This window comes from Rhinichthys klamathensis, unplaced genomic scaffold (assembly GCF_029890125.1).
Source record: "Rhinichthys klamathensis goyatoka isolate OS25496 unplaced genomic scaffold, OSU_Roscu_1.1 h1tg000107l_1, whole genome shotgun sequence".
NCBI lineage: Eukaryota > Metazoa > Chordata > Actinopteri > Cypriniformes > Leuciscidae > Rhinichthys > Rhinichthys klamathensis.
The window spans coordinates 1,007,237-1,109,287 of NW_026606645.1; the positions used below are offsets into that span (position 1 = coordinate 1,007,237).

A 102,051-nucleotide genomic window follows, 5' to 3' on the forward strand; every position below is an offset into this window, starting at 1 on the left:
GGAGTCAGTGGCAGAAGCATTGGCAGTTCCTTGAGCCTGATGTTGGTAAACCCCTAAACCCCATCGTGCGGTCACATCTGTCATCACAGGCTTTGAAAACAACCGCTACACATCATGAGTAGGTGATGTAGACAAATTCATTTCAAAGAGGGAAAAGGATTTTGGAAAATGGCTACCATCGTGCTGGAGACTATTAAAAGTATTATATTATATTATTATTGCATTACTTACATTAAAAAACAAGTAATTATTATGTAATTAAGTTGCATACTTTTATGGAAAGTGACAGGGAATGTAAACTTTTTCCCCTATCAAATGGTTATTTTGAATAAGTACTTGCTTTGTAACTACTAAAAAAGTATGTTCTATATAGATGAATGTAATTCGGGTGCATGGACTACATGTTGTCATTATCATGTGACGTACCAGCATTAGTTGCGTCGCTTCACTGCCATTCAGAAATCCTCTCCCGTGGCCTCATGGGATAGTAAAGTGTCATCATACGTACACTTCAGAATCTCACCAGGTCATCTGTGTACTTTTTGCCTCTTTTATGAGTACTGTGAATTCAGACATTACTCTTGTCACATAGGCTCCTGGTTGTTGCCTATATAGTAGGGAAGTATGCGATTTCGCCCAGAACTTTGTTAATGGTAAATGGTAAATGGACTGCATTTATATAGCGCTTTCACAGACCCAATGGCCACCAAAGCGCTTTACATTGCCTCACATTCACCCATTCACACACCGACGGCAGTGTCAGCCATGCAAGGCGCCATCCAGCTCGTCGGGAGCAGCTGGGGTTAGGTGTCTTGCTCATGGACACCTCGACACTTGGTCAGATGGAACCGAGGATTGAACCACCAACCTTCTGGTTTGCAGACAACCTACATGAACCACTTATGGCTCATATTAAAAACAATGGACAAAGATGGCGTAATTCAAACAGCCATCATGTGCTCCTGCGCTAGCTGAATGCTGACGTTGACATGAATGCTAATGGCTGGGTTTCTCCAGATATTAAAAACTCGTTGCTCACAGAAAGGATCTGTTGAACTGAGGTCAAATTCTGAGAGTTAAAATGCACAGAACCTTGAAATACACAAGCTGTAGTTGATTTACAATGTTTGGCTGTGAGACCAGTAGGTCTCTTCTTTTATATCATTTACCAGTACAGCTGCCATCAGCATCCGGTGTTCATTTGGCTGTACAGTTCGAGGAAGATAAACTACTAAAAACATTCTGAAGCGGGTTCTGGGTAGTGTCAGAAGATCTGTGCTTGTTTGATTTTTCACATTTCGTAATTGTAATTATAACTCCAGTGTTGGGCCAAGCACTGAAAAAGTACTCAATGTACAAATCCCTAAAACAAAAGCACACTAACAGGAATAATTAAAGACTTTAAAATCACTAACTGCATGATTCTAACAAAACCATGTCACTTTACTATACAAGTAATGGCTTTGTTCGAAAACCTAAAGAGATGCTTGCTGTCTACTACCTAAAATCTACTTACTACTTATAGACAATATCAATGTCTACTACTTACGCAAAATCCAAAAAGAAATGGAACCTCAAAGTGACTGACTTGGAACTCTTTAGGTAGCATTATACAATTAGCACTTAACTCACAATTGATTTCAATAGAGTTTGGCGCTTACATGTTGCTAAGTTAATTGCACAATACCTTAAATCATAAAAATACATTGCACACAGGGCCGTCCTTAGGGAGGGCCGCAGCAAACGGACCAATAAGACAATCACCAGATTACAGTATGTCACTTCTCAGACATTCATTGACCCAACAAACAGCGATTTGAATATGTGCCGACCAATGCCAATATACATCGACAGGGCAAACGCATTGATCCGACAAAACCTGACGAAGTTTCTGTCGCCGTCTGTCAGTGCAGTGTGAATTGGCCTTTGGAGATCTGGGATTGTGGGATTGCCTTCTCCACAAGAATTTGGCCAAATCTTAGAATGCCTTGAAATTGTCCTCTATAACAGCACACTATTTTTTTGGAACAAAGCAAAATGTCCATTTCTAAATAACGCACAGATGCTGATACAAGCCATGATTTGGTGTGTGTGTGTGCTGAAAAGGCACAGGTTTTGTACACTTCATTGTCTTATTGGTCTGTTTGCCACGGCCCGCCCTAAGGACGGCCCTGTGTGCAATGTATTTTTATGATTTTTGTACACTTCATCACTGAGGATCACAGTGAACAGTGACGTGGATTTTCCAATTTTCTTTTAATCATCAGAACTCAATGTACTACAGCAACAGAAACCATAACGAATCAAGACAGCTATGACTGTCTGCTTCCTCTCAAACGACTGTCACTCACCGCCATGGAAAGATCAATAAAAGCACACAGTCTTAAACAGCGAGGATGACTGCTTTCTATTGCTTTGATCATGACTTTCCACAGTCTGTATTCCAGATTCATCACCCCCTTTATCAAGGAGATACAATCAAATCTCAGCTGCAATCTAAAGCCCATTATGAGATTCCAAGAACACAGTGACATTACTGACGTATGCAAGGAGAATATATCTTCAATTAGGTTTTTTTTTCTTATTTAAATCATGAAAAAACACATTTTAGTGAGGTTTATGTGTAAAGGGATACTCCACTTTTTTTGGAAATAGGCTCATTTTACAACTCCCCCAGAGTTAAACTGTTGAGTTTTACCGTTTTTGAATCCATTCAGCCGATCTCCGGTTCTGGCGGTACCACTTTTAGCATAGCTTAGCATACATTGAAGTGGACAAGATCATTAGCATTTAAAAAAAAAATGACCAAAGAGTTTCTATATTTTTCCTATTTAAAACTTGACTCTTCTGTAATTACATCGTGCAAGGCCGACGGAAAATGTAAAGTTGCGATTTTCTAGGCTGATATGGCTAGGAACTATACTCTCATTCCTGCGTAGTAATCAAGAAACTTCACTGCCGTACCATGAGTGCAGCAGGCGTAATGATATGAGGCAGCGCCTGAAAATAGGCTACCCTCCGTCAACGCAACGGAACTATTTTCAGGCGCTGCGTCATATCATTACGCCTGCTGCACTCATGGTACGGCAGTAAAGTTTCTTGATTATTACGCAGGAATGAGAGTATAGTTCCTAGCCATATCAGCCTAGAAAATCGCAACTTTACATTTTCCGTCGGTCTTAGTGCACGATGTAACTACAGAAGAGTCAAGTTTTAAATAGGAAAAATATCGAAACTCTTTGGTCATTTTTTTTTTTGAGAAATGCTAATGGTCTTGTCCATTTCAATGATGTATGCTAAGCTATGCTAAAAGTGGTACCGCCAGAACCGGAGATCGGCTGAATGGATTCAAAAACGGTAAAACTCAACAGTTTAACTCTGGGGGAGTTGTAAAATGAGCCTATTTCCAAAAAAAGTGGAGTATCCCTTTAAATCCAAACAGCGACTTTACTTTTGTTTTGGTGTGTAAATGGAAAGAACACACTGACATTACTGACGTATGCAAGGAGAATATATCTTCAATTGGGTTTCTTTTTCTTATTTAAATCATGAAAAAACACATTTTAGTGAGGTTTATGCTTAAAACAAGAAAAAGTCCTCACTAGTATATATATTTTGACTTGGTTAGGGGATCCCCAAATCATAACAGACAAATTGAAGCAAACAAAGCCATCACTTATGATTTGGCAAGTATTGCCAGCCTCTATAACTCTGTCTTTGTTTATAGTCAAACCAGCTGGGCATAGCAAGTGTAACGTAACACAAAGCTGGATTTACAAGACAAACTGTACTAATATCACTTACACTTGCCTGCATTATGATAATTGGCCGCAAGCGCATTTGGAAAATGTATTTCATATGTGAAGTATATCTTTGGAAAATCCCGGTAAGACGCTTCAAATGGTCCTGTAAGAACATAAGACTTCGGGCCATTAGTGTGCTCAAATGTGTCTCAAAATACCTTGAATGATGTACTGAGGTTGTGTGGGTAATATTCAGACAACCAAAGAATACATCAGGCTAACCAACAGTGTGGTAATTGGCAACCGCACTAAGTGTTGACACAAAAAGGCTCTTTAGACGCCTGGAACCTAAAACTACATATCAGTACTGGGTGCTGAAACTACATTTGTCCGAAGGTGGCAAATATCTGGCCATCAGCCTGAAATTGTCTGGATTTCACTTGCGGGAGAGTGGAGTCCTTGTCTTCCACTAATTACGGTCCTCACCTCAAATTGTCCTCTCACTGGGATTCCCCACAAGTCTTCTGAAGCAGTCCAATAGCTTCTTCTAAGGAACAGACTGAAATTTAAGATGTTATTCTCTGAAAATCTGCCTTTCTGCTGTAGCTCCTCAAATCAATCATGACATTCGTGAGCAAATCAAACCTGCTGAGATGCGTCTTTCTGCTGCATGTTTGAACTGAATGTGAATACTGAACACTGTTGTTATACTTTAACATTAAATGCACCTTAAATTTCAGACATCAGAATACTTAAAATATTGTGGTTACAATCGTGGCTGCCATGTGAGATAAATTAGCATAAGTGTGACAAGAATTCTTGTGAATGGTTACAAGCTGTTTCAAACATGTAATTTTAATGACGAGACATTTCACAAACACTTTATAACTAAAGCAATTGGTATAGTAGGTTGATTAACCGTTAAGATTAGTTGGATGAAGTGATAGACACATTTCTTAATTTTATATATGTGTTCTCCATTAGGGAAATTGATGTTTAACAACTTCTAAACCTTTAAAGACAGCTTTACTGTGAGACTTCAAATTTATTAATTATTTGCTTGGAAATTAGTTCTAATGTTTGGAACCATTTACTTGTGAAATACTGAGACACTTATTTGTTTGCGTTTTTTTACTTTTAATATTTAAAAAAAAGGTCTCAGGATGGAATTTCACACTTAATTCTAAATCATTGTTTTATTATATTATTTAATTCACATTGTTGTCCAGTAAAAAAAAGATACATTTACTTAAAAAGTTCATTGTGGAAGATTATAAGCTTTATTTTTCTTGCCCTATTGTAAAAATATATATATTTTTAAACCAAACCACACCAAATTTTGTTAGATTTATACTGATTATAAGAAAAAAACACGACATTTAAGATATATTTTCTTGTCCTCTTATGCAGTACATTTAAAGATGCTTCAACATTGGAAATCAATACCATTTAAGAAGTGCACCGCTTTGATGAATCGACCTTGTCTGCGCAGTCTCTGTTGCCTTTAGACACCATTAATGGTTAGGCTCTGCCCTCCTGTGGTCGTCATGGCAACTCCTCCCCTCCGTCACCCTTTCACCAAGTGCAACATGTTCCTGGATCAACATCTTTGCTGATCCTGGAACAACATTCCAATCAACCAATCAGATTTGAGTGACAAGTTTAGAGTTTATGTCAAGTTTAGGCGTGCTTCTATCAGTGTTATTCACTATCATTTCCCTCTGATTTTAGGGAGAAGTTATGGGTAGGGTTAGGTTTAGGCATAGGGTTAGGACTAAATTTTCGGATAAGAATGTTATTCCAGGATCAACAAAATACATCTTACTTGGCAGAATCACTCACAGGGAAGTTGAGCGTCAGAAAGGCTGAGATCTCTGCTTCACTCAGTCATGCCATGAGAACTAAACCCCATGAAACCGTCTGCCTTCTGTCATGTGTAGAAGAACAGTGATGAGTGTTGACTAATAGATAAATGCTTTCTGATCCGTGGCTGTGCGCAGGGCAACTGAACAGAATTAAATTGCACTATTGGTCATATTGCTCTGATTTCCAGCTGCACAAGTTGTTTTTTCCCCGAATGGAGCCAAACTCTAAAAAGGGTCACAGCAACATATAGGGACTACGAACGATTCTTTGATTCACATTATTCTGAACAGAGATTAATTCAAGAGTTTTTTTTTAGTGTTTGAATTAGTGGACCGCAGCAATGCGAAGTCCTTTGTTTCAAGGGATCGTTCTGTTCTCTTGTTTGTTGAGTCTGTCATTACAGATTTCATGCAATGTCGATTTAAAGCCTCTGGTTATGGTGGCCTCGCAAATCCACATCACACAGGAACACTTAATGCGTCCGTGTCCCGCTGTGAACATGGAACTGGAGTTGAGCAAAGAATTACTGACAACTGACTTAACTTCACTTCTTCTTTGGATCATTAAGAATGACTGAATGCACACTTCAAGATGTAGGTTTATTAATAACTTGCCAGTATATAACTGAGTTTTCTAGGTGTTTCCAGAGCTGTTGGCGGTCTTCCTCGCACAGTGACTCAATTTGTGAGGACAACCCACTCAGGTTTACAGCTTTCTGCTGTAAATTTCAATTTGAACCTCCTATTTTTCTAGCCATTTAGATTGAAAGTGGCCAATATGTAAATGTAAAAAAAAAACTCACTGTTTTAACAGTATAGCCACAAGACGTAAATATTATCAGTGTGAAAAAATTACTTGCTAACCTTTTCTGTTTTAACATTATATATATATACAAAGTTCCGTCATGAAACTCTAGATGGCGCAGGTCCTAACTCAACCTGCTTGCATTCACATCATTCTCTATAGGGAACAGCTGATTGGTTGGTTGCTGCTCTACCATTAGCCAATGAGCTCGCTGCTCAACCTTCAAATACTTGGTCAGTGTTTGCTGTAGCAGTTTTCAGTGCGCTTTCAGAAACCCTCCTCCTTCCCCAGCTCCACCTGTATAGATCTGCTACGGGTAATTCATGTCTGCTATATTGTACAGCAGCAGCATGTCTTACTCACAGCAGCGTGTTGTGTATGTATTGGCAGTAACAAGTCCTGTACTTGCTCTGCAGCGTAGAAGATCTATTCCGCCAAGACCAAACATATCAGCATTGTCATATCCATTACCATGCCAATCACTCCGAGAGTTTTCATGACAGAAATATATATGAGTGTAGCAGCTTTCGTTTCTGCTCTGACAGCCGCAAGACCAGCCGTACGCTGTGAGTGTGTGTTAGAAATCAGGAATGGCGAGAAAACTGCTTGGTACGTTTTTCGTCTTCAAACCAAACTTAAATCCCATCTGGCAAGCGCTTCCCATAATTAAGTCAGTATGATGAGAATGTCTTTTGTTGCTGTTCGAATGCATATACTATATATATAAATCAACATTTTTAAATGTGTATTTTATATTTCTTCATAGTTTTGCGGTTTATATTTCTTCATAGTTTTTAATTCGATTATGCTGTTTGAAATGCTTCATGGGATTGTAGTTCTTTCCCTCACCAAAGCCGTTGAGTATCACAGTCTTGTACCTTTTATATTTTTGTTTGATTTTGAAATACTTTTTCTTTGCTTCAAATCAAACTTTGTAATGTTATTATTCACCTCTTAGCCGGTTGACTTGGTTCAAGGCTTAGTTATAATGCTGTGTCCCAATTCGCCTACTTATACTACTACGCCCTAAAAGTATGTACTCTTTTTGTGAAGAAAAAGTACATACTTTTGAGTGTGTAGCAAAAGAGTAGGCAAGCTTTGGGACATAGCCTACTACTTCGTCATCTTTAACGGACACATCTGTCGTGTGCTGCGTGCATCCTATCACCGTAAACTGCCCTGTCAATCATCTCGTCACAGTTAAAATCCTCCATTCAATCTAATTTAATTTCTTACGGTTTCGGAGAGAAATGTTGTAGCACGTTCATCTGCCAGTCGTGGGTCTTTCATGCCGAGACTCTCCTCGTGTGTTTGGAATTTGAATATAATAATGCATTTAAAAGTTAATGGCTAAACATATCTTTGCAAAAGTTCACAATGCTGCTGCAGATGCAATATAATGTGGACAACATTGAATAAATACATTTTCGTCAGGTTAGATACTGATAATTAATCACTCAAACCCCTTTATCTAAACCTCTCATAACCGCATAGACAGTATAAGAAGTGGACAGAGCCATCTCATTGGAACTCAGTTGAGACAGTTGAAGCCCATTTTTAGCGATTTTTTAGCACTTCCGTTCCTGACGCGCAGACTCAAACCGACTCAAACTAAGCTTGATGACGTGAGCAACCTGTCTGACAGACGTTAATCTTCTAGTAGCTGTGCGTGAAAATTGCCAACGTTAATCTTGCAGAGACGGGGAACTTGAGCAAAGAGTTATTTGGCGTGAGTGAGCAGGAGTAAGTATTCCGTTGCTTTTATGGACTCATTATCTATGGGCTTCTCCCTTGACGGGACGTCCCCCCGATTGCCTGCGAGCTTCTCCTCCTGTCTGTACGGTAATTTATGAACAGCGCGACAGAGAGTCGAGTGGTTATGACGCAATCGTTAGCCTATTTTTACAAAAACTATTTCTACGGGGCCATAATGTAACAGGTAATGGAGCCCTTTATACATTGTAGTGTTTCTTTAGAAATAAATAATGGACAAATGGAGTCTTTAAACGCCTCAGATGTAAAGTTATTCGCTGTCAAAGTGACGCCAAAATGAATGGGAGTCAATGGAAATGCTAACGCAAGTGAAGTTCTGCTACAACATGGCGGCTCCCAGCCGCCTTCAACTTCCGGTCGATGGATTACCCCCTTGAATAACCGCCGGACTCGCGCGTCCTCCATGTCTGTAGTTTTTGAACACTTCCCAGATAGCATGTAATCATTGAAACAATGTTGACTCAGTGTTGATGCGTCAACGCTAATTGCATTGAATTAACGTTACAAAGTAATGTTGCTTTAATATCACTCTTGCACCCTCAGTTAATGTTGAAATAATGTTGGGAATTCAACCAAAAATCAATGGTAATAGTATTGATTCAACATTACAAAGTGATATTTTATCAACATCACTTTTGCACCCTCAGTTAATGTTGAAATAATGTTGGGAATTCAACCAAAAATCAATGGTAATAGTATTGATTCAACATTACAAAGTGATATTTTATCAACATCACTCTTGCACCCTCAGTTAATGTTGAAATAATGTTGGGAATTCAACCAAAAATCAATGGTAATAGTATTGATTCAACATTACAAAGTGATATTTTATCAACATCACTTTTGCACCCTCAGTTAATGTTGAAACTATGTTGAACAAAAAATCAATGGTAATATTGTTGAATCAACGTTACACTATGATTGATTCTACATCACTGCTGTTGAATCAATATTGAAATTAACAAAAATAATCAATGGTAATATTGTTGAATCAACGTTACACTATGATTGATTCTACATCACTGATGCGGAATCAATATTGAAATTAACAAAAATAATCAATGGTAATATTGTTGAATCAACGTTACACTATGATTGATTCTACATCACTGATGCGGAATCAATATTGAAATTAACAAAAATAATCAATGGTAATATTGTTGAATCAACGTTACACTATTATTGATTCTATATCACTGATGCGGAATCAATATTGAAATTAACAAAAATAATCAATGGTAATATTGTTGAATCAACGTTACTATGATGTTGAATCTACATCACTGCTGTTGAATTAACACTGAAATTAACAAAAAATAATCTTTGGTAATATGGTTTGATCAATGTTACAATGTGATGTTGATTCTAAATACATTTTGTTGAAAGACTGAAAAGGAATGTCAAACAATGTTGCCATCTGATGTACCAATTAATGTTGAAACAACATTAATATTTCAATCACACTTCAATGGTGCGTCAACAAATTCCTGACCATTTCAAAATTTGTCGAAAACCTTTTAAAATATAAATGACACCTTTCCAGCAGTTGAGTCAATTTATTTTATTCAATCAATCAATGACAACAAATATATTAAAATATCACTTTTTTTTAAAAGAAAGGGGGAGAAATAGGACAAAAGCATTTCAACCTTTAAAAATAAAATTGGCTTCAGAAGTCTGATGTCATCATAACTACAGGTCCAGCGGTTCAGGTTTTTAAAAATCTGTCTTGCATCATCAGATTCTGCCTCTTTTCCTTTGGGTTCTCTGAAATCTGAAAAAGAAAGCATGATGTTACTCAAGAACGAATCAATTCAGTTGTCATACATACAGTCACATTCTATAATGTTAATATACTAAACACAATATGATTCACTTTTTTTTAAGTCACTGAAAACAAAATATTCTAACTACGATTATAGTATCGTAAAATTCTGTTTATTTATTTCTATGCTTTAATATCAAAAGAAAACACTAGCAGGGGTGTCGGATTTTATCTCCAGCCCTAATTAAACACACCTGAGGCAGTTAATCAAGGTCATCAGATCAATGAACACTTCAGGTGCTGGAGCTAAACTCTTCATGAAGAGGAACAAACACCTCTGAGCTATAGCCATTAACTACATCTCAGTTCATTTTCTGTGAAACTACAGCATTCAAATAACACTTTTATCTTGTAGAATAAAAAATATCTTAGTTTTTTTCAATGAAAATTTCTTTAAAGAGAAATTCTGTAATCATTTACTCACCCTCAAGTTGTTCCAAACCTGTATGAGTTTCTTTCTTCTTTTGAACACAAAATAAGAAATTTTAAAGAATGTCGGTAACCAGAAAGTTGATGGTGGCCATTGATTTCCATAGTAGGAAATAATTACCATGGAAGTCAATGGCTACCATCAACTGTCTGGTTACCGACATTATTCACTCTATCTTCTTTTGTGTGCAGCAGAAGAAAGACATTCATACAGGTTTGGAACAACTTGAGGGTAAATAAATGATGACATAATTTTAATTTCAGGCTGAACTATCTCTTTAAAGCTGCATATTCACCTTATGTAGACCCTAATCTCTTTAAATATCACAAAATAGCCATGTCAGTCAGTTTCTTAATAAACACTAGATCTTTTTTTGTGTGTGTGTGTTTCAGTGGAAACTAGCTAAACTGAATGGAAATCAGTTATTTCTCAAATTTAATACAGATTCAGGAATATGAATGATTACCTGATTAAGCAGTGATAAGATACAGGATATCATCAAGTCCCAGGTCATGTGATTATGCTGTCGACAACAACTCAATGTATGATCAATGTCAGCATTATCAGAAGGGTGCTTTTTTAATTGTCCATCTTCATCTGCCTTCACTCCTACTAAAGGAGCAATGTGTTCTGCATGCAAGCACTGACCGAGACAAGACATGGGCTATGTTAACATTCTTGCTCATGTTCATGTCTCTTGCACCTTAAGAAATCTGTTAAATGACATAACTTTATTCAGGAAATTCCTAATAAACTTTACTAAAGCAAGATGCATTTTTTAAGAATGTAGAAAAATAGATGCTTTATTCAAACATTTTAATAACTTTGTAATCTAATTACAGTGAGTAACAACACAAATCAAACGCAAATAAGCATGCAAAACAAAGGAACAGAGAAATAAGGTAGATGCACCATTGTTTGAAACTGTGCTAGAGAAGTCATGTATGTCAGGTGATTCAACAAACAAGAGGTCTGTATAGGATGCACCTGTTTTCTCTCTAATGAGGAAGCATTAGACTACTGAGAAGTGCACATGCAAAGACAAAATGGGCGTTTACCAATCAGTGGCCAAATTCAAACTACAATACAGGTAAATGTTTTTCAACCATTTTTCAACAGACTTGCTAAAATCATGAAGGCCCACCCCTAAACCAAGCCCACAGTGGATTACAGCAAATCGGGTAAAGCGGTTGAAAATGCCCATTGTGGTTTGAAAACGCCCCACTGATCGAGAAACACCCACTAGTGTTCTGCAGAGATACGCCTGAATGATCTTGTGCTCATCAACTACAAATCACTGTTAGTTCAATGTCACTGTCTCCACTTATGTGTGTTGTTGGCTTTCATCAAAATGTCAATGCTGATCCAGCACACTTTAAACATTGAAATGTCAATCTCAACCAAAATGATGGTTTAGATCAAAACTCAACATTGTATCAATGTCACCATGCTATCTGGGTTTTCACTTGTGTTTGTAGTTCTAACCGAATCCTCGTCCAACGCGCGATGGGTTGTGGGCAATATTAGCCGTTAGAGTGTGCATCGATCTGCACTTCGGATTCTGACCGGAAATAGTAGACCATCCGGGTCTCTTTGGGACACTCATTTCAACATACTACGATTTGGGACGTACAAATTCTATTTTTGAATACTATTTAGGACGGATAGTATGCGAATTGGGATGCAGCATAAGACTTTTTTTAAATCCCTATGGGGGATATACATCCCTATACTTCCAGATCCAACACTACTGAAAACTTCCTTTAGTTTTTAAAAGCTAAACTTGATTAAAAAAACAACACACAAAAAAAACACTGACTTTCACTGTATGGACAAAAAAAAGTTGAAACATTGTTCAAAATATCAAAATTATTTTGTGTTCCACAGAAAAAGAAAGGCATACAGGCTTGGAATGTCAAGAAGTTCAACTGATTCAACTCCAGCAAAAAACTAAATATGAAACATAAAACATTGACTGTAAAACATCTGTTTAGTTAACAGGAATAATTTGCATAATCTGCATATGAACAGCATCTTGCTATAATGGACAGTCTTACAAGCAACTTTATGCAAGACTGTGCTGCTGTTTGTGAGCAAAAACATCCAAATGTCTCAGTTGGTTTTTAACGTGGCTAATAGATTTCCTATGCTTGTGTGCTGGTGAACGATGAAACCACACACATAACAGCAGGCTTCAAACTTCCCTTTCAACGGCAGCCAAACGTCCTTGGACCGCTCTCGATAAAGATTAATACTTACGAAGATAATTCCCAAGAATAATTTTTTACAGACCCTTTACAGAGTTTTTATGAGACCATATAGTAAACTTCAAGTCAAGTGTAGATTTTCATTAATATACGCATATGTACGCCATTTGTTCCGGTCTCAAGCTGTTAATTCACTTTGATGCGTGGCCTAAAACATCTTTGCATTCTCACATGAACATGTTCGTCAACCCGCATGTATATCCCAGCTATGCTTTGATGGATGGATGGAGTCGGTCGCTCTCAACATCTTCAGTTTTGCAGATAATTAATTCAATGTCACTTTGGGAGAGGAATTCCAAACAATGGATTTGTTTGCTGTTGTTTGTATTGGGTTTTAAAAGCGATATGGAAAATTCGACGTAATCCTAGGATATAGCCTTATTCTGACTGGGTGTTGTCACAACAGTCAACCGCAAAAAGGCACACAAATGTGCAACAAATTTGTGATCAGAGAGCGCTTCATGTTGAGTAACAGCATCAGGATCTTTAACACACTTGACAAGCATTCTGAATGCCTGAAAGCCAGTTGAAGATAGGAAGGAAGTGCACTCGATTATGAAATATATACTTTACAAGTAATCCAGCTTGTATAGTTATACATCTACAGGTTAAAATAGCCAACATCAGGCATCACACTATCATTATTAATAATAAAAAAACAAGCAAAATGCAATAATCATACAGGAAAAAAGACGAAGTAGCAATTCCACGAATAAGGAACAAAATAGAGTCTCTTCAAAAATTAAAAAAAAAGTTTGTTGTAAAAAATAATATTTATCATCTAAATATCCATTCAACGAAATATATAAACTAAATTTAAGGAGGTTTACAGTGTTGGCAAATAGTGCTGTCAAATCGATTAATCACATCTAACATAAAACTCTTTATTTACATAATGTGTGTGTGTATATTCTTATATTTATATATATAGGCCTATTATATGTGTCTTTGTGTGTGTATATACTATACACACATTTATATGTGTGTGTTTGTGTATGAATATATACACAGACACGCACACACATTCACACAAACATACACTCATCTAAAGGATTATTAGGAACACCTGTTCAATTTCTCATTAATGCAATTATCTAATCAACCAATCACATGGCAGTTACTTCAATACATTTAGGGGTGTGGTCCTGGTCAAGACAATCTCCTCAACTCCAAACTGAATGTCAGAATGGGAAAGAAAGGTGATTTAAGCAATTTTGAGCGTGGCATGGTTGTTGGTGCCAGACGGGCCGGTCTGAGTATTTCACAATCTGCTCAGTTACTGGGATTTTCATGCACAACCATTTCTAGGGTTTACAAAGAATGGTGTGAAAAGGGAAAAACATCCATTATGCGGCAGTCCTGTGGGCGAAAATGCCTTGTTGATGCTAGAGGTCAGAGGAGAATGGGCCGACTGATTCAAGCTGATAGAAGAGCAACTTTGACTGTAATAACCACTCGTTACAACCGAGGTATGCAGCAAAGCATTTGTGAAGCCACAACACGCACAACCTTGAGGCGGATGGGCTACAACAGCAGAAGACCCCACCGGGTACCACTCATCTCCACTACAAATAGGAAAAGAGGCTACAATTTGCAAGAGCTCACCAAAATTGGACAGTTGAAGACTGGAAAAATGTTGCCTGGTCTGATGAGTCTCGATTTCTGTTGAGACATTCAGATGGTAGAGTCAGAATTTGGCGTAAACAGAATGAAAACATGGATCCATCATGCCTTGTCACCACTGTGCAGGCTGGTGGTGGTGGTGTAATGGTGTGGGGGATGTTTTTCTGGCACACTTTAGGCCCCTTAGTGCCAATTGGGCATCGTTTAAATGCCACGGCCTACCTGAGCATTGTTTCTGACCATGTCCATCCCTTTATGGCCACCATGTACCCATCCTCTGATGGCTACTTCCAGCAGGATAATGCACCATGTCACAAAGCTCGAATCATTTCAAATTGGTTTGTTGAACATGACAATGAGTTCACTGTACTAAAATGGCCCCCACAGTCACCAGATCTCAACCCAATAGAGCATCTTTGGGATGTGGTGGAACGGGAGCTTCGTGCCCTGGATGTGCATCCCACAAATCTCCATCAACTGCAAGATGCTATCCTATCAATATGGGCCAACATTTCTAAAAAATGCTTTCAGCACCTTGTTGAATCAATGCCACGTAGAATTAAGACAGTTCTGAAGGCGAAAGGGGGTCAAACACAGTATTAGTATAATAATCCTTTAGGGGAGTGTATATATATAATATATATATATATATATATATATATATATATATATATATATATATATATATATATATATATATATATACACACATATTATGAATAAAAAACTTTTGTTACATGTGATTGATTGCAATTAATCAATTTGGCATTTTTACATTATATACTGTAAATACTGTCAAATCGATTAATCGCATCAACATAAACGTTTGTATTTATGTGTGTGTATATATATATATAAATACACACACAGATATATTTACAAACTTTTGATAGCAGGGATTAATCTCGATTAATCGGTTTGACAGCACTAATATATATACACTCACCGGCCACTTTATTAGGTACCCCATGCTAGTAACGGGTTGGACCCCCTTTTGCCTTCAGAACTGCCTCAATTCTTCGTGGCATAGATTCAACAAGGTGCTGGAAGCATTCCTCAGGGAGTTTGGTCCATATTGACATGATGGCATCACACAGTTGCCGCAGATTTGTCGGCTGCACATCCATGATGCGAATCTCCCGTTCCACCACATCCCAAAGATGCTCTATTGGGTTGAGATCTGGTGACTGTGGAGGCCATTTTAGTACAGTGAACTCATTGTCATGTTCAAGAAACCAATTTGAAATGATTAGAGCTTTGTGACATGGTGGAAGTAGCCATCAGAGGATGGGTACATGGTGGCCATAAAGGGATGGACATGGTCAGAAACAATGCTCAGGTAGGCCGTGGCATTTAAACGATGCCCAATTGGCACTAAGGGGCCTAAAGTGTGCCAGGAAAACATCCCCCACACCATTACACCACCACCACCAGCCTGCACAGTGGTAACAAGGCATGATGGTTCCATGTTCTCATTCTGTTTACGCCAAATTCTGACTCTAACATCTGAATGTCTCAACAGAAATCGAGACTCATCAGACCAGGCAACATTTTTCCAGTCTTCAACTGTTCAATTTTGGTGAGCTCTTGCAAATTGTAGCCTCTTTTTCCTATTTGTAGTGGAGATGAGTGGTACCCGGTGGAGTCTTCTGCTGTTGTAGCCCATCCGCCTCAAGGTTGTGCGTGTTGTGGCTTCACAAATGCTTTGCTGCATACCTCGGTTGTAACGAGTGGTTATTTCAGTCACTGTTGCCCTTCTATCAGCTCGAACCAGTCTGGCCATTCTCCTCTGACCTCTGGCATCAACAAGGCATTTCCGCCCACAGAACTGCCGCTCACTGGATGTTTTTTCTTTTTCGGACCATTCTCCGTAAACCCTAGAGATGGTTGTGCGTGAAAATCCCAGTAGATTAGCAGTTTCTGAAATACTCAGACCAGCCCTTCTGGCACCAACAATCATGCCACGTTCAAAGTCACTCAAATCACCTTTCTTCCCCATACTGATGCTCGGTTTGAACTGCAGGAGATTGTCTTGACCATGTCTACATGCCTAAATTCACTGAGTTGCCGCCATGTGATTGGCTGCTTAGAAATTAAGTGTTAACGAGCAGTTGGACAGGTGTACCTAATAAAGTGGCCGGTGAGTGTATATACTGAATGAAGTAACTTGTTTATTTGTAATATTGTTTTATTATGTATTTAATATTATCCGATGAAAAGTGTGGAACAAGTTTAGAAAAATAATGTTTTTGACAGTTGAAAAATCTTGCTGTGGGAAATTCTAACCACTAGTATCATCAAACTCTTCATGACCCACAATCAGAAGAATTTTAATTCCAGGCCATTCAATTCAAATGTTATAAGCGGAAACGTAACTGCAACTTTGAACTGTTGGGGGCGCTAGAGAGATAATGGTCAATTTGATGCCAAGACATTCATAACATGCTTTTAATCTTTCCCTCATCACAGGATGTTTAGTATATAAAACCAGCACTCGCTTGCCCCATTACACCTCATGCGATGTTCATAACCACCACATAAAAGTGTCCATCTCTCCTCCAGGAGGACTGTTGCCTGAAGACTCTTCAGCATTCTGCCATTGACATTTCCTCAGAGAAGCCCTCAACACTACAAATACACCAAATAAACACCGCATACTAGATGATGGTGATTTGCAAATTCTTATGAACTTTTTTAACTGTATACTTTATCTATTTATTGTAACACATAGAAAAAACTTTAAATCAATCAAGTGCAGCTAATATCAGTGACAGAAACTCCATGTGAAAGAAGCCATTGCAGAACAAGTTTCTTCATTTTATGTTGTTATTCAAAAGATACATAATACAAAAACAATAATTTTTTTTAAAGATGACACTGATGTGTAGCTACACTCATGGAGTTCATTATTTTGGACAGAATGGGGTTTTGGACATAAATCCATCAGTTTAACACACTTAATGACACTTCCTGTGTAAACGTCTATGATGTTCCTCTTGAGGGATGAATAATACGAGGCCATTCAAAATGGCTTGAAGAAACAAGCTCAGATAAGATTAATTCAGAGGAAATTAACATGATTCAAAAACGTATTAAACCTTATTGTTTTATAATGGATCTTCAAAAACAAACGCTTTATTTGAGAACAGGTCAGACTTCAAGACCGCCCGTTTCTGGACTATTGAAGCTCTGCCGCATGAGCTTTATTTATATATTCTTAGTTTAGATCATTGTAATTTACCCAACGTCGCATCATCAACATTCAATTTAAATGTACTGTTTTGTAATACACAATCCTGGCTTTATTGTGCACGATTCGTTGGTGCACATTATTCTGATGGGGGGAAAAAATGGCCTTCATAATTTTGGTAACACGTCACAATAAGCTTTAATTCCTTGATATTCATTTTCTCACATTTTATTAATGTAGGTTAATTGTTGTATTGTTGACTGTCAATTCAGTTTTATTCATAAAATATTAACTATTTAGTTTATAGATCCTGAAACATTAAGAATGTATATGTAAAATGAACTTTAAAATAAAATAACATTACAATCCAATTAACTCGAGGACAAAATCAAGTCCTGTTTCACTTGGAAATATGTTGCATTACGAAAGTAAAAAGCCATTTCATGTTTTTAAAAAACCCGTTAAATTCTGCATCAATATTTAATTGTAAACAAATGATACCTGAATTAATATTTTTACTTACTGAATTAATACTTTCCAGCATTTTAATCATTATATAATCCTGTCCCTTTAAAAAATGGGTAACACTTTACAATAAGGTTTCATTAGTTAACAGTAAAGAAATTTAGTTGACATGAACAAAGAATGAACAATACTTCAACACTGTAAAAAACCCCCCCGTAAATTTACAGGTAACGGCCTGTTTTTTTTTTACAGAAATTTGCCGTTTTGTCATTATACAGCGAATTCCTGTTATTTGCTGTAATTTAAAGGTCCACTATTAAATTTACAGGTAATTGCTTGTATTTTAGTTTTACATCAATTTTACGTTTTTTTAAAGGAAATTGTCTGTATTTTTACAGGGTTATGTGTAATTTTACATAAAATATTCGTAATATTTTACAGTTTTTTTCTGTTAAATTAGAAAACACAGAAAAGAAGGTATAACTGCAGAAATCAGCAGTCATTTAACATGTTTTCCTTGAAGATCATTAAGCATGTGGGTGTTAAAGTGAGTTTTAAGGTTAAATAATAGTATTTCCGTACTATATACGGTAAAAACTGTGATAGATCTAATGGTACATTTAATGTAATTTTACTGTACAGTTTTTGAAAGTGAAAAAGAACAACTCGTTTAATTTACAGTGAAAAAACGTAAATTGACATTCCCACAATTCTCTGCGTGACACTTAACATTTGATGTGTTTTTGTTGAAAAAACTACGTTTCTTCATAGTTTTCTTAGTTTTTTTTTAATCAGTTATGTATATTAGGGTTTTATGTTACATTTAATGTTGTTAAACTAATGTTTATTGCATTTTTTAAATTTCATGTGTCACCATGATGGTGTTTAATGTTTGTGCGAATGACACTGTGCAGTTTCTATATATTAGTATTAACTCTCTTGTGGAAGAGCTGCTTATGATGAGCTTTGAATGATCATGTGACTCATCACCACTGAGGTTGTTGGTTGTCAGTGTATTACAATGGTACAAAACCGAAATTAATACTTCAATAGGTCAGTAAATTAACATTATATCAGATAATGAAAGATAATTTTGTGTAGAATAACAGTAATAAACCATAATTATAGGATAAGAAATTACCATTTTTTTTACAGTTTTTTTTACAGTTTTTTTCCTGACAGTATTTTTCCGTTTTTTAACAGACATTTTCTGGCGCCCCTGCTGCCAGAAAATTACCGTTTTTTTACGGGTTTTTTTTTACAGTGCAGCATTTATTAATTTTAGATTTCATTTAGTCAATTTTTACATTTACTAATACATTATTAAAATCAAATGTTGTATTTGTTAACATTAGTTAATGCACTGTGAATTAAACTATTTTATTAACAAACATTGACGAAAATGAATACATACAGTAACAAATGTATTGCTCATCGTTAGTTAATACATTAACTAATATTAACAAATGAGACCTTATTGTAAAGTGTTACCAAAAAAAAAACGTATCTATTGACAGTTCAGTGTATACATGCCAAGAAAAAAAGACATTCAAAAGAAAATATTTCAAGTCTTTATTATTCTCAAACGTGTCCCTTCATTCAGCATAGTTAGAGAGGTCTAGACTCTAGAGGTTAGAAATCACCCAGAAGTTTCTATTTGATACTGCTGTTACTCATTGTCTGAGCTTTGCACACTCCTTTGCCGGCGACCTCGAAGGCAGCGCCCTTGTAAGTGGCCACGCATTGGTCATCGGTGCGCAAGTCTGGCTGGACCTGCTCCCACACTTTCTTCTTAGGGTTCAGCTCCTTGTCAGGCTCACCTGGACCAACAAAAATAAAAAAAGGTCATTACTCATGAGTGATTAGTTTTCCCAACAGCTGTAAAAAGACTGAAAACAAAGCCGGTTTTGAAATCATCTCGGCGTGTCATTAACATCCACTTCAACAGGCTAATTCATAACGAATCTAGAACGAATTTAAAGTGACTCCGTTCCATTAAAAAATCAAGCCGAGCCAAACCGAGATGCTCCAAAACTCAAGGACTCATGGAAACCAGATAAAGACACCTGTTTTTGCTACTACCTACAATAAGCAGACATAAATCAAACTAAAATGAATCCAAACACTTGATTTGAATGCGTAGAGTCAGAATTTGGCGTAAACAGAATGAGAACATGGATCCATCATGCCTTGTTACCACTGTGCAGGCTGGTGGTGGTGGTGTAATGGTGTGGGGGATGTTTTCTTGGCACACTTTAGGCCACTTAGTGCCAATTGGGCATCGTTTAAATGCCACGGCCTACCTGAGCATTGTTTCTGACCATGTCCATCCCTTTATGGCCACCATGTACCCATCCTCTGATGGCTACTTCCAGCAGGATAATGCATGTCACAAAGCTCGAATCATTTCAAATTGGTTTCTTGAACATGACATATGACAACTTGATTTGAATGCAGATCCTGGTTTTATGGGTCTAATATTTTAGTGCTGACCTTTTCACAACCACCATAACGGTACAAACAAAGAAAGGTCACAGTCTGTCCCCATTACTTCTAATGACTACAGGACAGGTACAGATGCATGCAACGAATACAAAATAAAACCTCTACAAATATGATTTAAATGAAATCCCAGAGACTTTTGCATGGGAGAATACCAAATAATTGCATGGCAATTCATAAAAAGAACAAGCAGCACACAAGAAGAAAGAGTAGAAAGGGAAGTAAAAAACATAATATCAAAATTGTTGTCTGTAATCCCTTCTCCCTGTAATTATTGTGTTATGGCAATTTTTTTGTTGTTGCAAATGTCATTTTATGACTCCCAACAACTGGAGGAATTTGGAGAACTGCCTTATTCCTGCTACGTGCTTTGTGTTCGTTTTGGGAACGACTGAGAATAACAACTGTGATTTACTGTGAAAAAAAAAAAAAAAAGACCGGGACAACATCTCAGGCTTTTCAGCCAAAAGCAAGCACGAGGAAGAAGAGCTGGGAAGGTGAAAGAGACATTATTGTGCAGATGGTCCACCTCTGCGCTCCACATTCACGCAATTGCTGGGAATCTTCCCGTTAGTTATTGTGCTCAAACACGAATGCTGCACTCTTCCAGATCGCATGCATGCCAGATCCACCATATTTCGCATCTTGAGAATAACATTTGGATTGTTTGTGAGGTTCCCCAAAGCACTGAGGAATTTGCTCTTTATTTTTAATGGGAAAATAATATTAGCTTATATGGTTGTAATGCAAACAACTAAAGGCTTGAATACGCTATGCAACTTTTCCAGTTTTTTTGTCCAGGTTTACATTCTGAACAAGTCAAGTGACTTTTATTTATATAGCACATTATACAGGTGAAACTCGAAAAATTTGAATATCGTGCAAAAGTTCATTTATTTCAGTAATTCAACTTAAAAGGTGAAACTAATATATTATATAGACTCATTACATGCAAAGTGAGATATTTCAAGCCTTTATTTGTTATAATTTTGATGATTATGGCTTACAGCTTCACAATATTCTAATTTTGAATTTGGGGTTTTCATAAGGTGTAAGCCATAATCATCAAAATGATAACAAATAAAGACTTGAAATATCTCACTTTGCATGTAATGAGTCTATATAATATATTAGTTTCACCTTTTAAGCTGAATTACTGAAATAAATGGACTTTTGCACGACATTCTAATTTTTCGAGTTTCACCTGTATAAAATACAGATTTAAACAGTTGAAATCAGTTCAGTGTTGATTCAGTTCGGTTCAATAACTGTGTCAATTATGAAATGAGTTCAATTCAGCAATAAAGCAGCTCTGGAGAAAACAGTGATGTCATCATCGAATCGTGTCACTGCAGTCAAGTCGAATTGCCGAATATTGAAGTCTACGCGAGTTGTGAAAAGTTACAGTATAGCCAAGTCTGCAGATTTTCAGATTTTACAGAAACCGCATAGTGCGTGATGGGCACAGACTCAGAATATGAGGGGATACAACATGTTCGATATTTTGAGCTGATTTTAGAGCACATTGTTTTTATTTGTCACGAATTTGTGTTCTCAACTACTTGAAAATCTGGTTGCATGTGATCCAGTCATTTAGTGTATGTATAATGCCTAGTGTTGTGTAGTGCATTCCAGTTAAGAAACAAGGAACATCAAGTTCTTTACTGAAAGATCTTAAGAAATCAAAAAGGACAATTGTGGTTAAACAACAGCCTTGAGAATCTGTACCCCCTAAAGTGGCATAGCAAGATGTTTGAGTACCGACACGAGAAGGCTGGACTACATTACAGCTTATTATGGCTGAACGTGGACAGGAAGAAAGAGACCATATCAAATGGCCAACCTGTAAAATGTTCATCCTAACAAGATGTTGTGCCAGGTCAATGATGCAAAAGAAGTTTGAGAGCTATGGCAAAAGTGAATACAGACAAGCTTTTATATGGCTGCAGAAAACTTGGAATATAGTGCATGATGCGTCACATAAATCGATTTTATGATATTTGAATGCAGTTTTTAGATCACGACAGCTGCTGGTCACCATATGCTCGTTTTATTTTTGTTTGTTTTTTGGAAAAGAGCAGCGTCAACATTTTGCCTAACGTCTACTTTCGTGTCTCATGGAAGAAAGAAACTCATAATGGTTTCGAAATGACACGAGGGCGAGTAAATCATAGCAGAACTTTCATTTTTATGAGAGATATTCCTTTAATAAACCAGCATGAGGAACTCAGATGGGCTCTATGAAGCAGACTGTAGATGCCATTGGACGTCTGAACGGTAATCTCGTATTTCATTGCAGTACGTTTGTGTATAAATATGAAACGTTACCTGGGAAGCCCTGGACGGAAACCCTGTCTCCAGCCACGGCTCCACTCGGGGGATCCAGGATTTCAACTTTCTCCGGAGAGCTGGCACACATGACCATGGCCTGAGACAACACGCCTCTCATCTTAGCAGGCTTCAGGTTGCATAGCAGCACAGCCATACGATTCTGCATCTGAAGATGGAGGAATCCGGCATTAGACAGTTAAATGGTCGGCACGGGAATCACGATCAATTAAATGTTTAACTTATTATTGCATGGCAGAAAGAGAAATTATGCAATGGCCCAAAAATATCAACAACACACTGCATAATAAGGAACAGCTGAGCAACTTCATAATAGCTGACTTATTCGTTTTTATAACCAAGAACAAGGGAGGCAGAACAAAACAGACCCCTAACAAAATTAATAAACTGAATACATGCAATAAGCAATCTCATTCATCTCATCTACCTCCAAATCCTGTATGTAACGAACTGTGGACATTCATTATCATTTAAATGCACAAACACACATAAAGCAACTGTGATGTTGTCATAACCCAACATGATTAAATGAATGAAGGAAACAGATGCGTTTTATAGGTGTAATTAGAATTTCTGACGAGCTGCTAGGAATCCCCTAAACAAATCATAAACTCGGGGTCCTGGAAAATAAAACACAGGAGACCGAGCCGTCTGCATGGAGCAGGTTTATGGACCCGCATGAATCGTGCTAGTGCAGACGTTTTATATGAAACAGTAAAACTGAAATATCCCCCTTCACAATATTCTGACACATAACACCTAATCAACAAAAGCCGTATTCTTTTTTATGGCAAACAAAGATTGCTCTCAGGTACAGTAGCGAGGCGTACAGTGTTCCTGTAACTTCAGACCATTGCATAACATGGTCTAGTAGGGGTGTAAATATTAGCTTGATGGATATTAATCAGAGATTTGGCCATGATTCAGTTTGTTTCATGCATGATTCATGTTTCAGTAACATTTTAATTCAATGTGACAGTTGCACGTTAGTAATAACAGTACATTATGCATTACAAGTAAGCCTAAACACATGCAGTTAATTAATATTACTCAGTACTTATTTGGGCAATTACACTGCAGCTGCATTAACATAAAATAAAGAGTAACCGATTTTTCTTTTAATATACTAAAGATAAATGTAACTGGAGGGACAATTTAATGTAAATAAAAAAAAAAAAAATCAGTGAGATCTGATGATGAAAATTCAATGCACTGATGACTGAATTTTTACGAAATTAATTACTTAAGGCGTGTTATAAATGACTGAATAAATGCGATAAATGATTTGTTGCATTTCAGTGATTTCTGTAGCGATGACTGTGCTAAACACAGGTGTGTGTCAGGCAGTGTTGTGCCTGAACGCGTTCAATGAACGATAGTTCATGAACTCGTTCATATTTTGGGCGAACGTGAACTGAACATGACTGTATTACTGCCTGATGAACGTTACGGTGAACGCGTTCATTCTGGTGTCTGTGAACGCACGCTCTCTCAGTTTAACTTCGTTCAATAGGGTGCCAGATTTTTATAGAGCCCAACACCTGCTAAAACACGGGTAAACATGCCTTAATATGTAGCGAAAAAACACCCAATCTGGCAACACCAACCACCAGTGTCGCACCGCGGCCGCCGCATGCGTCATCAAGACAAAAAGCAGCATAGTCGACAAAGCAGCGAGCGAGGAGGCGTCGTATGATTATTTAAACGAGTTGTATGACAAGGTCGGTGAGGATGGGAAAAATCTTACATTTCTGTGCAAACTTTGCCCGTCGATAAAAATAATTGCTGTCTGTGGTTGTATATGGGCTGTGGCAATAAAAAAAAAAAAAAAAAAAAATAGTTTGCAGCAACATATGGAAAAACAGAACTATGAACAACAAGTTCGTTTTTTGAAGTATGAACTATGAACTGAACTAGTTCATTTTAAAATTTGTGAACTGAACTTTGAACTAGTTTATGTAGAAAATGAACTTTCCCAACACTGGTGTCAGGGGTTAGATGGATACCTGCTCCAGAGGGATGTGTTTGACCAGGCCACTGACAACAGTGCGTGGAGCCGCGTCGCCCACATCCACCTGCTCAACGTAGAGAGAGTCGGCGTCAGGGTGCTTCTCTGCGCTGATGATGCGGCCCACCCGCAAATCCAGTCGGGACACGTCAACTTTTGCCTCTTCCTGAGGCGGCGCCGCTGGCTTCTTCTCTTTCTTCTCACCTGGACCAAAAGCGCATCAGAATGTGTCTTTAAGATATTTTTGTGTTTGTAAATCGAAGCGGAATTGCTAAATTATGAATCATCACATAACACACCATAAATATCTGTAAAAAAGCACAAGCTGTGTATGTAGGCTATTACAGACATTGCTGAAACCTCAGCACACTGTGTCGTTCTGGGGTTTTATCACAGTACATGTCCACCCTGAGGAAATGTGCCTTTAGTTTGTGAGGTGTTTTTAATGCAGCTCTTTGATAGATATTTTTAGCTTGTGCACATTGTTCCCCAGGGAGCCGTTGGGACACTTTTCAAGCCATGTAAAATTACCCAGGCTTGTCATTTCTGTTCTGTTTTCGAGCTTTTCCCGAAACAACTCTGCCAACAATGGCTTCAGTATGGCATTTGTTTCTAATCTCACCAGTCATTTGAAAAAGTGTACAACTTTAGCACTGTTTCCGGACATATGGGGTCAGGGGACACTGTTTTGGACCACCTCTTCACCCTGTAAATCTCGAAATGAAAATGGGTAGTCTACACAAGCGCTACAGTTCAAAAGTGTGGGGTCAGTGAAATTACTTTAAATAATAATACTTTTATTCACAACTGTTTAAAACATTGATAATAATCAGAAATGTTTCTTGAGCAGCAAATCATCATATCAGAATGATCTCTGAAGGATCATGTGACACCGAAGACTGGAGTAATGATGCTGAAAATTCAGCTTTGATCACATGAATAGATTTTTGGATTAGGGATTCACAATTTTATTTTTAGTAGCACAAAATTTAATAATAATAATTAGTTTATTACAAATAAATATATACATTTTTATATAATTTGATCAAATTGTTATTATTATGCCTCCCCCACACCTAAACATTAGGCTTTGGGCAATTCAAATTGTCAATAAAATCAGTTTACAGATGACCTAAATGACCTTCTTACCCTTAAAAAGTAAATTTGGTCTCAAAGGTTTAACCTTTTTGACTGTAAACTATATTTATTTCATACAGACATTTGATGTATTAAAAACATTCATGCCAGTTTCATATCAATTTTATCTAACATATCTCGTTTGATGTTTGACTTTAACGCTTGAAAAAGTCACAGAAATGCACCAAAGTGCATTTTATTTGTGGAAATACCCAGTAATGGTTGATTTTTTCCCTTAGTTATTCACTTTTAACCATTTTAAAGCATTTTTACGACCATTTAACCGTAGCATTGCAATGCGGCCTGGTTAAACCCTCTTCACTTTCTCAGAACACCTTTTAAATTCCACGTCAAGTTGTCAACAGCTGTTAAATATGCTTTTTATTCCAAACCTTTAAAGAGGAAAAACGAGTGCAGTAGACGACCCTTCACTTTTGCAGCAGACCCTGTATATAATTAATTCAATCACAGGCTTTTGTGGTTTTTATAATTTCAATTGTGATTTTGATTAATCACACAGCACTAATTTAAGTCTAGAAGAAAATGTGCCAAGATTCCTCCAAGTCTTCTAAATGTGACGAGCCATATAGCACTGCCAAGAAAGAGATATGCATGAAATACAGGTGCAACAGAGGCTTTCATCCACATCGAAACACAGCATACATCAACACTGAAGGAGGAGAGGCATATTTGAGAATTATTAAACTGCTTTTGACATCTGGCCCACAGGAATGTCAGAGAAACGCACAAGTTAACTTGTTTTTCCTCAGCCCAAAAATGCACAAACATGATCTGCGATTTTCGTACTTGGATACAGTATGAACAGAGTGTTCCCAAGTTGAAGGGATTTAAGTGATTTGAAATGAAAATCATTTTCATAATAAATAACCATGAAAGGAAATCTGATTCATTTCATATGCTCTGTTCTTTAGGATATGAATACTTAATGAAATATAACAACCCGAAGACAATAGTGACGTCTTGAAATCTGGTTTGCCTTCAGATCAGGTTGTAACCCAAATGAGTTTGAGCTGCATCCACAGCTAACATTCGCTTAAACCGTGTCTGACAGGAGAGATAACAGCTTTCATGCACGTCTTTCAAAATAAGTCTTGCATCAGAAACACTGGTGTAACTCATTCACATATTCCCCAAAAATTCAATTCACCCCTAGATACGACAGCCTACCCTTAATAATTAGCCATATTTATGGCCCTCTTCGGTAACACTTTATTTTACAGTGTCATTGGCCTAAATCAAACCTAATCCTAAACCTAATTAATATTGCTCAGTAACTTCACCGATTTGCGACTCGACTTGTATTGTAAACAATGTTTACTTATTCTCCGCATTACCTGTACTGAGAAAATCACGTTTATTTGTCAGAAAAGTCCACCGTGTGACGCAAAACCTAGTTCCAGGGCTTTCGTGAAAACTACAGATTATAACACATTTATGCATCCTTGTGATCGACAGAGGGTTAATATTAACAGAACAGTTATTGTTTAGCAATAACTAGGTTTATCACTGAAAATTACCGGTATATTGTTCTCGGTGTACTCTTTAAACAGCATTAAGGTAAAAACAGAAGCTTTCTTACCTGTACAGGCGGAACTGACAAAATGGCCATTTCTTTTATACTGTGTTTGTGGTCATCCAGTTTGAAGTTGACTATATTTCAGATTTTCCATTGCGGCGTTCTGTCCATATTTACGATTCTTTGCAGCTTTTAGCGTGCTGGATCCCTCACTGGAAACCGATAGTAACTCACTCCTGCTAAACGTTCACTTTTTGAATTCTTTCAACACTATTATGACTAAAAGTTTGCTAAGTAGTATGTCCTACTAAAGCAAGGCATGATTTGACTGGTAAGCGTATCCATAACAGACTGAAAGGAGTGGCCTTGGACTCCAACATGCCCAAGTGCATTGTGGGTGTTGAAGTTTTCCAACCAATTTGGCAAAAAGGAAGTCAACAGCCTCTTTTCTCTGTTTTCTCTATTCGGGTAGAAACCAAAAAAAAAAAAAAAGCCTTTCTACTGTATATAGGCAGTAGGCTTGCCGCGATAGACGGTGTTGACTGTGTTAAGCCCCATCACCGGTGACATCACTTTCCCACCGTGACACCGCGATGTCTTGACTTTTTTAAAGTATTCGTTTTTGCTAAAATATTTATTTGAATTAGGGCCGGGACTTTAACGCGTTAATTAAGATTAATTAATTACAGACTTTAACGCGTTAATTAATTACACAAATTATTTTAATCACACTTAGTTTTGCTCCGCGGAACGTTTCTCACTGGATGAGTTTCGGCGGACCGATTATACTGGCGCACCAACTAGCGTTCATGATGAAGAAGCTGACGAGATCGCTTGCTTCATAGATCGCCTTGGTTGACCGGTGGATGGGAAATTTTGTTATAAAAAGCGAATGGATGGAAGCGTCGATAAGAGCATGGTTGTGTGCAAGCTATGCAACAAGGAATTCGCTATTGCTATTAGTGTAGTGTAGCAATATGCTATTGCTACACTTAATGGCAAAAATTGCACTGGTCTGCTGGACTTGGTTGAACAAAAATAAACTATTTTGTTGCTTAAGCTTATGTATTCAGTCATTATTCAATAGTATACTAAAAATCCATGTGAAAAAAATTACTTCTCACTGTTCTCAGGTCAAATATTTATGCAGTTAAAATGCGATTAATTTCGATTAATTAATTACAAAGCCTCTAATTAATTAGATTAATTTTTTTAATCGAGTCCCGGCCCTAATTTGAACTGCGCAGTGCGTGCCAAGAGCCAGTCACGTCACAGATCAGCAAGCATCAGGATTCCATTTAGCACGTGTGGAGATGAGAACGAGTCAAATTAAAGAAAAGCAAGATAATGGCGGAATGTGTAATTTATTTAGGCCTGTTTTATTTTCTTATTCGTTAATAAACGTTTTATGGTTCTTATTTGTTTGGGCCCACAGTTTGACGATTTTCAGCCTATGCATGGGGTTATTTTTATTCGTTCGGGATTACCGGTGTCGTGACACGTCGATTAACCGGTGGGAAATTTTCCTCACCGCGGCAACCCTAATAGGCAGCCATTTTATTGAAAGCCCATTTTCCCAGCGGTGAAGTATTCCTTTAAAGGGGAACTTGGCAACTATTTCAACTTAATAAAACCGTTTTGAAATCATTTGAATGGTTCAATAACCTGTTCTGGAGAGAATGGTGACTTTCCCCGCTACCCCCAGCGTTCCCAGGCGGAAAACCAACCTTGCAACATGGGGACTAACGTCCCGGTAAGTTGGAAATAGGAAGTCTCGTGAGAAGCGAGAACGAGCGAGAAACACGAACTGCTTTATGGCAATTCAACACAATTCTATGATACTGTGTATGATGTATTACCCACCTCGGTAACATAGCTCCACACGATAAAGTTGTCTGGCTCCGATAATAACAAATGCACATGAACGGCGATAGAAAGCGGGAGGAGGGTGCCGCAAGTGAGTTTTTTTATGACAGTGGTGTGAAAATATACGCCCCACAGCTGTAGGGGGAGCTCGAAGAGAAAACATGCGACAACAAAAGTGAAAATCAGCGAAGAAATGGCTAGAGTTGCCAAGTTCCCCTTTAAATATATAATTACACAGCAACAGCTTAAAATAAAGCTCTAACATCGCAAACGTTGTTGCAAATGAATCAACAGCAATTGCTGGAAACTTTGCCACTGCAGAGATGAACTGCTAGAAAAGGAAATGTCATACTAATAGTCTCAAAAGTATGCTTACCCTTCTTCTCGGCTTTCATCTTTTTCGTGTCATCGTTGTTTTTGGCAGGTGGTGTTTTTGTGGCGGGAGCAGAAGGGGCTGCTGGGGCAGGTGGCTCTGCGGCTGTCGGTTTAGAGACGCACTGGATGCTGGGCTCCGCTGAAGGCATGGCCACCTCTTTCACTGCGAAGAACAATTATCATTAGAAAAACAATCCCGAATGCTCACCACAAGGTGAAGGTTTGTTTACTAATTTGAAGGCACTATATTAACACTCATCTTGCACTGCACAGATTTGTACCCACTCAAATGCTCTCAAGAATGAGAACGTCCCTCCCTCTAATACCACATGCAACTAACTATGAATATAACAAGGAACAGCACAAAGTGAAAAGTCTAGTTCTGTGTTTAGGAGTTTCTGACCACCCAGCAGGCATCATTAATGTTTAAATGTGGGTGGTCATGTGTTGGTGGTCATTTAATTCTGGACTGTAGGAAGTTTTGAATTTTCTAAAAGTTACAGTATGTTTCCAAGTACAGCATCTTAGTACTTCATTATTTCAAGAACATCAGCAAGAATACAGTGTGTTATGTGATATTATACCTCCTCTACTTCTTTCCATGTCAAAAAGTTGTTTCTTCAGGTCCTCAATGTCCTTCTTGAGCTTGGCGTTCTCCACCATCAGTTTCTTCTCCTCTTTCACTGTGGCCTGCACAACTACACAAAACAGCATTTATTAGAACAAGACAAACACACATCAATTCAGCAGTGACAAATAAGAATGGAGTCCTGTTTAAAATATTATTAAAGGGAAAGTTCACCCAAAAATGAAAATTCTGTCATCAACCCTGAATGAATTTCTTTCTTATGGTGAAGACAAAAAATATATATTTTGAAGAATGTTGGTAACGAAACCGGTCCATGGCCCATTGACTTCAATAGCATGGAACAAAATACTATGGAAGTCAATGGCGCCCTTCCATCACCTGTTTGGTTACCGACATTCTTCAAAATATTTTCTTTTGTGTTCAGCAGCAAAAAGAGAAATTGATACACATACTTGAGGGTGAGTAAATTATGACAGAGTTTTCATGTTTGGGAGAACTATTCCTTTTATATAGGAAATATCCACTAAATCAAAGTGTCTGTGCTTTAAGCAAAACACAAAGGCATTTTATTTTAGTTTGATCAAAAGTTTGGGGTCGCTAAGACTTTTTTTCATGTTTTTGAAGTCTATTATACTCACCCAAGCTGCATTCATTTAAAAGAAAAAAAAAAAATACAGTAATTTTAATATTAAATACATTTTCAGCATCATTACTCCAGTCTTCAGTGTCACATGAGCCTTCAGAAATCTTTCTAATATGATGATTTGCTGCTCAAGAAACATTTCTGATTATTATCAATGTTGAAAATAGTGGCGCTGCTTAATATTTTTATGGAAACCATGATACATTTATTTTCAGCATTCTTTGAATAAGAGTAAAAAAAAACAGCATTTCTTTTTTGTAATATGTCTTTACTGTCACTTTTGATCAATATAATCTGAATAAAAGTATACATTTCTATTTTAATATTTCTGCTTAACTTTTTTTTGTTGTTGTAATAAATGTATGAAACCTCCATGAAAGCAAATGTTGGCCCTTGCATTTTGAACTCGATTTTTAAGATGTTCCTTCTCTTTCTACTTTTCATCATCTCTGGCATTTTTATTTCTCATTGACCCGTGATCAACACACACACATGCACGCCTCATGCATCCGCTTACTGGCTTTCTCTTTCAGCAGCTGGACCTGCTGCTTGAGGTATTCGATGAGCTGCTCAGCCTCCGCAGCCTTCTGTTCCAGTCTCATGAGTGAGGGTGTGTGGCCAGACATCCTGAAAAGAGATCGTCCCAGGAACCTGGAAAAACAAGCCAAAGGGAAAGATCAAACGCGGTAGGAACTCTTAGTCACTCATAAACATGCTAAAAAAAAAAGGATCCTCTGGGACATCCTATCTGTGCTTGGGAACATGCGGCACTCGAGAGAGCGTGACCTTTTTAAATGAGATCTTTCAGATCTTTGGCGCTCATAAACATGAGGTGTTTTGGCAAACTGTACACGGTGCTTTAATTTGTAATTTATACCGATATGTGGCCAACTTTCTGTCCTAATCCCCTTCCATGAAGGGGAATCATAATGAAACGTCTGACACCAGCCAGATGCTTAACAATAGATCGGCTAGACGCCAAACAACATGTGAAAACCTCATCAAAGAGTACATTCTCCACCCTATTCCCAGTGAACCCTATTTTGCATTCTCACTTCAGTACCATTAGATTTGACCATTTGAATCGCCAAGTTGAAGTTCGTCAACAACCACATTCCCGAACAAGGATGGAAATCAAGCCATGTGGCATCTAAATGTGTGTGTTCTCATGTCCACGAGGAGACAAATCCTGCACGATTGTGTCACTGTCCTCTCGGCCCCCGCCGCCACTATAAAAGCGTTTTGATTGAGGAATCCTCTTTGGTTCCGCAATGGATCAAACAACAATTCCCATTCAGTCAAAAGACAGCTGGTGAAGGAACATGGACACATTACACATTTGGCTTCGGCTCATCCACTGCAAAAGGACTAAGGGAATTTTTACAAGGCGTAGGAAAAGAGAAGAACACATCATAACACACAGTGCAGGGTGGTGCTGGAAAACAACAGCTGGCGCGGGATGAAAACAGAGAGTTCAGATGAGGAAATTAGAAACACAAAAAAGCTGGAGTTGATAATATCGTGGATCAAAGTCTCTTGTTTTTGAAGTTCTTGAACTGCTTTAAATGGGCCTGTGGTGGAAGAATTTATGAGCTCCATGACAGGACTGTTTTCATTTGCATAACCCCTGAAAACGAGTCCCGGGGCCGAGCCGGAGCCCAAAACACTTCCAAAAACATTTCCAAAAAGCTCGGTTGTCACCGGTTTCCCAATAATCTCCTTCAGCAGTGGTCACACCGGCATCGCATGACAGCCAATAAATGAGAATGTAAGCCATGCTTCCACGGATATAAAATTTGTGAAACGCAACACAGAAAAAGCACAAGGGCATCTGTGAAAGGAACCCTGAAAACATCAGTGCTCTTGAAGACATTTAAGGCCGTGTGTTACATCCGATACCAGTGAACACTTACAGGAGCAGCTGTCACATTCATGCCTGAATGGCGAGGAGATAACGACCACGCACTTGCGCCGCACATTAGTCAGCGTTTCCATTGGCCACCAGCCCCAGTCATATCGCAATAAAAACTTCATTCTCTGTTACCCATCTTTAAGAAGTACTAAACTTAACTATCGTAACTACTTGCAAGTTGCATCCCACAGGAATGATTCTATGTAGCCTAATAGTAATTGTCCCTGAAATAACTGCATATTAGAAACCCAAAACAACTTTAATTTATGATTTAATACAATTATTATTATATGCTTATTCAATTTATTTATTAAGTTTAAGGTTTGCAAAACCAACATATAATGCCCATTTTATGATAAAAGAACTGGAGTTCTGATTTATATACACATCCATGACACTTATTAAAGTTTACAACATCTCCTTGCTATAAGTCACTTCACTGATTTGTAAAGTAGGAAATGTTTTATGCAACTGGACTCTATTATGTTAAACAAGATAAAGGGGTTCAGTCATATATATGTGGCCTGCGCAAAACACTGTATAACCATGCAATATGATAAGAATAATAGGACACATTGCACTGTACATTTGCTAAATTAATTGCAATGGTTACACTTTATTTGAAGGTGCCCATGTTACAGTGTCATCATATATTTAAGTACTAAGTAATAATAATTAACTACATGTTCTTACTATAGGGGTAGGAGTGGTTTAGGGTTAGTTGCATAATAACTACATGTAACAGACACTGTAAAACAAAGTGTTACCATGTATTTTAACTGAAATGGTCGGATATACACAGAAAACACTTTTAAAAATACATTTTTATACGTTGACGTGTTCAGAACAGGTGAATAAACTGGTTTGACAGACCATATACTGCAAGTGAAAGTAAAGGCAGAGAGCAAGACAGAATTGTTCATGTCAAAGAACATTAGCGTAAATGTTAAGCTTACAAACACAGAGAGGAAATAACAATATATTTATGTTTATTACAGCTGTCATAAATTATGATAAACCAGTTTCACTTTTTTTTTTACCCTTCACAGCAGATGTCTACGCAAGGATGAACATTTAACCATAATGTGCCATAATATGATGTATTTATGAGTAGTGACATTCATACAGGAGGATCGTCATGACTGATGACATTATTGTCTTTTTATAGATACAGTGCTGCTGACTGTCACTTCACGTGTAAGTCCACACGCCATATTTGTACGTGTACAGCTCTATAACAGAGAGTTACATTCCTAATACATTACATAGACAAATAAACAAAACATTTATTCGTGCACTAGTACTCACATACAACTGCAACCGTATGTTTCTTTGCTATAAAGCCACACGCTACACACTCGTCTCTCACCGGCGTCGACGGGTGATGACGCCACCGGTCACGCGTCGTTCAGCTGTTCGCTGGCGCGGGATAAACACGCCACGCGCTTCAGCTGTTTACAGTGTCCGGAAGACTCCACCGATCTCTCAAAATCACAAATATATACCTGTAATATTATCAATGGACACGTGAATCAAATGGAGCAGTCTTTCATTTCAGATAAACAGGTATGCTGCTGATTTTATTTTGCGTTTGTAATTCACAGTTCAAAGCGCCAGCAAGCATGCAGAAATCCATGTGTGTACAGTGTATTTCAATTACATATCGTCAAATATTATTAGTTTAGTTTATGTTGTAATCATGTAAATGACAAAATATTATGCTATGCTGTAAAATGAAACATACACGTTTTACAGTTATGATTAATCTATGTTCTCCTGATGTATTAACTGTTGTAAGTAACTATTTATGTTGTATTTAAAAGGAAAACATTATCCTGACTGATTTCAGAAATGACAAAGTAATGTACGAATATCATTTAAAAGCATTCAGCGATATATAAGTGTATTCTGTGCTCTGTGTCAGTGTGTTTGTTGAGCATCAGGTGAGTCATGAAGCCCCTCAGAGATGCTGAACTCGGGGCCTCCACCTTCTTCGCTTCTCCTCTTCCTCATGATGTGTGTGGCAGCAATGGACTTCCTCTCACCCCAAACTCCATCAAGATCCTGGGACGCTTCCAGATCCTCAAGACCATCACCCATCCCAGACTGTGCCAATATGTGGACATCACCAGAGGGAAGCATGGTATGATCATGGCTTTCTTGCTTTAGTGCACTGTGTTTCTCTCAAATATTCCCAAATAAGACCATCCGTCGGTAAATAATAGTAAATACAGTTTATTTCACAGATATCACTTGAAAACAATGCGGCTACTCTCTTAGAATCTTTAAAAAATGTGTTGGCTTTTCTCAGAAGTGCTTGTTTTAGCAATAGTGTACCTTGTAAACCGTTGGTTTCATAATTGATGAACTTTGCAACATTGGCACTGTTATTAAACTGAATTGAGCTGCTTTATAACCTAAATTGAAGTCTTTTTATAATTGATAAACTTGCCATATTCACAGTTATTTTCCTGTTTACAACTGTAAAACTGCTTTGAAACAATCATTCTGTAGGATATAAAGCGCTATGTAAATAAAGTCATCCAATCATAATAGAGCTTTCCAGATCAAGAACGTTTTTTGTGCAAAATGTATCAGATTGTGGTAACACTTTACAAGAAGGTTTCATTTGTTAACGTTTAATGTATTAACTAACATGAACTAACCACGAGCAATACATTTGTTACAGTATTAATCGTTGTTAACGTTAGTTAATAAAATCCAGCTGTTCATGTTAGTTCACAGTGCATTAACTAATGTTAACAAAATACAACTTTTGATTTTAATAGTGTATTAGTAAATGTTGAAATTAACAAAGATTAATAAATGCTGTAGAAGTGCAGTTCATTATTAGTTCATGTTAACTAGTGTAGTTAACTAATGAAACCTTATTGTAAAATGTTACCCAGATTGTTGTCATATCTAGTTCGCTGTCTATTGGACATCCTTTTCTGCAGGTATTAAAATTAAAAGAAATATGTCATGGCACGTTTTTGCAAGTCATTAATGTTGAAATGTTTTCCATTTCCTTTTAATGCCTCATCAAGTCTGGTTTTGTTTTCTCGTGCTCTTCAGAGTTTTATTCTCTTTTATCCTAGTGATTTTTATCTCTGCGGTTTAATGGCATTATTCATGTGCGGGAATCCTTCTGCGAGAATGTCTCTTTTTATCTTTATTTGCTTTATGGCTGTTAGTTCAGTATTTATCATGCACAATGCACTTTGGTTCATGCATGTGTGTGCCCTATGAGATCGATGCATGTGTATGCAAACACATGTGTTTGAAGTCCTTATGACATTATGCAGATTTATTAGTGTTATAACTTTCTTTCATGTTTGAGAAATGACCTTGAATGCAGGTCATCATCTTGCTGGAGGGAATATTCATTTCTGAGGATATTGAAAATCAGTTTTTAAGTCTTTAGGGAATAAGTTTTTTTTCTTTTTCTTTTTTTTTTTTTCTTCACTGTGCTGATTAAAATGGGAATAGTAAACAAGAATCTTGTACGCTTCAGAGCAGTTGCAGTTGTAAAATAGATATTTTTTTAGATATTGTGACATTTCCTGGATGTTTTTTAGTTGCACACTTGCATGTTGAATATCTTTTCTTGTTGCACTCTTAAAAATCAAGGTACCAAAAGGTTTTTTTTGTGTGAAAGTGCAATAGAAGTTCTTGAAAGATTCTTTTTTTCTTAGCGTGAAGAACATTTTGCTAATCTAAAGACCCTTTTTCCACTTTAAAGAACCTTTTGTGCAATGGAAAGATTCCATGGATGTTAAAAGTTCTTCATGGAACTAGGGATGGCCCGATACCGATACTGGCATCGGGGATCGGGCCGATACTGTCCTAATATACTCGTACTCGTACTCATAAAAATTCGCCGATACCACGCACCGATACCACGTACATTTTGCAAAACGAAACTGGCCGCCGCGAGTGCTTTGTCGAGGTGAACTGAGGCATAGGAAAGTATAATGTCGGCGGTTTGGGCTCATTTCAAGATAAGGGATGATGACAACAGCAAGGCAGACTGTGAGTTATGTTCAGCTAAGGTGTCGAGAGGAGGGAAAGAAAGTACATCGTTTAACACCAGCAATCTAATTAAACATCTGAAGACGCATCATAGATCTGATGGCCGAGCGCGCGCGCGGGCGGTAATGCACTCACTCTGTGTGTGCGGGTTACGGGAGAATAAAATGATTCGCGGGACTCCCGCAAACTAGAAATATCTATGAATAAAACATAAAAACTAAAAGATTTTTATTCATCTCTTGCAGAAAAGCAACAAGAACAACTACAACAAAATAGAAACGATTTACAGGACAGAGTTTCTATTCATAACATGGTTACAGCGTTGAGCGATGTAGCCAATCACAGACATATGTGTTGATGTCTGGAACGCAATGGCCAATCAGAAGCATTTAAGATAGACTCCCCTCACCGCTCAAAACGGACTTTTTTGTTCAGTGCTGAATTCTGTATGCTGGCAAATCCTCTAATTATAACAAACAAAGTGTGGATATTATGAAAGATTGATTGTGCAGTCAGCTTCATTGATAATAACAGAGATGTGTGAGATCGCGATGAACTGTCAGCTTTTAGGATTTATTAAGGGATTTATATTCAGTCATGCCAGACCATGCACGCATAGCCTGCTTGCTTTTATGTTAAATTAACAGTGGTTTGTGTGTTAATACATTTATTATTTTACTAATTTTTATTTATTTTTAGACTTGTTAAAACAAGCAGAGAAGAAAATAAAAACAGTCTTCTAACCTGTGTTCTAAAATAGTCGTCTTCTTTTCTGGGAGCCTATTACTTTTGCGGTAGAAATATCGGTATCGGTACTCGGTATCGGCAAGTACACAAATGTAAATACTCGTACTCGTATCGGTTTGAAAAAAAATGGTATCGGGCCATCCCTACATGGAACCATCAATGCCTTTAGTTTTGGATGAGAGCTGAACTGAGACGACGATGACATCACTGTTGTCAGTAGAGCTTCTCTATAGCTGAATTAAACTCATTTCATCCATGAAATTTAGACGGTTATTGAACAGAACAGAATCAACACTGAACTGACTTCAGCTAAACAATGACACTTTCCTTTTAGAGCTGCTTTACAGCAGAATTGATGTTTGTTAGTTTGCATCATTAAATCACAATTTTCCTGTTTATCACTGTAAAGCTGCATTGAAACAATTTGTATTGAATAAAGCACTATATAAATGAAGGTGACTCTCTTTTTTTACACTGTACATGTTTCTCCTGCGCATACAACAACTACACATGTGTTGGCGAGCCAATTCCCCATCCTTATCAATAACGGCACAGTTAGCACACCCATGAACGGTAACCAAATTACCCAGTTTAAGGGGATAGTTCACCCTTAAGTTGTTCCAAACCTGTTTAAGTTTCTTTTGTCATTTGAACGCAACCAAACAGTTGACGGTAGCCATTGACTTTCACAGTATGGAAAAAATACAATGGCTCCCGTCAACTGTTTGATTTACAACATTCTTCAAAATATCTTCTTTTGTGTTCAACAGAAGAAAGAAACTCATACAGGTTTGGAACAACTTGAGGGTGAGTAAATGGGAGGGTCATTTTTGGGTGAACTATCCCAAAACACCAAAATAATCCTAAAAAAAATTCTCACGGTAACCTAATACAGCAGAGAATAGCAAGAAGGCATGTATTTCAGAGAATGTTTTTTGTTATCTTTGTGTTTGTTATCTTTGCAAGTACTTGCTTTAAACTCTTTGTTTTTTGTTATTTTGCAGAACGGCTGGTTATTGTTGCTGAGCACTATGAAAAAAGCCTAAAAGATCTTCTGAAGCAGGGGAAACCAGTCAGGTAACAATCAATACCAACTGAATAATGCACCTCGATGAACGCACACAAGTGTTCAAATGTTTGGGGTCATTTAAAACGTTTTTTTTTTCTTGATAGAAGTCTCATCAAGGCTGCTTTAATTTGATTAGAAATGGCCAAAGCCATTACTCCAATGTCTTCAGTGTCACATGATCTTTCAGAAATCATTCTAATATGCCTATTTGCTGCTCAAGAAACATTTATTATTATGCTATAATGAATTATTTGATGAATAGAAGGTTACAAAGAACAGCTTTTATTTGAAATATAAATCTTTTGTAACAATACTTTAATTCAGCATTTATTTGAAATAAAAAGTCAACATAAATGTCCAAACTGTCCCATGGTATTATCATTTGATGCTATCACTGGTGTTTTCTGAAAGGCATATTTGAACAGGTCATATTCTTCAGACTTCACTCAGGGACTAGGTTTTATCAGTTTTATCATTTTGAATCTGTTCCACATTATCAGGTTAAAAGACCCATTGGTATTTGTGGCAGAGCTTTTTTTGTTGTTGTTCTGAGATTCATTAGTGGTTTGTATCCTCTCATGTGGAAGCTATTGACACCGTTGTCAAATTCTTTATGTGGACACTTTTTGCAAAGCTTTTCTTTTTGTGACAGCATTTGATCATTGTTTGTGTTTTGGCTCACACTATTATATATAATAACAATATGATATATTTATATTGACACGATTGGGATCAGAGTTTAAGAAAATAATGAATGTTAATATAGCAAGTGTAAATTGGGCCAATGTGACAGCAGTTTAAACTTTTGCTATAGACTGAGCAAATGTTATACTAAAAATAACTGTAAAACAAGACGGGAGACAAAATAAACTGATTGAAACCAATAAAGCTTCACATTTTAGACAAAATCTAGACAATTTACAGTCAAACCGATCAGTCCAGGAATATTTCACTACTCCATTGAATAATCTATTCAGTATTTTCTTATATATACTGTAATGTATTCAATATATTATAGAATATTATGAACATGTTTTTCTTCATCCAGAACTTTCTATGAACTTTGTCTAATAGAAAAACATCAGTTTACACTACAGTACATAAGCACTTTATTCAAAACCCTGATTATAATCATTTATTAGTTTATGTGACCATCCTTATATTTTAATTCCATATTGCTGATTCAGAATAAAGTTTGATCTACTATTATCACATTGAATAATGCTGTTAGGATAACAAAAAGGTTTAAAAGTAAAATTTTTAGTCTGGTCTGCCTCATTGGTCTAACATTGTTCGTTAATGTCTAAATGATTGAGATGGCCAATCAAATCAAAGTAGGTGGGCTTTTCTTTTCACAGAAGCAGTGTGTGAATTCCAGCGCAAAACGTCAGTTTAACTGAAGATGTAAATGCATGTCAACTGTCAAAATGTTGACATACAGTAACATCCAGTGATGCAAACAATGTTAACATTAGTTAATGCATTGTGAACTAACATGAACATTTTTATTAACAAAGGATAATAAATTGCTCTGCGCATTGTTAGTTCAAAATAAACCTTATTGTAAAGTGCTGTGTCTTTCACTTTCAGCTCTTTTTTTTCATGCAGTATCAATAAGCACATAAATAGTTGTAAAAGCAGCATTCCTAGCTAAACCAGTGCTATATTTCTAATAACTGAACAGCTCAGAATGCTCATATTCTGCCATCTACTGTCTAAATCAGACTGTTTATTTTGAATGAATGGCACTTAAATGAATTCAAAGGGCATTATACAGTATTTTGCCATGCTATTTCTAATGTGTAGCATTGGATTATGCTTTTTATTTGACTTCACAGTGCCTCATTCAGCCTCATTCAACCTATGCCTCATGGCATAGGTTAACGTGTATATCCATAATTACTTGCATTTATATATTACTTGTATACATATTGAGTGATTGAATTTCAGTTTGACTTGATTGTGACACTGACATCAGTAGAAAATGAAAGCCCCTATTAAGTTTTTTGAGACACTCTAAAAATTGACTCATTTTCGGATGTTGTTGTCTCTCTCTTAGTCCAGAGATGGTGCTTCACGTTGCCTATGAAGTGCTAGAAGGTTTGGAGTTCATGAATGAACATGGGATGGTTCACCGCGCCTTGTCTCCCAACAATGTTCTCTTGGATCGTGAGGTATTTGGAATCACGGAAGTGTATGGAGTCATTGGCGTGCTGCATGATGTAAAAAAAAAAAAATCTGGGGATTGACCAAGTGTTCAAAACAGTTTAATTTTAATTTAATTTAATTTAATTTAATTTAATTTAATTTAATTTTATTTAATTTTATTTTATTTTATTTTATTTTTTATTTTATTTTATTTTATTTTTAATTTTATTTTTAATTTTATTTTTTATTTTATTTTTAATTTTATTTTTAATTTATTTTTAATTTATTTTTAATTTATTTATTTAAAAAATATATTTTTTTATTTTTATTTAATTTTAATTTTTTATTTTTATTTATTTGTTACTATTTATTAAAAAAAAAAAATATATATATATATAATTCTAACCTGTAATTATTGTTGCTCAAAAATGTAATAATAAAATTCATAGCTGTAGTATAAGAGCTTTATAAATAAACGGATAATTCTGATAAACTTAAAACAGTGTACCCAACAGATATTACCAATATGATGAAGTTTGTCAGAACGATCAGTTTCTTATTGATACCATACTTTGTCTTGCTTTCAACTCACTGTTTTCATGGAATGAAATGTTCTTTTACAAACTCAACAGGGTAAAGTGAAGTTGGCCAAATTTGGCCTGTATCATATGACCGACCACGGAGCAGATGTTGACTTCCCTATTGGGTACGTCATTCAGCTATAATGTTTTCCATTTGTTTCCTGCTGTATCCTCATATTCATCAAAATGAAACTCACGTGCTTTGGTCGGTGTCTATATAAGGGTACAGATAACATCTCGGCATCATTATAGCAGAGCAGAGAGTCAAGGCGAGCTTTAAATCTTGTCCGCCGTCTCTTTAAGATGCATTGTGGCTCTGAACCGAAGCGCCTGCTTTTCATGAAAAAAAAGATCAATGGGTCACGCTGTGCTCTCATAATAAAGAAAGATGAACTAACATTAGATGTGCATCATTGTGGCTCATCTTTGTTTTGATCAAAAGCAGATCCTGGATATCAAAGCGGCTTCCTTATGTGGCATCTGAGTGGCACGACCAGGAGCCCTCATGTTCTCTAAGGGGGCTGTCTTATAATATCCGGTTGTGATTTGGGTTTTGCGGGACACTTCTTTTGTTATCTGGCATCACAAGGACCACATCTGCTCTCTGTGAGACCTTTCCAGCAACCGTGTCGTCTATTCCTCTCTGTTTTCGTAGGTATCCATCTTACCTGCCTCCAGAGGTTATTGCTCAAGGCTGTCTGTATTCCAGCGACCCCTCGATCATTGAGGCCCCGCTTCCTTCAGGGCCCAAAACAGACGTTTGGTCTCTCGGGGTGCTTCTGTTTGAACTCTGTGTGGTACGCTCTCAGAGTTTTCATACATTCAGCTCAACAAGGACTAAACTGAATTTTACATTAATGCAAATCATTTGTTTTTTACCCCCCAGGATATGAATAATTTACGTTGTTGCATATATTAGATATGCTTTATAAACTTAGTTTTTCTCAGGTTTTACTTACAGTTTACATATTTATGTATGTTACTTTTCCCCTAAAATAATCCACTGAATTTAAATGTTGTTGATTTCAAAATGTCCTGAAAGGCTTTTTTTAATAAACTGTTTAAATACACTGAATACTAGACAGGCAGATAGACAGACAGGCAGGCAGATAGACAGGCAGATAGACAGGCAGACAGACAGACAGACAGACAGACAGGCAAAAAGACAGGCAGATAGACAGACAGACAGACAGACAGGCAAAAAGACAGACAGAAAGACAGGCAGATAGATAGGTAGATAGACAGGCAGACAGACAGATAGATAGACAGGTAGATAGACAGACAGGCAGGCAGATAGGCAGACAGACAGACAGACAGACAGAGACAGACAGACAGACAGACAGATAGATAGACAGACAGACAGACAGACAGAGACAGACATACAGGCAAAAAGACAGGCAGATAGACTGATAGACAGGCAGACAGATTGGCAGACAGATAGAGAGACAGACAGACAGGCAGATAGATAGGCAGACAGGCACATAGACAGGCAGACAGACAGATAGATAGGCAGACAGGCAGATAGACAGATAGATAGACAGGCAGATAGACAGACAGACAGGCAGAAAGACAGGCAGACAGACAGATAGATAGACAGGCAGACAGACAGGCAGGCAGACAGGCAGGCAGGCAGGCAGGCAGACAGACAGACAGGCAGATAGACAGGCAGACAGACAGATAGATAGACTGACAGACAGGCAGACAGACAGACAGATAGATAGACTGACAGACAGGCAGATAGATAGATAGAGAGGCAGACAGATAGACAGACATACAGCCAGATAGATAGATAGATAGATGGATGGATGGATGGACGGACAGACAGACAGACAGACAGGCAGGCAGACAGACAGACAGGCAGGCAGACAGACAGATAGACAGGCAGACAGACAGATAGATAGACTGACAGACAGGCAGACAGACAGATAGATAGACTGACAGACAGACAGGCAGACAGACAGACAGGCAGGCAGACCGATAGATAGACAGACAGACAGGCAGACAGACAGGCAGGCAGACAGACAGACAGGCAGATAGACAGGCAGACAGACAGATAGATAGGCAGACAGACAGATAGATAGACTGACAGACAGGCAGACAGACAGATAGATAGGCAGACAGACAGATAGATAGACTGACAGACAGGCAGATAGATAGATAGATAGATGGATGGATGGATGGACGGACAGACAGACAGATAGAGAGATAAATCTATCGATCGAAGTCTATAGGACTTTCCAGAGTTTTTATAGTCCATTTTAGGAAAACCATAAATTCGATCAGTTTTCTCAACCCAACATAAAATGGTGATTGATATAGTTTCCGGCTCATTTATCCCACAGGAAGTACAAGGTCAAGTCGAGCACATGGCATTGTGGTATATAGTTTGTATTACAGTCAGTATGCTCTATCTATTGTATACTGCACTTTTTGGCACTTGTAATAGGGAGTAGAACATTTGCTTACTGCAGAATTATTAACTTTCATTGGTCAGTTTCACGAGTTTTTAACTGTGACCACAAAGATTCTATAACATTTGCTATCATGTGACTTGTTTTGTCCAATAGGGAAGGCAGATTCTGCAGAACATTGATATTAGTGAGAGAATGAAATTCATCATCACCTTAGGTGAGTTCATGTTTACATTACACTATTTATGTATTCACATCACATTATTTGCACATAATCTGTTGTAATGAATTTCACCATTGGAATATCTCTGAATTTTAGTTTTTTTTTTTTTTTGCATCTTATTGTCTACAGGATGCATGGACGACATAATCACTGTTCTTGCTGAGGAACACGGGTGCTTGGATACTGTTAAGGTAAGTTTGCTCGTATTTATGGATAGTCTTTTATCTTTGTACTTTACCTTTCATACAAAGATAGATCTAGATTTGATTTTTTTTTTTTTTTTTCTAATCCTTTTATTTCAGAAAAGTACACAATAAGTATCACAGTAAGATGTGGTTTATCTTAGTGCTTTCATCTTAAAGGGATTTTACTTTAAAAGGTTTACTTTGAAACCTCTCAGATAAACTCTTCTTAGCTTGACACTGAGCGCGCACTGGTCGTATGGCTAATGTATTCCAAATGTCCTCATAAAACCTCACTTTGAGTGGGGTTTATAGCATGAATGACAGAAAGTGCTGATTTATCAGAGTTTTGCTGGGTTTGATGCTTTACTAATATTCTTGTCTCTGACTTTTTTCCCCAGGATCTGCCTGAAAATGTGCAGGCTTTATTGAGGAAATGCCTGACGTTTCTCCCTTCAAAAAGGTAGCCTGTCCACATCCTTTATCATTTCTTTATTGAAAAAACAACAACAAAAAAACCCTCTCTCATCTTCCAAAGCTTGGCAGTATGTCATTATTCCATGAAATCTCGTATCTCTTTTTAATTCTTGAACAAATACAAGGACTGTCTTGTTAGCGGTTATTCTTATAAATGACATAAAATGGCATTTTATTATTTTACTTATTTCTTAGTGATGGGTAATCTTGTTATAAAAACAAAAATATATTTTTCATTTGATACTCAAATGTGCATATAAATTGAATAAATATAAATAATAATAATTATATAAAAAAAAAAAAATTTTTTTTTATATAATTATATATATTTTTTAAAGGCACACCGCGGAACTTTTGGCCACTAGTGGCGCTCGACCTGTAACTTTCACGTCTAGCGTCCCTAGAGGCCACAAGCTCCGCAGCACTGTCGCAAAAGTCAACCGGTCAGCCCATAGACAGTGGGTCAGCCTCCCGTGTCTTTAGATTGTGTGTGCTTGCAGTGTTTGAGGTGGGCAGCCTTGCCGCGCTCGATTCCCTTATAGCAGTCTGCTGAGAGAGAGCGAGCGGGGCGAGCCCCGTGGGGCTTAGTGCTGACATGTCTGTGAGTGAATGTGGGCGCGGGACGGCGGGCACATTTACTGCACTAAAAACACCGTCGGCCTGAGCTGACTGTAACTTATGTGTGTTGGGTTCGTTTTACAGAAACCGTGGGACATGTTGTGTGTAGTGTTTGTGGGCACTGAGTCGTGGGCACGTTCACTAACGTTACATTTAATGTACATTTGACATGAGTCGACTTTATTTGTGCGAGCCCTGCACTGTGGCGGGCTGTGTTTGTGTGTAGAAATGAACAATGGGCTGTGGGCATTTTATTACACTCATAACACCATCGGCTGTGGCCGGAATACCAGAAAATACTACACTACTTATATGATTTATCTGGGTCACCTTGGAAACGGCATTTGCGTGCAGGCAAGCGTCAGCATCGGTCGGGCACCCCTCCTCCTCCTGTAGCTCACGCCAGCGAGCGAACGCTGGACCAATGGTGATCCTCGTCCTGGCTTTTCATTTGTCACTATGCCTTTTTCTTTTAGTGTCCTCTGACAAAACCATTGCCTTCTTCCTTGTAGCTGTTGGTTCGGCCATGACGAAAACATAAAATATACAGACGGCAACGGCAATCAAACGAGAGTTGAGCACTCACGTCAGAATCTGAGGAAGTTGTGGGTGGTGGGGGAAGTGACGTATGCCGTATAGCGGTCGAATTTTGTAGTTCTTTTTGTGCTCGGGTTCCTACCCGAAACCCGAAGTTACATAGTGCTAGGAAAAGCGATACAGACACCTTCAGGCTACGGCAGACATTCAACCTATTGTAAGTCGATGTACCATCTCAATGGGTTTTGGTAATATATTATAAAGGTTGAAAAGTTCCACAGTGTGCCTTTAATACTCTATTTGAGATTTTAACCATAGTTACAATAATTTTTACAATGAAGATGCAAAAATTATGAACAAGTTTTAATAAATACTCAATATCCTGTCCCCATCCCTACCTAAACAACATGGCAATAAATAGAACTGAGTCAATATACCGTCTATAAGTGATCAGTATAAAAATAATGACAAGAATACAGATTTACAGGACAATTAATAATAATACTAATATATATATTAGGCACCAATATGATCATTTTGGCTGATACCGATAACCGATAATTCTTTATATTTGGATGCCGATAACCGATATTGACCGATAAATCTAAATCAAAAGTTTTATGTAATGTGAGAGCCTGATTACAAAGAAAGTCACACCATTAAATTGTTCTCATTATAATTTTATGTAGCCTATATGACAGATTGCGCTGCACATGTTGCACATAACTGTATTTTCCTTTTTTAAGTAATTCCAATCATATCAAATATATATACACTCACCTAAAGGATTATTAGGAACACCTGTTCAATTTCTCATTAATGCAATTATCTAATCAACCAATCACATGGCAGTTGCTTCAATGCATTTAGGGGTATGGTCCTGGTCAAGACAATCTCCTGAACTCCAAACTGACTGTCAGAATGGGAAAGAAAGGTGATTTAAGCAATTTTGAGCGTGGCATGGTTGTTGGTGCCAGACGGGCCGGTCTGAGTATTTCACAATCTGCTCAGTTACTGGGATTTTCACGCACAGCCATTTACAAAGTTTACAAAGAATGGTGTGAAAAGGGAAAAACATCCAGTATGCGGCAGTCCTGTGGGCGAAAATGCCTTGTTGATGCTAGAGGTCAGAGGAGAATGGGCCGACTGATTCAAGCTGATAGAAGAGCAACTTTGACTGAAATAACCACTCGTTACAACCGAGGTATGCAGCAAAGCATTTGTGAAGCCACAACACGCACAACCTTGAGGCGGATGGGCTACAACAGCAGAAGACTCCACCGGGTACCACTCATCTCCACTACAAATAGGAAAAAGAGGCTACAATTTGCAAGAGCTCACCAAAATTGGACAGTTGAAGACTGGAAAAATGTTGCCTGGTCTGATGAGTCTCGATTTCTGTTGAGACATTCAGATGGTAGAGTCAGAATTTGGCGTAAACAGAATGAGAACATGGATCCATCATGCCTTGTTACCACTGTGCAGGCTGGTGGTGGTGGTGTAATGGTGTGGGGGATGTTTTTCTGGCACACTTTAGGCCCCTTAGTGCCAATTGGGCATCGTTTAAATGCCACGGCCTACCTGAGCATTGTTTCTGACCATGTCCATCCCTTTATGGCCACCATGTACCCATCCTCTGATGGCTACTTCCAGCAGGATAATGCACCATGTCACAAAGCTCAAATCATTTCAAATTGGTTTCTTGAACATGACAATGAGTTCACTGTACTAAAATGGCCCCCACAGTCACCAGATCTCAACCCAATAGAGCATCTTTGGGATGTGGTGGAACAGGAGCTTCGTGCCCTGGATGTGCATCCCACAAATCTCCATCAACTGCAAGATGCTATCCTATCAATATGGGCCAACATTTCTAAAGAATGCTTTCAGCACCTTGTTGAATCAATGCCACGTAGAATTAAGGCAGTTCTGAAGGCGAAAGGGGGTCAAACACAGTATTAGTATGGTGTTCCTAATAATCCTTTAGGTGAGTGTATATATAGCTATATATGTGTGTGTGGTTATTTATTGTATGTTTATTTATTTTGTGAATGTTAAACATGATATATTTCACAAAGCCCTAGTTGTTTGCTTTGGTCTAATTGAATCGTGATGTTACTGGAAGTGATTTGCTATCTATTAATTATGAATAGATATGTGAATAAACAGAGCAGGGCAAACTTATGCTTAGTTAATATTAATAATTAGTGTCTTCACTAATTGTTCCTGTCTTTTCAGAGCCACCCCAGCCGAGCTTCTGGGAGACTCTGTGTTTGAGAGCATGTCCTGTCAGTACACACCCTACCAGTGCCCCGTGCGTCTGTTCGCTGCCGCCCCGCGCTGTGCTCATCTGGAGCTTCCTGAGGACATCAGCGAACTCTGCAAAGGTTCGGCTCAACAGGACTCGCACTAGAGAAAAATGTTGAAAAAATGACTATAAAAAGTAAATGCTACAATTAATGACTGTTCCGCTGTGTTGTGTAGATGATGGAGAGAACTACCTGGTAGAGAGAGGCATAGATGAGGTGTATCACCTGTGGTGTCTGGCAGGAGGAGACCTAGAGAAAGAGCTGACCAATCAAGAGATCATCCAGTCAAAACCTCCCGCCTGCACCCTTCCCAAGTACCCACACAGCTCTGATCCATCATTTACCATTAGCATCACAGCTTTACCATTATTTCAAGCCGTTTGCAGTCGGCTAACTTGTTACCATTGTCGAATGTGTTTGTTCTTTAGGTTCATTTTAGAGGACGGCGAGTCTTTTGGTCAAGGCCGGGACAGAAGTTTCCTACTGGATGACACAACTGTGACACTTTCTCTTTATCAGCTCAAAAATGTTAGTGTGTTTGCTCGTATGGGCCATCAAATGTTTAAAAAAAAAATGACTATATATTCTTTTAACCCCTTAACTGTCACCTGCCCGTATACGGGCAACCTAAATTTACTTCACTATATTACTATTAAATCCTAATCTAGTCATGACAAACTATATATCGTTGGAAAGGTCTAAGACTCCTTAAAGTCCCTGTAAAGGCAATTTTAACAAAACATTCTAAACACATTCTAAAGGTTAGAAATGTATTGCTAAAACATATTACAAAGACTGTGAACTGTGAAGTACTGAATTGTGGAGTTAGACCGTTAAACAGTTTTTCACCCTGGCAATTTCACGGATTTTTTGGGCGGGTCTAAAACAGGGCTCGATGACGCACTGGAGCTCTTGGACACGCCCCTACTCGATGACGCACTGATACTGATCCCTCTAACAATATAAATAGAGCACATTCGCATCAGTTTGGCGCTCATTTGCGAGTTACTGTCTGTCAGTACTATTATCAGTTACTACAGCCTACAGTTTGCTATCTAGCCATGCCTTCGTCACGGAAATGCGTACTACTTGGATGCAATCATTTGCAAAACAGATCGGTGTCCTTGTTTAAATTTCCTAAAAACGACGACATCAAGAAGAGGTGGATTAATTTTGTGAAGAGCCACCTTGATGGAGAGCTGAGGATCACCAGCCAAACCCGCCTCTGTAGTGATCATTTTACTCGTGATAGTTTTATAAACTTTCGTCGGAGACAACTGGGATTCACAGATAATCCGTTGTTACTGGTGAAAGGTGCCGCACCGACTATCTCTCGCCTCGGCCTTCATCCTCCCGTCCCGCCGACAACTGGCGCCATCATCGGCAATGCGTGCCCACCAATGAGTGTAAGTTGCCTTGTGTGCTTGTTATAATTATAGTAGGTAGTCCACTGTAACTACTAAATTCTGCAACCCTCTAACGTGATTTTTATTTAACGTTATATGATCAAAATTCCTTAGCCAAGTAATTTAAACTAGTATCTGTTCACAAAGCAGTCCCTTATCTAATGGATTTATGCACATCAATTTATCGTTAATATAACAACCATGATGGCTATTAGTTTGATCTATAACTATAAAGTGTAAATATATTTTTTAATCAGTTGTTTATTGCTAGTCTAACTTAGTTTGATCTATAACTATAAGGTGTAAAAATATGTTGTTTTTTTCTGTTATTTATTGCTAGTCTAACTTTATTTGTCTAAGTTAGGTTAAGCTAGTTAACGTTTACTTACATATAACTTAGCTAACTTGCATAAAAGGGAGAGAAAAAATTTACCATTCTGTTGCAGAGCGAGGGGGACGATGTTGACTTCCTTGGTCAATGTCTTCTGAATCGGATTCAGGCTCTGGAGGCTCAAACAAATATGGCTTGGTATAACCTAATAAGCTGCTAGGAGCATCCATTTCGGCTGTAGCGGGTCCCGTCGAGTGCAGCTTTCCCGCGAGTGGGCGTGGTTTCAGCGCAGCCAGCGGACACGCCCCCAGCGTTTGAGAGCAGAGAAAACTGCTCATTTTTTCAAGATTTTGATAGCTTATTTTATGTACTTGCCGGCTTTTTTTATCATTCAAATTTGGCTGGGTGGCTAATTACACATTTTTCTGTGGTGTGACAAACTCAGAACACATACTTAATTTTGACTTTACGGGGACTTTAATAGATATTTTAGTGCTGTTTTTTTCTTACAAATTATGTATGAACAGTAATATATGAATTTATGACAAGAGTGCGCCTCAAAAAATCGACGTCATTACAGAAGTTTCTGACCTTTGTCACAAAAAGTTGACGCACACACTTTTAATAATTGAAACTTTGGTTTTTAATGCTAAAAGTTCATAATAAAACATAATCTAGTATTTGTCAATAAAAAAAAGTTAAAATTATATTTTAAAAAGTAAAGTAAAAAGTCCTCTAAAAAGTATAATATATATATTATATATATATATATATATATATATATATATATATATATATATATAATTTTTTATTATATCACATATTTTAGTAGTTATCATAAATTAGGTATCATTTGAAAGCTTACGAACTCAGAATTCATCCTGTGAAAACCGTTTTGAAATTGGACATTGCATTACCATAGAAACGGTATTTTTTTATTAGGCCCCTCCCCTTTTGGGCATCATCTTTCATAATTTATTATCAAAAATGTTCTAATCTTGACAAAACACATATTGTCAGAAAGGTCTGAGTCTCAAGGTTCCATATTTAGTGACAGAAGTGATATTTGGATAGAAATGTATTAATTTGTTATGGCAGAATGCATACAATTAAATTCAATGGAATGCAATGGCACCCGGTGGCTATTTTTGGTATTACGCCTAAACAAAATCTCATGGGAACTTCAATGTTTGTGATATCAACTTCAAATTTGGAACACAACTTGGTTAGATATATGGCTTTGACTTTCTGTCATTTTTAGGCTGAAACCTATATTAATTTATATATATTTGTAATAATAGAAAAATATATATTTTATTATATTTTCATAACAATAAACTTAAACTTCAATAACTTTTAAATAATTGAATTCTATTAATTTATTCCACTTCAACAATAATCTGCCAAGAGTCTTCTTTTAAAAGAGACCAACCGTAAGTCTTTAGTCCAAAGGCTTCATGAATTACAACCGTTTAAGTTTGGGTAGTGCATTTTCACGTCAACGCTCAAAAAGGGGGGTGACAGCTAAACCTTTTTTTTTTCTTTTTCTAAAGCTACTTTTTGTATTTGATGCTTTTCTCACTTAACACAATAATGACTTTACATTATCTTTTGGGGGATATTTCTTAAGTCTTGCCAAATTTGATGTGCGATTATTTTGAATAATTTATCGCCACATTGTGTAATTAATTAGATAAAGAAATGTAATCGCTTGACAGCCCTAATATAGATATCTATATGTGAAATATATGCATCTAAACAGATTGTAAAATAGGCACTATGATTATATACTGGTCTAAATAACTACATTTTTGCCTAAAAAACTCTTAAAACGACATTTCGTGACACAACAACAGTAGTATTTTTACAAAATATGGTGGATTTGCTCGACCACCATGATAGTCGCCGCAAGCGGAGTGATACAAGTGGTGAAACGGTTCCAGCTCTGATACTGGGTGAATATCGCACGGCTGGAAAAGGTTCTCAGCCAATCAGATCCAAGAACCAGAAAAAAATGTTGTATAAATGTATATATACATATATTAATTATATGGTTAATTTTAAAGTAACAAAAACTTACATACATTTGAAAAATTTCTTCTTACAAATTTGGTTGTTGAAGTTGTTAAAAGTTTTGAAACTAAATCGGGACAATATTGGTGCCCCAAAAATGATGTAATTTGACCTGTTGAAACACTTGTGATCTGTCATTGTAGAGGCTGAAGGATGTTGCTGGAGAGACGTTCTATCCGTTATTGGAAGATGAGTAAGAAATGTTCTCTTGTTCATTATCTCTCAGCTTGTGTTCAGTATTCTGGTGTGTTTGGCAGCAGTCGGTGTGTGTCTGATGGAACAGAAATGTCCCGTGTGTCCCGTGTGTCCCGCAGGCAGTCCAGCCTGCCTCAGTCTAACGGCAGTAATGAACTGTCTGCCACCATCACACTGCCCCTCATTATCCGGGAGAGAGATACCGAGTACCAGCTCACCCGCATTGTCCTCTTCGACAGGCTGCTCAAGGTCCTTTACACACACACACAGTTTCTGAAAATGACCATATAAGAATAGCTGATGAAATCACCTCATAATGGATGTCCACCCACAGGAAAGATGGTTCATAAAGATTCTAAATGATGTGCTTTTTTTTTTTCATCTAAAAATGTAAAAAGTAGTTTTTTGAGGTTAGTTTTAGGGTTTGGGTTATTGACATTTTCAGCAAAAACAGTCATTAATGTTGATTTTTTTTTTTTTTTTGTCCTTTTGAAACCTTTTTTAGTTTGATGATAGCTGAACCTTTTGTGTTGAGTAATAATTCATAGTAATAGACTTCATCAGCTCGTGGATTGAGCTTTAACACTGCTGCTGTTACTATAAAATAAGTTTACTGTAAAAAATCAATAAATTATTAAGTAAGTGCAGGCAGCAAAACTACCATGATGAACAAATATTTTACTGTTTAAATAACTCGCTTTACTATTTTTAACTTCAGGATGTTATTTTTTATGAAAATGAAACACATTTTCTCCCCCAGAAATCTCATTATTCTAATGCATTCAGAGTTGTTTTAAAATCCCCCATCTTTCTTTCTTTCTTTCCATCTTTCTTTCCTTCTTTCTTTTCTTTCCTTCTTTTTTCTCTTTCTTTCTTTCCATCTTTCCTTCTTTCTTTCTTTCCATCTTTCTTTCCTTCTTTCTTTTCTTTCTTTCCTTCTTTCTTTCTTTCCATCTTTCTTTCCTTCTTTCTTTCTTTCTTTCTTTCCATCTTTCTTTCCTCCTTTCTTTCCTTCTTTCTTTCTTTCTTTCCATCTTTCTTTCCTTCTTTCTTTTCTTTCTTTCCTTCTTTCTTTCTTTCTTTCTTTCTTTCCATCTTTCTTTCTTTCTTTCTTCCTTTCTTTCTTTCCATCTTTCTTTCCTCCTTTCTTTCCTTCTTTCTTTCCATCTTTCTTTCCATCTTTCTTTCTTTCTTTCTTTCCATCTTTCTTTCCTCCTTTCTTTCCTTCTTTCTTTCCATCTTTCTTTCCATCTTTCTTTCTTTCCTTCTTTTTTCTCTTTCTTTCTTTCCTTCTTGCTTTCCTTCTTTCTTTCTTTCTTTCTTTCTTTATTTCCATCTTTATTTCTTTCTTTCCTTATTTTTTCTATCTTTCTTTCATTCTTTCTTTCCATCTTTCTTTCCTCCTTTCTTTCCTTCTTTCTTTCCATCTTTCTTTCCATCTTTCTTTCTTTCCTTCTTTTTTCTCTTTCTTTCTTTCCTTCTTGCTTTCCTTCTTTCTTTCTTTCTTTCTTTATTTCCATCTTTATTTCTTTCTTTCCTTATTTTTTCTATCTTTCTTTCATTCTTTCTTTCCATCTTTCTTTCTTTCTTTCTTTCTTCCTTTCTTTCTTTCTTTCTTTCTTTCTTTCTTTCTTTCTTTCTTTCTTTCTTTCCTTTTTTCTTTTCTTTCTTTCTTTCTTTCTTTCCTTCTTTCTTTCCTTTTTTTCTATCTTTCTTTCCTTCTTTCTTTCTTTCCTTCTTTCTTTCTTTCTTTCTTTCTTTCTTTCCTTCTTTTCGTTCCTTCTTTCTTTCTTTCTTTCTTTCTTTCTTTCTTTCTTTCTTTCTTTCCTTCTTTCTTTCCATCTTTCTTTCCTTCTTTCTTTCCTTCCTTCTTTCTTTCTTTCTTTCTTTCTTTCACGACAGATCTTATGAGATTCCCTGGTGTAAAAATGAAATAAATAATTTGCGTTAATTTTTTTTAGGCGTACCCCTACAAGAAGAACCAGGTGTGGAGGGAGGCGAGGGTTGATATTCCTCCTCTTCTGAGGGGTCTGGCCTGGGCAGCCTTACTAGGAGTGGAGGTACCAACAAATACTGCATTTTACACCAAGGAACCGTTTTACGACCTTTTCAACAGGGAACTTTTGATTTCTTTTGAGTCAAATGAAAATGTTGATGCATTTGCAGACTAAAAAGCATGCTTGGCATTTTTTGGTCATTAATGGACTATTGATTCCTGTGTTTGCATTATGTGTACAATCAAATGTCGACATAAATTCAATGCACATTTCGCTTTTAAGCAATGACCTTTTCCATTGTATTAGTAAACATGCCTTTTAGTGCAACACTCCTATTTTTATTCCCACATTCAAATCCGTGTATATAACTCCCACAGGGGGATATCCAATCGAAATATGACGGCATCGATAAGGACACGCCCATCCCCACTGATAGACAGGTGAGAATCACTTCCATGTGTTTGATAGTCTTTGCGCTGATTGAGGTTATTGAAAAACTGAATAATTCATCAGCCTGTTGAATAATTCACTTTGTTTGCGGAGTTCCTGTCTTCACCTTTAAGCCCGGTTAAGATTTGACTATTCACTGCTGAATATTTCAAGCGATCCAGGAGCAAACAGCGCTGACGGAGACATGTCGTGCCCACCTCATCTGACTTCATTTAAGACTGCAGCTTTTATGCATTAGAAGCTTTAGACGTTTGTTATCATTTGTGACACAGATTGAAGTGGACATCCCTCGCTGTCACCAGTACGATGAGCTGTTGTCGTCACCTCAGGGTCACGTCAAGTTTCGGCGGGTGCTCAAGGCCTGGGTGGTGTCTCATCCTGATCTGGTGTACTGGCAAGGTGATGGAGCAATAGTTGGGTGGGGTTTCTTCTTTCTGACACTAGATGGCAGCAAAGCCTTTGTAACAGGCATCTTTACGTTCTGGTGGCCTTAAAGTTCTTACTATCTGATAAAGATAACAGATCAAATCAAGTGTGTGCGCTGATGTGATTTATTAATGTCCGTGCGGGTGAGTCTCATAACCTGTGAAGAACATCTCTGGGTCATATTTCACCCTAATGCAAGGAAAAATAATCAGAAATGATCATTTCCATATTTTTAATATAATGATAATCAAGCTGATTTTAGGACCATCAGGTGTTTTTCATTGTGGCATTTATTATCATTACAATTAAGCAGATCCCCCCCCCCCCCCCCCATATATGCACATATACACACACACACACACACACACACATACACACACACACACACACACACACACATATATATATAATATATATATATTTTTTATTTTATTTTTTTATTTTTTAGGGTGAAATATGGCCCTGGCATGTTTTTGACAGGTCTAATGAGATTCCTTTTATTTATGTGTTGATGACTCTCATTTGATGTTTTTTTTTGGCTTTAGGCTTGGATTCGCTTTGCGCTCCTTTCCTGTATCTAAACTTCAACAACGAAGGTAAGATTTCTGAGTGACAGTTTACAATGAGGTCCATTAGTTAATGTTTGTTAATGTATGAACTGTCATTAACTAATAATGAGCATTACATTTGTTAACTGTTTATTAATTTTTGTTTACCTTAGTTGTTCATTGTTAGCTCAGGTCCATTAAATAATATTACCAAATACAACTTTTGATTTTAATAATGTGTTAGTAAATGTTGAAATTAAAAATGAACTAATATTAATAAATGCTTTCGAATTATGTTTCATTGTTAGTTCATGGTAACCTATGTGTGTTACCCATTTATGGCCATATTATTATTTTTTTAAACATACTTCCTGATATTAGTCTAAAAATATATATTTTTCTCCTAGCTCTTGCATATGCATGCATGTCAGCCTTCATCCCCAAATATCTGTACAATTTCTTCCTGAAGGACAACTCGCATGTAATACAAGGTAATGTGATTTTTCCGTCCCACCATGAAGAATGTGACTACAGTTCTGGATTGAGAGCATGTGATTTACAGTGCAAAATTGATCAACTTACACGACGTGTGTGTGATGTTTGCAGCTGTTTCTTAAGAACCCTTTAAGACACTACAGTGATTACTGCCATAAACACTCAAAAGATTTCTGTAGCTTGACATTTGGGCATGTTTGCTGTTGAGTTTTGCTAGCTCAGCTGTCAGCACTTCAGCAGCAGAATTGCTTTGTTTTGCTCTCTGACTGAGCTTTGCGCAAAGTGTTTGTCCTGCCATGGGTATAATGTGGTAAAAGTGTTTCTGGCTGAAGTACAAACGCCTGAATGCTCGTATCCTTTACTTCTCCAGAATATCTGACGGTCTTCTCGCAGATGATTGCGTTCCACGACCCTGAGCTCGGCAACCACCTGAACGAGATCGGATTCATACCTGATGTAAGTGTCCTCCTCAAAAACAACATGAAATCACGTTCAAATCAAATCAAAACTCACCCTATATTTACTATATTAGTGTTACATGCCCAATGAGATCAGTATTTTGATTTTGTGGCTTTTAGTTCATTCCTGTTAGCTTTGAGTGTCATCTCTAAGCTAGTTTTCTCCTAAAAGAAGTGTTTCCATTGGGAGAGCGAAAAAGTAATGGGCAGTATTGTGTATAAAATGTAATTTGAGTATTGTGTAATATTCAGCAACTTTAACTTCGTATTGAACTGGTTAGAAATTTGTACAAATCCACGACCCTAAATATAAGCTATAGTAATGAGTGATTTTTATAATTTTTTTATTTTTTATTTAGAAGATAGTAGTAGTTTGGTTATTCATTTATTTAAAATAAACAATAATATATTTATTTTAATAATAATAATAATAAAAATGTAATTATTTTATTATAATAATTGTTGTACTTGTAATAATGATATTCTATTTTTATTAAAATCTTACTGAACTATTCCTTTTACTACTAAATTATTACTACTTAATAAAATGTAATAATTTAATTTTATCAACAATTTTCGATCATAATATTAATATGAATAATAAAAAATTTAATAAAATTGTATCTTCTTTTTTCTAATTTATTTAGTTTTAGTAACTTTGAGTCTATATGTCCACTTTATATATAATTGTCTCGTACTAGAATTTCTAACAGCAGAAAGGCTTTCTGATTACGTATGTTTTTTTTTTAGGGTTCGTACAGTCATGAAAAACCTAGAAAAGTCCTGGAAATTAGTTTCACAAATATCTATATAATAAAATATGTTTAATTCATAACATTGGTTAAACTAATTCAAATACTTAATGTCCGTCACGTGACGTTATGTTCTCTGTTGTTCTCTCTCTGGCAAGCTTGTACTTATTTTGTAAGTACGGTTAGTACGGCTGAACGGTTAGTCGACTCCTGAAAATTTGCCTCAAAAGTCATGCAAATTTATTGGTACACATATGAGCAAGGGAGCGATTAACGCGGGTTACTAGCTTTAGACGGGTCCGTCTCCAGGGCATGGCAGCGTCTTAATCCGTCCCTGGTATGAGCCCTGTTTTTTGACAGCGGATCCTTTCCTGAGTGATTGAGTGCATCTATGCATTCTGGTCCTGTCACACATCAGATCTGCTGTGGCTTCTCTTTTATTGATAGTTGCGCTCACACACACACAGCTGACCCTGAGATTTGAGCTCTGGCCAAGTTTTCCACAAGCACACACGGACCGGAACATTCTGGGACTCGCAAACTCCCTCTTTATTTTTTAAAATGCCGGGTTGATGTCTTTCTACACCGTTGGATGGGTGACCTCCACAGACAAATCCACACACATCTCTATGATCGAGGGTCCAAATAAAAGATGAGTTATGGGAATCAACACTGAACTGGTCTTTGATGCAAGAGGAGTGAACTGTTCAGCCTCTGAACAGCTGCTGTTATGGTTCGACTGTAAGAATGAAAAGAAAGACTCGTGAGAGGATGTAACTGTTGCCGAGCTCTGAGAAGACCATTATATATGCTTAACCCTGCCAATTCCCAATGCGTTTGATCTGGAAGTGTTTGTTTTCTTGTCAGCACAATCCCAATGTCACCTTGTGCGCTTTTAAAGGGGCCATGTTAATAGCATACATTTTTCATTGGAAGAAGATGGGCTTTGTTAGCTTGGGCCAGAAAACAACTGCCTAGAATACCCTAACAACCATCTGCTCATGCCCTAGCAACCTGGAACACAGTGGTGTGTTATGCATGGGCAAACGCCAGTCATATTGTCTTCACAAAAGTTGCATTTTGATTATTTTTGTCTGTAACCAGATGCTTTCAAGCAATGGCCGTTTCTTCCCATAGTTGTCATTTTAATTTTCTCTGTAGTTGGGATCATATTTGATCTTGATTTGACTTATCTTGTTATTATCAAACTGTCTTTGAGGCATGTGTACGTCTTGGCTGATGTTCGTTGAGGATTTGGCTCGGTTCTGTAATGTCTGCATGAGTGCTGTTATATTTGGCAGCATAAGGCCTGAAATTCACAGCAAAGTGACCTAGTTTTGTGTCCTGCTTCATGTTGGCATTCCGATGATGTTTGATAGGCCCTTTTTCGCCAAAACTAACCGCTATTATTTTGCTTTCCTTTCGAAGCATCCATTGAAGTGCTCAGGCAAAATAGCAAACACATCATTTTGGACCTGATTTGGTAATGTTTGTTATGATGTAATTAAAGGCGGCCTTCTCCCAGGTCACTTTCTGTAGATGAGCGTTAACGGAAGTTTGGGGTCAGTAAGATTTAAAAAATAATAATAATTGCATTCAACAAAGATGCATTACATGTTTTTACGATTTCGATTTCTTTTTCTTTTTTTCAAGAATTTAATGTTTTTCTTTCGTACCTTGCATTTATCTAAGAATTCTGAAAGAAATATATTGTGGAAATATAAAGCAGCGCAACTGTTTTCCACATTGATAATAATAATCAGAAATGTTTCTTGAGCAGCAAATCATCATATTAGAGTGATTTCTGAAGGATCATGTGACACTGAAGACTGGAGTAATGATGCTGAAAATTCAGCTTTGATCACAGGAATAAATTACATTTTAAAAGAGATTAAAATAGAAATCGGTTATTTTAAATTGTAATAATATTTCACAATATCACTCTTTTTACTGTCCCTCATACCCTCATGTCACGAAACGATACATATCACGATACGATATTATTGCGATACTCTAAGACATATGGTAAAAGATTAACAAAAAGTGAACTGTTTATTTATTATTCTGTTGTTTTAAAATGCTAAATTTGGTATTACATTGTGGGTGTAAATGAATAGGCTTGGACGTAGTGCAGGCAACCCAATGCACAGGACAATGGTGAAACCAGAATCAAAATAATTCATGATTCTGAAGCTGAAAACAATTATTTTAGACGAATATGCTTGCACGCTTTCACTGGCTAGATCTATTTAAAATAATGTAGGACACTATTTTTTACTGGTAACATAAGACATTTGGCATTATCAGGACCCACAAATAGTCCCTCATTGCATTACTATACATTATATTCAACATCATATATAGTAGTTTAATGCAGTACTGACACTAAAACACACAGTAATTTTCATTTTGGGTGAACAATACATATCCTCACTATCCACGATGCATATTGTTGCATTTTTGTATTGCGATATATTGTGACACCACTAGTAGCATGTATTGTTCTTTATTGGGTGTCATTGTATTAGTTCCCAACTTCCCATCATGCACAGCTCCTTGTCTCCTCCTAATCGGACTGTGATGTCTAGCAGCGGTCAGTCTGTCTCAGTTGGACATGGAGCTCTTCCCAGCAGAGAGAGCTGAGCTGGCTAGACTGAAGCCTGTCTCACACTCGTCCCTAAACCCCTCTGAGGCCGAGCCACCAATCGACTGCTGAAATGGATTATACATCCTACCCAACCGCAACCGAGCAGAACCATGGGAAAAGAGGCAGTGTTGGAACAGGTGCTGGAGGGAGACGCTGTTCATTACACTCCCACACACGTCCTCTCGTTTCACAGTGGGCTGTGAAGCAAAGGCCTGAATTGCAAATGCAGGTTTCCTCTGATGAACTGAACAATAGCTGAGGTGTTTTATTGGGAATTATAAAAGGGCCCTTGCTGTTTATTCATATTAATCACGTTGTTGCTCATGTAGAACCGGCTTTTGTGCAAGAGTGAACATTGTTTCTTTCTGTTCCCTTCAGCTCTACGCGATCCCGTGGTTCCTTACAATGTTCACACGTAAGTATCAGTGGCTCACGTTGACTGCAGATCTGAAGCATTGGACAACGTTTAGCTATTTTCTGGATGCATAGAACCTAATAGGACCTTATTATAAAGTGTCATTTATAATAACATTCATTTGCAACATTCATTTGAAGATGGTTTATTCTACATGAAGGCTGAACAGTGTTGAGATGATCCAGATGGTAAAACTATAGAAGGACATACAACCATATATCTAATTATAGTGTTTTTTTAAAGTGATTCACTCTGTAGTCATTTATGCGTTCGCATTTATTTTGGTTTGAAATATGAAATACGCGTTTATCTTCAAAGACATAATCAGAACATGAATTGTTCTCTTTCAGAGAGTTGTATTTCCAAAACAATAAGCACTGATGGACTAATTATGCATTGTGTTATCAAAAAATACTGCAATGTGCAGTAGCTTGTGGTAAAAATACACATAATAATAATACTAATAATAATTATAATTCTTATCATATATATTTAATAGTAATATTGTTGATGTTGGAATAGTTATTTTTTATTAATAACAAATATTGCAGATCTGATTTACATTAATTATGTAAAACTATACTTGCATAATTTAATACAAAATTTGAATATTATTTCAAGAAGCTCTGTTTCAGAGACTTGTATTTTCTGAACAATAAGCACTGATGGACTAATTGTGCATTGTTTCATCAAACATTGCAACAACTGCAGTATTTTGTGGTAAAAACATAATAATAATAATTTTCTATTCATATTTTATTGTTATTGCTACTATTTTTTATTGCTATTATTAATATAATAATTGTTTTTATTATTAATAGCACAATATTAACAGTGTAAAAATACTTGTATAACTTAATTATGTTCTGTTGTCTTTTGATGATCACACAACAAACAATATGTTTCTTTCTTTAAATGCACAACAAAAAATGAATAAATGAACTGATTTTTTTTTAATTATTATCAAAATTTTTTTTAAAACAATGTCAATTACATACAATGTCTTTTTAATAAACATGGATAGTTCCTGTTTTGGAATCTGAAAATACACAATATAGCAACAGCTATGATACAGTAGGCCTGTTGACCATATTAATGCACAGCTGTTACAGTGCAAAGGCTGCAAACAATACTCGCAATAAGTCATTTGTTGTCCCATTTCCTCCGCAGATGTGTTCCCCCTGCACAAGATCTTCCACCTGTGGGACACCCTGCTTTTGGGAAACTCCTCTTTCCCTTTTTGCATCGGTGTAGCTATTCTGCAGCAGCTGAGAGACCGTCTGCTGGCCAACGGCTTCAACGAATGCATACTGCTCTTCTCAGACCTGCCCGGTAAGAGTCAACAGTGCACGCGCACAGAAAACATTTGATTTACATATTCTTTTATAGCATTTAAATAGTTTCCCCCTAAAGTTCAATTGTAATATTACAAAAACAGTTGCGATTTAGTTTCTCATGACCATCTCTGACCCAACAAGCTGTAGCTTCTCTACCTTTAAGACTTTTATATGTAAATGACTTTTGTTAGGTTTAGCTAACCTCTGTCTACCAGTTTAGACTCTTTTTCAACAGGGCAAGTGGTTGAATATTGAATAGGCATTGAAAAAGGCAGTTGTATGCTAATGGCAATTTGGGAATTACTTTCGTTTGCATAAATTTGCATTGCGAATTGCGAATGAATATTTCTGCATTGAGCTTTTGGTTAAAGTGTATGCTAGAATTGTGTAGAACAGGTGCATTGTGTGTAAATCTACTTTATGCTGTTTAAGCGCTGAGTTTATACTCTTAGAAGAAAAGGTTCTATATTGAATCTTAAAGGGCTCTATTGTAGTAATTATGGGAACTAGCCACCAGGGCGGTCCCCCGAGAACTACATTTTGTCCGAGGGCCATTTTCCTGGTGGTAGTAGTGACTCTGAAATGAAGTAAGCCGGCAGACAGCGGAGTCAGGCCAAAATTTTCTTGTTTGCCATAACCCGACCGACTCTGTCAATTTAGGACCGACCCAATTTTTAATTTTTTTTCCCTTTTAGTCCGACCGACTTGCCGGTTGTAAACTTGCATTAAGACCGACCGATTTTTTTTTCACTCTTCAAACAACTAATACAAATGCAATAAAATATCAATTATATTATAGTAAGTATTGTGAATATAAATTGCATAGGCTACGTTCTTTCTTTTAAATAAAAACCCGTGGCGTCATCTATGATGATTATGTTTACACCATTGGTTTACACATGTCACATTATGGCCTGTGCGTTCGCTTCGTTTCATTCACGGTCAATGGTTCGCGCTCGGTGATGATGGCTGCGGCGCGGCTGCTTGTGAAATACGTCTGTATGAGCCTACATTTAGGCGCTCATTATTCGAAATTTTTTATGGTCAAATAGGGAATAGATGTTAACGGCCTTTTCTCGGAGTGCGTCCAGCTCGTCACGATATGGCCGCCGCGAACGCGCGTCACACAGCAACGGCAGACTCTGACAAACACACATAAGTATGGGAAGCCAAACACACCGAAAGTGGGACGAAACGGCGCGGTGTTACAGAGTTCGCGCAGCGCGGACATGTAATCTGTGCGGCTCAATAGACCGAGACGCGCGAGCGCGACAGACTCGACAGCGCAGGGAGTAAGTGTTTGCTTGCGCGACCTAATCTCACCAGCGCCGCGCTGACCAATAAAACAGCACATCCCATACCGAAATGTACTAAATTACACTAAAGAAAATCGACCATTCCATAATATGTCAGGACTACTTAATATAGTTTCTACAATGCGCCTAGCCATTTGACCTCACTGATTCCCGTTAATAATAGCAGATGTTTATGGGTCCAATTTAAACGAATAGTGCCAAATGCGCTGTTTTATTGGTCGGCGCGGCGCTGGTGAGATTAGTCATTTTAATTTATTTGTTTCCCTCTGAAAATCCACTCTTTTTCCCCAAATGAATGCAGCTGGAATTAATGCAATAAACATGTTTTTTGACAAAGATTTCAAATAGTTTTTTGTCTATAACCTGTATCAGAATGAGATTCGCAATGGTGCGCCCAAAGGCATGGGTTGAAGACACAGTCAGTGGCGTCACGATATGCAAATTTGTTTAAATTCATACCGACGTAATCACCATGACCAAAATTGTCCTTTTTTTTCCATTGAATTTTGAAAAAAAAAAAATATATATATATAGACCTACCTACCGACCCTTTTTTTTTTTTTTTTTTTTTTTTTTTTGCTGTTACTGCAAACCAAAATATTTTTAAGGATGGCCTCATTTAAGCGCGTCATTCAACAACGTCAACAACTGGAGAATTTAGGACGTTGTGAATGGTTGAAATTCCTGGACTCTGGCGGATGCCTGTGTTTCATATGGCATTCATTTGGCCAATCAGCACACACTTACGCCACTGGTAGTTCCTATTGTGCTGGGTTAGACTCTACTCAGTGGGAGCTAATTTAGTTCCCTCTAAAAGGCGTTCCTAGAACTAAAATTAATGTTCTAAAAATTCATGCTTTAAAAGTGGCTACTTCCTACTTCCAGAATTTATAAGAACTTTGAAACATTCCTCCGGTGCTTCATATATAGAACCTTTTAGGAGTTTCCACCATGGGATCATTTTATGGATTTAGATATATTTATTATTTATTTATTTAATGTATGTAATACATTTTTATTTTGATTAAATGTTATGAATTAAACCCCCCTTAACATACTTTAGCAGAAAAAAAAAACATTTTGACCCAAAACTCATCTGTTCAATTTACGGTAAAATACCGGCAGCTGTGGTTGCCAGAAATTTACCGTATTAAATATGGTAGCAACATATTAGGTTTTACAGACTTAACTTAAAATTTACAGTAACAAATCGTATTTCATTATCTGATATAATGTTGATTTACCAACCTATTGAAGTATTAATATCTGTTTTATACCATTAATACACTGACAACCAACAACCACAGTGGTGATGAGAGTCACATGATCAATCACAGCTCATCACAAGCAGCTCTTTCACTAGAAAGTTAATACTAATATATAGAAGCTGCACAGTTTCATTCACACAAGCATTAAACACCATCATGGTAACACATGAAATTTTAAAAATGCAATAAACATTAATTTAACAACATTAAATGTAACATAAAAGCCTAATGTACATAACTGATTAGAAAAAAAACTAAGAAAACTATGAAGAAACATAGTTATTTCAACAAAAATACATAAAATGCGAAGTGTCACGCAGGGAATTGTGGGAATGTAAATTTATGGTTTTTCACTGTAAATTATACAATGAGTTGTTCTTTTTCACTTTCAAAAACTGTAAATTTAACAGTATTTTACAGTAAGATTACATTAAATGTACCATTAGATCTATCACAGTTATATACCGTATATAGTAAGGAAACTTTCTGTTAACCAATTAACAGTTTTTCGAATACACACAAAAGAATTGACTGGATTCGAGAAGTTTATGTGGTTGTAATAAAAAAAAGTAACAAATTCTAACCTCACAGGTCAATTCGACCCCCTTAGGAATGAATGGAATGGGAGGAATGCTTCAGTACACATAGAAAAAAACTAAAAAATGCTCAAAATTAAAACATAAAATGCTAAAACTTTCACAAAAAAGATTTTCGAATGTGTACATGTGTATCTGAATGCATACGGAAGAGATACTCAAAAACTGCCTTTAGGACCCAGCGGAACAGCTCATTTGCTCCATATAGAGGCAAAAGTCATGAAATATCATGTTATATTATTATTCTTTCCACAAGAGGTTGGCAGAGACACCCAAATTGACCCAATGTGAGATATTTTGAGCTGGTTATGCATGTATTGGAAAGTTATTTTGAATTTAGGTTGAAAGAATGTGAGGAATGTGCTTGATTTTATCAATAAATAATATAATTTGAGTCATTTAATGGTACATATAAATAATAAAAAATCTCCCAAAAAAAATGCATTAAAAATAGTATTAAAATTAAATGATATAAGCTTTCTGGACAAAAAAAAAAGAAGTATAATTTTAGGGCTTCTGGTCATTTTGACCTGCGAGGGAAGGATTTGTTACAGAATATGTAATCAATTAAGATATTTCTTCTTATATAGAACCTTTTTGAAATAAAGGGTTCTTTAAAATTGTGTCAAGAACATCCTAGGGTTCTATATAGAACCCCAATTAACCATTTTTCGAGTGAAGTGCAACAAGGATGCTTATAAATACACGTGTGAGTTTGCTGCAGTTGCCGTGGAGCCTTGGAAACAGCAAATAATGCACACTTGTCTGTTTAAACTCCTCTGTCAAACAGCGTGCTTTATTCCCTGTAAGCTTCCCGATGCCGGGGCTCAGTTGAGACCTGTTTGCGATGAGCTCAGGATAAGTTATGTGGCTTATGCCGTGGTATGTGGGAAGAGGCAGCTGGCACCGGTGTGGCCCGTCGAGTGGCGTTCCGGCCGGGACACCGTGCGTTTCCTCTGGCATCTGCTTGCCACGATTCCCCGAGGTTGCTGTCAACACGGAGCTGTGCCGTGGCTGAAGTGATGGACGATGATTGAGTCTAATGTGAGGGAATTAGCTGGGAGCATTCAGAGCTGCAGGAATGCTGATGGTGTGTACACTCAGTCACAATGCAGGGATTACTTCCCAAAATAATGTGAAAAATATCCGTTACCATGGCAGTTGAAAGCAGGAGAAGTCCTGAAACTTGTCACCGTAAACGCCAAAATGCTCAAAACAAGGGTTAAAGAAAGCTTGTTTTGATAGTGAGGTGTGTGTATGTGTGTGTGTGTGTGTGCTTGTAAAATCAAGGTAAAAGGAGCATTTAAATGTATTGTTCTTATTTAAATGTCAATGGATATGCATGCTGGTTATACTTCCTGTTTTTTTTTTTCATCCAGTTTAGAGGATGTCTAGTCCACTTTATTCTGTATACAATTAAATCAATTTTTATGAATCTCATATATAAAATAAATATGTTATCTTTTACTTACCGTCATGCTATTCCCAAAAATAAAATAAAAAATCTTTACCAATTTAAGTTGTTAGTTAAAGCAGTTAAAAGTGATATTTTAGGTTTGACGTCAGTTTTTGGTGCAATTAGTAATTTTTTTCCCCCACTTTACACGCTTTAGTTTACGCGTAAATGTCACGGCCGGCTCGCAAGCCGCAACAAAGAAGGAGACAACACGTTGGATAATGCTCAAAAAGAATAACATTTATTTAAGTAAGAATAATTAAATGAGACGAGACGCAAAACAAGGCAAAGCAACAATCGGATCCAAGACACAAACGGCACGAGAATGGTGAGAGCGCGCCCCGTCACAGCTGAAGGGAACTGCTTTATTTGCCGGCATCAGTTCCAACACAGGTGTAACTCCTTAATCAATAATGACGTCACTAACTCTAACTCCATCCTGCAAACCAAACAAAAAGAAACACACACAAACCACAAATATAACCCATACTGGGTTCATAACACCCTCCCCCATAGAAAAGGGTTGACATTTATGAATCCCAACTTAAACCCTTCACCCGATAACCCCACATCACTGTATGACACCAACTTCATCTTACCCCCAATGTCCTCAGCAACTACGGGCCCTGTAGAAGCAATCTTAGGAGAGTAAAGGAAAGCAAGACAAAACATTGTTCATAAACAGTTAAGAAGAGTAAGGAACTCTAGACAATGCGTCTGCCACCACATTGTCAGTACCTTTGATGTGTCGAATTTCAAGGGCGTATGACTGTAGGAAGAGGCACCAACGAGTCAAACGTTGATTTGGGCACCGCAAAGAGTGTAAATAAGTAAGTGGGTTGTGGTCAGTGTACACGACCAAAGAATCTGACACTGATCCCACATACACCTCAAAATGCTGCAGGGCCCAAATCAGCGCTAAAGCCTCTTTCTCAATCACCGAATAATTTAACTGTTAAGAAGAAAACTTCTTCGAAAAATAACTCACGGAACGGTGAATTCCCTCATCATTAGCTTGTAACAATACAGCTCCCGCACCCACGTTGCTAGCATCCACACACAACCTAAAAGGGCGGTCAAATTTGGGAGCTGCTAACACAGGAGCGGAAGTAAGCACTGATTTAGCTGCCTCAAAAGCTTCCTGACAGACAGAAGTCCAGATAAAATCGGCTTTTGCCTTCAGCAAATCAGTGAGTGGGGCCACCACGGTGGAAAAATTCCTACAAAATCCCCGGTAGTAACCCACTAACCCCAAAAAACGCATCAACTCCTTTTTGGTGGATGGAGAAGGAAATAGATCAATGGCGTCAACCTTGGCCCGAACTGGACGCACACAACCCTGTCCAACGACCTTACCCAAGTAAGTCACGGTGGCCTTGGCAAACTCACATTTGGCCAAATTGACCGTCAGACCAGCCTCAACAAAACGGGAGAACAGATCTGCAATATGACTCAAGTGCTGCTCCCATGAATCACTAAAAACCACCACATCGTCCAAATAAACCGCGACTCCCACCAATCCAGAAACAACCCTATTCATAAGTCGCTGAAACGTTGCAGGCGCATTTCTGAGACCAAAACTCATAACATTATATGAAAATAACCCCTCAGATGTAATAAAGGAAGAGATCTCCTGAGCCCTTGGGGTCAACGGAACCTGCCAGTAGTCCTTGAGCAGATCAAACTTACTTACAAATTTCGCGGGCCCCAACCCGATCAACACAATCCTCAATACGAGGAAGTGGAAAGGAGTCTGGTTTCGTCACTTTATTTACTTTCCTATAATCGGTACAAAACCATCAGCTTTATTGACAAGCAAGCAGGGGGATGCCCAGCTGGAAAATGATGGCCGTGCAATGTCATGATCTAACATATATTGAACTTCAGCAACCAGATGTAAGAGTTTATTTGGGGACACACGATAAAAATGTTGGCGAATGGGCTCAGCATCCCCAACATCAATATCGTGCTCCGCGCAATGTGTACACGAAGGTACATCACCAAATAAAGAGACATGATGATTAATAAGAGCAGTCAAGTCGGTACGTTCACTCTCTGTTAAATGGGTCAACATTTTATGGACATTCTTCAAAGTCTCTGAATTTTTAAGACGTCCCAACAGCACCGTATCCTCAGGGAAAGAAACCCCTTCATCAATTTCCTCTTCCAAAGGAGCAGGGGAAATGCTCTCAACTACCAGTGCAGACTTCACATCTGCTCTGGTCTCTAAAGCTTTAGGAGAACGACAATAATACGGCTTCAACAAATTAATATGACACAGCTGTGTTGACTTCCTTCTCTCTGGGGTGGCAATAAGATAATTTAAGTCAGTAACTTGTTTCACCACTACATACGGACCAGTAAACCGAGCTTGAAATGGTGAGCCCTCCACAGGTAACAGAGCCAACACTTGATCACCAGGCATAAACTGTCGTTTCTCAGTTCGCCGATCGTAAAGTGACTTCATACGTCCCTGCGAAGAATGCAATTGTTCTCTTGCCATCTTACCTGCTTCATACAATCTGCGCTTAAAGTCATTCACATAACTTAACAAATTCTGAGGCGGTGTACCTTCAGTCCAATTATCGTGGAGCACAGCCAGTGGTCCCCGAACGGTGTGCCCAAACACCAAATCATTGGGACTAAAATGAGTACTTTCCTGGCTCACCTCACACGCTGACAACATCAACCACGGCAATCCCTGCTCCCAATCACCCCCCAGCTCTGTACAATAAGCACGCAGTAGGGACTTCAGCGTCTGATGGAAACGCTCTAAAGCCCCTTGGCTTTGGGCATGATAAGCACTAGCTTTATTGTGCTTAATGTGCAACAGTTTCAAAACCTGCGAAAACAAATGAGACGTAAAATTAGAACCTTGATCACTTTGCACAATCTTTGGAATGCCAAAAATAGAAATGAATTGAGTCAAGGCCTTCACCACCGACTTTGCAGTGATCGTACGGAGGGGATAGGCCGCAGGGTACCGAGTAGATGCACACATCACAGTGAGCAAATAAATACTACCTGATTTTGATCTAGGCAGTGGGCCTACACAATCGATGATCAAGTGCTCAAAAGGTGGACTAACAGCTGGAATAGGAAACAGTGGAGCAGGTTTGATCTTCTGATTCGGCTTGCCTGTTAGTTGACAGGTATGACATGTCTGGATATACTTTGACACATCCTTCTTCAATTTAGGCCAAAAAAAATGACGAAGGATTCTGTCATAAGTCTTTCTTACCCCTAAATGTCCAGCAAGTTTATCATGAGAAATCTCCAACACCAATGAACGATATTTCTCTGGAACTACCACCTGCAAGATAGGATCCCCAGCAAAGTCACTTCCATGAGGAATCCATTTCCTCACCAACATTCCATCCTGCAAGAGATAACCCTGAGCAGCATGCCTAATTTCATCAGGAGACATCACACTCTCAAACAATTTATGGAGAGAAGAATCAAGTTTCTGCTCCTGGATCAAATCAGAAGAGGAAACAGAAAAGTCATCAGGCAAGGAAAATGCTGGTCTACCCAAAGAATCAGATGTTAACCTTGGCTGTGCAGAGGTCATGGATCGAGTTACAGCACAAGCAGTAAATACCTGCGGAAAGTTCTTGTTGCTCTCATCAGGACCTGGAAGGGGAAAAGATGAAACAACAGGAGGTGAAAAGGTAACAGGCCAAACCCTGCCCCCTGCCAAATTATTTCCCAGGATTATATCCACCCCCTCCACTGGTAATGATGGACGCACTCCAACCACCACTTCTCCATTCACAAGTTCAGATGACAACATAATTTTATGTAATGGGACAGATAGGACATTTAACCCAATTCCCCTAATAAGAACAGTAGTCTCAGTATCACTCACAGAGGAAAAAGGCAGCACGTCCTGCAAAATAAAGGACTCCGAAGCTCCCGTGTCCCTCAGTATCGTTACTGGAACATTTGTCTCTTTACCAACAAGCGACACGTGCCCATAAGTAATAAAAGGTGCATAATCTCCATCTTTTAACTGGTCAACTGCTGTAGGAGATCCTTCAGAAGACAAGCCAACAGAATTCAACAATGGTCCCACAAGACCTGCTGGTTTAACGCGAAGAACCTTTCCTCCTTTACTCTTAGCTTTAAGCACAGGACACTCATTTTTCCAATGGCCTTTACCATGACAATAGTTACAGATCAGAGATGAATCCTTGGGCATGCGATCTACTTTACCTTCAAAAATATCATCCCTTTTCCAAAACTCAAAACTACTCTTGTGCGTTAAAACATAGTCATCAGCCAACTCAGCAGCTTTAGCAGTTGTTTCAGCTTTCTGCTCATTTATATATGTTGCTATTCGAGCAGGAACAGAGTTCTTAAACTGTTCAAGCACAATTAAGTTAGTCAACTCTTCAAACGTGGTTACCTCAGATGCCATACACCAACGATTAAACGCAGAAGTGAGCTCCCTAGCAAACTCCACATAAGCCTCCTTTACACCCTTGGACAATGTTCTAAATTTTTGTCGGTACGCTTCTGGTACTAACTCATAAGCTTTTAAAACTGCCGCTTTAACGGTATCATAATCGTTGCAGTCCAAGTGTGACAGGGCAGAATAAGCTTCTTGAGCCCGGCCAGTGAGCACACACTGTAAAAGCAGTGTTCGTTCCTTACTAGGCCAACCTCTTGCCTCCGCTATTCGCTCAAACAATATAAAAAAGGTATCTGGGTCTCGCTCGTTAAACTTAGGCATTAACCTCAAATTTCCAGCAGTGTCAAACACTGGAGAAGCACCCTGCAAAGCATCAGTTGAACCATTTAGCCCACCTTCTCTTATGATCTCCAAGCGGTATTTCTGCAGCTCAACATTAGTCTGTTCATTTCTAGTTTTCTCACGCTCTACTTCCAACTTCAAACGTTCCTGTTCAAGCTGTAACAACAATAAACGTTCCTGTTGTTCAAAAGTTAAAGAGCCGACATGAGGTTTAACTTGAGAGATGATAGCTGTATCTGACTTTTCAAACAAGACGGCCTTCTCTATTAGTCTTGTTTTAAGTACCTCTCTAATTGTACTATCCTTTAACCTCTTATCTCCAAGTTCAATTTCATAATGATCCGCAATTTCAAATAACTGATCTTTTGTACATGAACCAAGCAAACCTTCAGAAGGAGAACTAATAAACTCTACAACTAGATTAGACATCTTTCCAACTTAAAATGCACGTTACAAATAGAAGTGTTTTTCAAACCTCAGCAGGAGTAATAAAATGGTTCCCTCTCCCTAGCTATAACAAAAAAAAAAATTCTAGCTAACTCAACCCTATAATCTTCATGTGGTTACTGGTGAGGGGTATTTTAAGCACCAAATCCCACTAGTACGAAGAAAAGCAACCAGCACGCTGGCGACTCACTCATACCATGGCTATGCACTCGAGACCACTGCTCTACTCACGTTCGCCACACAAAAATAAAAAAAAATTACATTCTATCCACTTGTTCCAAAAGGGAACGAGCAGCTGAACCTAACCAGGGAACACAAATAATATTCCTCCCACAAAAGGATTTGCAAAAACACTTACCTTCTACAGATACAGTCCTCCACACATTCCGTTGTCAAAACCAAACAAATCCAACGCGTATTTCCTTCAAAGTACGATGTATAAAACATCCCAAACAATAGCGCTTAACAAACGATCTCTCTTACAATTTTACATTCGGTTAATCAACACGCAAATTACCTTACAAAATAACCAAACGCAAAAAAAAACAAAGCGCTTCCAAATCATGACGAAATACAACTGGAATTTTCAAACGTTAAAGGACAGACGAGCCCCCATTTGTCACGGCCGGCTCGCAAGCCGCAACAAAGAAGGAGACAACACGTTGGATAATGCTCAAAAAGAATAACATTTATTTAAGTAAGAATAATTAAATGCGACGAGACGCAAAACAAGGCAAAGCAACAATCGGATCCAAGACACAAACGGCACGAGAATGGTGAGAGCGCGCCCCGTCACAGCTGAAGGGAACTGCTTTATTTGCCGGCATCAGTTCCAACACAGGTGTAACTCCTTAATCAATAATGACGTCACTAACTCTAACTCCATCCTGCAAACCAAACAAAAAGAAACACACACAAACCACAAATATAACCCATACTGGGTTCATAACAGTAAACAACTTTGACATTTCTAAAATCTTGTGCACTCACATTAGATAAAGACTCAACTGGTTCAGTGTTGTTATTGTTCAAATTAAAACTTAAACTATTAAAAAAACTAGTCTAAAATAAGATGTGAAAAAAATGCCTTGGCAACTAACTGAAAGTATTAAAATTTTTAAAACTGAAATGCTAATATAAATTAAAGCTGAATAGAAAGATAAAAAACGAATAAAAACTGTGAGTCAAAATTGTGAGAGAGAATTTGCAATTACCTTTTTCAATTTTATTCAGTAGCAGAAACCAGGCCAGCTTATTCCAGCATTTGAAGTTAATAACCTAAAACACCAGAGGATCTCACCTCACACGTTGTCATGTCCCAGGGAATGCCTGTTTGTTAGGCTGTCCTTCCAGTGGAGGCCGCAAAGAGGATAATACTGTCATATCAGAGTTTCGGAAGACATATGAAACATAAACACTACTTATTGCACCTTGAAAGCTGAAGTGTTTGGCACTAGTTGCACCAAATGGAATTGCGAAAGTTATTACTTCAAACACACAGTACCATCTTAATACATTATTCGCTGCTTCTAGAGACTAGGGTGTCACAGAGAGAAGCATGATTTGGTGATATCTGTCAGGTGGTAGGGGTGTTTGCAAGGCTTTGCAAACAAATTTTGAAAAAGGCAAAAGAAAATCAAATCAAAGGCAATCACAGAGAAATCTGTTATAGATATGGCAACGATGTTCAACAGCAGCCCATGAGACACGCCATTACTCTGTCCCGTCAGGAGACAAACATCCAGCTGGAAGTGAAGCACAAATCACATTTTGACAAAAAGAGCATCTGACTACAAGTGGCTAATAAGCATCTGTCACTGACAAGCCTGGAAATAGCTTCAGAGATTTTACAGGACAGTCTCCCTTCAGATACTTCTAAAGACTTGACTTGCAAGGGATGCTCCATGGCTCCAGGCGGGAAGACTAGGGTTTGATCGGTTTCCAAAGCCAGATTAACTAGCAGGGCTGTTTTGGAGCTGTCCAGTTCTGTCAAAATCAGTTAAAACCATGTAAACCTACTGGCCTGAATAAGTGTCTGGAGTCTAACACTCAGCGGCATGTAGTTGACTTCAGAAATCAAGATATTTCCTTATGAATTATAAGGAAAAGGTGGTCTGGGGTATGTTTTTCATTATTATTGGATAATGGCATCCATTATCCATCAGAAATCATTGCTGGTAGATATTTTCTCTTTAGAAAAAGGAGTGCTGTACATACAGTAGTAATATTTTTATATTCGTTTTATTTTTGTACTGTTGGTTATTTTATCACCTCCTCCCACTAACTCTATTTTCAATTTTTTTTTTCTAAATCTATTCTTTCTATAAATGGGTCAGTATCAAATAAGGGTATATAAAAAGGGAAAATCTTTTTAAAAACTTTTTTTTTTGTAAAAATGCTTGTACAGTATTACAAAAATATAATGAAATCTATTTAATGAAATAAATTCAAATGAAAAGTATCTCAAATTTCCTGGAGTGTAACCAACATTTTTCTTTTCTTTTTTTTTCACAAATGTCTTGACCCTTATGTTGGATTTTAACATCTTCTTGAGATGATTTAAAATAATAATAATGATAATATTAATAATAAATACTGACCTTAACAGACAATCATGATATTTTGACAGACACTTTCTGATATTGCCTGCTTTTCAAATATTCGTAATATTTAAAAAAATAAATCCACTACTGTTCTTGAAGATATAATAATGCAGTGAAGTGTTATTACTATCTCCAGGGTGTTACACCACCTAGACACTTTTTTTACTAAACACATTTTAAATTAGAAACATCATAAAAGAGGTGTTTTACGTTTAACGCTTTCTGTGCTATATTACTATGATTTTAGACATGCTACCATGATAATACCAATGTTTCAGGACATACTGTATATAGCATTATGTTATTACCTTTGTTTTTGGGAATGTAATGCGGTGGTACCATAGTATTCTGTGATGTTTATGCTAATATCATGGCATATAATTATAAAACTAACTATCATACAATATGGTATGTTGGTTTTATGCAAAGCTCAGTTAGTTGTCTAAGTAAGATTTTGTGTTCCAGAGGAAGACTTGGAGAGAATTATTTACAAACATATATTATTTCTCTCTGTGAAGTCTTTAAATGTTGCCTGGGGTTTTTTAGGGGCATATGCAAAGCATCTGTATTCACAAAACAGGGAATTTATTTCAAAGCAAAACTTTTGTCAGCTTACTGACTAGTAACATTATGCTGTGAAAATCCGCACGAGCTCTCAGAGAATTAAACGCCTTTGAAAGTTTGGCTTTTGAAGCCGAGGGACGGGGCTTTTTTTTTTTTTCGCAGGTTGAACGGAGGTCTCGTGGGATTGGCATCTCTTCTCTTTTCTGTCTGTAATTGTGGCAGCAATGTAATTAACACGGCGTGGGGCGGGAGTTCCTGGAGAACGTGGATGAACATGCAGACGTTTATGTTTGAGAAGGTCACGGCTGTCATTTCTTCCACCACATGCTGTTGAGTTGTGCTCTTGCCCCGATTTTCCTCGCATGCACTGCGTCCGCCTCTGCTGTTACTGGATCTCCTTGGCGGACGTCCATGATGGGGGCCGCTATCTCGCATCTTGAGATTGTTTCGGTTCGTTTGTCTCCAAATCGCTCGTTTTAAATGGCTATTTCCTGGACGCGGCGGAGCGAGTGGCATTAAACATTTAAAAGTCATTGGAAGAAGGAGGCTGTTGTATCCAATCGGGCTGCAGGGTCGATGCCACTAAGATTTAGGGATTTCATATTTCTGTTCTTTTTCGCTGGCAAGCCACATGAAAGTTTGAGGAGTTGAGGAAGAAAACTCCTTTTATAGGTAAAATATTTGTCCTCGCTGCTTAACAGCTCACTCTCGGTTTCCTTCAGTCAAACACTTTCAGCTCAAACACACACACACATGATGATTTCACTGTATTTGTGAACCGTTTTTATATGCAAATGTTTCTAACCCAAACTCTAAACCAAATCAGTAGATTAGCAGATTTTTAACTATTGCCAAACCTGCACACAAATGGTAATCAGAAGCATTTGTTCGTCCTTTGGGATGGTTAATTGTTTCTCTGAGATCCAGCCATAATTGCACAAACATTGTTCAACTCATTTTTACATTCGCTGCAGAACATGCGAGCACAAAGTGCATTTCTCTCTTACCGCAGTGCTACAGTGTTGTGGATGCTTGCCAGGGCATTGCTGTGTGTTTGCTAAGGTGTTCTGGGTGTTTGCTAGAGGAACAAATGAATATTCTGAACGTTTTATGATAAAAATATCAATATTTAAGTGAAGCGACGTGACCATACTCGGAATTTGTCCTCTGCATTTAACCCATCTAAGTTAAAGCACACACAGTAGGAGCAGTGAGTAGTGAACACACACACACACACACACACACACACACTGCAAAGCGTAGTCACACACAGGCATCCATTTTTGCCGGTATTGAGAATTGAAACCGCAACCTTTGGGTCCGACTCTCTAACCATTAGGCTACAAAGATGCTGTACATTAATAATTGTTATTGTTAAGCACTGTGATTGAATCTTTGAGTCAGATGAACCCAAGAACTGAACCGTTCTGCTTCTTGAACAAGTCAAAAACATCCCAAACAAGTTTCCCAAAAGCATTGCAAGCTTGATCGTAGAGACCATTGGTGGCACAGTCGTTCTACGATCAACTTAGGCTTACGACGATTTTGGGATACGCAGCCCTGACCAGTTTTATGATTCAACTGATTCATTGACAAGTTCAACATCCGATTCAAAAGAATGATTCGTTCACAAATCGGATGTTGCTTTTACTTTCACTGCTGTTGTTATAAATAAAAAGATGCAACTTGGGAGTAAGCTACACTAAAGTAGTAATTAAGGCTATTGGCTGTTTAGATTGTTTAAAAAAAAAAAAAAAAGTACATCCTATATTTGTTATCTGTTTGTTTACCTGATCAAAGCTTTTATTTAAAAGAGACACTTTAGTGACAGTGCACTTTATTTTTTGCACTCTTTCAGACTCCTTTATTTATTGATGTAGAAGTGTGTTTTGTTGTGTATGCAAGGAGAACTTGAAATTACAGTGTAGAAAAAAGTTTTAAAACAGTTTTGTTCAATTCAGTGCTGTTATAACTGTAATAAACAGGAATAATGTATATTTGTGTATATCGGGCATATAAACATGCGAAATCCGTATCGTATCAGTTATAAAAACTCAATATTGGTCGATCTCTACGTTTATTCCCTATTGTGACATATATCTGAGTGAAATGGCTTCTCAAACAAGAAAAAAAAAAGTAGGGAAGGACTTGATTCTGTCCATGGGGAATTGACTGGATGGTTGTGGTTTTCTATTGGTGGATCTCATGTGAGTGACAGCTTGATCCCGCCCTCTCGCTATGAAAGATTATGAGGGCACATAACAAATACAGCAATTTACCATAAAACAAGAACTTCTTCCTTAGAACTTCATTTTCCACTGTACACTTTATTAAAGCGCATTATTCATTTATGCCCATGCCCCTACTCCCATTCCCATAGCATCCAAAGACATTTTTCCATTGAGACTTTAAGCACCATCATCACATTCCTCTGTCCTAACGTGTTTGTTTGACCCACTTGTCGCTACATGACTGTGTTTACTTTACACACTTGTTAGCGCTAAATATAGAGTTGGTGAATCTGTGGCTTGTAATTCCTGCCTCCCGTACACAAACGTCTCAACTTGTTAATAACACGTTTTAACATTGTTTTCATTTTTATTCTCTCACGCAGGTTACTAATTTAACCGTGGAGACTGGGTTTGTATACATGACTGCTTGTTTTGTTTTGGCCACAACTGAAGACATCCTTTTCGGTTTTAAATCACAAAAGCATGCTATATTTTGTTGGAGAAAGGTTGTGGAGGTGAATTTTTCTCCTCAGTCTTTTTTATTGCCTCATAAAGAGGTCTTAGCTTACCGCTATCACCTTTATCAAAGCCATTTTTTCTTTCCCCTCTTATGCGTTTTGGAAACTGTGAGCTGGAAAATGATGGTAGTGATGAAATGTATTCACGAGCTGATGGGTGTTAAATGGCCCAGACTAATATTAATCCATTCTGTCAATAGAAGCCATGGAGTTTAGTGGAAGTGCCTGACAGATATACATTTTTAAAGGGTCGTACTGAGATCGATGCAATTATTAAAGAGGGTGGTACTGTTGATGATATGATATTGATGTGATACTATTTAATGATAGCAAATGAGACATTGCTGAAATGAATACATTTATTTCATAATATTTAATGTTACATAATATCATCCAAAAAATCTAATTAGTGTTTCTTGGAACAAACATTATATATATATATACAGTATATATATATATATATATATATATATATATATATATATATATATATATATATATATTTTTTTTTTTTTTTACTAGCTTTCAAAAGTTTTGGGTCAGTAAGATATATATATTTTTAAAGAAATTAATACTGTGATGCATTAAATTGAGCATAGGTGACAGTAAAGACATTTATAATTTTACAAAAGATTTTTATTTAAAATAAATTCTGTTCTTTTAAACATTCAGGTCATCAAAGAGTCTTGGAAAAGAAAATATGCCAAATCATCACTTTAGAATGATTTCTGATTGATCATGTGACACTGAAGACTGAAAATTCAGCTTTGCATCGCAGGAATAAATTGCATTTTAAAAGATATTAAAATAGAAAACTGTTATTTTAAATTGTGATGATATTTCAAAATATTACTGTTTTTACTGTATTTTTATTAAATAATTGCAGCCTTGGTGAGCATAGGAGACTTCATTTAAACACTGTCAAAAAAAAAAGGGATGCACGATATATCGGCCACCATATCGGTATCGGCCGATATACAGTTGTGGTCAGAATTAATGGCACCCCTGGTAAATATGATCAAAAATGGCTGTAAAACATAAATCTGCATTGTTTATCCTTTTGATCTTTCATTCAAAAAATGTCATTGAAGTAAAAGAATTGAAAGTGGGGGGAAATCACATTATGAAATAAATGTTTTTCTCCAAAACACGTTAGGAACAATTATTGGCACCTCTAGAATTTTTTACGAGTAAAATATATCTCTGAAGTATATTCCCATTAATATTTACCTTTTTTTTTTTAGCACACCAGGGTAACTAGGAACATGAACTTGTCTAGCTATGACTTCTTGTTTCACAGGAGGTTAAATATGACCCCATGATTTTTTGAATTGCTTGAAATATGATTGGAATCACTTTAAAAAGGAAAACACAGTGCAACATATGCAGCACAAGTCTGTCATGTAGGCTACAGAAAATTATAATTGTGTGCCTGTGACATCGATTTAATGGTGAGACTTTTGTTTTTGTAAGCAGGCTCTCAAAAATGATATACAAATTTGGATTTAGATTTATCAGCCAATATATCATTTATCGGCTTTCAAATATAAAGAATTATCGGTTATCAGTATCGGCCAAAATGTTCATATCGGTGCATCTCTATCAAAAATCAGTGCTGATATAATTCATAATAAAAACTCTGGCCACTAGTTATTCACCAGGTGCCCAAAAAATTACCATGATAACCATTTGTTTACACCAAAATATTGTAGTTACTACCATTATTGTCATTACAAGCATAATAATAATGTCTGTTCCACATCCTGTAGAGGCTGATTTCACTCCTTCAGTCATAGTGGATGAAGTCAGGAGAATTTAGTAGTGTGTCATTTAGTTCTTATCCCCCTTTACTACTGAATCCAGATGACTCCTTCAGGCATGTTTATTTCATGCCATGTGAAAGTCAATATCGGTGTCTGAATAATGTCTGCAGCTTATACTGTGACGAAATCTGTGTTTATAAAGATGAAATGTGGAATGCATAGCCAGACCTGTCTTTCAAATGCATGGTATTTGTCTTGACTACAGTGGGAATTCTGTGCTGGAAGGCGGTGGTGTTTCATGCAACATTCATGCATTGTGACTGAATGTCTTTACTCATTCCTTTTGTGCCACTGTGTTGGGTTGGGATTGGAGAACCAGTTCTCATGGAGTCTGGATTGTATGTGGGGCACACACAAGGACCCCTAGTGCATGCACTGTGCAATCCCCTAGCGATCCCCTAAGAGTTACGGCAGAGGTGACAAGGCACCATATTTCTGATGTGCGCGTGTCTCGAACCTCCAGATCCATATGTCATTCCTCATCTCTGCGTCTAGATTTGGGTCATTGGAAGGAGGCACAGGGAGGTGATGGTTGGAGGAAAGGCGGATCATCTGTCAAGTCTCTAATGCACTGACTGATTGGTGCCTCATCTCTCATGCTGTTTGCATTCATCCTCCTCCTCTCTCTCTCTGTTCCAAAGCCTCGCTTGCCATTATAACTGGAATGAGCCTTATCATAGGTGACTGATTTGAAACACATCACATAGCCAGAAACTCATACAAATAGCAACTCTCACACAAAGCATACAAGACACTCGACTTCATGCCACTGCATGCTACTCGATTTCAGTAGCATGCAGTTTCAAGTTCCAGACTTGAAAATCGATCTAAAAATTATTATTTTTTTGCATTGTCTTTTTTTTTTTTTTACCTGAGAATGTGTAAACATTTTAAGACAAACGTGCACTCTAAAAAATACTGTGTTGTTTTAACCCAATTTTAGGTCAAATATGGACGAACCAGTACGTTGGGTTAAAATTGTAATTAAAAAAATTAACCCAACGGCTGGGTTTGTCCCCGTTTGACCCAAAGTTGGGTTGAAACAACCCAGCATTTTTTAGAGTTTGAGTGCTGAGATGCGATGGTATTTGTAACATTTATAAAAGATTTCTATTCCAAATAAATGCTGTTGTTTTGAATGTTCTATTCATCAAATAATCCTGATCTCCACAAAAATATGAAGCAGCAACTGTTTTCAACATTGGTAATAATATATTGAGTTTCTTGAGCATCAAATCATCATTGAATGATTTCTGAAGGATCATGTGACACTGAAGACTGGAGTAATGATGCTGAATATTCAGCTTTACATCACAGGAATAAATCACATTTTAAAATATATAACAGTTTTTTTTAAATCGTAGTTATATTTCAAAATATTGAAGCTTTTAATGGATATTTATTAAATAAATAATGCCTTTTAGAATAGAATATAAAATCTATAAATGGTCTTTTCTTGTTTCAACGTGAAGTTTGTAAAGTTGTGACTCATCCCAGAGCTTGTTAGTTTGATTCATGGCTTAAGAAATATATTTTTTTTCTAATTAAAGATACCTATGAAGAAATTTATTGGGAAAAATACCTTTTTATAATCTCCCATTTCTGGATTTTTTTTCACTGTGTTCGTCGCAGCGTATTGCATTATGAGATTGTCTGTCTTCTCTGCAACTGATATATGCGACGATCCCTACCTTTTAGAGCTGTCACGTCTGTTGCATTACAATGATGCCTTAAAATGCTAGCAGCACACTTCTAGCACAGCTCCTCTCTCTCTCTCTCTCTCTCTCTCTCTCTCTCTCTCTCTCTCTCTCTCTCTCTCTCTCTCTCGCTCGGTCTGTCTGTCTTGCCTATATTACTGTAGAGGACAGTAATCTTAGCCCCTCAGAGTAAGTCCACTGTTTATAATCCAGTATTCAGATCATATCCTCTTAAATAAAATGAAGCTGTCACACTCGGCTTGATTTGAATAGTAGACCAAGCATGCTAAATCATTTCTTTAGGGATACTTCTTTCGCTAACAGGATAGAAAGTGAGTGAGATAGCGAGAAAAGGATTCCTGATTTGTTTATATCCACGTGAATCCCTTTTGCTCTAATCTCCGGTTTACGGCTCATGGCTCAAGAGAGTTCGCTTTGCATTTGAAGGGAGCAGTTGAATCTCCCCTTCTTTGGTACTGTGAGAGTGTGAATGAAGTGTTGATGTCTTCACTAAATTTGTTTGTGACTGAATGAAGCATTGGCAAGAAGTCTAAGTCTCTGGACCAGTTGGAGGGAAACTCCAAGGTCATCCAAGTTTAATTAGGCGGAAGTTAGACGGTCTGTGATTCTCCTGTGGCTTTGCCAAATGAGCATAAAGTGGCTGTTCTTCTTAACGCTTTTAAGATATTTAAATCTCACAGAACTGCAAGTATTCATCAGCTTAGGACTTGCTTATCATTATGAAATAATTTGATTTAGGATCGCCATCCTTAAGCACGATCGTTGTGAAGCAACACTTCTCTCTTTCCCGTCTTGCATTCAGAGATCGACATTGAACGCTGTGTCCGGGAATCCATCAACCTTTTCTGCTGGTCTCCTAAAAGTGCCACTTACCGTCAGCATGCCCAGCCAAACAAAACTGCCAGTGACAACAACGGCTTCGGGAAAACACCTTCCTTTTACTCTTCGGAATATCAGGACCTGACCAAAACAGACCTGGTAAGTGTCCTGAATTGACCTTTGACCTCTAAGTGCCTCAGCTCCATAGTCAGTCTTCTCAGAAAGAAGGTTTGATATAGATGTTGGATTCATTTCAGAAGATTATTTACTGTAACCTAGAGCTGCACGATTAATCATTTAAGGTCGCGTTCTCGATTCAAACACCCATGCAATCTCATTCCTAATGACAACGATTGAAACAGCTTCAAAATCAGTCTTTTCAACCACACAGTATCAATATTTCTGTGTTACAAATAGTCATATTATCATAGAAGAACTGGGATAAAAGTGTATAATTCGGATATAAACACTGATGTTTACGGAAGCGCTAAAAATAGAGTTGTAGAGGCCAAAGTACAGTTCATACTTTATCAGTTCGTCTTCATGTGAATAAGAATTAACGTTAAACAGGTAAATATTTTTTTTATTTAGAAGTTCATGTAATGGTTAAAGATGTTAAATAATACTTAAAAGGTTAAAAGCATACTAAAATTCATGTGCTTGTAGGATTTGGTAAAAAATAGTGTACTGCCTCTTTAAGAAAAGGCCAACTCCGGCTACATTACGTTGATTCTCATTAAGAGTGAATCAACTTTTGAAAGTAACATGGCGCTTCAAATAATGATTTTATCGATAACATTGTTACGCCACCTGGTACTGTTAATTTGGCATTGAATTATTCGTTAAAAAAATGCTGATTTCATCCAGTAATGAAACAATGAAGTACTTATACTTGTACTTATACTTATGTGAGTCGTTGAATCATTCATTCAAACCATTTTTTTTATTATTCATTGAACATTTTAAATAGACTGCACCAATTAACATTTCTCAGAACCTCTTATAAATTACATGTTATTGTGTTTAGTAGTCTGTTCAGAATCATGGGAGAATCGTGATCTCGGTTTGAATTAAAAAAATCGTGATTCTTAATTCACCCAGAATCATGCAGCTCTACTGTAACCAAACTGTTTTTCCTTCATTTTGGTGAATAAAGGTGGTTTATAGTGGTGAAAGGTCAACAACTAACTTAGAAACTCTCTTTCTTTGTTGTTTTACTGTCACAAGAGTAGTTGCTATTGAAGATACAAAGGTAAAACTCCTAAACAACAGAGTGACCTTTATTACAGTAATCTCCTCCGACATCTTGCCTTTTGCTCTTTTGGACTTTTAAAAGAATACTTTGTGCCGAAAGGTAAAGTCAGAGAGTATGACGGATGGAGCCAATTACTCACTGCTAATCAAATGATCCATGAAGGTTTGAAGTCAGAAGAGTGGTGAGTTTAGCCACTGATGATTTCAGCCGCCCACTATCTATTTCCTAATGAGATGCTTTAGCTCGCTAATAAACACTCCAGTGCCTGCCTAAAGCTGAGGTAAACTGGAAGATCTTAAAGCTACACCATGGATCTTTTTTTGTTCAAAATGAACAAAATGTAAGTAATGAGTCAGTACATCATCAGTCCTTCTTCCAAAACGTGTTTTTGTCTTACCCTGATTCACTATGGTAAGTGTTTTTCGGAGGAAAATTGCGAAGATGCGTCACTCGCTCGTGCGTGTCTCATATCCGTAAATGGAGAAAGGTTGCTCCGGCTACTTTGATGCGTGTTTGGTGTGTGAGTGGCAGAGGTTAGTTCTCACAACGAGTTTGAAAGGTTGAGATGGAGCCGCTAAATCTCGAACCGTTTAAAAAAAACGCAGAACGGAGGAGAGTCTGCTGGCAAAAAGAGAACACGACAGAGTTAGTAATAAAACAAGAATCAACATTGGCTTGGCTTTTCAGAGATGGTGATTTGAAAGGTTGTAAAAGCAGATGATGGTGTTTTTATTACTCAACAGGTGAGTAATAGGTAAGGTATTTTGTTGAACAGATAAATTGCAATATGTAGCTCTGACAGAGTTCATTGAGCATTATCTATTGTGAAGAGTCATATCTTTTTGGTTGTAGCGATGTGCTGGAATTTATTTTCAAGGAAATACCATGTCTATTAATACAGTAACGTCTTCAACTAGGCAGCTTGTGATCCTTTCCATCTGAACTGGTTATATCTCTTAAGCCTAGTAGTAGGGGTGTAACGATATTTGAACCGAACCGAAAAACCATGATACATCACCCACGATACGTATCGCGATACTCTCATGGCGAACCGAACACGCCCCGCCCCCTGCGGCCCCGCCCAGCCCCGGCTCATTGCACCTCATGTGTTATGTGTACACAACAAATACAGGGCTGTTGCCTAACCACCATTAACCACATATAATCGCAATAAGCTCAGTGTTTCGTTACTTTTGATAATAAGCAAGGTGTAATCTTTCAAATTATGTCTATTTGATCACGAAATGCAAACAATAAATGCCGTTTTGGCGCTCTTAGATGTGGCGTGACAGATATCACTGTATGCATGCGGCAGGGCGGAGCGCGATCATCTCTTCCTCAGTTACAGAATAAACATGAATGGACACCCGAAGGTATGTTGAAAGATACCGTATACTTACTGAAAGGCATCATAACTCGTGTAAACACTCAATCAGTGTTTCAACAGCGGAAATACGTCAATAAAACGCGTAGTTTTTCACATAGCTTTATATTTACCTCAGGCAAGTCATTCAGTGTCCACAGCTTGCTGGTTTGCTAACTCTTTCACTAAATAAATGCTATATATTAGCCTATATATTATATTTTACTTAACCTGTTTATGATATCTTGATTATTTAATGTATGTTTAAAATAGTTGTCATGAAAATAACAGCAACTGTGTAAATTATTATATAACAATAACAAATTAGAGTAAAAACATGTTAATGCAAAAATTGCCTTATGTGCAGTTTACATGTTTTCATACAATTTGTTATTTGAGTGTTGATTATTATTATATCATTTAGGCTAAAAGTCTAGGCTCTGTTGTTAAGCTTTAATGTTATAGTAATGTGCAAGTAAGGGCTGTAGTTTACAGCATTAGCAGATACTTTTGTTATCCTTGAGAAACGTTTACTTGTAATTGAATTAATTTAAAGACAAGGACACAAGTTGTTCATTAAAGCACTGTTTAATAAAAAATAAAAGCAATTTTAGCTTTCTACACCCCCCCCCCACCCCACAGAAATGAACCGAACCGAACCGAGACCTCAAAACCGTGGGACGAACCGAACCGTCAGGTTTGTGTATCGTTACACCCCTACCTAGTAGTGAATGTTTTATGAGTAGTAGGATAATCTCTTTGTTAGTTATGAGTTATGAGAAAAGACCATATTCACGCAGAGCTGAAACACAACGAAAGCAATGTTCTTCTGCAAAATGCATGAAAAAAAGTTTTGTTTAGGGCCAAAAGTTACATAGTGTACCTTTAAAAAAATAACTTTTAGAGGTTTTATTTCAGATGTTATGCCTGTTCATAAGTAATCTGAAAAATACAAGTATAGAATATTTGTAAACTAATTACATAAGATATTCTGATGGCAATTGTCATTATTGTCTGAGAAAGTTTGGATACTTAAATTTTGTTTCACCTAAAAAATCAACCCTTACTCTGAATTTCACCCAAAAATAATTATCATTCAGGTTTGGAATGATTTGAGTGTATGTGAGTAAATGATAACAGAATTTTAAGTTTCTTGTGAACTACATTTTGGACTTTGTTTGAATAGTTCATAGAAATGCATAATTCACCAATAAATCACATCCTCCAGGTGTTGTTGAACAGGTAGCAAAGTTGGAGTTCAGAATTACGATTTCAGTTCAGTTATCATTTCCATTGTGTTAATGCAGAGATTTCAGCTACGTTTGTTCTGGCTTTCTGGAAACTCTCACATGTTGATAACAGGTATCAGTTGACCTCAGTTTCCTCTCGTGCCACCATTCATTTGTGAAAGCAAGTCTTAATGCATGCGAGACTTCAACCCTTACCCATAAATATCTCATTCTCTGCTCTCTTCCAACCTTTCTGATGACCTGACCTTCTGATTTTGCTCGTTACTCTTCCTGTCGTATTATGAAAATCTCCTGGTTGACATATACCAAAGAACAAAGGTACTACGAAGACTTTTCATATTCTTATCATACGCTAGTTTAAACGCATTCAGCTACTGTTTGTTGTTGAGAATCAATATGTATAGTATATAATAACAGTATTAATAATTAACCTTAATATGCAATACAGTGCTGGTCAGAATTATTTGAATTATTGAAGTAAAAGATTTGAAAGTGGGGGGGAAATCAAATTATGAAATAAATGTTTTTCTCCAAAACACGTTAGGAACAATTATTTGCCCCCTTTTATTAAAGGTGGGGTATGTGATTTTCTTTTTTGACCATTTTTTCAAAATCACTTGAAATCCTATTCCTAACCCACTTACAGCCAGTTAGAAGAGAGTTAGAAGCACTGAAATGAAAATTAAGCAATTTAATCATCTGTGGAACGGGCAGGACTCGGAAAAACTCCAGCCAATCATTTCCAAGACCACCTAGAATCATTGGACTGTAAGTGCGTCAATCAAACGGTAGTACCATACCCCCCTCCCCACATCCCCCTCGCACGCGTGTCCCCTTCGTGCGCATCCTCAAAGCTCGTGACCCAGTCACAGTAAGTGCAAGTCGCCCCGGTACAGAGGGAGAGAGAGTAAGTGCATGATTGCGCGTCCATGTTCTTCGAATGGGTGGAGTCAGGGTCAGCGTTGGAGGAAAGAAGGTAGGACCTTTTGAGTTGTGTATTTTCAAAATCTGCCAGCCGTTTTGCAAATCCCATACCCTACCTTTAAATACTTTTTGCAACCTCCTTTTTCCAAGATAACAGCTCTGAGTCTTCTCCTGTAATGACGGATGAGTTTGGAGAACACCTGACAAGAGATCAGAGAAGCTCTCCAGATCCTTCAGACTCCCAGATCCATGATGGCGCTTCTTCTCTTCAGTTCAGCACACTCATTTTCTATAGGGTTCAGGTCTGGGGACTGGGATGGCCATTGCAGATATGCTTGGTTTTGTGCTCAGTGACCCACTTTTGTTTTGATTTTGATGTTTGTTTTTGGATCACTGTCCGGTTGGAAGATCCAAACATGGCCCATTATAAGATTTCTAGCGGAAGGCGTCAGGTTTTGATTTTGTATCTGTTGGTGTTTGATTGAATCCATGATGCCATGTATCTGAACAAGAAGTCCAGGACCTCTGGCAGAAAATTAGTCCCACAGCATTAAAGATACAGCAGAGTATTTCATTTTACACATGGGGTACTTTTTTATCCCTGTGTGCACCAAACCCATCTTAAGTGTTTGCTGCCAAAAAAGCTTTTTGGCAGCAAACACTTAAGAGTGTGCTGAACTGAAGAGAAGCGCCATCATGGATCTGGGAATCTGCAGGATCTGGAGAGATTCTGTATGGAGGAATGGTCTCTGATCTCTTGTCAGGTGTTCTCCAAACTCATCAGGCATTATAGGAGAAGACTCAGAGCTGTTATCTTGGAAAAAGGAGGTTGCAAAAAGTATTTAATAAAAGGGGGCAAATAATTGTTCCGAACCTGTTTTGGAGAAAAACATTTATTTCATAATCTGATTTCCCCCCCACTTTCAATTCTTTTACTTCAATGAAAGGTTCGATTTTTGCATTTCTTTTTAATAAATTATCAAACGGATTAACAATGCAGATTTATTATTTACAGCCATCGTTGATCATATTTACCAAGGGGGCAAATTATTCTGACCAGCACTATATATAGTGTATTAATGTTATAAGGTTATCATTATTATTAGTGGTGCTAACTTTTTTCAGGATAATTGTAAATACTATACAGCATAAAAGTAGTATTAATAATATTTTAATTTAATAGTACTATTTAATCATTTAACCGTAATAATTAATATTATTAATACTATTAAAATGTATAAATACTATTAATAATTAACCTTAATATACAATACATGTAATGTAATATAAGGTTTTAATTTAAATACTATTATATTATATTATTATATATAATTTATGTATTTTTTTGCTATTTAGCTTCCTAAATTTCAGATTTTTCACGTTTTTCATATGTTCCTATAATGGAAAAAAGTTAATCTTTAAGATAGATATGCATATTAAACATTGGGGCTTCACATACTTTAATTAATACTTAATTGGTGTTTCTGCAAAACCAGGATAAAAATGATCAAGTTACTTAACAAATATAATAATCCGGTCACTTCATTAGGAAGTGCTTGCTTGCACTAGAAGCATTGCCATATTTGTCTTTTACAGGATGTCGTGAAATCATTAAATTGCATTTCTTAGCACTGATGTGACTGATGGTGTGTCATGAGGATGTGAGATGTATTTCGAGTCACACTGAGAGCGTCTATCTAACCTCTTACCTCTTTGCGTCTGGCTCTCTGTTTGCGATTCATCAGCGGTTGGCCCAAGGCAGTGCCGAGCTTCACAAACCCTCGTCTGTTGACCTAATCTCTCTATTCTCTGACTGAACACAGCCTGATGTCTGGAAATGCACTACTTCGGCGATATCTAGCTATATCTGTATCTGTGAAAGGCTGATAAAAGCTCATGGTCTCACATGCCTACGCACTCACACATACATTTACATTTAACCGTCAAATGCATTCTTACATAAGCAATTAATAACAAGTGGCAATAACCAGCTAGAAAGCATCTCAAGTGTGATTTGGACTGGTAGACAAAAGGTTGTAGCTTTGAACCAAGAAGGTTTGAATAGATTCTGTTCTCAGTGGAAGTTATGAAATTAAACCAAGCTGACTACAGCTACTTTAGTCTTTAGTGCATGTTTTGAACCAGTTTACTGTGTTATTATTTTAGATGCATTCTCCTGGGTCATATAAGGCCATTTGAGTTCCCAATCTTTAATTAATTTCTATTTGGGCTAGTGTTAATGCATACTCTGCCATGCGTTTTCTCTGTGCAGTGTGACTGGTTTTCTCTCGGGTGGTAAATGGTGCGGTTAGATTGTCTGCTGTTGATATTGTCATCTCCTGGTCATTAGAGCATGGTGTGTCTGCTGAACAAGCTTTATGCTCTCTCTCTCTCTCTCTCTCTCTCTCTCTCTCTCTCTCTCTCTCTCTCTCTCTCTCTCTCTCTCTCTCTCTCTCTCTCTCTCTCTCTCTCTCTCTCTCTCTCTCTCTCTCTCTCTCTCTCTCTCTCTCTCTTTTTGTCGGCCATCTGACAGGCGCCGTCACTAAAGCCTGACTCAACAAGTCGGAACGTGCAGCCAAACCTTCTGTTAGCGAGCGAGTGTGTGTGTGTGTGTGTGCAATAGAGATGATGATACCAGTGCCTTCAGCTGATTATGAGAAACATCATGTGTGCATGGCTGAATGTGTTTTTGTGCAACACTAAGTAGTTGTAGATGGTGTCGCTCTGAATATGCTGTCATGATGAACAGTAATAACCACAACATGCCTTTTATTGTGATGGTGACTGACTGCAATAATGCATAATCAAACGGTCAAACCTGATATGGATGCATAACACTATCTAGATTTGATTTGAAATGTGTTACGTAAAAAGGCAATACATTTCTGTGATTGAATTAGAATTTCCCAGATGATGAAAGATGAAAACTCAAATGCAATCAAATATTTTGCTCTTTTCTACACTTAACATTTAATTTAAACATAAATGTGTCATAATTTGTGCGATTAGAATGTAATGTTGTCTGAACTGGACTGATATGTTTATGTAAGTGTAGAGAAATTGTAATTATAATGCATTGCATTATAAGACCTGTCTAGATTTACAGGAGAATGCTGGTGTTGTTTGAGGCTCATTTCTGAGATTTAGTCCTTAAACTTCTTCAAACAGTTCTAACAGTTGCTCATGAAAGTCTCAGCCATTAAACGCACAGTGATGTCAGTCCATTTTGTGAGGAATCCCCCTCATTTAGTCTGACTTTACTAGCTGCTTTTAAAGGCTGTTCATGGCTTGTTACATGAATAAGCTAGTTTACTCAATAACTCAATAACAAGGTTCTCAATCACATGCCACTCTAACACAAAGAGCCTAAGAACTGGGGGTAATCCTCTTAAAAACATTCCTTTTAAGCTGTGTACATGGCCTTTGTGTTCACCTGTTAATAATCGACTGTTGGAATGACAGTTCAAATGACTTCTCAGTAAACCGAGGTCATTGTTTCGGCCAAATATCTCGAAGTCAGTGGACCTGTATTTTATTTCATTAGTCTTTATGAGACAGTATTTACCTTGTGGTCCCCGGCATCCGTTTGGGCTCGGATAAATAATGCAGATTGCATTGTTGTTGAGTTAGTCATGTGATCTTAATGCTGTCCTTTAGTATGTGGGTGTTTCACCATCATTTTGTTTCATGTGTTGAACATTAAGGAACCTGATATCTGTAATGATGTATCTTCCAACTCTGCAGAAGCAAATAAGTAACAAAACTAAACTGAATATATTAGCAATGAGCAAACTACATTTCCACTGTGATGTTATTCTACAGAAAAAAGTTTTTAATAGTAAGAAGTGAATATGCAAATAGTGTTGCGATGTACACTTGATCGGATCATTAGTAAATGAGGGAGACGCATTTACACCTGGTGTTTTAATCCGTCTCTTTTGTCCACTTTCAACCACTTCTGTCCTGATTTACATATAAACAAGCGTTTCTGCTCTGACAGCCGCAAGTCCAGCCGAACGCTGTGAGTGTGTGTTAGAAATCAGGAATGGTGAGAGAACATTGTGCTTGGTATGTTTTTCGTCTTCAAACCAATCTTGGGTCGTTAAATGTTTACGCATTCGTAATGATTACTCAGTATGCTGAGAGTAGGAGGTCTTTTGTGGCTGTTCGAACGCATTCGATCACATGAATGTTTACACTACGAAAGCAATCTGGTCGAATGTGTTTTCGACTACCTCTGTAAGTGGTCGAAAGTGGACAAGCTCAAAATGTTTCAGACCCCGTTCACACCTGTATTTAGCGTCGTCCACTTGTGATCCAATCGACCAAAACGTATCTTAATACCAGGTGTAAACAGAGCCTTAAAGACCGTTTTCCCTCGCCATGGTTGCCTTTAACTTTTTCACTAATTATACGGCACTATTTTTTTGTAAAACTGATTTATTATGCAAAGTACCATGCAAATACACTCACCTAAAGGATTATTAGGAACACCTGTTCAATTTCTCATTAATGCAATTATCTAATCAACCAATCACATGGCAGTTGCTTCAATGGATTTAGAGGTGTGGTCCTGGTCAAGACAATCTCCTGAACTCCAAACTGAATGTCAGAATGGGAAAGAAAGGTAATTTAAGCAATTTTGAGCGTGGCATGGTTGTTGGTGCCAGACGGGCCGGTCTGAGTATTTCACAATCTGCTCAGTTACTGGGATTTTCACGCACAACCATTTCTAGGGTTTACAAAGAATGGTGTGAAAAGGGAAAAACATCCAGTATGCGGCAGTCCTGTGGGCGAAAATGCCTTGTTGATGCTAGAGGTCAGAGGAGAATGGGCCGACTGATTCAAGCTGATAGAAGAGCAACTTTGACTGAAATAACCACTCGTTACAACCGAGGTATGCAGCAAAGCATTTGTGAAGCCACAACACCCACAACCTTGAGGCGGATGGGCTACAACAGCAGAAGACCCCACCGGGTACCACTCATCTCCACTACAAATAGGAAAAAGAGGCTACAATTTGCAAGAGCTCACCAAAATTGGACAGTTGAAGACTGGAAAAATGTTGCCTGGTCTGATGAGTCTCGATTTCTGTTGAGACATTCAGATGGTAGAGTCAGAATTTGGCGTAAACAGGATGAGAACATGGATCCATCATGCCTTGTTACCACTGTGCAGGCTGGTGGTGGTGGTGTAATAGTGTGGGGGATGTTTTCTTGGCACACTTTAGGCCCCTTAGTGCCAATTGGGCATCGTTTAAATGCCACGGCCTACCTGAGCATTGTTTCTGACCATGTCCATCCCTTTATGGCCACCATGTACCCATCCTCTGATGGCTACTTCCAGCAGGATAATGCACCATGTCACAAAGCTCATTGTCATGTTCAAGAAACCAATTTTAAATGATTCGAGTTCACTGTACTAAAATGGCCCCAACAGTCACCAGATCTCAACCCAATAGAGCATCTTTGGGATGTGGTGGAACGGGAGCTTCGTGCCCTGGATGTGCATCCCACAAATCTCCATCAACTGCAAGATGCTATCCTATCAATATGGGCCAACATTTCTAAAGAATGCTTTCAGCACCTTGTTGAATCAATGCCACGTAGAATTAAGGGAGTTCTGAAGGCGAAAAGGGGTCAAACACAGTATTAGTATGGTGTTCCTAATAATCCTTTAGGTGAGTGTATATTTTAACTGAATTTAAAATTAAATTTTCTAATATTGGGTAGAAAAAAAAACTAGCTGTTAATTAACTACATACTAATATTTAAAATAATAAATATACATGCAATGACTATACAAAACTAATAATTCTGTTTTATAATATTATGCTTTCTATCACACACAGTACAGTATATGGGTCTGAATACTGTACATGAAAATATATAGCTTCCTTTAAATTTTAGGAATGGGGTCCCTCACAAGATAATCGTATTTTAACAGAAATGTAATGGCCGTGCATGTGAGCTGATTGTTTTGCGTGCAACAAAATACCTGTTTTTCTTTTTTTAGTAGTGTATTCCAACAGCTTTGATTCGATGGACTGGTGCCACTTACTGTATGTGGCCTCGCCGCTGCCATGCTGAGCTCTGATTGGGCAGGAGGGGAGAGCGAGCAGACCATGGTCTCATTTCTTAAGTCTTGGATCTGTCTTTTTATTTCGATTCCAGACTTTGTTTTGAGACTCTCTGATGTGCGGCAGCATATCACCTGCTCCAGTGCAGCCAGATGCTGGATGGTTAAATGCCTCTCACGCACCACAGGGCATAGTCACACCACTGAATTTATGCCAGATCTCCATCCTTTATCGTTTTTGATAAAAGATAGCATACATTTTTTGACAGCACCTGTCATGTAGATGTTAAGCCTTTCAAACACACGCTTGTTTTCAGATTTGCACTGGTAATCCTTTTCAGACCGTAAATACCCAGAGGAATGTTTGCATGGATTTGATTTATTTCTGCATTTTTAAAGCCAGCTCCTTTCAGCTTTGAGATGAAACGTTTAGCATTTTGACTTGGTGATCAGACCAGCTCTGTGGCTCTTGATTCTCTTGGCCGTCTGTGAACCCACAGAGCATCCAAACAGGCAAGTGTATGGCCTATTGAAATGTCACCAGTGATAATAAAAGGTCAAGACTCTTGCATGCATTTAGAGTTTCTGAATCCAGAGCACAAGAGCCTCCTTTAGGCAATGATGAGAATGCCACGAGCCCTGCGGATCTAATGGACTTTAATACCAGAACCCATTGGACATCAGCCGCCCTCCATTCCTCAAGCTTACCTCCATTGCTAAGGTGACCTCATAGGTAATTGGCTGCACTCTGTGGGAGACTGGTTCTCCGTGACTGATTGGACTGATTTCATGGGCTACTGAACATTGACATTTACGAGATATCCCCCCACCTCGCTGCCCTTCCTGTGCTGTTGCCCTTTGTTTCAGAGTCCTGCACTTAGAAGTGTGGAATTCAGCTATAATGCGGATTGTTATTAGGGCTGCGCCGTATGACCGTATATGCCGTGCACCTGCTGGTGTTTCAAAATCAATTTGAAAATGTATTTTATACTCACACTAAATGTTTGGAATAATAAAATGTAGTTCACGTTTTTGAAAGAAGTCTCTTGTGCTCAGCAAGATTGCATTTATTTGAGCATAAATACAGTAAAAAACGTAATATTGTGAAATTTACAATTAAAAATGAACTCTTTTCTAGTTGATTAATATTTTAAAATATAATTTATTCCTGCGATGGAATCAGAATATTAGAGTTGTTTCTGAAGGATCATCGATCATCATCAAGGTGACACTGAAGACTAGAGTAAGAATGGCTGCTGGAAATGAAGCTTTGCCATCACAGGAATAAATTACATTTTAAAATATATTCAAATATTTGTTTCTCTGATCTAATACAGCTTTGATTCTCACGTGCACTTTCGTGTACACTTTGGGGGATTTCGTCTCAATGCATTTTTGGTTCCCCAAAAAAACTTTCAGTGAACAGTTCTTAGAAGAACCAATTTTATTAGTGTGAAGAACATTGTTTAAAATCTAAAGAACCTTGGAAATGGAAATGGAAAGGAAATGTTGTTGGATGTTGGAGGTTCATCGTGGAACCATAGATCCCAATAAAGAACATTGTATTTTTGAGTGTTAATTTACCTCATTTTACCTTTTTTTTTTTTGCAATTGCCAGATGCTTTTCTCTTAAGAAAAGTACATTTCATTCAATTTACACAACACAGTTGAGCTACAGGAATGCAGATGTTTGAATATATTTCTATCTTTCAAATGGAAAACAGGATAAAAATACTGCTAAGGAAAATGAAAAAATAAATAAAAAAATCATTATTGTTATATTAGATTGGTCATACTGCCCACCCCCTTTTGTAAGCCACCCACTCTCTGCTGGTACTGTAGATGATTTGCTTGATGATTTGGGCAAAGTGTTAAGGTGGAGGGAAGATATGCAGGAACAGTGAATGTTATCCACTCCTATTGTGCCTATTAAATTGGTCCTTCCTGATAAAGATGTAATGTGCCCAAACCTAAAGTGCCAATTAGAGCTATGATATTGCTGTATTGCTATGCTTTTTAGTCGAGTGGGAGAAATTATATTTCTGCGAAAATGAATAGTCTCCTTTTGAGTTCAACTGGTCCATTTGCTGCTCTGTTAATGATCGGGATGTGGCACAGATGGAGAGATTTCCAGACAGGTGTGCTCCTTGCATGTGGAGACTGGATAGAGCTAATTGCCTCAAACGGGCTGGGAAAAACAGAGTTTGATAATGGATCGAAGGTAGCGGGGGACCAGGGCATTGGCTGCAATGGTAGGCCAGAAAAAGTCCATCTTGATTTAGATTCAGGCAATTTTGGGCACCCTGTGTAGACTTAAGCAAAGATGCAACTTGTGAGGCCAACAGCTTGTGGCAGAATTTCTAACAGTTAACTGTGAATTAAGCAGCAGTATTTTGGATACCCTTGAAGGGTCGTGTTGCACATACAGGTAGGCTGGTGAGATGTCGCATGAATAAAAAGCAGACTTTTAACTTCAAGGTAAAACCAACCTATTTGGGCAGGAAAAGACCGTCTGACTTACATCTAAACACAGTTGGCTTTGTTTTTACTTGTGGTTTAGAGTCAAGAGCAATAATCTCAGCCTCTACAATCTGAAAAAAAAAAGGTTGATTAGGAAGTTGAGACCAAGAAAAAACTTTTTTTCTGGAGTTATGTGCCATAATGCTGCAAACCTGTGTGATTGCTTTGATGTGTTCACTGAATGTGAGCTGGTCATCTCACCTCAGGGTAACAACTGTGTTTTTTGAACCAAGATGGAGAGAAACTGAGGTAGAAGCCATCTTCAGCAGTTCAGTCTTGACAGGTTGAGCTTGAGGTGTTGATTATTCATTCAGGTTGAGATGTCCGAGGGATATGAGATCACATAGGTGAAAACAGATAGAGGCATTAAAAGTAGCCCTGACTTCTGTCGACATGGCAGTGAGAAAAAAAAAAAGCCATGCATTTTATAAAATGGAGAATAGTATCGGACTGAGTACAGATCCTTGAGGGATACCAGTATCATCAGGGTGCAGGATGCAGGAATTGAACATATGCATGTGTTTTCTTTGAATGTACTCGATGACTCTTCACTGTTTTTCCTGCTCAACACTTGCACAGGATAACATTTCAACCCACACATCATTTTCTCACACATTTTTTTTTTTTAAATACCACTCACTGCTGCAAAAAGTCTGTTGTTTTACCACTCATTTCTTTGCACCCTCAGAGCCGCGAGCCACTAAAGCTGAGCGAGCTGAAAGCAGAAGTGTCTCCGCGTATCTCTGTGGAAGACCTCATTGACCTGTGTGAGCTGAGTGGACCGGCTTGCTTTAAAACTCCTGCCAAGAGGGCCAGGACTGGGAAACCCAAGATCCTGGCAGTGGACATCCGAAGCCTTGAAGAGTATCCTTTTAGTCTTTATTTTGACTGCAAAAACTATTTTTTAAGAAAATTATTTAAAAATACAGTAAAACCAGTAAAACAATTTAAATTACATTTTAAAAACTATTAAATTTATAAAATTGTTCATTTATTCCTGTGATGGTTAAACTGAATTTTCAGCATCATTACTCCAGTCTTCAGTGTCGCGTGACATTTATTTTTATTATCAATGTTGAAAACAGATATGCTGCTTAATGTTTTTGTGGAAAGCATGTTACATATTTTCAGGATTCTTTGAATAATAGAAAGTTCAATAGAACAGCCTTTATTTGAAATTCAAATCCTTTTTTCCTAATTTCTTACCGATCAATTTAGTACGGAAGAGGATTAGGGCCAAGCAATAATAAAGAAATAAAACCATCTCGAGATTAAAGTCATTATAATGCGAGATTAAACTCATTCAATTTTGAGAAAAAAGTTCGTAATACAATTTTGAGAATAAACTCATTAAATATCGAGAATAAAGTCGTTGTGTTTTGAGAAAAAAACTCCTTAAATTTCGAGATTAATTTCGCATTATAATGACTTTAATCTCAAAATGGTTTTATTTTATTTTTTTATTGCTTGGCCCTAATCCTCTTCTGTAATTTAGTGTGTCCTTGCTAAATAAAAGTATTTCTTTTTTTCAATAAAATCTTGAAAATCTTACCCCAAAGATTTTATCGGTAGTATAAGTATAAATGTCTCTTTATTTGTAAGATATTAATAGTATTTTATATATAGATAGTATTTTTGTCTAGTTTTCCTTTTTAGAGCAGGATTTTTTGCCGTCTATGTATATGGCCCCTGAAAGCCAAAGTTAAACATCAAAACATTGATGTTAGAGACATTGAAAAATGTAGAAAAAAATGGTCAGGCCAACTCCAGACACACTCAGATTTTCTTTCAGAAGTGAAAAAATCTATTTGTAATGTACTTGCAGAGTTTCCATACTTGCGTTTCATTGTATGAAAGGATTCATTTAGAAGTTGGCTAAACTCTTAAGTAGATAATGTAAAAATCCTATTAATTGATGCCAAAAAGTCAGAGCCTAAAGACAGGTTGTTGTCTGTTGCTAGTAGTGAAGGCCCTGTGGAATGTGTGGGAGAGCATTACTGTGGTTAATTTGTTTTAAGAGGTTTGTCACCGTTTCCATTAGTGCAGCTGTAAGTATACACGATAGCGTACACAAGCAGGTTAAGAGCAATCATAATACATATAGGCTTTCAGGGAAAACTCAATGTGAAAGCTGCAGCGCAGGTGATGTAGTTCTCTCATTTTGTATTCTGTACCTTTTATGGCCATATCAATATTTGATATGAATGTTAGACAAAGCCCTTTCTGTTTTAAGGCCCGTTTAAAATCTGCATGAACGTTTTCTCATCCTCTTGAGAAATGGAGAAAGGTCTTGTTAAATGTTTCCGAGAAGTTCCACTCGTTTTTATTGAAAGATGTAGCACAAATATCACTGATTGTAACTTTATCTATGGAGGAAGGCAGCTAAGAAGAGTTATTATTCAATTACACTCTGCCCTCTCTCTCTTTTCCCATCTCATCCTTCCCTCCGCTCACCTGCTCCGCTTCTCTTTGAGACACTGCTCTTGCGTGCACTCGTCTTGCTCATGTTTAATCAATGTCCCAAGGGACTTTATTCTGCTCATATTTTTCATCTTGTCCTGCGCACTTTGTTCCCTGTCTCTTTTCTTTCGAAGTGCTGCAGTGGGTTTTGGATGGAGTTGGACGGTTTCCACAGAGCCCATAGATCTGTGTTGGGTTTGTTCTGTAAATCCTGTGAACTTCACCTGACACAATTACAAACGACCAGCTCAAGAGCTTACAGGAGATTGCGTGCTGCTTAGATGTCTTACCACAACACATGTATACCAAAGAACCCCTGGGTATTCACCGAATACACCGTAATGCTCACATTAGAGCTGAACTTTATAATGGTCTTCACATGTTTAATCTGACACAGTTCAATCACTCTCAAAGCCACTGGGCGTTAACCAATAATCAAACTTCTTGATCTAAATCAAAGCCTGCAAAAATCTTATTTCGATAGTCTACTTTAGACATTTTACTGACTATAAGTAACTCTGCAAGTACATGTTAACCCAAACCCTAACCCTACCAGTCTACTGATACTCTAGTGAGAGTTAGTTGACATGTAGTTGCAAAGTTACTTATAGTTAATGTCTAAAGTGGACTATCAAAATAAAGTGTCCTAATCCTAATGATTAAAAATAATAAAATGAATGATAAAAATAGTTTGTTTTCAGAAAGTATACAGTATCTTGAATTAAGCTTATTTTTCTTAGTTTTATCATTGGCAAATAGGAACATGGTTTCCTTGTTTTAAGATTGTTTGTGAGGTTTTGTACGTAAATTTGTTTTTGTTTTTTTACAAAAAAAAGCAATAGGGTTAGAAAAATAAACATACTTCAAGATAAATTCTTATTCTCTTTCATCATTTTGATTCTCAAGTATATTTATCTTGGTTTAAGGATGCTTAAATATTTGTTTTCTTAAAACAAGACAAAATACTGATGAAGAAACTTATATTTTTAAGTCTGAAAACGGATGCACTTTATTTTAAGGTGTCTTTGTTACACTGTAATTATATATTTAAGTACTGAGTAAAATTAAGTAACTATATGTACTTACTATAGGGTTGGGGAGGGTTTGGATTAGTTGCATGTAATTATGCATAATTTATAGTTATTACTATAGTAACTACATGTAACATATGTAACAATGACTCTGTAAAATAAAGTGTTACCTTGACAACTTTTATGATATTTACATTTGGTAAGCATTCTTTGGAAGCTTGTTTCCGCCACTGAATTAAAAAAATAATAATAATAATTGCGACTTTTTATCTCACAATTGCGAGATATAAAGCCGCAATTCTGAGAAATAAAGTTGCAATTCTGAGAAATAAAGTCACAATTCTGAGAAATAAAGTCACAATTGCGAGAAAAAAAGACAGAATTGAGACTTTTTATCTCACAATTCTGACTTTTTTTCTCACAATTGCGAGTTTACATCTCGCAATTCTGACTTTAACACATAATTGCGAGTTTATATCTCAAAATTCTGACATCTTTTCTCAGAATTGTGAGATATAAACTCGCAATTGCGAGTTATCAGGCCAATTCTAAGGAAAAATAAAAGACTAACTTTTTTCCCTCTCAAAATAGTTTATATCTCACAATTCTGACTTTATAACACGCAATTGCGACTTTATATCAATCAATTCTGACTTTATATCAATCAATTCTGACTTTATATCAATCAATTCTGACTTTATATCTCGCAATTCTGACTTATATCAATCAATTCTGACTTTATATCTCGCAATTCTGACTTATATCAATCAATTCTGACTTTATATCTCGCAATTCTGACTTATATCACGCAATTCTGACTTTATATCTCGCAATTCTGACTTATATCACGCAATTCTGACTTTATATCTCGCAATTCTGACTTATCACGCAATTCTGACTTTATATCTCGCAATTCTGACTTCTATCACGCAATTTTGACTTTATATCTCGCAATTCTGACTTATATCACGCAATTCTGACTATATCTCGCAATTCTGACTTATATCACGCAATTCTGACTTTATATCTCGCAATTCTGACTATATCTCGCAATTCTGACTTATATCACGCAATTCTGACTTATATCACGCAATTCTGACTTTATATCTCGCAATTCTGACTTATATCACGCAATTCTGACTTTATATCTCGCAATTCTGACTATATCTCGCAATACTGACTTATATCACGCAATTCTGACTTCTATCACGCAATTTGGACTTTATATCTCGCAATTCTGACTTATATCACGCAATTCTGACTATATCTCGCAATTCTGACTTATATCACGCAATTCTGACTTTATATCTCGCAATTCTGACTATATCTCGCAATTCTGACTTATATCACGCAATTCTGACTTATATCACGCAATTCTGACTTTATATCTCGCAATTCTGACTTTATATCTCGCAATTCTGACTTATATCACGCAATTCTGACTTTATATCTCGCAATTCTGACTTATATCACGCAATTCTGACTATATCTCGCAATTCTGACTTATATCACGCAATTCTGACTTTATATCTCGCAATTCTGAGAAATAAAGTCAGCATTGCGAGATGTAAACTCGCAATTGTGAGGAAAAAAAGTCAGAATTGTGAGATAAAAAGTTTTATTTTATTTTATTTTTCATTCTGTGGCGGAAACAAGCTTCCATAGCATTCCCAGTTGCACCATTTTCATGGTTTCCTCAAAAATATTAAGCAGCACAACTGTTTTCAACATTAGCCGCTTTTCCACCGTTCTCGTTGCTTAACCTTTCCGTTCCGTGCCGATCCGGCCTAGCTGGTACGGATATGGCTTCATTTTCCACTGTGAGGCTGATAACGGCCGCTCTTTGGAATGTAATACAAACGTGTCAGTCGTTTGCTTGCTAACACAACAGTTTACAGACTGTATGAGATGGGTTTTTTTTTGTTTATTGACTCTTATGGACAATTACAGAGAAACTGATAGACAGGCAACAGACAAGTGACCAAGACTGGCGACGTCACTTCAGTTCATCATTGCAGAATGATTTCTGAAGGATCATGTGACACTGAAGACTTGGAGTAATGATGCAAAAAAAATCAGCTTTGCATCACAGGAATAAATAACATTTTAAACAAATAAAAAAATAGAAAACAGTTATTTTATGTTATAATGGTTTTTCGCAATATTACCGTTTGTACTGTATTTTTGATCAAATGAATGCAGCCGTATGACCCTTTGACCGCCCGTGTGCAGCTTCAGTCGCGGTCACATCCCAGGTAGCATTAACATTCCCTACACCTCCACGTTTGGGCCGGAGGGAGAACTGCTCCAGTGTCCCGCCACCAGCACCCTGGCCGGATACAGATTCCGTGTCATCGTGATCCTCAGCAACATCATGAAGAATGCTACCACGGTAAGGTTATTTCATCCGTCTGTTGATGTTTTTTAGGAAACGCATGCACTGTTAAATGCATTCACTGCAAGTCGCTTTATACTAGCCTTCTGCGATATGCATAAAAATGAATAATAATCATAATCACACGTTTACTTCCTTTTCTCCTGTAGTTTGCTGCTCACCTGGTGAAAGTAAATTTCCCTCGGGTTTGTGTCTTGGATGGTGGCATGAACAAGATGAAGTCCACAGGCCTGTTAACTGTCCCATCTCCGCAGATATAACAGTGTGTGCTTTGATAAAGGGAAACTGTTTGAATGTCATTTACATGGTGCAAGACGTGAATACATTTCTCAGATAAAACATTTTTCTTCGAAACCACGTCAACAGGTCCTGAAAGGCATTATGCATGTCAGCACTGAAAAGTTTGAACTTGAAAAATGCACACAGCTGTTTGAGCTTCTGGGACCAAACCAATCAACACGAATAAAGTTGTTGTTTTTTACTACAGCTGTTGTCATAAAAGCCTTACTTGTAGGTTTCATTTCTCAAAAGTCACTAAATTGAAAATTCCTGTTTTCATATTTATTAAACTGTTTACTTGATTCTTAAAAGGGTCATGAACTGCATTTAAAAAAATATATTTTATGTTTCCTGAGGTGCACTTATTAAATTAGCATGATTTTTACACCAAAAAAATTTCATAATTTAGAAATAAAAGGCCATTTTCTACCCTAATTTTGGCCTCTGGTGTGAAGGGGCGTGTCTGCTGTGAGACTTCAGTGTAAACGCCCACTGCTGTGATTGGCTAACATCTTTGCATATGAAATAAGTATTACATGTGGAACTCTTTTGAAATCTTTTACTGTTACAGCTGTCAAGATTAACTAATCGTGAAAAGTGTTGATTATAGCAT

At 37.4% G+C, this 102,051-nt stretch overlaps 2 protein-coding genes across 2 annotated transcripts; one reads left to right on the plus strand and one right to left on the minus strand.

The window, feature by feature from the left end:
• Positions 1 to 19,622: 19,622 nt before the first annotated feature.
• Positions 19,623 to 68,899, minus strand: aimp1a (aminoacyl tRNA synthetase complex interacting multifunctional protein 1a). The gene is made up of 8 exons (XM_056253565.1): positions 68,896 to 68,899; positions 34,213 to 34,264; positions 31,510 to 31,643; positions 30,345 to 30,458; positions 29,762 to 29,923; positions 24,844 to 25,049; positions 22,817 to 22,985; positions 19,623 to 19,806 (listed from the first exon to the last, which is right to left on the minus strand). Coding segments are annotated over exons 2-8 (954 nt in total). The 5' UTR covers positions 34,215 to 34,264; positions 68,896 to 68,899; the 3' UTR covers positions 19,623 to 19,639.
• On the plus strand, positions 34,316 to 101,638 carry tbck (TBC1 domain containing kinase). The gene is made up of 26 exons (XM_056253564.1): positions 34,316 to 34,470; positions 34,829 to 35,047; positions 38,688 to 38,760; positions 40,812 to 40,926; positions 41,533 to 41,606; positions 42,137 to 42,278; positions 44,049 to 44,109; positions 44,245 to 44,306; positions 44,699 to 44,760; positions 48,168 to 48,316; positions 48,414 to 48,552; positions 48,667 to 48,766; positions 52,192 to 52,241; positions 52,363 to 52,492; positions 54,205 to 54,303; positions 54,618 to 54,680; positions 54,963 to 55,089; positions 55,662 to 55,712; positions 56,072 to 56,155; positions 56,530 to 56,615; positions 60,395 to 60,431; positions 61,602 to 61,763; positions 81,867 to 82,042; positions 95,962 to 96,137; positions 100,997 to 101,156; positions 101,309 to 101,638. The coding sequence occupies exons 2-26, from the start codon at positions 34,855 to 34,857 to the stop codon at positions 101,417 to 101,419; spliced, it is 2,682 nt and encodes an 893-aa protein (XP_056109539.1). The 5' UTR covers positions 34,316 to 34,470; positions 34,829 to 34,854; the 3' UTR covers positions 101,420 to 101,638.
• The last annotated feature ends 413 nt before the right edge of the window (positions 101,639 to 102,051 follow it).

Excerpts from the sequence above, each read along its gene's own strand:
- tbck (XM_056253564.1), top strand. The coding sequence starts at position 34,855 with ATGAAGCCCCTCAGAGATGCTGAACTCGGGGCCTCCACCTTCTTCGCT. Across the intron at positions 48,317-48,413 it reads CATCAGCGAACTCTGCAAAG|ATGATGGAGAGAACTACCTG; the intron begins GTTCGGCTCAAC and ends TGTGTTGTGTAG. Across the intron at positions 48,553-48,666 it reads CCCGCCTGCACCCTTCCCAA|GTTCATTTTAGAGGACGGCG; the intron begins GTACCCACACAG and ends TTTGTTCTTTAG.
- aimp1a (XM_056253565.1), bottom strand. Across the intron at positions 25,050-29,761 it reads GATGAAAGCCGAGAAGAAGG|GTGAGAAGAAAGAGAAGAAG; the intron begins GTAAGCATACTT and ends CTTTTGGTCCAG. Across the intron at positions 19,807-22,816 it reads TTCCGTCCAGGGCTTCCCAG|GTGAGCCTGACAAGGAGCTG; the intron begins GTAACGTTTCAT and ends TTGTTGGTCCAG.